Below are 139,650 nucleotides of genomic sequence, written 5' to 3'. Positions count from 1 at the left end.
CATTATTGTTTTCAGTCTGCTGCCTCAGCATCTTAATGAGAAGTTTGTGTACAATGGTGTGAACTTAATCGGAGTTGTGATGATTATGCTGCAGCTCAGACAGATTGTAAAATGTCCATGGATTTTCATTCCTGTCCTTAGGTGGTCAAAATTACATTTGAGGTGTGGAATGCACACTGAGTTGTAGTGATGAGCTTGTACTGTATATCTTAATGAGACTCAGCGTAAAACCAGAGTACTCCTTGTAGAAAGGGGTGTTCAGAATGCCAAGCTTGCCAGATGGTCCCTGCAGCTGGTAGAGCATAGGTTTATAACAAGACTGATACAGTATATCTGTCCTTTGGCCTTGAAACATTGTTGTGTTATTTTGTCACCGCTGGTGCAACTGAAATATTTGGGGGTGTATGGAGTTCAAGTTGCATCAGTCACATTGAAATCGAATCATCAATATATTCTTGATTTATTTTATTGTTTCACTTGTTGGTTCCAATTAGGAATTCTTGTATGATTATCTTTTTTTCTATTTCTTATTTTTATTATTCTCAATGTTGACGTCAATTTGCTTTTGTGAGCAGCATTGGGAAGTTGATCAATGGAAGAATGAATGTTTTCTACAAATGTCGGTTGAAGTTGAAGCGGGCTGTTAAAGCTTGTCGATAAAGTTGCTACCACATTCGTGCTTTCATATGTTCGCCTGGAAAACTGACATGGTTGAATTTCTTCGGTCTTTGTGTAAAAATGACATCAGTGAGTCTACGGTGCTGGATGCTCTTAATTCAGGAGGGAGTTGATGGCCCCAGGGCGCCCCAGCTATGCCCTCATTCCCCCATTCCTACAACACAGATGCATAGCAGAGGGAGTACGTATGTGTGCGGGAAATTAGATCAGGGTGTCACGTATGACTTTTTGGACCAGGGTATCTACACATTCCTGCTTTGTGAACCATCTCCACTGGCTGACACAATTTATTCTGTCAGATGATGTATATTTAAAAAGGTGTGTTGGTAGATGAGCAAACGTTATCGGTGGTGCGCGTGTTTCCAGACTAACTGATGATTTCTATAGATGTGTAGCGAGTTTAGTTCTTCTCTCTTGTGCGCATTTTGACAGTGGATGCATTGATATTGAGAATTAATGTTATAATATAATGTTGAATTGAATATAATAGATTCAGTGTACTGCCACTGCTGTTGTATGTCTGATATTGGCATGATATAAGACCTTATGTTGTTGGACTTGGGTGAGTTTGAACGCTTCACTGGCTACCTGTTGTCGATGAAAAATATGTGGTGACAAATATGGGACGGCAACTGTTTGTGATCCCTTAGAAATGACTGACCGCTCGTCTCTCGAGTGCCAGTTTATGAACTCAATTTCATTGTCCCCAAAACAGGCTTTCCCACCAGGGGGTCAAAGTTCATGCTTTCCCAGCAACAGGGAGAATTAATTTAACTTCAATACAGATGTATTCTTTGTCACTACTTTATATGCAATCCAATCTTTTTTGCCTGAGCTGCTACACATCCGTTATAGAGCCATATATGACTGAATTTCTGGTTACTTTTCCAGGTTCATGTGGTTCTCTTGACTTTATCACTCCTTGAACATCAGCTGAATTAAGTGTTAGTGAAAGGCATTGGAACCACCTGTAAGAAACATGGAATGGTCACTCCAAACTATGAGCAAGTCTTCTTCTCAGTAGAGAGTTTTGGTATCACATGGGTCTTCCCTTAGGTGCATCCTCATCTTTTTTAAATAATCATTTATGGAGCCATTTTGGAGGTTTGAGGGCTTGTCTAGCTCGGAGAGATCACTTGACAGACCTTATATCAGTTGAGAATATTTAATTTGTCTGCTTGGGTCAAGTGGCATGAATAAGGCCCTTGAATAGAGAATGGAGAATCTTTTTTTTCCTTTGCTTCATTAAGAATCATGGTTTTGGTGAATCAATGTCTTTTTTTCCAATTACGCATTGAGAGCAACAAAACACTCTAAATTTGTCTGGAAAACTACAGTTCACTCCACAAAGCATACAGAAAGGATTGCAATTTGGAACAATGCGATCTGTTGCAGGAGTTGAATGTCCAAAACGTGTCACAAACTTAACCGCACACTTGCTCACAAACCACAAGAGCATCATCAGTTTCCTAATCTTTCTGCATTTTGCACAAACTACCTTCTGCCCCATGCTCCAGTGTTGATAGTGAGTGCTTGTTAAATGAAATCAGAGATTCCATTTTGGTGTTGACATTGTTGAATTTCATCAGCGGTCTTTTTTCACCACTGCAGCGCATCTTTGTGTTTAAAAAAAAACAGTCATTTACATTGCATTGTCGTTTTGAAGAAAAAATCACTGATCAGGCTGCGCTGCAAAGTGTTGATCTCGGCACTATTTGGCTTTGGTGACTCTTCACCACCGAAGACAAATTTGGCCATTGAATGTTCGGTGCACCCCATGTATTTCATTTTATTTTTCATTCCATGATGAGTGTATCGTTGCTTTAAATAGGATGTTTCCTGTCTTCTTTGGTAAAGCCGGGCAGTATGACAACATTTTCGTATCATTTTACTTTTTGTTACTCATGTGTGCTTGGCGGTATTTGACTTTTTCCATGCATCTGTGGTCTTGCACATATTTTATTTTAATAAAATGTATTTTTTTCTTGGCCTAGTCCAGTCCAAGTCAAGTCACCTCATAAGTCACCTTAAATTAGTGCACAGTCTGATATTAATAGGTTCAACAGACTAAATATTAGCAGGTGGAAGGGTTAATATAATTTGCCTTGTCTGTGTTTACAGCGGCACATACTATCCATGGTAATCGCCGTCATGCTGTACAAGGTCTTCACATGTATGCTTATTCTGTGCTTTGAGCAGAGGTGCCTGGTGCACTGGTGGTGGACACTAGCACAAATCTGACTGGTTTAGCTCGTCCACTTTGTTGAGCGCACCTTGCTCTTTAGGGTTGCAGCCAAAATGTTCCCACACAGGTCTGTGGCATTTGGCTTAGCAATCATCTCTTTTCCTCCCTTTATTTACACAAAGACATCTAGTGTTGCTCTTCAACAGCCTCAATGAGTGTGCATGTTCACTAGATGATCGACTCTGACATGGTTTTATTCATATTTTCTTTTGATTGCAATTTTAAAGTTATACTCTTTCTTTTTTGTACAATGTTGACCTGTTGGATGCGGGTTAATGAATAAAAATAATCGACAGAGCCTTCAGCATTACTTTCATGCATGGCAAACATTGTTGTGGTCTAGCTTTAAGTTGGGTAGGAACACGTCAATGCTCAGGAAATATAAATGCTGTAGGACATTGTAACAAAAAATGTACATGAATGGCTTTGATGATGTGTCATTCGAGGCTGGTTTTTGGGGTTGCCCCTCTCCAGTGGTTTTCCTGGAATTCAAAGAATTCCTCAGTTCCCCCTGAGGACAAAGGCTGAATATGTTGCTCCTACTGTTCCGTCTGTTGGTGCTCAAGGGAGCAATCGATTCAATCCCTGCGGGGTCATTACAGCGTGTCGGGAGCGGTTTTGATCTATAGATAGGGGGTTGTCTGACTAATCCTTGCCCTGTTTGGTCTCATCGTGCAATGTGTGGCTGTGCCATTGTTTGGAATATTGAACATTGACTTGTTAATTAAGCTGCTTATTTTAACAAAGTTAAAGAAAAGAGAATTCCCTCTTGTGTTTCATGTTTTTGTGTGCTGTCTTTTAACTTGAGTACCATGCAAACACAACATTATAAATGCCAAGTATACATTAAGTTACTGATGTACTGAGTCATCGTGATGCAACGGCGCAGACGCGTGATACAGTCATGTGTCTGTGCCATTGGAATAGGAGACGTTACAGACAGATCCAGCAAAGCAGTGTGCGTGACTTGTGTGGCTTGATGCAGACTTAGTCTAATTTTAATTTGTGAGAACATATTGAATCAGGTCTCCTGATACTGGTGACTGATCAGAGACGTTTTTATTTTTCTGTCTTGTGCATTGAACTGTTCGTCATTATAAACATTATCCACAACCCAGGCAAGAATGCTCAGCTGTTGAAATATTGAATGAAAAAGTGCAATGTGACATCACTGCCCACATCCCTGGCCACTGACAAGACTGACCGACTCTGTTCTGGGGCTTAGGTGTCCTGTTCTACCCTGCCTGATCTGTATCGACCCAGACAACTCGGTGGAAACATGCCATACAACTACATTAAGCAATTCAGTCTCTTTATTTCTAGTGAATGGAGAGTAAGATGACTTTGCATGAATGTACCGATCAGATCTGTGAACAAGCCTTCTATGTAGTTCTTGTTTGTTTGTGACACTAGCAATGCACCCAAATTAGCACATTATTCACACAAAATTTGTGCAGACTGTCTAAATCCTTGTTTTCGTGTCTCTGTGTTGGTGTCTACTTCTGGGAGATTAGGATTTCTGGTTGTGGAGAGGAAATCCAGGTCACATCTCAGCTTCCCTCTCTGTCTACTATAATCTCATGTTATGTGCGTGATTCGTTAAATATGCAGATGTGAACCCGCCTGTTAATTCCATCTGACCTGCCACTGCGCTTCCCCCACTGACTCGGTTCAACTTTTCGGTCTCATTGTTTATCTGTGCTGTCAGAAAGAACATTTTGTCAGAGTTGTTGATGGAAACCAAAAGCTCTGAACTCTCCAATGCTACAACACGCCATCAGTTATGGAACATCAACTAATTCTGATTCGGTCAAAGTATTAGTGATAATATCAATCATGCTAATGAAAAACAACCATTTTTTAAATCGCACTAGACAAAGGACAAATGGTTTGTGTAATAATTTTGAGAATGTAATATGACTTAATGTTAATTTGTTCACGTTATTTCTAATATTCCTCAATGGCATCCAGGATATGTGTCCACTTGGTCCCATAGTTCAAGTAAACGGTAGAGAGACATGAGATACATTGGGGACAGCAGTCGGACCGCTCAATTTATACTGAAAATAAAACTGGCCGAGCAGTTTGTCAGGGAGTCTGTCAGGGACGCAACAGGGTTCTATAAGAGACTTGAAACATTGAATTTATCCTCTCTACACTTAGTTAATTATTATTATATTATATTCAACCATCAACAAATGATGGTGTTCTAGACAGACTCCACTAATACGTTTCATTATAAAGCATTGGGCTTTCGAGGACAGACTATAGTTCAAACAGAAAGAAAATGTATTTATCGTAGGTTTTATCGTTAGGGCCAGAATGGCAAAATTTATCGTTGTCATTCTTTCACCCATATCGCCCATCCCAATTGCACGCAATTAGGTGGTTAATGATGAAAATTGTCTGACTTTTGTTGCAAAGTTGTTCTTTGGATTCTGTACTTGGCTGTATTAGGCATTGCCTTTTTTAAAATGTAAATAATCCTCCCTATACTGTGCACTCAAATATGTGAAGGGCTGAGACACCATATTATTTCCTGCCCTTTGTTTACTTGATGTTTGATTTACAACCTGTGACCTTTCTGTGTCAAGTTAGAGGCAGGATGTTCATGTTTCTGGCTGTGCTGTCCTGGAATTATATACTTATTAATTCCATTTGTAGGTCCACCTTAGATTGTCTTTGACATCGGTTTGTAAAAAAGCTCCGGTCTTTCATGGTAGTGCTAATCAAAGCAAATTTGAAGAGCAATAGGTGTATTTAAGATTTATGTACTGAAATGAAAAGATATGGTGATGCATGTTGAAGGGGGCTTTGTAAATTGTTTTTTTTATGTATTTGGGCAATTTCTTGTTAGTTTTATTTTGACTCACTTCTGAAAAGATACATCTAAATGCCAGCTACTCATTCAGGGCGTTTCATAAAATGTAATGCAAATCGAGAAACAGATCTGTGATTCCATTGTTGATCCAGGTTGTCTTACTGTTTATGACATAGTATATATATCTTAGTATCCAGAGGAATTCTGACAGATGCTAGCAAATTTCTTGAAAGCAGATAAAATAGAAAAAAATAGCCCAAAAGGAAAGCATGGGTTTGTAAAAATGGGAAAGATTCGTTGCTGAGTGATGACAGAAGACTGCTGTGACTGGGGATAAGTTGTGATTGAATGCTCGACCATCAACTCATGTTTCCTCTTGACTTATTTCTGGTTCAAGCACGGAAGTGTTGTTTATCTCTCTTCTACGCACTACGCTGATTGCATTCGCACTGTGTTTCCTCTCTGTCATTGTGCCACACATTAAATTGTATGTGTTCTATATCCTTTCTTTGCAAAATCCCAGAGATATAAAAAAAAAAAAATGAACATGCTGCTCAGCATCACACTATCCACCTTAGCAACCACAAGATCATCTGTGACTTGTCAGCATTCAGAACATGTGCATTTGTCATGTGAGAACGAGTCATCCAATGACTGGCTGCTTTAGGTACAGCATTCCAACGTTCCCGTCTTTTCCGTTTTGACATGAGTTCTGGCATTTAAATCATGGAACTAGCTCCAGTTTAAATGTGTCCAAACTCCTGCTGTTTCTCTTCACAGTGGCTTTTTCCTTTCCTGGAAAGCTTTTTATGTTAGAGGTGCTGAGGGGGAGCGGGGAGCATTGCTTTTGCAGGAAGGATGTGAGTTTGATGAAGAGTTTTGACTCCAGTGCAAACCGCCAGACTGTGCATCAGAAGCTTTGTTTGCTCCTTATAATGTATCCAATAATCTTTATCTGTAACTCTAACTTGTGTGGATTATTCAAAGCCTGCTTATTTGCAGAAGTACACAGTCCTGTCGTGCATGTACGATCGTGATCATGCCTATCTTTTATTGTTGATATCGAATGGAGAACCTTGTACTCTGATATCTGATATAATCACTGCTCCTCATGCTTTCATTCCAAGACTTCATATCTTAATGTCCGAGTTAGGCACTCAAGTATGTAATGCACAGTTGGGTTGAGGAACGTTTGTCTGGAAAAAAGCCTGACAAAACTATCTAAAATTGTACACAATGGAAGAAAAATAGTGTTATTGACCAATAATAGGGATGCTCCGATCGATCGGTTAGCGATTGTGATCGGTGAATGCCGATCACTACCTGTCATTGCCGTTCATAACAACCGATCACATCACAGCCGGCTATGATGAAGCCCCCCGGCTGTGATCCGTCCGCTCCTCCCGACTCGCCGCTCACTGGGCTGTGGCATGTCTACTATGAAGGTTATTTAAATTTGTCATGTAGAGTTTGCATCCTGCTGCACATGCACAGGACAATGCTGTGCAGGGAAGCGCCTCCAAATTAAACACGCCATTTAAAGCGCCAACACTTGACGGACTGTGTAGAGTTATCCAGGCTCATGAAAGTGAGACTGCTGCCTTAGCAGCAGGCTGTTACCGCAGATGATGCTTAGCAACACCCGTCGGTCCGTGCGTGACATTCGGAATGCTAAGCTAATTGCCCAAGAAATAATCATTAATTTCACCGAGCTAGATGAGCAGCCTTTCTCAGGAAATGACCGGATCTGTTGCCGTTTTGGAATAGGGTGCAGCGTTTGTCAGCCAACTGAATCTGAAACTTTTGGAAACGTCCGGAGTGGAAACTTTCATAAATGCTCTCTGTTTCGGAGTCGCGCTACAATCGGCCAGTATGTAAATATTTCACGGACATATCATAGTCTCAAGAGATTCACCAAGCTCACATCGAATTAAATGTTCTTAGTTGTCCTTTTGACAATAGTTGCTGCATTGTGTAAGTTTTTTTTCTATTTCTGCCTTGTTGAAGAGGTATATTAAAACATGTCTGAATTAAAATGATTTAATGGTTCATGTGGTGGTTCATGATCGGCAGCAAAAACCCTGATCGGAGCATCCCTAACAAATAACCTACACTATGTTGGTGAGGGTGATGTTTCTGTTACTTTATTGAGCAAGTGACTCGAACAGACTGTTGACTCAGAATCACTTGTTGAGCCATTTCCAGCAACCTAATCTGTTAACCTTTCTGTACACGACACATTGCTAGACAATACCCAAATGTTTAATGTTGATAATCTGCACACCAACTCCCCACACATAGCTCAGCGCCCATTGTCCAGCCTTGTGCAGTCACCCTGGAAACGGCCTGACGTTGTGTCACTGTGGTTGAAAGACTGCAAATGAAAGCTGTTGCGATTCAGTTCAACTCTGAGTGGACTACACACACAGACTGGACAGTGACACTCACTAATTTCCTCTGTGACTACCGTCATTCATCTGTCACATGACTAGCCACTTGCCCTCCATCCAGTGTCAGGGAGCATCACTGCTGCTGGTCGTCTGTACCACAGTCAATGCGCCTTGTAGTCTACAAAGACACCCAGTCACAGATGCATAGTACAAAAAAACACTTGTCCTGCTGGGTCACTTATTTTCCAACCTTTAGATGCTAATTTCAGAACATGTGATCCTCCCCTGCACCAGATGCATTAGCACTTGATACTAGCCACATAAGCTGGCAGTGGAGTTTGAACCTAAATGGGCTATATCAATGCAACCTGAGGTAGCATGGTGCAACGTGCCTCTACTGTCCACCTGATAACAGGTGTTTCAGCACAGCCACTCTAATTTTGAGTAGCTTTTTGGCATAGACGTTTAGACAAATTTTGATTCTGCCAGAAATAAAACAATATCTGACAGCTCAAAATATTTTCTGTTCTGATAGGAAACATTGCAACGCATTCATCACTGTATGTCTCTTGAAAGTAGTCTCTTTATCTAGCTCTTGACTTTCAGCTGATGGTTATTTTAACTTGTGGATGCATCTGACTCCCCATGAGCTGCCATGTTCTTGCATAAAGTCATTTATTTATATCAGCCCTTTAAGACATTTTAATTCCATAGATGTCACAAATGGAATTAAACGCAGGACAGTGAAAGACAGCACTGAATTCTGGTTAAGATGAAACAGAATAAATGCCATATGACAATTAAATGACCATCAACAGACCCATAGAATAGATGACATAGCATGAAAGACAGACAAACATAGGCAAAAAAGACAACAATCTTGCTTTACATTGTTTTTGATGATTTAGTTTGACAGGATAAATGTACTAATAACTATTAGATAATATTAATTAAGTATTTTGGGAAATAGTGTTTGAAAGGTGCTGCTATATCAATAAAGTTTAGTATTATCATTGAATAACTATGAAATGCCAATGAAAATGACCAATAATTGAGTCAATTGAGCTCAAATGATGTTCTCAGCTTAATTGTGTTTTTTTTAATGCAACATTGAATCCACCTTTTGTGTCCAGTTACTGACATTTTTTTGTTTTAAACCAAGCCGTTGTGTCTTACTAAATAAGCCAGATAAACTTACCCTTGACCGTGACATTTTAGTTAAGCCACCATGACTGTCCGGTTGAGTCTGGCTCTCAAACGTTCCTCTGCTTATCTGACAGCTATGTGAGCACGCCTCCTAAATTCCTGTCACTTCAGACTTGATAGTAAATCGTGTCTTACATCATGAGCTCGTGGTGAGCTATGAAGAGCGCTTATCTGGTGCTACCTCTGGTTGTAGTTGTGACCCTGGTTAACTCTGTCTACACATTTCATGATAATGTGGCTTCTCATAATGACTTGCTTTCTGCATTTCTCTGAAGTCTGTGCACATCATCATAATCGTGAATGACCACGTGGAGCGCCTTGCAAACCGCTTGCTTTTCTTCCCTTGAAGCCAAGCAGTAGCACATTTTTCCTTAAGTTTGTTGCTGCTTCGCATCCAGGTGATGTTAAACCTGGTCATCAGTCTGAGCTCCTCACAAAGACTTAGATTGTTTTCGGGCATGATGCAATATTGCTTTTCTTTTAAACTCACTGTTTTTTCCGGGTAATCTGACAATTGTGTTGCTTAACCCACAAGAATCAGCTAGTAGCCGTTTTAGTGCTCTGTTTACATTCTCTGAATTCCTTTTTACACACGATGATATTCCCGAGAGAACTAAGTCAGAGGACTGCTGCCTGTGTGAGCCGCTGTGTCGTGCATTACTCTTGATAAACCAGTTAGAAGTGCTCAGGGTTTGAGTTGGGAGGAGGGCACGCAACAACAATGAGAGCACAAGTATTTGTTTGTGTCACTCCCAACAACCTCATTTCCTGGACATCCATGTTCTCCTCCAGCTGCAGGATGTCCTGCAGTAACTGGAGGAATGATCTCCACCCTGCTTAACTCCTGGCAGATAGTTGGGATTGTTGCAGGCTGCATGTGCGCCGGTGACACACCTACTCGTCATCCACTGACGTCTCAGTCTTGCGTAATCAAACAGACTGTGCAAGTGCTGCTTTTTTGTCTGAGAAGAGAGGGAAAGGATTAAATGTGTGCATTGGTGCACGTTGATTCTTGTCTCTCCATCTGAGGTGTTCTAGATTTAATGACAGGCCGTTCCTTAATTTCTGTCACTTGAATTTGGCCGTTGTGAGTGGCTACTTGCTTTTACGTGGGCTGTGGATGTAGATGTATTTAGGAGTTCAACTGACAAGACAAAAGGTCTGACGGATCTCAACAATAAGTATTAGACACTATCAAATTCCATTTGAATGGTCTCTCCCATGTGTTCTGGCTGATATTCTTTGACAACAGGCTTCTATTTGGAAAAAAGTTGCTGTAGATTATTTCACACTTAGAGGAGATTAAGTCACTCTCTGACCCACAAGCACCTTTGTCATAAACCCGGCAGCTGTTATCAACTTTCCCACTGAGCTACTGTACATTTCTTTAACATATGTAGCAATTTCACTGCTCTGGCTAGGCTAGCAAGCACCTTCCTCTGACACACAGGTTCAGTGCTGAAGCCTTAGAAGGTTAAAGGTTTTATTGTTTGGGGATGCAACAAGTTTTTACTTAAGTACATAGACTAGAACCAAACCTATTGCCCATGTTACTAAGCAGCATGATCTAAAAATTAAAAAAAAAAAATCCAGAAATTTTCTCTATGAATGTCACTTCCACAATATAATATGCCATACACTAGCAAGTGTGAGTCCACAAAAGGTGAACTGGTGATGAAGGGATAATGTTGATCCTTGTTGGGAGTTTTTAGAAGCTTTATGCACTTCACCTATATATTCTTGTGAAGATATTTTTTGAATGTAGCTATAGGTTGATTCATTTTTTTTGGCACCCAGACACTCATCTATGATCAGTTATAGCTATGTTTTCATGTCAGGTTAATGTAAAAATCAAAGTATTTAAAATGTAGTGGATGCAAAAGTGGATGCATTTGCTTCAACTGTGAATTTCAGTAGTTAGCATGAAAGTTCAAGCATACTTTATACTGTATGTCTTTCTAAGGTAGTCTTGCCCTTTAGATTGAGCTTCCAGATCCATAATTTGCTCTTGACATTTTGAAACATGCTTTTTGGCCTACTTCCTGTCTATGCTTCCTTTTTTCTTACTCACCTAAGAAACCTGTTGAGGCCTTGCCGTTGGGAAAATTTCGAAAAGTTGTCTGTGTTTAATTAACTTGTCATTCATACTCCGTTTTTCTTGCTGGTATTGGCAGGAGGAAAGCTGTTCTCTGTGCTGGTGAATGGTGCTATTAATTGGTGGATTTTTCACAAAGCTGAAAGACAGGCTTGTGTTAGTTACATAATTTGGCCTGTTTCGACTCTTTGTGTCCTTGTGATGAGCTGGCCTCAGCCAACGGTTAGTCTGACCTCATAAACAGCTGGAAATATGCATTTTAGGACATGCTATTCATTCATTCTTCTGAAACAGGTTATGACCTCAAAAGTCAAAATTAAGCTTTTCATAATAGTATTAAAGGTTCAGAATCACTTAATTTATTCATCATGCTTTTTAGTAGTGAGATTTACTTTCATCTGTTGCCTGCATGATTAAATAATAAATAAATATGATTAAAAATGATGTGTGGTGAATCTCCTTGCCAATATCAAATTCTAAATTTAATTTTGTGTGTTTGTATTGAGTCTTGTTCCTGTTTGTTGCCTCTTTAGTTTTAATTGTCCGCCCTAGGAAGATTCACCAGCTCATCAAAAAAATATTCATTGAAACACAACCTATTGACTAGATGTGTTTTCTGAGTCAAGATCACTAATTATGCAAGATGATAAAAACAATCAAAATAATAATGACTGCCCCTCTGTTTGCCTCCCCATGGTTCTCTGCAGTGGAGGGTGAAGGTCAAGGCCGCATTCTCCAGCGGTTTCCTGAGAAAGACTGGGAGGACAGTCCGTTCCCACAAGGAGTAGAGCTGGTAAGTCAACACTTGAAGAAATGGCACTCAGCCTTGTAATGATTTGGCTTGTTGAGTTTTGTTTTTTTTTTTGTTTCGGGGGGAAATTAAGTTCAGTTTGTTTTACCGGGTTGACTCATACTATTCAATATATTGATAGATAGATCGAGAAAAGTTAGCACTTACTGTAATAAACCAATTGAATCTATATTTATTTCATTAAGTTAACCTGGGATGGAATGCTTGGATGCTGTCCTTCATCTGCAGTCTTCAATAATAAACCTGAAAACCAGAGAGTTCCTCTCCTCTGTTCTCTTTTGAGATCTACACTGTTTTGAGCAACTACATCAAGATCCATTGAATGATGGAGGAAACAACTACATTTCAAAGTTGCCTAAGTTCTACCGTGCTATTTCCTCATAAGTTGTTTGGATCTGTTCATTAGCCATATGGTACATATAACTGTGATAGCACTGTCCCTTTTGCTGATTGTCTTCCGCTTTGCTGACATTTAGCCAGACGACCCCAAAATGAACTTTGACATTTTAACAACTCTATTTAACCCACTGAATACCAGGTCCTTTTTTTACTGTCCCAGTTTAAGGCATTGGGGACAGAAATGTCACATTCAGTTGATTTGCATATGGTTGCACACGTCTGACCTACATTTAGGACCACCAAAATGCAGCCCCAATGACATCTCTAGTGAATGCTGATCTGCTCTGTAAAGCATTAGCACATTGTATAAACCTTGAATTTCTCATAGTATGTGGAAAAACATTTTGTCGGCTGACAAATGTAGTAAATCTGAGAAAGCAAATCCTGTCGGCTGATGGGCTGTATTGGACATGAAACACCTACGATGACTTTATAAAGAGTGTTGCGGTTGAGAACAAGCTGTAGTTGAACATCTAATGGCCTACATGACTTGTTTGTACATGCATGCCTCAGCTCAGTCACATGTATCAGCCGACTTGATCAATGACTCATGTCGCACAACCTTTTTCAGGTGAATACTGTTTTTCTGCCTGATTATGTTTACCTCTGTTTCTGTAATCTACTTGAAAGCACATTTTTTGTATATGCATTAAGCCATCATTGCTCTGGTAATCATTGTGCAATATATTTATATTGAGGATTGCTAGTCTGAGCTATTTTTCAATAGGAATGATACAAGATTGTTAATAAGTGTAAGTGAGTCACCTTGTACATGTCATTACTGGAACGCATTCTGATAGTTTGCTGTTGTGTCCTCTCTTTCCTTGATTACCGTGACATCACACTCTCCCCCGCCTCAGTTTTGTCAGCCGAGTGGTTGGCAGCTGGTTCCGGAGCGGCAGCCCGCCTCGTTCTTTGTGGCCGTTTTGACTGACATCAATTCAGAACGTCACTACTGTGCCTGCTTCACCTTCTGGGAGCGCCTGGATAACCTTCTGGTGAGCTTCTGTATTATCATGTATGCCATGATCTGCCAAAGTGGTGGCTTAGGTTCACAGTTCGTATCCCACTAAATACATGAAATGCTTTTTCGTATTTTCCATCGTATATGCTGTGTCTAAGAATTATATTTATCTCAAATTCATTCTGAACATCACAAACATGACTAGATGTGGTCCTAGTGTGATCATCAATGTAATAAACATTCAGACATTCAAAGATGTACCTAAGCAATATGAAGCTTGAGTTCTCTTAGTTGGGTTTTTGTTTTTCCTTTGAAATCAGGAAAGTCTGGATCCCCTCATCAGCAACCAAAAATCCATGCAGTCCTTCTCTCACCTCTTCTGTTAAGTAGCAAACAGAGTCTGGTGTGTGAGAAGAATGCTGATGCCCCCTGAAGTTTTTTTGCATTCCATTTTTCATTCAAAAGCACAAAACATTTTTTTTTATTAAGTCGTTTCAGAATAATTAATATTTTTTTGTGAAATCATGGGTTTAAGGAAATAAAAATAACATAAATTCTACTTTTTCACATTGCCCAAAAACCGTCATAATAAATAGTTCTTCACTGCTGCCTTACATGGTGATGTATGTATTTATTCTCTTATGGAGAATCGATCATAGGAGTCTCACAGTAATAAGCAGATAAATACACACAACATGACCTCACTCGTGAACTTCAGTAAGTGCCTTGGCTATGTTTGCACTTCAACTAAAATGAGTTTTAAAGCTACATTCCTGGAATGTGTAGACTATATAAATTTGAATAACCAGTGATTCAAAATGTCTCTGTTTACATAGTCACTCAATAAACAAATAATGGTGGGTCCTGTAAAATAGGTATTTGTGAAGTGGAGTGTATGAACGAGCAGATTTGAAGGTGGAAAATTACAGTTACATTCCTATTCCCTCTTACTACGGAACCATTTAAGAATTCATGGAATATTCCAATTCATGTGACAACAGGAGTGTTCACCAGTCATCATCATTTGTTAGCGTTTTTTATTTATTTGTTCACCTTTTTGTATTTTTGTACGGTTTTGTATATGATGAAAAACAACACAACACCTGTTCTTGTTTGATTTATTTTTTATACTTAGGAAAATGACTTGCTATTTTAAATGCACGACTACTGAACCGTGGGTGCTTTCAAACTGCCAAGAAAAATATGCTGATTCTCACATCCCACTGAGGAAATGCTTGGCAATAAATCACCATTCCGTGTCAATGCTTGGTGCAATGCACCCCCAAATCCTGGTTGATTGTACTACTACATACACATTACTGTGTGTGTTGTGGAATTGCTTGCGCTCATTAGCTAACAAATATGGAAACTGTCTGTCATTCACAACTTCTGAAGTGCTAAGTTAAGTTACCTGTATTATATGTCTGTCCAGCTACAAAAGAATGATGTCAGTGAGGTGGACGAGGAGCCGGGTGTCATCCAACCTGCTGAGGTCTTTGCGCCCAAGAGTCTGGTGGTGGTGTCCAGGCTGGACTACACAGAGGTTTTCAGGGTGAGGCTTTTTCAAAAGAACAATTGTAGAATCGATTTTTGCTGTATGCAATGCTATAACCAGACATTGTATCGTTGAAATGATAATTACGATTTTAACAACACTGTAGCTTTGGCGAGTCTCATGTATTGATACATTTTTGCGCTCTTCTGGTTGAACAGAACTGTTTGGGTTTGGTCTACACTGTCCACATAGACAGTCTGACTGTCCCTTTGGAGACTGTGATCGGGAATCTCCTCACATGCATCATCCCTATTGCTGGTGGCTCCCAGGTGAATTGTCCTCACTTATCTCTTTAACTGTAAATGTATTATTTGATGAGAAACAATGTTCATTTTTCCATCTATGTGAGTAAGTCTGACAGGCTGTGATATGGTGAAGTCTTCACGCTAAACAGAAGTCCTCATAGATATGTCTATGGGAGATTCTCACCACAACAAACATCAAGCTTCCTACTGATGCAAATGCCATCCTATTATGAAATGTGGGATTTATCAAGGAAAAATTTTCCATGTTTATAAACAAAATAGTTTACCTCTCAATATGAAGCTTTAACAGAAAATGATCAAGCTGATTAATTTATATATAAGCGAATTCTGCAGCAGCAGGATTTACTATATAATTTAAAAAAGGTCAATGGATTGTAATGTATGCAACTGCAATAGATAGCAAAAATGAACAGGTAAGATTTTTTTATTCTGTATAAATTACATTTCTGTCGTGAACTTGGTACTTGATGTTTTGTTACTCATGCCTTTTTATTTCTTAGGTCTTTACTTCAATTCTGTTGATGGGTTCAACTGCTCCAGAAATCTTGACTAATATTAATGTAATTTTGTTCTCAATTGCGTCAATGAGTGCCTGAGTTCTAAATTGTCCCTCAAAACTGCATTCTGTATATGCCCAGTCTGACGTTTGACGTTCTCAAAATAGGGTTATAGCCATCTCTAAGAGCCATTGTGCCAATTCAAACATCGGGAAAGGTAACCCTTGTCAACATTAGTGGTTTAACTGGTTTATTTATTTAAAAACATGGTGAAGTTGTCTTAGTATGTCACTGCAGTACAGAGCAGGACCATCACCTCCAAGCAAATATTTTCAAGCATTGTTAACAGAAACTTGAGTTCATCAAAGATGTTTCTGTGGTATCTACCTTTTTGATGTTTCAATTCTCAACAGGTTACTTTGGTTTCTTTCTTGATCAGGTGAAGCTTGAACATTGTGCTGGGTATTGGAATGGCTTTTAACTCATTTGGTGTTATTTGTTTGAATGTCTTGTCAAAACATTCATTCCTAATCATATTCATCTCATTTACTCTATCCTTTTAATTGGATTTTTTGGGGTGAAATTTATTGGTGTATCACTGTGCTGTACCCTGGTCCCTCTGTGTTACAGATAAATGAGGCTTCAGATTATAGTTTAGACCAGGTCCCTCAGGTTGCAGCCTGTGACTGGCTGCTTGCCTGTCTCCAGGTAACAACGTCCCGCTAGCTCTCTCGAATCAACAGCCTGCGCCATGTGATTGATTCTGCTGATCAAACAGCCTTGAGTTGTGTTACTTTAAGGAATGTGTTCTTTCTCGTAGCTATTTGAAATCATGGCTGATTTATGGTGTTTGACATTGTTTGATGTGCTTTTGTGTATGTGTTTCAATTAAATAGTGTCAACAGGGTTATGTTAATCATTCCAAGTGTTGCATTATGCCTTCCTTCTCACATGTCTGTCATGTGTTTGTGGAAAGAGTGGCAGCCAGTCCTAAATACATGTCATCTCGACTCACTTTTCAGAAACACACACTTCTTATAACCTTTGCAGTTGTCGTTCAGTTGCTGTCTGACCATATGGGTTGGCAGATGGCCTCCTTTTCAGCATCGCGCTGGCTGAATGAGAGAATCAGATCCAATCAGTATTAACACACGCACAGACGCGAAGAACACGCACACACTTAGATACGCAAACACACATCGCTGCCAAACTTACAGCCTTTATCCTCTATGTTTTGTGCAGCCTGTCTATTTTTAACTTGTAAACATGTGCTTGTACAGTACACATGTTGACTGCCTCTTAGACTCGTATCCACCAACTCAACAAACCACTCTTTTTGAGCATGTTGTGAAACACATATTTTAAAAGATGATTAGCACCTTGTGGCTTGTATGGCTGCTGTTATTTGAATAAATAATAATAGTAAAAACCTTTCAGTTAAAAGTTAAAGTTTATTTAAAAGTTAGTTGTATTAAACTAAAATGTTGATGACAAATGATCCTGACAAAGTATACGTGTATCTTTATTCATTATCACTCAATGGGAAACCCAATTCACAGAACATTGCGAAATACTAAATAACAAACCTAAAGTGGTGCTTACTGTGTGGTCTTGTTGTCATACGATTGCATGTCTAACAAAGAGGCGTGCTTCTGTGAACGTGACCCCTCTAAGTGTGAGTGAGGCCGGTTACAAGAATGTGTGTCCATCTCTAAAGTTTGCGACTGATAAGTCCTGTCCTCCTGCCAAAGAAAACTCAGAATCCTTGTTAGCAACTTCTCAGAAGATCCACTGGCAATTCAAAGTTCCATTTGAAAACATCCTGAATCAACTTTTTGTCATCGCGACATTTTGACAGTTGATAATTATCATGGTGCTAAAAACCAACTCTTCACATGGTACTGTACTGCTGGTGTAGTCACTGTTCTGCACAACGAAGTGGCAGCTAAAACAAAACTGCACTAATAGATGTCATACATTACGTAAATTTGCATTTTAAAAATTGTACCGTTCAGCATGCAAATGAGAATGACTAGACTTTGTATGTTGGACGTTGAGTGATGAGGCTTGACTTCATTTATGTTGCTTTTGTGTGTTCAATTTGTTCACAGCCTGACTGTTGCATTTGTATTCATCATCTCCATGCAACCTCCATGTTTTTATCCATGCGGAAGTGTCATACTGTTGTGGAGTAGAGCTGTGCTGTGACCTCACTCCTGCCATATCTAACCTGTGTCCTATTCTGTGGGTTGCTTGTGTTTTTGTCTCTTTCCGTCTGTGTGTCTGTGGGGTTTTTGTGTAGCCGGGCCAGGAGGAAAGAGAGGAAAGTTTGGTACGCCTGCCTGACTTCATTGTCCTCTCATCACCAATCATCTCACTGCGCTTTTCCTTAATCCCCTGACCAAGGCACAACAAAGCCCTCAATATGTGACACTGGCAACGTATCTAATCTGACGCAGTACTCTCACGATCAGCTTACTCCATATCAAAGCAAATTGATAACTGTAGCATTAAAATAGAAAAAGAAAGTCACTTCAGAAAGGTGGTAAACTGGTCCCATGCCAGTGATCCTTGGGAGCTGCAGGGAATAAACAGATCACTAACATAGCTTGGAGCCAAAGCAAAATGCACTTAAAAAAGTCTTACTAGAACCAGGCGAGAAGGGTTTGATGTTATAATGAAGAGTTAGAAACTATAATTTCTCAAAAGAATTGTGTTTGTGTGCATTCCATTTGACATTTAGCTACATGGAACTTGTATTTAAAGATAATAATAATAATAATAATAATAATAATGTTTGCACTTTCACTCCAGAACAAAACCCATGTGCGGATGAACAGCTTTAAACTTTACGCTTTAAACACAAGTCACATGCAAAACATGACTCAAAGACCACAAAATTGTCTAAGATGTTACATGAGCGTGGAAAACTCCTCAGCTAGAACGGTTTTATTTCAGTGACCAACCACAACTTAAATTGTCAATAGTTGATCAAACATTAAATAAATCAGATATTATAGTTAGAATGCTGATGTTATGATGAGTTGTTGTGTCACATATTGGCGGAGCTAACCTTGGGCTGCTATCTGCTTTCTGTGATGAGCATGAGATATTCTGGTGCATCTTTACTCTTGTAGTAACTTAATCACTGTCGGTGTTTCAAACACGTTTCCTCAGCTACACAAATAACTAATTGTCAAATTAACTGCTTTTGTACTGATATATTCAGCAGACTTTCATGCTACTCTCCTGATAAAGTCACTGTTAGTTGTTTTGATTTTGAACTAATTTTATTGCAGTGTTTATCAGAACAGGCTGACATAAGTAAATGGAGTGTTGGGGATACTTAACCGCCACGTAGTTGAACTACCGGTACATTGCTGATCTACAATTTACTGTAACTTACCCTAACTGTATTTGTGTTTCGCACTGCATCATTGAACTACTTTTTTCTGGAAATGTTTTTACTCAAGCTACAAACTATCATTTTGGCTGGTGTCATATTTTTTTTCTATAAAGGCTTTTTGTCAACAGTAGAGGGATGGTTTAGACTATAAAATATTTTCCTTACATCATTCTTTTTGAAGTTTACAATCAGTACAACACACGTTACACGCTCTCCACTGTTATGTAATTAACTGAACACACCTTCTCTAGTGGTTCTCTTTACTGCAGCGGCCTCAAGAGGACGCAAGGCAAGTTTCACAACGCAGACATATTTGACATCTGTGCCATGGGTGGCACCACCCGCGCTGCAGTGCTCACATGACACATGCACATCATGGGCAACACTCAGGCCTCTACCTGTAATACACCTGCGAATGTAATAGCCCAGCCAAGGCCATATTTTGGCGTAAACATTATTTGTGTATATATGCATCCACTAGCAATGTAGCTTCCCCAACACCGACTACATGAAAGCAGATTAAAGAATATGTCCAGCTTCAAAGGTTGCAGAGCGTTCGTTTAAGTAATTTTCTTTTATATGAAATGGAAACTGTCAGTCTTCTGATTTAATCACATTTGCTCCCTGCCATAAGCAAAGGCTGCATCTTGCCACTGTGCATGGCTGCTGCCTAAACTGCAAGGCTTAAGAAGGGTAACCACATCCCTTACAGCAGGAGTTTCAAGCTGCAGTGTGTGCAGCCAGACCTGCGCCCACTGCTGCCCCTTTGTGGATCAGTTTGAGACCCCTGCCTTACAGTAATCACAATGGTGCGCATAGTTTCAACACGTCTTTGCCTGCTTTAAACAATTATTTATGCTACTTCCAACCAAAACATCAGTGCTCCCCAATGTGGAAAAATCACCTGAAAACTGACACCGGACATTTACTCCGGCTGAAGATGCCTCCTTTGTACAGTAAAGTCGTCGTTATGGAGATGTCCCTGACTCTGTCCCTTCTTGATCAGCTGGAATGGCTTGTTTCTAATTTCCCATGTACCTGCTAAGATACTGGGATTCTCCGTCTTTGCTGCTGACTCACGCTGTCCACCTGACACGCACCGTTTGTGATTAAAACCACAGCTTCTGAGAACTGATCAGAACTCTTCCCCTTTTCTGCCTGACCTTTTCTTTAATTTGTCACTTATCTTTTGGACTTTTTTTTTTTAGAGGACAATAACGCTAGGCGCTGGCGACCGGCAAGTCATCCAGACTCCCATCAATGATTCACTACCTGTCAGTGGCAGCAGCGTGGCACAGCTCTTCAGACAGCTCGGTACGTAAACAAGGGTGTCATGTTTGTTATACAGTATGAATAAATAATCCTGACTAGCCTTGCTGAACTTCCCTAACTCTATGAACTTTTGTGTCTGATGCAGGTATAGTCAACGTTCTATATCTCTTCTGTGCGGCCCTAACGGAACACAAGATCCTGTTCCTGTCTAGCAGCTATCAGCGGCTAACAGATGCATGCAGGGGCTTGTTGTCCATCATGTTCCCCCTAAAATACAGGTGCTTTACCTTACCTAATAAGCTCTTGCTGACTAATTGCTCTGGCAACCACAGTTTGAAGTATTTTCACAGCTAAGCATAGAACGTATAACACCTCTGCTTTCCAAAATTTGTTTCCCCACAGCTTTACATATGTCCCCATCTTACCTGGGAAACTCCTGGAGGTCCTGAGCACTCCAACACCTTTCATCATCGGTGTGAACTCATTCTTCCGATCTGAGACTCAAGAATTGGTGGGTTTTTCATCAAATATTCAACGTACTTTTCACAAAATGAAAAGTTATTTGGATCAGCATTTCACATCTTAATTAGCATGTGCTGTATTTGTGCATGGATCACATACACCCGCTTAGATGAAATGATCTCTGATTTACTCCCAAGCAATATGTCTGTCATTCAACAGAGAGGCACAGAACCAAACGATGTCTCATTCATTTACCTGGTATTAAAAACTAAAGCTTTATTGTCTTTATTGATTTTGGAGAGAAGCATCCAACATAAACACTGCAGCTTCCTTTGTTTTGAGTCCTCAGACACTCACTCCCTATGCATGCTACGCATATGTTCATCTCTTACCAAACTATCACGTGGATAGGATGGTACTTATTTGGACTGACAAGGAAGTGGGACTTTGGCTGCAAGTGATTTTAACTTCCTAGTGTGCCGTTGTATGTGCCGTTTTAACAGTGCAGGAACAAGCCACCGTTTCACCTGGGAGGCATTCCTGACAGCAGCTCTCAGCAGGGCTGTTTTCTCCTGACCTGTGACAACAGAGTCAAGCTAGTTTGGAATTCTAGATTTCACCTCCCATGAACCGTAGTGTTTTTGATGAGCTTTTGATGAGTTTTGTGACACATACTGTGTTCAGCAGAGATTCAACAATATCATTTTAAGAGACACAATTGTGTGTTGTATTGTGTATGTATTTTTAGCATAATCATGAAATAAAACATATAGTAGATTGCTGTGGCAGAAAGTATTGGTGAAATCAACTATTGAATGTCAAATCTATGAACTTGTGTTTAGGATGTTTTAGCAGAACATCCAGCTAGAGTTGTCAATGTCCTCACTAATGTTTTAATAAATACACCAAGACATGTTGTGTGCATGTATTGAATACTCGTACCTCATGAACTCTCCATGACCTGCCTGTTGATCTTACCGGTAATATTTTTTTTGCCAGCAAGTGAGTAGCAGGTACAATCATCCTTCCAAATGTTGCCAATCTAGAATGATACTAGCCGTCCTGCAAACAATTACTGTCAAGATCTGCTGATAACAAAATACATAGTTGCTGTATAATGAAACATTGATGAGAAGGTAATGAGTGTGCTGCTGTGTTGTCTCCCTGATGCTTTGAGAATAGGTCACATGTCAAAGTCCAATCCTTCAACTGAATTTTCTGCCATCTAAGGTACATGGATGGATACCTGCTCTGCACTTTGTCCTTAATTGTTCAAGATTCAGAATGTTTATTATGACACCAACGTATGCTTCTCTTTTTGTTTGTTCTTCAGTTGGATGTGATCATTGCTGACCTTGATGGGGGTACTGTGACCATCCCAGAGTGCGTCCACATCTCCCTGCTTCCTGAACCCCTCCTCCAGCAGACCCAGACTGCACTATCCATGGTATGAACTTAGTACGTGTGTAGCAGCGTCTTTGGAAGTGCTGAGGTGGCGCTTCTCTAGTGATTGCTTTGCATCATATCTCCTTTAACCACCTGACACTCAAGGATTACTGCAAATTCTTGTCGTACTTGGGAGACTACTATTGGCAAGAATCATAACGAGTATACTGCATTGACGACGACAACAACAGCAAGCTTTATTTATAAAGCACTTTTTAGAGCATGTCAGAATAGTTTACAATGTTTGCACTGGCTGGACCATAAAGGTAGAAGGCTAGAAAATGTTCAGTGTTAGAATTCAGAAAAAGTGAGTTTTTAGCAGAGATAGTGATGCTCATTACCAAACAAAGGTGACTCTATTCAAAAGTATTAAAGTTAAAACACAACTTAAAAACAATTATCTATCCTAATGAGTGATGCTTTAGATCATGTTGTAGTTATTTTATTATGTGAAGTATTTTTACTTTAAAGCCTGATGTCATTGTCAAACTCTGTTAAGTTATATAATGTCATGGCTTTTAAAAGGTGCCCTAAAACCCACTATTTGTTTTACTGTCTGTGTGTGTTTAAAATTTTCCCCACTTTATGGAACGTGATAACACACCCTGTATTGTTAATATAGTTCCTTACACATGATGTTGGCCCTATTTAAATTCCTTTTGTGAAGTGAGGTGAGGAGCATTTATTGTATCATAACAGGTTGATCATTACACAGATGGTCATAAGTACAATCATCCATTATAAACGAGTGAAGGGCAATTCACTTGTGTATGGTGTGTGTGTTATCTGTACTAATGATGAAAATGGAAGTTGCTGTAAAATGGTTGAAAAGATCTTGACAATGTTTCTTTTTAATGTATTTCGTCATGGTGTTACTTATTACAATATTTTGCCATATAATGAGATTGAACTTCCTTATACCTCCCTTACAAGAAATCTTTCCTTCTATAAAATATCAACTGTGTTGATTGCACCATAAAAGAATGACCAGACACCCTAGCTTCAAGTTTAATACTGTACTTTATTTATAGAGCACAACAAAACTGAAGTGTGCCACCATGTTCAATAATTAACTGCTAACAGCTCCAGTTCATACGTGACTGTTGTCTGTTTCTTTTTCATAGTTGGTAGGATTCAAATCTTTATTTGTCTGTTTATTAGATAAGATCAGATTAGACTGGCTTTATTCTTGCCGCAATGGGGAAATTACAACTTAAATACAGCCTTAGGCATCGAGTTCAGATTTGTATTGTAGTGTTTTCCCTTGGCAAATTATTCACGTCTGTAGCAGGTTGAAAATAATTGGTGTTAAGTTTTGCCTTGGAAGTTCTGTGGAGATGAAACCACATGCGCCACTTCACATTGGCGATGGTTCTTGTTTTTTTTTTACAGAGCTCAGCACGGAACCAACTATTGTTCAGACAGGAAATCAGGCCATGAAAAGTGATGTGAATCCAGGATAGTGTCATGATAAAACACCATGTGTGGATGTTATTGGCATTTTACTGTAAAGGAGCAACTGGAACAATCCGACGTGGACTGCAGCTCTATGCTGTGTGAAAATACTCAATAATCATATTAGTCGTTCAGTTACAGAGACTCTGATTTATTTCATCTGTGCTACGTGAAGTAATTTCCTAATAATTCCTTATTTAGAAATTAATTAAATTTTCTTCTGTGCGTTTAAACTTGAAATGTTAACTTTAGTTCAGGGAACATCTGCAGATTTGACAAAAAAAGTTGCCTGTTAGCGCGGATAGTGCATTTGATGTCACTCCACTTAAACAACTAAAAATCTAGAATCCTAAGTTTTTGTTGAAGATGATCATATTCATATGCGGCTGATGATTTGATGATATGATTTGTACCCTATCAGTGTTTTTATCAAACAGCTATTATCCAACATTTACAGCCCTAACTGTCTAACGTTTTTCAGACTTGTTACTAGACTTGTTTACTAGACTTGTTATAAAACAACACTGATAATTATCAGCAGTTTTTCAGGGATCACCTTCCATGTTGCAAACCATGATATGCTTTGATTTAAATAGGCATGTCTCCAGCTGCTTTGCAGCTGTCTTTAATTGCACATGCATTGTGAGTGAATTGTTCAGCTACCTCACAAAACTTCTTGACTGTATGCACTGTTTCAAACAAGCAAACCAATGCGCCCCGCAGAATATTAACGCTCTTTTCGGTTTTGCTCATGAATGTTTGGCATGATTGAGAAGATCGAGGTGGGAGGAGCGCTTTAAATATTTAGGTTTAGGTTTGATGAGGTCATACCATACAATAAGCCATTGTGAGCAATGTGACGCTGTAATGATTAACACAGTTTAAGTTAAATACAGTACGCTTGCAGATGATGTAAATATAGGGGAATAAAGCAATTTAAAGTAAATCTGTTCAGGTGTAATTCCCCATCCAGTTAAACTTTAGCCATCATTTTTGAAGTTTTGCTTAATTATTTACTTTTACTGGTCACTCGTGTCAGATTTGCTCGCTCTTATGCCAAACCACAGCATTTGTGGCTACAAGCTGTTATGTCATCTTATTTGCAAGACTCAGGTTTCTACAGGTTGTCTTTTTCGCTTTCACTGCATTTTTTAAATTTGCATTTATTTAGAAAATCCATAGCTGTCGATCATTTCAACAATAACAGCCACTCAATAGTCTGATCAACAAATTGTAGATAATCTATAAAAGTGCAGAATCTGTCATCTGTCATTGGTCAATTGTTATTCAATGATGCTTCCCAGTGTATTTAGAAGGATCCGCTGAAGGTCATTGATGATGCAGATTGTTTGTAGGCAACTGAGAATCCAGGATAAGCTGCAGCGTACAACTGAAACTTGATCCGGTGGCCCTGAGAGCAATGCACAAGTTAATCACTGCATCTCTTAGAAAGCTGTTTTGAAATCTTTAGTCATCATTTAATTTGTGGAGAGCAATGTTGCCAGGTTGTGCAGAACTTGCCACGATGCCAATAGAAAATAATCTACAGCTCATCAGAAACATTTGCTTGTAATTCATGAGACTCATTTTATTTTTACAGGTTTTGGATCCAGAGCTGGAAGTGGCTGATCATGCATTCCCTCCTCAGTCTACACAGCCGTCTGCACCGAAGATCCAGGTGAGAACACTGACCTCACAACAATCAACTGACTGGACGGGGCTATTGCGAGGTGATGTTATTGCCTTGCTAGACAAAAATGCGTGACCTGGAATTAAGAAATGGCATACCGTGAGCATCTCTGTAAAATCCTCATCCAAGCTCTTAGATGCTGATCACAGATCACACAATTTAGCTTGTTTCTATGCGACATGCAAATTCTTTGTTGCTGTCAAATAATTTGCTAGGATGGGAATATGGCAGGTCAGACTTTTGTCTGGTTACAGGATATTTGCAGCTCCTTTGTTGTGGAACGCATTTCAGAGAAAATGAAGTTACAACGTGCCACAGCCACCAGTATTGTGCAGCTGCTTAGCTTATTGGGTATTATCGATTAGGGCAAGTGACGGCTCATGGACAAGGTCCAAGTTCATTATTAGCCCTTGTCATTCTCAAGTGTTTAGTGGCTTTCTCTCCATTGTGGCAAATGTTGACGAAAGTCTCTGGTGTCTTTGCTTTTCACCCTACAGCCTCAAGTGATGGGCTTGCCCATGTGTTTGTTTCACGCTAACATCTTGTTGTGTTCCAGGATAAGGAGATCCGGGCAGTATTCCTCTGGCTCTTTGCTCAGCTCTTCCAAGGCTATCGATGGTGTTTACATATCATCCGCATTCACCCAGAACCAGTAATCCGCTTCCACAAGGTATAGAAGACCTAATACTTCTTTTACAAAGTCAGGGTCCGGCGACAAAAAAACATGCAGCCAATCATGATGCGATAGAGAAACATTGAAGCTGGGGGGAAAGTTTTCATATTTTCTGAGTGGGTGACAATGAAAATGCTAGTTTTTAATCATGAGAAGTAGACTACTCTCCAGTCTGCAGCTGTCCTCATGTGGCCTCTCCATTTGTCATATGTTCATATGGGTTGCGACTTGAGTTCCACAAGCATCAGACTTCTGTCATGAGCGTTGTTTGGGGCGTTGTTTTGTTTGTTTTTCCTTGAAAACACGTCTAAAACTGTCATGTTCATGCCCACTCATTTATGTTTCCTTCTTCAGGCTGCCTTCCTTGGCCAGCGGGCGCTAACCGAAGACGACTTCCTCATGAAGGTGTTGGACGGGATGGCATTCGCAGGCTTCGTGTCAGAAAGAGGACCGCCGTACAGACCCACAGATTTGTTTGATGATGTATGTGATGGAAGTTTTTTTTTAAATCTGAAATATAAAATAATTATATATATGTCATTGTCATTGAGATAAACTTTCAACCTTTTTTCTCAGCTTGTGGCCAATCAAGTGGAGAGAATACGACATGAAGAGTCACATCCGCACAAAGTCATGAACCACGTGAAAGAACTAGCTGAGCATCTCTTCAAAAACGTGTGTACTTAAAAAAATTGATATGTAATCTGAAGTGGTGTTTTGTGATTTCACTTCACTATGTCACATCTACAGGAAAATCCTTACCCAGCTGTGGCCATGCACAAAGTCCAGCGACCATCCGAAAACGGCACAAACTCTGTACAGAACCAGTCGACCTTCCCTGCCCTGGATGACGTTGCAGTCCAGCTCTTTATCGATCATGCTGCTGCCAAACTCAAGACGGCGCCACCTGTTGTCAAGTCAGAGGTGAAGAGCATGGTGCCTTCAGGTCCCCCCCTGGGTAAGAACCAAAACATTAATAATCAGTGACTTCACACCGATCAGTTTGTGTTACTGGGTTAACCAAGCAGTGTTTTCTGTCCAAACAGGAGACATAGTGGACAGGAACGGCAACATGATGGCCAACAGCGCCCGCAGGCTGGAGGTGGTCCGGAACTGCATCACCTACATCTTTGAGAACAAGATGTTGGAGGCCAAGAAGGTACTGGTGACACTCGACCTTTGGATGCAGTTATGTGACCTTCTCACATGCCATCTTGTCCCTGTACAGCTCATGCCAGCTGTCTTGCGAGCCCTGAAGGGTCGGGCCGCTCGGGTTTGTTTGACCCAAGAGCTCAATCAACATGTCCTGCAGAACAGAGCCGTGCTGGATGACCAGCAGTTCGACTACATCGTTCGCATGATGAACTGCACGTTACAGGTCAGACTACACTCTATGGTCCTTGGACTGGCATTCATACATTTTTTTGTTCTAATAAAATGTACCATTAATCCACATGTTTGGAAGCTATGTATACAAATGAACACTAAAATCCTTTTTTTCTACACAGGATTGCTCCCACATGGATGAGCATGGGATTGCTGCTGCTCTGCTCCCATTGGTCACAGCCTTTTGCAGGGTAGGTTCCTCAATTGTGTTTTCATTTTTTACATGCTTCACATATGCAGTTATTGCTGCTACTTTCAGCATCTCTTATGTCACGATGAGAAATGTTTCGTGGGTATTTATAAACTTACTGGAGCCTTCTTCCTCACTGGACCACTTGAGTATCGCTTTAGATAATGTCCGTCTCCCCTGATGTGTCCTACTTCACTACAGAACTGTGAAGATGACTTTATGGAATCTTTGAGTACTTCAGTTTAACTGTTTCTTTATTTCCTCAGAAACTAGGGGCAGGTATCACACAGTTTGCCTACAGCTGTGTTCAAGAACACATGGTCTGGACCAACATGCAGTTCTGGGAAGCCATGTTCTACAGCGATGTCCAGAACCACATCAAAGCCCTTTACTTGGAGACAGAGGATGGGTCGCAACAGAACTCGGTGAGCTACAAGATGATTCAGCGGTCTGCGGCTTATTCATCAATAAAACTTAAATGATCCCCTGGCAGGACGAAGGGTCGAGCGTCAGCGCCCTGGAGCTGGCGTCCGAGCAGAGCCGTCTGTGGCCAACGCTGGATAAAGAGATGCAGATGGAGCGGGTCCAGAAAGAGGAGAGCACGGTCTTCAGCCAGGCCATCCACTACGCCAACAGAATGAGCTACCTGCTGCTCCCGCTGGACACGAGCAAGAACCGGCTGCTCCGGAACACGGGCCTCGGAGATATCGAGAGCGTTAGCAACAGCTATGTAACAAATAGGTGAGGGCAAGTGACACTTTACTACCCCTTATTGCTGGCATTTATGATTTAATGCGGATGTAGAAGCCTGAGAGGTTTTAATCTCTCTGGCACAGAGCCAGCTCACGTTCCAAACTAAGATTCATTGGTGTAATTTACCTGAAATTCTTCTTTCAAGGATGACATCCTGTGGTGGTATAACAATAAAGCGGTGGTGACGAGTATTTGCGCTATTAAGTTCATAAAAGTTCTGCTTCCTGGAAGATTCCTGCTCTGCCATCAGTCATTATCAGTTTATGATCCAAAGGACGTTGACTGTTCATTAGAGTTGATAATGTTTTTTATTGATTTAAATAATTGTTTAACAGAAGAGAACCTTTGTAGTTCATATTCATTATCATGACGTGTGATCCAAGTCATCATCATTGTCTTGTAGCATCGCAGGCAGCATGGCCGAGAGCTACGACACAGAGAGTGGTTTCGAAGACGCTGAGAGTTCTGATGTTGCAAACTCAGTTGTGAGATTCATCAACCGCTTTGTGGACAAAGTGTGTAATGAGAGTGGCGTCACCAACGAGCACCTGAAGGCTCTGCACACCATGATACCTGGTAAAATCTCACATCTCTGACACATGCTGCGCACACCACACCCACTCACCCGTCTCCTCCTGCAGACATTGTTCAGATGCACATCGAGACGCTGGACGCAGTGCACCGGGAGAGTAAGCGTCTGCCGCCGATTCAAAAGGTAACCAATTCCTATTTTTACCTTCCATTGAAGAAGGGCCATGCAGACTCCCGTCCACTCCCATGTCCACCATCCCCTCCACTCAGACTCAGTGTTGTAGCAGGTATGTCACAGAGGTAGAACCTTGTGACTGACAGCACGCCAAAGCAGTGCATGCTGGGTGGTTGCTGTGTCAAGTTTGATGGACTGACTCCTGATGGAGCTGCAGTCTTCTGGCTCTCTCTCTGGCTGCCTTCACAGTGAAGGGTGCAGTGTTGTGGAGATGGCAATGCGGCGCGATTCACTGATATTATCAGATTACATAAGACTACCATTATTCTTCCCACGAAATATATTGACTTTCTACCACAAGGGTGGCTAAGGACAGTTTCATGCTTGTCTTTAAGTCCTATCCAGTAGTTTAATATTAATACCTAATGTTTTATAAACCCATGAAAGTGATGAGATGCAGCAAAGAATCAAGAGATGCAATATATATTGGAATGACAGCATGAGATTTTGAGTGCTTTTGAACTGAACATCTGGTCTTATTTGTCATTTTTGAAATCTTGCATGAGAGAATGTCAGATGAAACTGAACTTGAATGGTGTATTAATAGAAAATTAAAAATCTTTTAATCCCAAAATGACATGTGGTCCTGCCAGAATAATCCAATAATAAAACTGTCTCTTTGAAGCCGAAGCTGCTGAGGCCGACACTGCTGTCTGGGGAAGAACTGGTGATGGATGGCATGAGAGTCCACTTGATGCCGGATGGCCGGGAAGAAGCGACAGGGGTGATGGGAGGTCCGCCACTGCTGCCTGCTGAGGGCGCTATCTTCCTCACCACGTACAGGCTCATTTTCAAGGGCACGCCCACCGATCCGCTGGGTGAGGAGCTGGTTACGTCAACCCAAACACTAATATATTGTGTGACCGATATAACAATTGTGTTGTCATCCTGTAGTCGGCGAGCAGGTAGTCACACGTTCGTTCCCCATCGCCTCGCTGACCAAGGAGAAGAGGATCTCGGTCTCTATCCCTATGGACCAGTATGTCCAGGAGGGGTTGCAGCTTCGGTCGTGCACGTTTCAGGTACTGAGCTGACTTGAAGTGGAGAAGTTGAACGAGGATTGATTACAGAAATGCACCATGTCTTTCTATAAGATGATACTGTGTTGGAGAGAATCACTTTTTTATTGCTTTTATTGCTGTTTTATACATATATATATGTCATTTTTTTATTTTTAAGTTCTTGGAATGCTGAAATGCCTTGTGTTTTTGTGCAGTTGATGAAGATCGCGTTTGACGAGGAGGTGGCGTCGGACCTGGCCGAAGTCTTCAGGAAGCACTTGCACAAGTTACGATACCCTCAACATGTGCAGGGGACTTTTGCCTTCACTGTGGGTCAGAGCGGGAAGATGGTGGTGGAGCACAAGGGCAAGGACAAGAACCAGTCGCTTAAGTGAGTTCACTTGGAATGATCACTGCAGTATGTGCGTGTATGTTTTTCCTCTTGCGTGTATCTTACTCAACAACACGGGGAGGACCATGTGACAAATTCTAGCACATGAAATGGATTGTAAGATCTCAATGAGCCTGCTGGAGACATATGATAGAACATGGCCAAAGGTCTTTCCTTTTATCTCTTGAGACAGAAACCTTCTGAGAAGTCACGATGATGCTCTTCTTGCTGGCCTTTATCTATGCTACCTGGATCTCTCCATCCTGCAGACACGTGCATTCTTGCTGTTTTAACCTTCGCCACTTGTTAGTCACACTACTTCATCTTAGAGGAGACGTTTAATAATTCATCCCAGTAAAATGGCTTTCTCTCTGTTCTTTGTGGCCCAGTGCGAGATTATTTCTGACATCCTGGCAGCAACAAAGCACCTATTCAGGACTAAGTGTTGACAAGAGGATGGTGTTGAATGTGTGACTTTGTCTTTTCAGAACACTTTCCAAAAACCTGGTGAAAACGGCTAAGAGGACGATCAGTCGGCAGTATGTGTCAAAGAAGAAGTATTCTCCTCCCACGTGGGAGAACAGGAGCAGCCTGCAGTCGGAGTTGGACGAGGATGAAATCTCAGGTATCACAGCACTTTGGACTCTCAAATTGAAGCTTCGATACGGCCTTTCAAGCAAACCGCAGTCGGAAGCCTCCTTGAAATCCTTTTACCCCACAGTAGATGATAAAATCTATAAATGAGAGCTGAGTGAAGCAGACTAGATAAACGGTCTCTAGAGTTGGCAGAGATCCCAGGACGCTAGATTTCCTTGATGGAAATTCCAGTCTTTTACTCTTGTGAAGTGACTCAAGGTCCTTGTAGGAGTCATTTTTCGGTCAGTGGAAGAGTCACTCATGTGACACTAAACGTCACATAGAAAACATACTGTAGGCCATCTTTTTTTTTCTCCTTTTTTCCCTCCTGCATCCTATAGATCAAAGCTTTCCTGCCGTACATGTTTATTGTGATATGATGAGTTCAGTTTTTTTTAGTTTGGACAAACAAAATTCATGTGATTCATTTATGGCTGTGTCAATATTGTACAATTGCCCCTTCTACTACTCATTAAGATCACAACCACTGAGTGAAACGTCACTTAAAAACACAGCTCCTTTCAAATGAAATGAAAGAGTATGGTACTGCTGTCACTACTGCTTTTCTCCCATCAAATCCAAACAGAAATAAATTTAACCCAATTCAAGCCTGCCGTATTTTTTACTTCTCCATCCGCTATGCTGATGACAAAAGAAATGAAACATTCATAAATGAGTCCTGGATTTTAAGCATGTTGTTGCTGGGCAGAGGAGTCAAAATTATATAATTGATGGGTTTGTAAAAACTGAAGCATTGGTGATGAGAACGCTCTAGTGTCCTCTTGTGGTAGCTCTGAGAGCGTGGCATGCCTGCAGCTAAAAAGGCCAAACTTAATGTCACTTACATTCTTTGTTTTTCATCTGTAGAGTTTGAGGACAGATAAGAAGAGGAAGCATGAAGCCTGTTTTAATAGCTTGTTTTGTGTCTGGACAGTGTCGGAGGAGGTGGAGCAGAGCTCTCTCACCCTCTCCTCCACCATGCGCTCCTCAGACAGACAAACCATGAGCAACGTGGTGGAGCGAGCTTGTTGCCGTGACTACCAGCGACTTGGTCTGGGCACGCTCAGTAGCAGTCTGACCCGCTCCAAGAACGAGCCCTTTAGGATTTCAACCGTCAACCGCATGTACACAGTCTGCAGGAGGTAAGAGAAGCAGCATGCAGAGCGAAAGACGTGGAATTGGTGACATGAGCAAATCTGTGTCTGTGTCCCGCAGCTACCCCGGCTTGCTGATCGTCCCTCAAAGCATCCCAGACTCAACCATCCAGAGAATTTGCCGCTGCTATCGACAGAACCGCTTCCCCGTAGTCTGCTGGAGGAACTCTCGGACCAAGGCGGTTCTGCTGCGCTCGGCGGGCCTACATGCGAAAGGAGTAGTGGGCTTCTTCAAGTCCCCCAACACACCTGCTGCAGGTAGACAGTGAAGACGGTAACATCTCAACAGGAGGACAAGGTCTCTCATTGTATCCACGTGTCCAGTTCAATCCCAGGCTGACTCCACCAGTCTGGAGCAGGAGAAGTACCTGCAGGCCGTCATCAGCTCCATGCCGTCCTACAGCGAGAGCAGTGGCAGGAACACCCTGGGAGGTTTCACCTCCACACACATGAACACCTCTGGTGAGCCGTCATGTCTCTCACTTTAGACCCCATGCTCATGGTTGTTTGATCTCTCAGACTCGTCGGATAAGATGCGGCAGCCGAAGATTGGCGCTCTGATGAAGCAGGTGATGGGGACCAAGGAGGATGTTCCGGGGACCTTCAGCCGAGGAGGTGAGCGTTGTCTGAGTAGAGCTGCACAACCTTTGCTTTGTTTTCACATGTGACTCCTCCACCTGTGCTACATTGCATGCATTATAGAGCTATCGCAGTCAGTCTATGGGAAAACTCTATATTAGCGACTCGCTGCTAAAGTTCTGCAACACATTTAGCATTGTGATTATAGTGGTTCTTGCATACATATTTGCATGTTAGCTGCAGAATCACCTTAGCTTCAAATATTAATCTGTATAGTGAATGCGTTCACTATACTATATCAGTTCCCTAAGCATTTGGCAATTTTAGCAATTTGTTCATGCTAGCATTGGAGCTACTTTAGCATCTCAATGATGATATTTCTCTGTGCGACGGAAAGCTAACTTGAAGCTGGAGCAGATTTTGCGTACGCTTAAGTTGTCCCCGTCAGTGGTGTTCTGACAAATTTGACATTTCCTGATGATCAGCTGTGGTGGGAATGTGCCTGTCAAACTGGCACCAGAATGTTGAGATGATGCAGCTGGGGTGTGGGTTCTTGGTTTAACGGCCGATTTCTGTCATTTGACCTCAGCTCTGGGTCAAAGGGCCAAAGTGGTCTCCCTCTCACAGCCCAAAGTGTCTGGCAAGGCCAGGAACTCTCCCAGAGGTACAGTTGGCCCCTCCCCCTCTCGCACTGCTGTCTAACCAATCAAGTCTCTTTAACAGTGTGTTGAGCCTCGTCCCTGATAGTTTGCCGTCTTTGCAGACTAATGGTTTGTTCATCTGAGGTCTGTTGAGTGTGTCTGCATGCTGCTGCTGCAGCTCAGCTCTGTTTGTGGTTTCTCTTTGTGTGTTTGTCTAGCCTCCAATCAGAGCATCATCTTAGCACCACTGATAGTCGTAGCAAACCTGGGGGCGCTGATCGGTCACTTCTCTCTCTTCCAGCATGGCTGCTAGGTCTGATGATGACGAGAAATTCTGCTTCATCCTGTCACTGTGATGATTTCATTGTGTGATAGCCCTGTTTACAAGTGTCTCAACCCTGTGTTTGTGTGTGGCAGGGAAATGGGGCAGCATTCGAGGCAGCGGGCGACTTAGTGCCTACAACCCAGACGTGGGGACCAGACTGGCTGGGAAGGAGTCTCCGCAGCCTAACGGAGGACCCAGTGAAGCGCTGTTCCTCCGCCAGCAGAAGGCCTACCTCTACATCATCGGGGACAAGGCCCAGCTCAAGGTAGCGCCAAACAGTAACCTTTCCTCAAGTAGCTTTGAAACAAAGAAATGACACATTAGCATTTAATGCTGGTTACAAGCCAACATGAAACGCCGAGCATCAAATAAGAAGCGTGTGTTCTGAAGTGGGCCTGCTTGCACAGGGGGGGAAGCAGGACTCCTTCCAGCAGTGGGAGGTCGTGCCCATCGAGGTGTGTGACGTGCGGCAGGTGAAGAACAGCTTCAAGAAGTTGATGAAGGCCTGCGTGCCAAGTTCTGCCACCTCTGAGCCCAACATGAGTTTCCTGCGTTGCCTGGAGGAGTCTGAGTGGATGGCGCTGGTGAGTTCACTTGAAGTTTAGCTGGGATAATAACATAGGCCAAGCTTGACCCGGTGTCGTTTGCACGCAGCTTCACCGAGTGCTGCAGGTGTCCGTCTTGGTGGTGGAGCTCCTGGACACGGGCTCGTCCGTCATGGTCAGTCTGGAGGACGGCTGGGACGTCACTACACAGGTGCGAAGCGTGATGGTGGGAACGGGTGGGCAGTGACATGAGGCGTCTAACTGTCCGTGTGTACAGGTGGTGTCGCTGGTCCAGCTGCTCTCTGACCCCTACTATCGCACCTTCGACGGCTTCCGGCTGCTTGTGGAGAAGGAGTGGCTGTCGTTCGGTCACAGGTTCAGCCACCGGGGAGCGCAGACGCTAGGCAGCCAGAGCAGCGGCTTTACTCCCGTCTTCCTGCAGTTCTTGGACTGTGTGCATCAAGTGAGTCTCCCTCTTCTGGCTGGAGCTTGTTAATATTCCGTGCTCTCACTGATTTGCCTTCGTCCTCAGATCCATCTCCAGTTCCCCATGGAGTTTGAGTTCAGTCAGTACTACCTGAAGTTCTTGGCCTACCATTACGTGTCCAACCGCTTCCGCACCTTCTTGCTGGACTCTGACTACGAGCGCATTGAACTTGGTGAGAGAAAGTCTCCAGTCGCTGCTGGAGCTTCAGATGTGGATCTGTTTGTGTGCTCATGGCTACATTTGAGACACCCAGCGATGACTCAGCTGAACAACCAACCAAGTACAAGTGAAGGACGAGACAATGACAAAATGAACCACACACTTTCTTGCATGAGTGTTGAAGGAAATAAGTGTGTGGATGTGGAGAAGCCACTCAATAGCTGCGAAATAGGAGCTCAGATTCACAGCTTAAAAATGTTGACTGCGTATCCATAATTTTACACGAATATAGAGACAAACTTGCCTAAACTGTAGTGCGACGTCTCACAAACTCAGACCTCTTTTCATACCAGTTATGGTTGTACAGGTCACAACAGATCATCACAGCAAGTGTTTGTCATTGCACCTTTAGGAGTGTTGTATGAGGAGAAAGGAGACAGGAGGAATCCTCAGGTGTGCAAGTCAGTGTGGGACTACATCGACCGACTCAACAAGAAAACACCCGCTTTCTACAACTACATGTATTCACCTGAGGACGACGAGGTACACACACACACAGGTTTTCCTGTCCCTGTGGGGATACTGCGAGGTTTCTCATAGCCATAATGCTTTCCCCAGCCTCTCACCCTTAACTTGACATTCTTCAATAAGGGCGAGAGCACAAACACATCGCCACGCTCTATTTCACATGTTCAGAATTTCACAAAAACAACAATGGTGTACCTGATGGTATCTTGTAGGTCCTGCGGCCGTACACGTTCATCTCCAACCTGAAAGTATGGGACTTCTACATGGAGGAGACACTCTCAGAAGGACCTTCCTACGACTGGGAGCTGCGGGGGCGGCCGGAGCGGCCGGTGGAGGAGGCAGCAGCCAACAAACCCGACTCCAGCGGGCCCAAGTCCCGGCGGCGGGTGGTGTGGCCGTGCTACGACAGTCTGAGCAAGGCGGTTCCGGACGCCATCACGAAGCTGCTCCAGGATCTTCAGAACCTGGAGGCTGAGCTGGGCCAGACCTCGGACAAGTGGAAGGACACCTGGGACAAGATGAAGACCATCCAGAGAGCTGAGGCCCGGCTGGAGAGCAAGGTACGGTCCTGAACTCTGACATGTGGTGGGGAGAAAGTGTGAAACCTCACTCCCTGCTCCTCCACAGCCTTCGTTCTCCAGCTCGCTGCTGATGTCGTCCAACCTGAGCCACCACCGACGCTCTCAGGGGGTTTACCTGCAGGAGAGCGGCGTGGGCTCCTCCATCAACCTGGCTCTGGACTGTGAGGCCAGCGCCACCTCCACACCCGTCGCCGGCCGGCCCAGCACCAGCACCCTCTACAGCCAGTTCCAGAGCACCGAGAGCGAGAACAGGTCAGTAGGGCGGGAGATGTGTGTCAGCTGTTTTTAAACGCCTTCGTCCATCCTGATGGTCGTCATTTCTGCCTCCTCCATCAGGAGCTTCGAGGGCATCCTGTACAAGAAGGGGGCGCTGCTGAAACCCTGGAAGCCTCGCTGGTTCGTCCTGGACAAGACCAAACATCAGGTGAGACCACGAAGACTGTTGGCGATGAGGAAGCAGCTCCACGTCTAAGTGCCTTTCCCTCCTCAGCTGCGCTACTACGAGAGTCGGCAGGACAAAGAGTGCAAAGGTGTGATCGAGCTGGCCGAGGTGGAGTCGGTCATTCAGGGAACGCCGGCCATGGGGGCGCCCAAGAACATCGACGAGAAGGCCTTCTTCGATGTGAGTCCCAGTCATGCGGTCATGCAGTCGCTGAGTCAGCATTGTTGTGCTGCGACTTTTAACCAAACGCAAACGCTGCCATTTGGAGCCAGTAGCTTCTGCAGCACTGCTCATTTTGGATCCATTTTGTGAAATGTTATTTTTGTCATTTCTTCCAGCTCAAGACGACGAAGCGAGTGTACAACTTCTGTGCTCAGGACAGTTCCAACGCACAACAGTGGATGGACAAAGTTCAGAGCTGCCTGTCGGACGCTTGAACAGCAGGGGGCGCTCTCTTCCGTGGACCGTCGCAGCAGCGAGCAGGAAAGAGCCTCCCACCCGGACTAACATTCCTGTGTCGCGAAATTTTGATACAAAAGTTAAAAAAAAGAAAAAAAAAAACCAACCCTCTGTTAAGAACCACTAGCTGCTGGAGAGAGGAGTGTGCGGGTTGAGCAGCGCCATCCTCCTTCCTGAGCCTCCGCCATGACACCGGCCTCCTCATACTAACCTTCGCCAACACTCCAGGGAGGAATGACGGAGGAGCTGGCCGCCTGGCTGGTCACATGACCTTTTTTACAGAATCTCCATGGTTCATGAAGGATTTTCATTTCCCCAAATTCTCCAGTCCGGTGAGAGCGTTTTGTGAGGAGATACTGTGAATGGAGAGAGAGAGAGAGAGCAGCGTGTTTACGAAAACCTCCCTGTGGAAATCCTGGCCGCCGCGTTTGGACTCAACAAACCACTAAGAACTCGGATTTGAAGGGAACGACTGACGAAAGGAGGGATGCCAATGGCTGTATTATGGGATGCCTCACGGAGACTACAGTGTTAAAGATGTCGCCCCCTCGACTTGTTTTGTTCAAGGAAAGTTCTCCTGTTGAGGCAATCGTGTCCTTTCTGACTTAGAGAAACGGCTTTGTTCCTCTGGCCGGAGCCAGTCAGCAGCAAGGATGTGCTGGATCGACTCACCGGTCTCATCATCCTGCTGCCACCTGTCAGTCAGCTGCGGCTATCACTCAATTCTTCTATTTGCACCACATGATGTCGCCACTGAGACGCAGCTCTGCCGAGTGAGTGTCAGGCTTCACACTTTCTTATCAGACATCGATTCTCGTTGGTGGTATTTTAGTCCAGCTCGGAAGAGATTATACACTGGTGATGAAGCGACCGCTCTGTTGAGCTGCCACTAGGTGTCGCCTTCTCAAACGTATGAGACCCAGATTTGAAAAACGGATTCCCCGTGATGCGCATCCTCTCAGGGCTTCTCTGAATGTTGGCTCCAAACGTGATCGGAACCCGAGCCACTAGGTGTCAGTGTCACTGTGTCAGAACTTTGTTTTGTTTTAATGTTTACATTTTAAAGGTGGAACGTATATCGAGGCTAGCAAACAACAGACTAGGTGTCTGTCACCCACAACCTGTATGTGTCGCCGTTTCAGTCAGAACAGACACGATTCCTCAATGGGCGGAGCATTTCCGGATTCTTCCTTCAACGAAACAAACCGTCAGGAGCGTGTCAGGAGTCATTGCCGCCTGTTTGCCACTTGAGTTGCGTCATATCCCCCCCACTCTTCACGGACACGCCCACTCTGTAAAATACACCCCAACTGCTGTTGAACAGATTTTTTCTTTTTTTTTTTTACTGTAGATTTTTTTTTTGCATCTAACTTCTTGTATATACGACTCCAGATTTGTATGTAACGTTGATGCTAGTAATTTATTTAACTTGTGTCCTCAAGCAACTTTATTTTTAAAAATTAGAACATCTATGTGCCATTTGTTCAGTTCTGTATTAATGTGACTAATGCTTTTTTATTTTGTCCATGAAACCCTCAATGTTCTTTTTTTTTTTTTTTTTTTCCTCCCCCAAACACTTGTTTTTCTGCATGTGGTCGTGACGGAGGAGGGTTGTGATGACTGAGCCAGGCAGGTGAATATCATATGAAAGTTGCCCTAATGTTTCCATGCTTTTGCCAAATTTCTTGTTTACTTTTTTGACTATAAATAGCTACTACAGAGCGGTTTTGCCCTTCAGCCCTCTACGGAGAAACTAAATCATTGCCAATTTTCTTTTTTTTGCTCTAATAATGATTTAAAAAAAAAATCTTTTTTTCCCCTCAGTTTGGTTTCTCTTGTTGCCAAAACGTCAAAATTAGTATTTGCTAATTCCTCAAAAACACACCTGTTGAATCCGTTGTTATTGTGACTGTTAACTTGACTGGACTCGTCCTTCATCACACCACTGCAGACGACCTTCCCATTCATGACCTTTTTTATTTATTTGGTCCTTTTTAATAGAAAACAACCGTCTGAGCCGCTGTCACATCATGTCAATTTAGTTTTTAGACTCCAAATAAACTGTGGGTTCAAACAGATGCCTGTGTTTTCTCATCTCGCTCTTGTTTCCTTCCCTTGTCCAATGTTGATGATGTCACGGCCTGGACACCAGTGCAGGGGTTCTTCACCTGTCTGATCTCGGGGACCCACCTTTTCCAGAACACATGGGTCCGGGCCCCATTCAAGGAATAGAACTGATTCATTGCTGTTATTACTTATTTCATTTGTGTTCAATAACCAGACATGTAAACAAACCGAAACCTTGTGAAATGACATGAAACCATGTCATCAGCGCAAAGATATTTGTCATCGTAAAGACCAACCAGCAGCAGAACCAGGTGCAAGTCATGTTCATCAAATTTACTAAAGAAAAAAAATACCCCTGATACCAACGGTTGAGAAAATTGGAAAAACTTTACGTCCTGAATAAAATAAGTATAATAAAACAACGTCTAAATATCAGAAAATATTTTCTTTTTAATGAAGAAACTCTGAAGAAGATCGTGTAAATGAAAGTATCACCATGAAATGTTTGATCAAATGAATTTCAAAAGCGACTGTTGGGGGCGCCATCACTTTCTTGATTATTTTTTTCTTTTCAAGAACTTCTCCATAGTTGGTAACTATCATAAATTTGCAGCTGTCAAGTCAATTCAGTGACACACTACAGCCACCATACATGGCTAATGTATTAGGACTGAGCGTCAGCCCAGAGGTGTGAAACAAAAACCTTCTAGCGGCCCTCGAGGGGCGGACAGGTTTAGGGTTAAACTCCAAGCTTGTCAACTGCCTACCCTTTCGCTGAAACTCTTTTTTCCCCCCTTCATTTTTTAATTCTTGTGGATCAAAACTAAAGAACGCACCAGGTAACCATATCACTGACAAGTGTCTTAGAGTGATGTTACGCAGATGTGGACCTGACGGTGAGGCGGACGCACAACTACAATTATGAGACGTTGTAGTAAATAAACAACCTTCTCAGCATTAGCAGCCGGTGTGAACATCAAGGGAAGCGATGATATCGATTTTGGTGATCAAAAGAACAACAGCGTCGGCCCTGACTCAAATTTTTTTTTTTCTTCAAAACTCCAAAATGACTTCAAAACAGCTAGTCTGGCATCTTTGGACCATGTGAGAAAAATGAAAGAGTCAAGTCTTAGTGTCAGGACCATAAAAAAAAAAAATTACGAAAAATCGACTTTTGTATTTTAATGAATTTCTTCGCTTTCCTTGATGTCTACATGGTCAAAGGGTGTCAGACAGGTTGTTTTGTAGTCATTTTTTGAGTTTTGAAAAAAAAAAGACATTTTGGGGCATTTTGAGTCCTGACATAAAACGTGCACACGAGCTGCATGAAATGCAGGCACGACTTTTTACGAGTCAGATGTGTGTGTCAGATGTCACCTGTGGTAGCAGTTCGAATTCAATCTGAGGCGAGTATGTATGACGCGGGCAGCGAGGCTCCTTGCCTCGTGTGGAGTTAGGACGCCCTTAACATATTCAGCAATGTGAATACTTAAGAGTTCGGTTTCGCCTTTGGAGTTGAGTTGCAAACTTTCTGACTGCACCCGAAAACATCGCTGTGCTAAGGTACGTCCCCGCCTTCTCCGGCGATTGACAGACAGACAGGCTAGTTGCCCAGTCAGAGACTGATGTGGAACCTGTGACCTTGTGGTCTCATGTGATGCACCGCTACCTCATATTTAAACCAGGAAACTACTGTCCAGATAAGATATCTCAAACCACCAATTTACCGATGCACTTGCTCTATGAATTGTAAGAACTACTTATGACTATGTCCAGTGTCTTTAATCCAAAGAGAGCGTTTGTTTAACTTCGCCTCAAACGCAGAGTCACCTCGACAGACTTTGAAGAGGTTGACGGGTCAAAGACGCAGGACGTGCTGGGTGACGCGTCGCACTGTCTGTCAAGTCTGTTGGACTTGAAGTTGGGACAGTGTTTTGGAGTGAGGTGACGCCGAAGACAAAAAGGCAGCACACAAACACCTTGGTATTAATGCTGTCAACCAGACACTTTTAATATTATTAATTTGGAACAATAATGGCAGAACCTGAAACGCTGTCAAACCACATCAGTGAGTCACACCAGAAGACCTGCCCTCGCTCCAACCCTGCAGCTTAGATGGGAATAAAAAGAAAGACGTCTCTTCCCAGCACTCATGCAGAGAGAGAGAGAGAGAGAGAGAAAACAAAAACAGATAAATCTCGGATTGCTTGTAAAACGACTTAAAAAAAGACAATATTTGAATATAGGTAGATAATGTTTGGTTGATTTGGAGGGGAGAGAAGAAATTAAAAAGTCGATACAATCAGAAGGTCTTAGCTCACTAGCTAGGTCGACGCGGTTAAACATGCGTGAGAGGAAATCAGAGGTCCAAATCAGCAAGATATTCAATTTAAATAAAAATGGCAAAGTGACGTTATTGCACATGAGCGGGAGACAGTAATACTATGGGAGCTGATCCTGGCAGGTGGCGATGAGGCGGCGGCGAGCCGTCGCGGCGGCGAGCCGTCACGTCCGCGGCCGCCTAAGTGCTCTCCAAGAAGCCGAGCCGATAAAGGGGAACGGGGCTGTTACGGGGGTTGGAAGTGGAGCCGGCGACGTGCAGCTGAGAAATCTTCCAGGACGTAAAAAAATAACGCTGGCCACGGTTTTGCAGGTGGCTGCTGCTACATTGAAACTGCACGTGTGCAACATCAGAAGAGAAGAGAAGGCGTCCGCTCCGCCGGGTGTATTTTATAGAGATTTGTACAGGTTGGGCCGCCTCGGTCTTGACTGGCAGTGTCCGGCTCCAATAACATGGCAGAGTGATTCGGTAGAAACGGCGGTGAGGTGAGTCACTCTGGACGAGGCAGGAGGGGGCGGGGCCGACGGGGCCGCCGTTGCTGCTGCTGCTGGACCAGGTCGCCGCCAACCAATCACAGCGGTCCGTTCGCCGACACTTCCTGCTGCGGACGGGGCGTGTCCTCTCTGTCGGGGAGACGTGTGATGATTCATTTACATTGGGGTCAGAGGTCAGCTGAACCTACTGCAGTAATTCATCTGTTTGAACACACTGAGAAGCCACCAACAAGAAACACACAGAGACCACAGCTCTCTGCATGAACTGCAGTCCAAAAGAACCGGCAGGAAGCTTTTGTTTCAAATGAGCCGTTTCTCAAGCAAAAATCACCACGACTAGGCCGTGAAGGGCAGATGTTTGGGATCTTCAACACGAGGACACAACGTCACATTGGAGCAGGTTTTCTGCTACATGGAAACAATGGTGTGGCACCTCCAGGGCAAAATGAAAGGTGCCTTCAGAACGATGGAGCGTACCGCCCTGGGGCCAGGTGAGGCAGCTGGGAGCCAGAGTTAGTGCAGGTGAGTGAAAGTCAGCCACTTTACTGTCTTTTATTAAACAAATGCCAAACTCCGCCCTCAGCTTCTGCATTTCTCCATCAGATCGCTTCTTCAGTGGCTACATTCTGCCATGGACTGTGTCACACAACAGGACACTGAATCCATGTTTCACTTTTTGCCCAACTTTTTTGAACAACTTCATCTGAAGCTTGCCATATACGTTTGTCCACTGAACTAATAATTTCTCAACACTCACACTGATGCTTAATCGGAACAAGTAGTTCAATGACAATTCATATTCAAGTCTCGAGAAGTCATGTGGCAAAAACACAATGAGTGAAAATGAACTAAGCCACTTTTGCACTGTCAAACCTTTTGTGTCTGAAATGGTTCCCACTATGCGTTAGCACATCAGGAACCAAATCCAAGGGTTCCAGGAACCGTTTCAGACCCATTTCCAGAGCAGGGTCTTTAGGCCGCTTTCACACTGCGGGTTCTCTCTGTCACTTCCTAACACAACAAGTGATCATCACCTCAGATGTGACAGACCTGGCTAGACCAGAATGTGACGTTACACAGCCAAAACTTAACATGAAAGAGTCTTGTCAGGATATCACGGTTAGGGATGCTCCGATCAAGATTTTTGCTGCCAATCACTGATACCCTCACATAAAAGAGGAAAAAAAATGTGTATGTGAGACATCACTGTTATGTGAGTCTCTCGAGACACTGCTATGTCGGTGAAATATTTACATATTGTAGCAGGACTCAGAGAGTCCTCACAGAGGCATTATGCATTTATGAAAGTTTCCACTCCGGAGGTTTTCAAAAGTTTCAGACTCAGGTGGCTTGGACCGGCGGGTGTTGCTAAGCGTCAGCTGCTGCTGAGGAACCAGCGCTCTCACTTTCATGAGCCTGGAAAACTCTCCGTGCTCCATCAAGTGCTGGTGCTTTAAATGGCGTGTTTAATTTGGAGCATCCTTATCAATGACTAATGCTTGGTAATGATGGTGTTGTTTACAGTGAACTTGTGTCAACTATTCCAAAGTTTTCTATTCAGTCTTAACAAGACACATTTCAATTACAAACAGCAGCATGTGTGACAGCGACCAGTGACTCTGGATGTGTCCATCACTCACTTCCTGTCGCTCTGTGTGATTTCTGGTGAATCCTCAGCTGGTTTGTTTTGCTGCTCAGATTCTTGAGGAGCGTCGGTGAGAGAGAGTTTCTCCAGAGACGCCAACGTCTCCTCACTGTAGCACACAAACAAGATTGGAGATGTGTTTGGATGTCACCACAGAGCAGGGGAGCTCACTGAACAATTTCATGAAAATTCAGGATACAACAAACCTTTTGAGGTCAGCTGTCTTGTTGCTCAGGGCGTCTGGTGATCCTGAGGACGCGTCAGCAGCTGGAGAGGCTCTGCCTCCAGGTTTGTCTGCCGTGCCAACATCGGCTCCTGCACACGGGCTGCTTTCGGACGTGGCTGGAGGAGACGGCAGAGTTGGACATGTTCACCAGGGATGGGGACGTAAACCTGTGAGGACCATCTGCTCACCAGTCTCTTGGTTTGGTTTGGCCGTGTCGCCGGAGTCCACAGGAGAACTGCACCTCTGCTCAGAGTCACTACTAAGGGAGACACTTCCAGTTACCACCTCATATCAGCCATCATCACTATTGACATTCCCCTGCCGTCTGAAAGCAACTTCTTTGTCTATGATTTTCCAAGTGCTGACAGCCAAAGCAGGAGCAACAAACCTCTCCTGAAATCAGTGTTGCTCACCCAGAGAAGGGTTGGAACTCTGTGAAGTTGGCCCAGCCCGTCTCCTGGGCACCTGTCCCATTTCCAGCATTCATCTCCCAACCAGACGGGCTGACAGTCTCAGTGGTTCCCCCGGAGTCTCGAAAATTCGCCGTCCACCCTGGACCTGGAGAACCCCATGACGAGGGTCAGCACACCAGACCCTCTATGAACCCACTGGCTACCGTCTCAGAATCACCTCCTTCTGATGTGTTCTCCTCTGTGTTCTCATCCTCGTCGGAGTCTGACCCGCAGTCTCGCTCCCGACCTCCATTCTCCATGCTGCCCCTGGAGCTGCTCTCTGAGGTTTGCGAAACTCCAAACCTGCGCGGGGAGATGCACAAGCGTGTCAAGGAGAACATCCCCAAGTCAAGCAGGAACTTCTAAGGTTCCTCAAGTTCACCTCGTTCTAGTTTTTGCTTGTGTTGCATAGTTTATCTCCTTCTCCTCCCAGATGTCCTCCTCTTCCTCGGCGTCGTCGAACTGCTGTATCCGTTCTTTACAGCAGGCCTCGAAAGCTGCAGCGTTGGCCTGGAGACATGACAAGTCTGAGCCAAAGCTGCTGCAGAACACGGGTCGGCGACATCTGAGAGAACTTACACTGTTGTCGTCGGCGTCCAGGTTGAAGTTGATCTCTGCAATTCTGTCGAATGTGGCACTAGAGAGAGAGTGGCACTTTGTTTAATTCACCCACAGTGGACTGACGACATTTGAATGTTGGATAAAATCTTTGATGCCTGAGAGCTACAAACGTTTCCTGGTGACAATAGAAGCACCATCAACAAGTCACAGCACACAGAGTAACAATACAATAAACAATAAACGCTTCCACCTACTTGATATTTTCATCATGGTCGCTGAACTCCTCGTCATTGAAGCCAAATTGATCCACAAAGTTTGCTGTCATCTGTTGGATCTGATAGTCAGAGAAGGCCTGGGGAGGGGGAAGTCCATTATTAATAGAGTGGCGGTGACCAGCGTGTTGATTGGAAACACAAGAGTCTGAGCTTGTCTTCTGTCTTTAGCCGGGTGCCTCACTGAAGATGGCTTGCTAATTTACATATGCCAAGTTGCAGCAAAAAATAGAGATATTCATCAGGTCAAAACTGTAGCAGCAACGTAAAAAATAGAAGCCCTGTCACTAATAAAGCAATAATAGAGTAGAAAAAAAGAAACAGTTAAATTGGCAAAATTGAGGGTATAGAATCACTCAGATACAGTTAGCCAATGTTACCACAAAATATCAGTGAGGCAGCGTGTAGCAGTGACAATCTGTCTATAACAGGTTCTGACCCACCTGCTGCAGAGACAGGTCATTGGGGAAGGGGCTCTCCATGTCGTCGTCCTCACTGGATGAGTGCATGTTGTGTGTGCTGACCTGCGGGACAAAGCACAGGTTTGTAAAAATCCACAACAGTAACTAGGCAAACTCATCTTTTCCTGCATCTAGAAATTCCTGTGGCGTGTTCCTGTGTGTTTTATTAGATTCTAGTGACTGATGAGGTGAGGAAGGCTGATCCAATAACCAGCAGAGACTGTTGGTCATGGCTGCAGGCAGACAGAAAAAGTGGCTGCACACAGTTCTCACCAACTCCACTGTGTTCCTCCGGTTAGTTTCTCTCAATGTCTCGTCAACAAAACTCTCCCAGCGACCTCTGCAGTCTTCAGGCAGTTCTGAAACACAAATACGTGCAGGATGAAGATGCTTGATACTTTGAACACAAATCTGACCATGAACAGTGGCTCACCTTTGATGAGGTCACAAATCTGGGCCTGTACTGGTCCTTTCTCCAAGTTCTGGACGACCATGTTGGAAATTCTTGTCAGGTGACCCATGTTTCCTCTCCTGGTGCCACCATCTGCCCTGCAATCCATCAGTCAATGACGTTGAGAAGCTTGAGATAGAAATGCATATCCATCTGTAGCAGTCAATGATGATAACTTCTATTTAAACGGTCTTAAGATCTGACATGAAGACAGTGTTATGACATGTAAGGAGTGTTAAAGAGACAAAAAAACAACAGGAGGTGCCATGTCATGAGAAAAACTAAGGAAATCAATTGATGAATTAATTAATCATTAATTGTTACACATCACAGTTTTAAGATTGAAAAACTACATTCAAAATTACACCTGGGTGGGGTGCTGGTTTGAAGAGACAAACACGCAGCAAAATACAGAAATGTATGAAGAGTCTGAAGTAAATAGTCACCCACTACATTTACCTCTGAAATAAGGATAAAAATGAGGATGAACTCACTGTATCTTGTCGTTCTCTTCCCAAGCATCGAGGATCTTTTGTACCAGTCGACAGTTCTGGAAGAGCTACAGGAGCGATACACGGCCATCAGAATCTTGCAAGAAAACACACCAACACAAGCTCAAAGTATCGTACATGTGCCACCAGGGCGTTGTGAATAGAGGTCTGTGGGTCAGTGGTCCCGCTCGGTTCTCCTGTCTCGGCCTTGCCTTCGGGACCCGGCGGGGTGGATTTCTCATTGTGGTTCTGCAGGCCTTGGCTGGGCTGCTCCCCTGAGGCAGGGTGGTTCAGGATGGCTGCCACACACAGCTCCACTTGGAAGTGCAAAAAGTTATTCCACGTGTATTTGAAGAACAGATCCTAGGGGAAAATAGAGAACAGCAAGAGCAGGTCAAGAGATGCAGAGCCCTCACACTTTAGGCTGTAAAATCTTCAAACGTAAGTGACAGCAGAGATGTAATGTTTTGTTGCTGCTTGAATAAACACACAGACTTTGAATGAGCCAGTTATTAGAAGCTAAAGGTCAAAGTTTCAGTACCTCATTTCTGTGGGACACCTTTGTCATCATTATAGGAAACAACTCTTTACAGCCAAGATGAAAATTAAATACAAGATTGAGTAATACTAGGTTACAAGATTCTTATGGCTAATGTAGTAAAGTTCAGATCAAATAATCTCCTGCAACAATCAAAATGTCCTGCACAGCACACAAGAGTTTGTAGAGTCTTACAGACACATGTCAGTTACAAAGATGAAAAACGGTGATGGTGGGAAATACATGAATTAATCGAATCTCATGGTGCCTCTTTCTAGTGTAAGTGTGAGGAGGGGTGGTGCACAATTAAAGCCACTGCACTTTGATCAGGTGGTGTGACAAGTGACCGCCCTATCTTTGTTTACTCACCACAGATTACATTGATTTGCCGCATGACAGTTTAGAGATTTGGATCAGCCACACAAAGAAACAGAAAAGCGGGCAAACCACGTTATCTGTCTGAAATGATTGAGCGTACCAGTAGTAGGTCCATTGTGCCCAGGTTACAGAGCTCCTGGCAGATATTGGGGGCATTGGTCTGCAGCAGAGCAGCCACCAGACGGGCCACGTGTAGACGAGCATTCCCGAGTGGCTGCTCCAGGACACCAACAGTCGTCAATATTGCACTTTTCTGTAAAGACAATGGATTTCAAGACATACTCCAATTTGTCTCTGAACGACACACCGCGTTCATTAAGGTCTGGAAGAGATCACATTTTTAATGTACACAAAAAACTAATTTCATAGACATCAAACTAATGACGCCATTATTAAGTGACATAAATAAATGTAACCATATTCGTCCACAAAATTATATTGAGAGACATTTTCCAAGGAATGAGAACACTCCTTCTCAACAGAAAATGTTTCACCTAGAATCTCGGCAAACAATTTACTTCTGAATTATTCAGAAGTAAATTGTGAAGAGAATTCAAATCAGCCATCTTTGATAAACAGTGTCGGAGATGATCAAATAAAAAAGTTGGCATACCCCAAAACCGGGCATAAGATGAGTGTCCAAAAGGGACAACAATTACAACACTGATAACAATTCAAACTTGACAATAAATGGCACACACTGTTGGCACAAACACCAACGCAATAATGACTTACCTTTGGGGGATCCATAAGAAGTTGCTGGAAGTCTTTTAAATGGGGCTCAATGGCATTTAAAATACTGCTGTTGACAGTGTAAGACCTTTCATAACCCTGAGAATACAGATCCATTAGCCCTTCCAACCTGATGGAAAAAAGCAAAGCAAGGGAGAGGTGAACATTTCGAAACCCAGTGTTGTACAGTGAGGACATAAACTTTAGGGTTCAGACTGTTAAACTTTGCGAAGATGCTTAATGCAACATTTAATAACAAAATGGATATAATTTAAATATTCACTGACAAGGTCGTGGAACTATGCAAAGATATGCAGTATGAAATCATCATCTGTCTTCTTCAAAGTTGGTTCCTTTGGAATTGGAAAGCTGAAGTGTAAAACTGAATTCAAATTCAGCGCAGGGTGGCACCAAGTGAGAACTACACTACTCCTTGTTTCTAATTATGTCATGACCTGATGTCAGAGGAAAGTCAGTGACCCTTTAACTTCATCACAAACTGTGACACCAACAGCATGTTCTTTATTATTATCAGTAATTATGTGTAAGAATTAAAAAAATGTCGGGCGACTCACCCTGACCTCCTGGTCTCCAGTAAGGTAAGTAGCACTTGAGTTCCATTAACGATGGAGGCCTCGCTCCTCTCCCCCTCAAACATGTTTTTGAGGAGTTCGGCGACAGTCTCTTGCCTGAAGACACATATGGAAGTTGAATGCACAGAGTTCAAAGCCAGATCTGAACTGGGATAATTCAAACTTACGACTCGAGCACGGTCAATAGTGGGTCACCCTCCACGTTCTCCTGCATCTGATTGGACGGGTCTCTACAAAGGCGGATGATGTCACAAAGCGTTTGAGACGCGTTTGATTGTCTCTGAAAAGAGAATAGAATGAATGAGAAACTATATGATCACATAAGCCTCCGTTTCCTTTTCAAAACATCACAAGAAATGAAGTACTTATAGCATCAAGTATTTTCACACTTAACCCAAACTAACAACTTATTTTGATAGTTGGCTAGTCAGCGTACTACATGTCACTTGATGAACAGTGTTAAATATTTGAAATTGAATTGCAAAAATGTGATTATAAAAACACCAGAAGGCTTTTCTCTCAGATCTGATTTTGAGTGTGTGTGTGATTTTCCAATGTATTAGAGTGTCAAAATAAAAAATGAACCGCAATATCTTCTGACAATAAAGTGTTGGTGTTAACTTGTGTGTGTGAGTGACAGCGCTCCACTCAGCACGCAGCAGACGGAGGAAGACGCTGTTGGTGGATTGGTTGTATTATATAAATACATATTATATTGATTCGGTTTTCTGGAACATGGAACGTCACTTGAACTAGAGCTGTATTGCTGGCGTTCATCCAGTGTTTACAAGTACAGAGTTCATGGTTTAGATGAGCTCTGTTTAGTTAGCAGCTGGAGCTGCGAGGATCCATTGCATGTTATCGGTGGTTTTCACAAACCCATCAGCTGTTGCTATCTCTCATGGGAGGGTTGGAATCCGTTTCAAATGTTCATGCATGGCAGATGTTGTGCCATTGTAGGAAAGGTACGTTTGCAAATTGTGCATGTAACTTTAGAGGTTTATGTGCATAGTGTGAAATGTTTCCAAACTATAATATTATTATTATATAGTATATTTTGGGATCACAATGGTGACGTCATTTCTGGTGTTGTGCTTGCTTGCACATGCACACAAAATAGAGGAATGGCACTTCTATACACAGACACATCGTGACTAATTTGACAGTCGACTATAGCTGACAAGTCATTTTAACCGTAAAAGGCATCAAGTCTAAAATCATGTTTTGATAATCTGAACTATTATGACACCCAATTGTGATGGATTGATTAAAGACAATCAATCAATCAACACTTCCTCAGTTTAGACATGACCATGCACCAAGATCATGTCACACAAAAATATAAATGACAGCCAGAGGTTTTTGAGCATGTGCCCAGTCTTGTTTTGTCTGCAGCAAGAGTAACTAATTTAAATATATACAAATGAATCAACACAGCAGCCATCACAATACTTCTACAGACTACAAGAAAAGAAGACAATAGTTTTTATGTAAACTTAAAGAAAGGAAAACCTGCTCTATTTCACTGCATATCGCACACTGTGAAAGAAAGAATACTCCTCGTAAATGTCTTTCCACTAGCAGTGCATTTTTTCTCCTTGTTATCTTTGGCATCAGCTGAGACAACAAGGGAAGGAAAAAAATGCTTTTGACTATGTATTTCACTGCACCATCCGATCTGTTAAGTCGCTGACACATATTTAAACAATGGTGCATTCATGTTTTCTGAGGTTTTGACTACATTTCATATTAATGGGACACAGATGTGCTATGTCCTTCAACTCTGCCTCATTCAATTTACTTAATAATATGTTATGATCACTTCAGTTTTGGCACTTAGAACCAGCTTCATTAGAAAACTCGCATTATTCACAACACAAGACCTTATCTGCTCATATTTAGTGCCAGAAAAAGCAAGATAACTCACTCACCTCCTCATCTCGACCTGTGTGGATGAGTTCTATAAGTCTTTGGACTAACTTCTCCTCGTTCAGCCACTTGGGGGTAGAAAACATTCAACAATTACAAAGCAGAAGTTCATAACAGAGTGGGGACACAAATGAAACGTACATGGAGAACATCCTGCCTCAAAGGAGCAGGCTCCACATAACTGATGAGACGGAGCAGTAGGTCCATCATGGCAGAGGCATCTATATGTTTCAGCACCAGACCAATGAAGCCTTCCTTTTTCTTCAGGAACGCAATCACCTGACGGAAGAGATGATCCTTGCTTAACATGTTGGAAATTCTGCATTGAACTCTGACGTTTGTAGATAAACCTCATGCTTGAGTTACACAAAAATAACTAACCTGTGGACTATGACCAGTTTAAGTCGAAAGGTGAATTCCAATTCCTGCCTTAATCCTTAACCTCAGTCCTCAACCCCAAAAATGTGCGCCGATTCTTATGAAGTTGAGGAGCGAGAGTGAGGAAATTAGCTTCATGAATTTGCAGATTTGCCGACACCTACCTTAGGATTGAGGACTACCCAGTAGGGTAGTACTGTGTTAAAAGGGTGACCCGTTTCTAAGACACATAGCCCTTAACACTTGGTTTTGAGGGCTAAGGCTGAGGGTTAAGATTGAGGTTTGAGCTTGATGGTTAAGGATTGAAGATGAAGGGAGAAATTGCAATTCACCCTATCAGAAAAGGCACAGATAATGAGATTACTATGAATTTCCCCATTGTGGGACTAATAAAAAAAACCATCTGATCTAATGCTGAATAAAAAGCGTAAATATCAGAAAGTACACCTCACACACCTGGTCAGTTTTCCTGGCAATAAGATTCCCGATGGTTTTGCTGAAGAAGCTTGCAAGTAACGGGTTAAGAGGCGGGTCTTGCTCCAGGAAGTGGTACAACATCTCAAGTAGAGACTCGTCCCCGCCCAACTTATCATTGATGATGGACACATCAGAGGTCAGGAGCTCACAGGCAATATTGGGAAACCTGGAATTTTTTGATTGGAATACAAATTATTGTTAGATGTAAATGCTCCATCCATTGTCTGTCATGCATTTACCAAAAAGTAAATGAAAGTGTGGTAGCATGTGTCCATTTCCCATACAAAATATGTAATTTCTCTGGAGATCACCATTTGTATTCGACCATAAAAAGTCCTCACTTGAAGCGACTCCTCTCCTCCAGGTCCTCGGGAGGCTCTGTCGTAATGAGGCTGACCAGCTCTTGCATGCAGTGATCCTGGGAGAGGAAGAGCAGCAGACGTCGGTTCTGGGCCTTGCACTCCTGTAGGACGTCATCCTCCTCCATCAGCTCCCTCAGTGTCACGTCCTCCCTGTCCAGCAGCTGGTCAATGTGGGAGGTAGTGTGCAGGTCAAACTTCCAAAACATGATTGCCGCTGGGAAGGGGGGCACAACCCTGGACAAAGTAGAGAGAGAGAGAAAGGAGAGAGAGGAGAAAGTACACAACGGTGGGAGAGTATGAGAAAACAGGAGGTTATTTGGTGCCGCAAACAATAGGAGGACGGAGGGAGAAATGAGATGAGAGGTTATGGCGGAGGAAGTGGTGGGAAGTGAATAAACAAAGATGAAAGACTGAAGCAAAAGTGGATGAAATAATAGAACTTCTATTTGTTTTACACATTTGTGAGGCGAACAGAGATCCTTTCTTGCAATATTTTTAAACCAGTTACAACTAATGAACATTAAAAATGCTCAGATCTTTAATAGGATGCTTGACAACAATCACGTTTTTAAGACATTATATAACAAATCTGTCTTGAAAAGAATATGTGTGTGAGTGCATACACGCTCATAGTTGGGCTATGACATATAAATAGAAAGTAAAACTAATGTTTTCATGTTTCAAGAGACATAACTTCACCTAAAAATGGGAACATCATATGGCAAAAAAAAATCACCACACATATATATTTTTTACATAATTCAATATCGATAATTCGATACTTTTAATATCATTTTCAAAAGACTTAAATGGTTTTGAAGCATATGTAATGAGAAATACAGACCTTTTAATAGGGATTAAACAAACAAAACAAAAAAAAAGAATTTTGAACGCATTAGGTGAAGGTGTAATTTTTGATTGTATCAATGTAGACACTTCTTCGAGATCTAACTCGCAATATTGCACACGCAATATTTTGAAAAGGGAAAATTCGTTTTCACCGCTGTCAGAACACAGTGACCACTGGTGACCATAGGGGGTGTGGCCAAGTGATAACAGGGAGCCGCACAATAATCGAGATTGACCAGAAGTCTTCCATGCCAATTAATTTTGAACCATAAATCGCCCTATTGTACAGCAAGAAGATTAGCAGAGATGCTGCATGCAAGACTGGTCTTACTCACCAGAGGATAAAACGTAGATATCTTTAATCAGACCTCCCCCTTGGGCAGGCAGGCATTTGTGTTTGTGCAGACGACAAAGAGTGTGGCGAGGCCTGGCATTTATCAGCATGGGTCTCTTCTTAAGACACAGGCCTCTTTAGGAGCTGAGACACTGAGAGACTCACCATACCCTGTGGGACAAAGAGCAGCAACCATGAATCACCTGAGCACAAACAGTCAGGAACAAAGATCAATCTACACTCGATCACATAAAAGGACTTTCGCATTGACTTTGGTTTAGCGGTTGCAATACTGCGGTTAAAGTATCTGAGCAATCTTACATCTGGGGAAGGAGCTTTACCTGGATGTACTAGACTTCATTGGGAACAAACAAAACAATTATGTGTAAAATTAGACTGCACAATTTTACCCACATCACTGGATAGTTTTGACCATTACAACAGCATACAACTTGACAAAAACAGCAATCATAGATGCAGTCCTATTTAGTAAAATCATTGTATCAAATTCCTCAAAAATGTATAACGATAATAAAATGATAAATGATTTCTATGTGCTACAAGGGTCAAGAGAGACATGGAGGTGAGATACATAATCATACTAGTATGATTACAAGTGCTGCTGCAGATTCATGTTTGGAAAAAAATGGTGTCAATTTCAAAAATATTTCAAAAGGTAGAAACATCACGTTATTGACTGATAATATATTCCTAATACTTAAATTATGAGCTGATATGATGATATAGAAGTCACCGCAGAACTCAGACATGACAGAAGCCAAGTTAAATGATGTCACCAGAAGTAATCCCGGAGACAATGAGACAGGGAAAGGATGCACAACTTTATCAGAATTTAATTTCAGTAAGTCATTTGGTACTAACAATGACATTGACAGCAAGATAAGGCACTATAAGATCACAAACCAATATTAACTAATTATTGACACTATTTGTTTTTAAGCTATTTTAGAGATTAATATGAGTGTGGAAATAAAGGTTCAGTATCTTTATTTGCATTTCAAAACTGGAAGATGGTGTCTGGCTGTTGCAGACTAGAGAAGACCGGGACATGGTGGTTATAGTTGGCTGAACATAAAAGTACAACACACATTGCTGCTCTTAACACGCTCATCGCTCTATACTTAGAGAACCACTGAACAAGGCTTGCTAAACTTCTACCCGTGTCGCAAGAGTGTGGTTGCACAGCCTTTCATCTGACCACCATCAGGTGACGGCAAAAAAAGCAAACGATATGAGGCTTAACTGGGCCGTTTGCCAACTCTCTGTAGTTATACTCTTATTGTACCTAAATTTGCAATCACGTGTGTCTTTCTGAACAACACACAAGCGACAGTTGATCATGGAAGTGAACCTGAAGTCGGAAATCAAAAGTGCTTCCTGATATTTCTGTTTTCTAGAGGAGGGCCTTGTTACCCTCTACCCTGCACATGCAGCAGCGTCCATCTGGCATACATTTACAGAGTACACAAGTGCAATAATAACCCAGCCAACGTTCCCAGTGGACACTGAGCAGGAAAGCCAATGCTGGATTTTACATCCAAAATAGAACTTACCAGAGGCGCGCTCAAAAGAAAAACAATGGTTGATAAAAAAGAGGAACAATGGTGCATGTCAAGCACAGAACACCACCAAGCGTGGAAACATGGATGCCTGTGATATGTTCAAATAGTGAAATCAAGAGAAAGGGAATGCTGCCAAAATCTAAAGGATCTCTCTTTTACTTGCACAATGTAAATAAAAGACTGTTTGCCTAGTTGTCGTAGATACCCACTGAAAAGACTCAGTGACTGACACTTTGGTATTTCAGAGGAAAGGCATGCATACATTAATGTACTTAGTCATTAAGGGAACTAAATAAACGTTTTAAATAACGTCAATGTCATTGCTTTTCTTGTCATTTCTGACTATGTTTCTTAAAGAATGGAAAATATGGAGCATGTTTTAATGGTTGACACACAATTCAATTAAAAATATAATTGTATTGCCCAAAATTCTGCAACAGTCTTTATATGACAAATATAGTTATAGAATTCTAGATGTTAGATACTTTTAATTGAACTACTCGTTTGCTAATTAATTTTCACATCATAACGTTATATACTGATCAAGTAAGTAAATCTATCCATCTTCATCTTTTTTAATATCTCAAAAGTCCATGGCCACACAGTACTAAAGAAGCATCACATCGAATTATTGTTCCCTACAATATATCCCAACAGTTCATTCAACTTTTCTTAGTCACTAAAAGAAAAAAAAATACCCATTTTAATACATTTACAACCAGCACTTATTCCAGAAGAACACATGTAAAAAGTTGGAATTATTACCTGTTTCAACATTACAATATAGTTTAAGACACAGAATGTTAAGCTTAACACAATCCAGTCAAATACCTCAGTACTTGAGAAACATGACTGCTCTTGGTGGTTGTGCGGCAATGTCAGATCAGGTGTTCAGAGTAAAATAATATTTTCCACAATAATCATTTTCATATACTGTACTGAGTTTTGCATACCTGCTGTGATTAGAATAAACTTTTATGTGGTGAAAAGAATGCAGCTAAGAAAGTAATACCATTCTGTTGTGCAGGTTGGTCGCCAATAACGCCAATACACAGTGACAGAAAAGGGCAAGACATAACACTAGTCATTACTAATGTGTATACACTAATGTCACATGTGGATGTGGGTGAAAGTAATGGCAGATCATTCCTAGAACTATGTCATTAAATTAAGAATATATTAAGTTTCAGCAGATTAGTATCCAACAGTTTTGTAATTACTTTACTAATACTCAATTACTTGTGTATACATGCTTCAATAAGACCAAATAACTTTTGTCAGATGACACTCAAGAAACCTGTTTCCTGCTACAATAGCTTTTTTTTCAGTAACGCAAGAACATTATTTTAGGCGTGTTGGGAGGCAATTACAGACTTTACAGGACTTAAATCAGACAGACATGATAGATAACATACCACTATTGGGGACCTTACAAAGGACTGTAAATACCAGGCGTCTGTCACCAGGTGTGCGAGGGCAGTATTTCAACATTATTTTTGGCTGTCATGTTATGAGTTTATGATAGCATTAGGTTACATACACAAACACGTCACAGCGGTGAGAGCACCAAATCCTAATCCCTACACCTGAATTGAAGGACAAAAAAAAAATCACCCAGCTCTCTCCTAAAATTTACTCGTTCATTGCCCAATTTCACACGTTTGCTGTAAGATTGTCCAGTTTTTCTGAAGCCAGTAGACAAACGCAGTCAGATGTATAACCTCCCTGGCGGAGCTAATAAATATGTAACCTTCACATGCATCAGCTGTGTGTCAAGAAGTCACTCATCTTTGGCTCAGGTTGTTGGCCTTGTGTTTTCACACACACACACACACACACACACACACACACACACACACACACACACACACACACACACACACACACACACACACACACACACACACACACACACACACACACACACACTAATGTGCAGCCCGAAGAAATGCAGACTTGGCATGAGTGATCAACAACATAGGAGCTCAGATTTCTGTTGACTTCAACTTTGCTGGTGGCATACCAGCAAATAAGAACAAGATTAGTAACTGCAATCTCATTTTTTTTGTCTGACCGACATGAGTACTCGTTTTTTATGAGCGAACTTTTGAACACGAGATTAAATGAACATGGACTTGATTTCAATCTACCAGCATGGCGTCTGGCCTCAACCGTAGTACAGCAAAACGCTATAAAATAAAGTTTTTCACATAAAGAACGACTTGAAGATACAGCAACATTTACAATGAAGACAAACGCGATTGTTTATCTCGGTGGCACCAAATCCACTCGACTCAATAAAAAACGGCGCATCTGTTTACCAAGAATTTAACCAGCTAATTGCGTCAAAGTTTAACCACAATAGTTCGGTTTATACGATGAAATTAGCTTGAATTCGCGTGAACACATCCAGCTGAGACACGGTGAAGCTACGGTTCATGTTAGTTCCTTAATTAGCCACTGACAGTTTACGTGTCCGGAGCCGAGTTAAACAACTTGGGCTCAACTTTATCGGAGGCAGCCACATGCTAGACCAAACTAGCGAACCAGTCCCAAACTTACCTTAGGTTTAAGGTCAATAAGTATGTCCTTCGTGCGCTGGTTCAATTCTTGTAGGAAGTTTTTTTTCCCCGTCAAGCCGTCAACCTCTAAGTCAATAGCAGTCGGGCTAACTGAGAGCTAGCAGCGTTAGCTGCCACACATTAGCCTATGAGTGATTTGTTTTGAAGAAGGGGTCAGGCTACTGTTAGCCTGCTGAAGTTAGCGCACAAACGTGGCTGCGGGATCAAACAAGAGACATTTGTCCAACATTAATGGCCTTAGAGCGTCACCACCACCACGAGTTAGTTGAGCTTTAGGCTGTTAGAATGCTAAGTTTAGCATGCAAAGCAGTAAAAAAAAAAAACTCAGTCATATTTTTCCAATCAAAATGGCGGCCATGCTCACGAGAGCGAGCACTTGGCAGACACGGGGACGCGCTCAGACTTGAAGTACTGTACTGGAACTGTTCTGCAGTTCATCTGGTCCCTACAGTTGGTTCTTTTATTCCTTCTATTAAATCAAATGGACGACGTGCTACCCATTACTCATTCTATCTTTCCTTTTCATGCCTATTTATCATTGATTGGCGGCTGTTCAGATGGATATTATAACCTCACAGAAGTTAATGTAATCGATGACTGTATGGCTTTGTACTGTCTGCCCTCTTTTTACTTTTAAAATATGCTCATTGAACAGCTTTGTTGTGTGATATTGCCCAGCTTTGACAGGATCTTGTTAACCACTTCATATTGTAGACTTCATTTAAGTCGGTCAGCTAACCTGGTCTCCTTTACTCAACTTTTATGCTTTATTCTTTCAGTTTGACGTTGTCAAACCTGTCTTTTATCTACAGTGAGAACAATATATCCAATAAATTGTCACAGTTTGCCGTGTTATTCCATAATGAATATATTTTGGATAGATTTTTGTTGTTGTTGGAACTACATTTTCATCTCTTAATGCTGCTAGACAGGAATGCGGAGCGAAAAAACCTTTTCTTAAAAATAATGAACAATGATAAGATTGTGAGTACATTCTATTTTTCTATTTTAAGGTCGTATATATATATATATATATATAAAATCCCCTTTTCACTGTATGAAAATATTGTTTGATCTACTTTTTTGACCCCCAGCAAGGATGATGTGGCCTTAAAAATAATGAAACAAATAAAACAGCTTGGAGGTGTCCTGACGCATTTTTTAATTTCCACCAAAAAGTGTAAATATATAACACAAAGCCATAGTTAATAATAATGATCAATAAATAATAATTCGGACCCTTATGAGGAGAGGAGGTTACATACATTATGAATGTACGGAATAATGCCGGATTAAAATATGCTTGGTAGAATAGCATTAATGCTCGTTTTGTTTTGTCATGATTCAGTCAATGTTCTCAGTTGGGGTGGTATTAGAGGAAAGCCTCCTTCCTCTTCGAACTTCCTTCCCTACTCCGTCCTTGCCCCCGGCTATCCCACAATGCATAGCGCCACTCGCTGGATCATGGACCAAAGCGGTAAGTGAATTTTTAGTAGTTACTACACATAATTACTGAAACATTTCACCTCCTATTTCGCCATTGAACAGTTTGTTTATAACTGGTGACGTCGCTTCCCTCTAATATATATTAGGTTTATGATCCAGAATGAGCTAAACCGAGCACTGCTGCTAACGTGGGCCGGGTTAGCTTAACGGTGACTAGCGCTCGCTTGTGTCCGCCTAAAGTTGACGTGAAGCTTCAAATCTTTCATTTCCTTCATAAACTGTGTAAACTTTCGTGCCTTTCCCATGTTGATTGCACGAGTTATTCGATTGCAGATCCGCACGCTCCCACTGTGTTTGGATGCTAACTGACTGCGGGCTAAGCTAAGACGCTGGAGTAGCTGACAGAAGTGTTGCCTTTTTAGCTCACAAGTGCTGGCACATATATGGTGGGGGTTTTGTTGTTGATATGCATTGGAGTTATTGTACATGCACAAAGTATAGCGCAGCGTTGCGCTATTCAACAAATTTTAAATAAACTTCCTATAGCAATTCTCATTCACCAGAACAGCCGTGAGACTGTCACAAGATTCGTGGTTGGTCTGTGATAAAATTTTATTCAATTCGATTAATGCCGGTGGTCTTTCTCATTTCTCCCAAAATATGTAAGTAAATGTGAATCTGATCATTGTTGATATGTTACCTAGTTCTCGTGTTGTGTGTGCCATTTAGATTGGTCGACAGGTGCATTTCCTGTCCTCCCCTGCACGTCTCTGTCATTTAGATGTCCTTTGTGAATTAACTAGCTATTACTTAAGTAGATGTGTAAAGTGTCCCTCTTTTTTCCTCAGGCACCACTGTTGTAAAATGGCTTCATTAAAACAAGCCTAGCTGCAAATATGTAGCCTGATGCTGCTACTGCTTTACACGTGCAGATGGCAGACACCTGTTACCTCATTCTGAGCAACATTTGTGGAGTCTATAGAGACTGAAAACCGGCTCCTGGTTGAAGAAATGACAGAAGCTGTAGAGCATGACAGAGAACAAGAGAGGGAATTTGACTGACTCAGATTCTGAAGAGGAATTTCATCCTCTGATGAAGATTTTAATGCATATAGGATTACAGAGAGTGAATGCTTTCTCTGCAAGTAGTGACGGAATGACAATGACTGTCCACAAGCATGTCATGCAGCAAAACACTGTGACAAAGGTAGCGTGAATCTAAAAATAAAAAAAATAAAAAAATATATGGAAATAGTTGTAGAAGCCGTGCGGGAGTAGTGGTGAAGGTTGCCTCCGCTTCACAGTCCTGTCCTTAAACAACAACAACAACAATGATGATGCCCAGCCATCATCATCATTTCATTGTTGCTTCAGACATGAGGAAGAATGTCACCAGTGACTAAGAAACTAAGAAAAGTTATGTCATTCACTGTGGCCAGAGCCTGGTGACATCATAATAAACATATGTGATGAGTGAACTTAACTTCATCCTCGTGGATTAGTGAAGGTTCTTCTGTTTTGCATTATTCATTTGTCTCTAAAAGTTTCCAGGCTTTAAGCAAACATGTCAGAGTTAATGTATTGAGTTGAACAGCTCCCTTGAAAGGCATTTATAAATCAATAGTAAGACTCTTTAATTTAATTTCTTTTACTATTCGTCAGTGTTAGTATCACCCCTGTGTACATTGTCTTTTCAACAAGTTTTGTAATGCATAATTTATTTTTCTCTTAATAGACAATGACCTTCAAGGAAGCGATTGCTCCGGGACTCTGGGTGGGCCGGATGTCCGCAGACGCATCCCCATAAAGCTCCTTTCCAAGCAGCCTTTGAGAAGTAAACCACCGCCACGTGTCCAAAGACCCACTGGCAGGCCGGTGAAAAATGACTCAGTGGACGATAGTGAGTTTATCTCTCACCCAAGCAATTCATGTCATGAACGCACCTGTTTTGTTGGCTGGTAAAGAAAGACACGTTCACAGATGAGGAACAAACATCATTGCATTCTTGTTTTAGTGTTTCTCTGGATTATTCTGTGGATATTTGACAGAATTAGTCTGTGCTATAGAACATGAATCAAAGTATTTCAGTTATTTGAATAACCTTTCGAGGGTCTAGTGCAACTGTCAGATTGTTATCACCTTATGAAATTATAAATGCCACTTAATCCTCCGAAACGGGTAGTATGATGTGACAATATAAGATTGTGAAAGATTACACCGTGCAGACGTTCTGCTCATTCACCCCTAGTTTTTTGTCAAGTAAATACAAGTATTTCAAATTATTACAAATTGTAATCATTTGTAATAGTACTACAAAATAGTAGTAAAACCAATCTCTGTGTTATGGTTGTGAAAGGAAAAGTTTGGTGACGCTCCCTCAAGGTTCTTTCATGTAGATGTATGATATGAAATTGCACTGTAGGCTCAGGTTTATGGATGATATAAGTGAAGACTCCACACTGCAGACTTCCCACTGAAATCACTGAGTCATCTTGAGAGTGAGTGTGTTAAATTTGTGTCTTATTTGTCATTTATATTTTCACATATTAGACCAGGGGTGGGCAAACTGATTTTTACTGGAAGAAAAACTGTTTTTTATTCCAACCAATCAAGAAGATGCCTTTTCATCGACCAGGTTTCATAGGAGCGTTATTAACTGATTATCAGTCTGGTGTTGCTTGTTTCAGCCAAAACCTCATTCCATTAACTGTGTGTGCTTGATCAATTGGAACGATCGGAACAGAAACCTGCATCGGGGTTTGTCCACCCCTCTATGCCCGGGTCTTGATTTTCAAACGGACGTTTTCTGTTCATTTTAATTTAACAAGTTTGAACGAACTTTTTTTTTTTTTTGGCTTTTCACGTATGAACAGTTGTTCAATTGTGTCGTCTTGTTTAGATACATTTGGCTTCAAGCAGGAAGACAGGTTCGACCTTGGTCAGAGGAGGTTCCCCCAGCCAATGTTCTGGGACTTCAAGGTACGAATCATGCATAACCAACGGTGACTCCTGTTGAATTTAATCATAAAAAAAGTTATTGATTAATTACTGCCCAGTATGCTGCTAATAGTAGTCATTGTTAGTTGGTACGTGTTCCCTAATATAATGTCTTCATTGGAGTTAAAGTATTGTCTGACATGATTGTTACATCTGCCGATTTGTAGCTTGAGGTAAACTTGCTTTGGGTGTTTGGTTTGCAGTTGAATTTGATTGGGGAACGCGATGAAGTACCGATTCACTTCTGTGACAAATGTGGACTTCCTATCCACCTGTATGGACGAATGGTAGGTCACTTGCTTGCACCAAGAAAGTGAGGAACACTGGTGGTCTAATAACACTCTGCCCGGCTGTACGCAGATTCCCTGCAAACACGTATTCTGTTACGAGTGTGCGCTGCTTCACGAGAAGAAGGGAGATAAAATGTGCCCCGGGTGAGTTCTTACAATGCTTTCACTGACAGTGTTGGGGTGAGTGATCTTTCTTGAAGATTTCCTTCTTAATTTGTGGTAAAAGAAGGTTTACATTAGGAACACTGTGTTGAGGTTCTGATTCTTCTGCTCCTGTAGCCACCAGGAGTGATTGTTTGTACAGTAAACATTGACCACTGGATAGATTTTAACTTGGTTGTGCACTTTTGAAGCAAGATAGCTGAAGAACATGAGTGAATAAGTGGTCTGTATTAATCCTGCGTTCTACCATGGAAGGCATGTTTGTCCATTTCATATAATAGTCCTCATTCTGACTGTTTCCACGTGTGCAGTTTGACCCTGTACAACTGCACCGACCCGGTCCAGCGCATCGAGCAGTGCCACCGTGGTTCCCTCTACATGTGCAGCGTTGTTCCGGGATGCAAACGCACCTACCTCTCCCAGCGTGACCTGCAGGCCCACGTCAACCACCGCCACATGAGGGCAGCCAAGTCCTCCAGCCGACAAGAGCCGTTGCACCTGCCCCCTGTGTCAGAGGTCCCCGAACGGTTCCGAGTCCCTCCTCCTCACATATCCAAGAACCACATCCATATGCCCAACCCCATGCAGCATGGCGGCCACGACCCATACAGCCAACCACCGCCGTCTCATGACGGACCTCCCCCCAATTCAGGTCTTGGTCCTGAAACTTTCCGCATTTCCACTGTGACGACTCGTAAACACAGTAACCTCATCACTGTGCCTATCCATGATGACTCCGCCTCAAGGGACCCCCACCCTCCAGGCCCCCTTCCTGCTCAGCCCCCTCACCACCGGCCAGAGTATCCAGGTGCTCCCCCGGTCGTGACACACCCTCACCACATGATGGCGCCACCCCAGCAGCATTTTGGACCACCCCCACCTCCTCCTCCACCGATCAGCCACCCCATGCAGCATCCAGGCTCCACTGGGAATCCACACTTGGTCTACAACCAGGCTCCTCCTCCCATGTCCACAGCTCCTCCACCAATCACCCCTCCACCTGGACACCTTATGGGCCAGATGCCCCCGTACATGAGCCACCCACCACCTGGGCCTCCCCCGCAACACAGCGGACCCCCACCTGTCAGCGCCCCTCCACCTCATCACTACAACCCTAACTCTATGCCTCAGTTCGCGGAGGACAAAGGCACACTCAGCCCCCCATTCAACCAGCCTGGAGGCCTCAGTCCTGGGATGTGGCCTGCTCCAAGAGGGCCACCTCCCCGTATGCAGGGACCACCACCCCAAGGACAGATGCCAGGACCCCACCACCCAGACCAGAGCCGGTATCGCTATCACTACCAGTAACAGTGGTCGTACCTGCTGTGGTTCTTATAAGAGGTTCTGGGACGTAGGAGAAACTTCAAACTGCCGAATGTGTCGTGTTGCACATGTTAGTTATTGACTTTTTTTTTTAATAGCTTACAGTAAATATTTCTGTATATATGTTCGCTGATCTCACCTGTATGTTCTGAACTCATCAAGGCGTCGACTCAATAAATTTTAATGCTTATTTGAAGTTTGATGTTGGAACCATGTGACAAGGAGAGTAAATTTCTGATATAAAACTGTGGTAGTTTCATGTCCTGTCAGGGTAAATCTCATGTCCTTGGTCTTGTGGTTTCTTGCTCAGAATCAAACAGAAGAGCGATTTAATTAAAGGAGGTTTTTACTGAGAATGCTACACTAAAACCAACATTTTCATTCTAAGTATATTTAGAAACATTAATGCAAGAATAATAACTCACACTTTAATAACACACCACACAAATACAAACTCTGTACAACCACAAAACAATGCAGCAAAGTAATTTTCTCCAAAGGTCCGAAGATCACTGGTCTTCATCATATTTGATGCTTAACAGTTGTTGCCTTTCTACAGTCTTGTTGCCGTCATCTACAGAAAACAAAGCGTTAGTGAAGTTGGCAGGGTCAATTTACTTTCAAATTGTCGCACTTCTCTTTCTGTTGTCACATGTAGCATGGCATCATGAACGGTGGGGTAAAACATGGAGGTGAGGATCTCCTCGTCGAAGAAAGAGCAGCTGTGTAGTCTCTCCAACACCACGGCTGAGGAACAAATAAAATATGAAATATTTGTAATATATTTTCAAGCCACTTGATCTGAAAACTCACCATCACATGATGCGATATAAACGTCCACGCCCACTCGCATAAACTCTTTAATTGTCTGTAGAGGAGAGGACAAGTAGTAAATTTGTCTGTTCTGTCAGTGCTTCTGTTTGATGAACATATCATTGGCGTGACAACTTTTATTTGGTTTGTTTAAAGTTCAAGAAGCCTAAACCATCTGTCTGTCTACCCATTTACTTATGGTCATTCAAAGTTGGGTTCACTTTTGTGGCATGTTCACGCTCCTTTTAGTCTTGTCTGCCACTACACCTCAGATCAAGACATGTCCTGTAGCCCAAGTCTTCTTAAGTGTCATCTATTCAAGATGTCTCAGACGGCTGAGCTATAAAGACCATTAATGGAAATACCTACATTTCAGAAAAAAATAGCATTAAAAGTTTTTGTTTTTGCTGCTGGTGTAGCTGAGTGCTCTTGATGTGATGGAGATGCTGAAGATATGCTGTCCACATACCAGCTATGGACACCACTTATGGCAGTGTTCAGGAGCACATTTTCAGTGATCTCGAGCGCTTTGTGGAAAAAGCCTCTGACATGAAAATGCTGGCTTCTCAAAACACCACCTGGCAGTTGGTATCTTACCGTTTTAAGACCCTTAAGAGCTGAAATGTCCAGGAAAGAGACAGCAGCGAAGTCCAGAATCAGGCTATGGAGATCCACTTTGGGAACAATGATGCCTGCTGGCAACTCAGCGTTCCAGTCCTGAATTGTGGGAAGACTGGGTTTCTCTGACTTCCCTTTGTTGCTCGTTCTTTTGAAGAACTTCCTTATGCCTGTCTGACAGATGCACAGACAAAAACCTTTCAAAACCTCACAGTATTAGTTACTACGAGGCTTCAGACAGGATTCAGTGTAAGTCCAAGTGACATTGTTGGAAGTTTGGATTTTACCCTTCAGACTTGATTTTCTCACCTCTGTGATGTCATCATCTGTTTTCTTCCAAAGTTTCTTCAGTTTCTCAAGCGCTTTGCTTCTTTTCCTCAGAACTCTCATAGGGTTGAAACCAACCTTTTAAGACAATCAAAAATGTTTACACAGCTCACACGTCATCGGAATCACGCGGCCTGTACGTACAGCTTCCACAAGCTTGTTCTTGAAAAACTCTATGTTGGCGAAATAGATGGGCGACGGGATCCTGAAGATTTTCACTCCTGCTGTTTGAGAAATCTGAGAAAAGGCATGATGAAATCAAACGCCCTCACTTTAAGTTAAGTTAAGTGAGACCTGTCTTACATTCCGATACTCCTTCTGATCTCTGTAGAGGTCTGTCCTCGGGATGTTAGCCAAGACGGAACAACGTGGACTGGAGAGACAAACACAAGACTGTTATGGGAGGGCAATCGAGAGGAGTATTATTTTTGCTGGCTGAGACTGCTAACAGGATTCACGCACAAAAATATAAATACATCAGTCGCCTGATTTGAATGCAGTGAGACAACAATTACAATTGAGTCCTGAAGATGACTGTGAGAAGCTCCACACCGAGGCCCACCGCCAGACCCAGATCCAGTCCCAGCAGGATGGCAGCCAAACATGTGCCCACCCACACCACCTGATGGAGAAACAGTTTTACTGAGTTTTTTTCTTGAAATATAAAGAGGAATATTTGGATTAAACACTAGTAGGCTTGTGTTAATGACAAAAGATTCATCAGAGTTCGGAGAGAAGTAAACAACATGCATGATATAGGACTTTTTAGGAGGGTGCTGGGGGTTGCTGGACTTACACATTCAGGTATATCTCGCCGCCACAGGTACGATATTTCTCTGAACTGCATCAACATTCCCTTCAGGTTGACAAGGACCAAGGCGCCGAGGACAGACTGCAGTCCAAAAAGAACCCACAAAATAATCTTGTTCCATAGGAACTTTAGATGGTTCTCTCGTGGGACTGTGTGAGACAGGACTCACCTTAGGAAGCGGCTCCAGCAGGAAGCCCAGTGCCAACGTCACTATCATGGCCATCATGGCAGATATTAAACCTGCGATCTATACAGAAGAACAATGAGCAAAATGAGTTGCAACAATGGAGTCGAGTCAAGGTTCTGACCTGAGTTTTCCCTCCAGAGCTCTCCTGGACTGCCGTCCTGGACAACGCTGTGCTGGCCGCGAACGACTTGAAGCTCGCTCCAAATATGTTACTCACTCCAAAAGCAATGAGCTCCTGTGTTCACAGCAGGTCAGAAGTCAGGATGAAATTTGAATTTCCTCACATTCTAACATGCTTGGGTCATTCGGTCATCAGCAGAAGGCAATAGTACTATCACTTTAATTTATGTCTGGCTTTAGCAGTTCCCCTGGCCACTTCACGAAGAAGAAGAATGGGACCTTTTTGATGAGTAGAACCACCAGAGACGCTACATTCTAACTGCAGCGAAGGCTTAAATACTTAAAATGCACACATCTAATCATGACCCCTCTTAAGAAAACGCCCTGTGCTTATCAGACATCCAACCTCTTTACTTGAATTCCATGCAAGCCAGCATAGCGATCAGTTAAACCCACCTGGTTACCATCAATGGCGTAGTCATGTTTGATGGAGTAGACTTTGGCTACAGAGAACGCAACAGCAAACCCCACAATAGCGATGGGGAAAGCCTCCACGGCGATCTCCTGGAACAGTTGCACATTGGGAGCAACTGGTGACTCATATCTGCAGATGGCAAAAGAGCACACATTTCAACCAATCGCCAAATGCTGTGCTCCCTTAGCGGGAACAAACTCTTCCTTTTGTGGAACAGTTTGCAGTGGCAGCACTAGTATAAGGGCCTCTGATGCCACTTGGTGAACGTCTTTTAGATTCTGCTTTATATTTGTCGAAACGCTACTGCTGGTGCTGCGTCTGTGTGTAGCTTACCCTTGAACCATTTTCCCTACTATCTCCACTTTAAATGTCTCCTTGAAGTTGAATCCATATGAGATACCAGTGGCGACGATTGTCTGTGTTAATGACGTTAGAAAACAAACAGATGTAAGAGCAAGGCTCAAATTACTGGTGACACTGGTTTGTAGTCAACTCACCACCAAAGCCTCTATAGGGATAGGAACCGGCAGCTTGGCCTTGAATCTGTCATTCAGTTCCTTGAATACAAACACCACCAGCATGATCACGATGGACATCACCAGGTCGCAGATGTTAGTGGAGGTGATCTTCTTGAAAATCTCTATCAGTGTCTAGACAGAAAAAAAAGAAAAGTGCCCTTGGTTTATTCAAGTGTACTATGAGTATACTTATTTTATACTAAAACCGAGTAAGCAAACTTGCAGTTTACATTTGAAATACTTAAATGTAGCGCACTGAAGTATACTTATACTAACACTATATAGTATATTTAATAAAATTAACTTCAAGTATACTCCTTTTTTTTAGGGATTTCAAGTATATTATTGAGGCCTTCCACAAGCAAACAGTGCAAAGGATCATGGGAAAGGATGAATGGGACTAGAAAACAGACATTTGTTATCAATGTCAGATCTTTAGCTGAGATATAATTTTGTTCTCACAGTTGTTTATTATTGCTTCCATTGAATTACTAAATCATTGTTTGTCTCTGTGAGTGTGACCCTCTGCGTTCAACCATGGGTAACATGTATAGTCATATGTAGACAATAGTCAGTGATGTACTCGGGGTTAGGCACATGACCAACAGTGTATGTCGTGGAGGTGAACGTGTACACCCTTGAGTGATGACACAGGTTTTGCTTATAAATGATATTAACTTTAAATATACATTGACAAATTGAAATGTGGATAAGACGTATGTACTTAGTACATTAGTTGTATATTTCTTGGACACTTACTGTATACTGTATTTGAAAGTTTACTTTAGTGAACTAAAAATGTTCCAGTTTAGTCTGAAAAATTATAAAATACTTTCAAGAATACTACTAGTACGTGGTCTGGACTATGCTCTGTCAGTCAACCTTGGATCACAGATCATCTGATATTCCTGAAACTTCGATTCCTTTTTATTTGACTTTTTATTGCCACTATTGTAAAATTGTAGCTTTAACTGCCTCATTGCGGATGCTACTGTCAAAATAAAGTCAGAAGGCAAGTGAAAAGATAAGCACAGGAGGAACGCTTGGCCTATTTTGGTCAACTATGACTCAAAGTCACATTTCCCTAGTGGTATGTGTTTTAAATCATCTCACCAATCTGTTTGTTTTGTTTGCAGTTTGAACACCTTGTTTCCTGAACGGAGGCAGTTAAACATTACCCCATCAGGAAATAATGATGACTTTAAACTAATTTTGTGCTGTTTTTTTATTGCGATGGTTTCCTTGCAGATCCCATTAGTGGGTTGCCAAAGTGTTCATATCAGGTTAAATATCAGAGTTAAAAAAGAATCTAAAATGACAGTTGTACATTATGGGTCTATGTTTATGAAAACTGCCCATGGTATTATTCACTTTGCTTTTGTAGTTATTCTTAGCCACTTGGAGGGTGCGGGACACACCGGACAGGTCACCATTCCATCATCAAGCAAATATAAAATGATGTTTTTGCCTTGTGTGAGGCTGCCAGGGTGCAGGGAGCGAACCAGCAAAGGACCCTTGTTCGCGCCAAAGTCGCCATGCCAGTGACATTTTGAGTCAGCAACCTCACCACAGCGGAGAGGATGGAGTACTAAACTACACCAATGGGCTGATCCATTCACGGTATTGCAAACTGGTTGCAGAGTTATGTAGCTGAGTGAAAACCATAATTTCTCTTTCCATACTGTACCACCATATTATGAGGAGTCAACATTCCAGAGAAGAGATCCCCAGAACATGCACTGACTAAGTACTCAATTGGAAATATCTGAAAATACCTGGCAGATCATGAAAAGCACGGATAAAAAAAAGACTATCTTCAATTGATGTTTTGATTTCTGTAATGTTGGTGACATCCATACTGAAAATTCCAACAGGCTATCCATATGTTTACTCTCAGTACGACAGGTGGCACAAAACGCTGGTCTGTCACAGTATACAGCCAGACAATCTCTCCTACAGTCTGACCAATGGGCGATTCATGTTTCGTGACTGGAAGAGGAAACACAAGCAGCAGGAAGACATAAAATCAAACTGACCTGGTGCCTGGAGCTGGAAGTGAAGAAGCTCCACTTACGGTATATTTAGTTTGGGTCATCCATTAACCAGGCATGTTTTAATCATTATATATGCCAAGGGTGGCCAACCAGTCAGAGGCTAAGCGCCATGTTTTTTACTGAGTTGCTGCAAAGAGACACATCTTACAAATATGTTGGTATGTTGGCAAACAAGGCTGTCAGGCTCACCTGAACAGCTTAGTCGTGTGACTTTGCAGCAGCACAGTGGTTAAAGCACATCCCCTTGTTTCACAAGGTTGCCTGTTTGCATCAGGCGCGTCTCAGTAGTGCATTTATTTTCAAAATAAATGCATTTTACCGTGATCCTGTTTGAAATATCAAGCAACACAGATAGAAATGTGCCATTTATTTTATTTGTTTTTTGTTTTTTACGTGGCTCATATGGCCACAATGTGTGCGTGGGAGCGACGCTGCCGACTGGAGCGGCTCATGACTCTTGACTCTTCGCTCCACTGAATTTAACGGACTTCATGGTGATCAACGATTAATAATACACAAAACACTTGCCATAGGTTTAGTTTAGGTCATGACAAAGTGAAACAATCCAAGTCATAGGACTGTGACTCATATTAGCATTGAATGGGGGGTGGTTTTTGTTGCTCCGCGGCGTGGCTCAGTTGAAGAAGAGCTGAATGAAACTGGGTGAAGCGCCCCATTTGGCTAGGGTGCCACAGGTTGACCTGATATATGCCATTACATAACTCAAACTGTAAAATGTCTTATGCTGTTGCTTGTTTAGCTGGAGTACCCTGCCTTTGAATGAGTCACTATCTGAAGAGAAAATAAGAACTTACATAGATGATGGCGAATGGGCCGTTGAGGCCCGGAACTTCCAGACCCAACACAAACTTGAGCTGGGACACCACGATGTGAACTGCTGCCGCGGTTGTAAATCCTGATACCAGAGTGTCCGAGAGGTAAATGACAATGAAGCCCACCTGTAGTATCCCCAAGGCCAGCTGGACGCAGGGACATTTTTTAAAGTTAACCTCTGTGATGAGGATTGCACCAAGTTAGGTGTGAAACTTCAGTGTACGGTACCTGGTAGATGCCCATTAGGAAGGTTACAGAGTACGCCACCATCACGCTCTGCTCCTCTGGAGTCAGGCCATCGAGGGCGGGGATGTTGGCCTTTGGATCCTTGTCAACGACCAGACGGTCCACCACGGCTCCCACCATCAAGCTCAAGACGGGGAAAGCGCCTGCAGAAAAGCACCACTTCAACCACTTGCAGGTATCAACGTGGATAATTCTGCATTACATACCAATAGAGATGTGTCTGGAGGTTCCCAGGAAGAAGTAGGGGATCATGGGAAAGAAAGCGGTGTAGAGGCCGTAGCTGGGGGGCAGCGATGCGAGCAGGGCGAAGGCAAGACCTGGAGGAGAGACGGCATTTCATATCTTTGTGTGAACGTAGCTGCGTATTAACTGGGGCTACTTCAACGCGCAAAGCCAAATCTCACATTAAGTACAAGTACAAGTTTCCTCCTGATTCTGTCTTGTTCTCCTGCTTTGTGGATATTTTGAGTTCTATTATTCACTTTAGTTCAAACCACGGCTTTTCCAGATAAAATCCAACTTATCACCTCCTACAATTACAACTCTGTCATCAACTCATTCCGGACGGAAATAAAATTGGTCGTGATTCTTTTCGACAGAGGTCATTTTGCACATTGTGTACAGTATAAGCGTGTCATTCAATGGCAGCTCCTTTGCTCAGAGGACTTTGTGTGTGAGCAGGTGTGTGTATCTCATCTAGAAAAAGTACAAGTTCTCATCTGCTCAAAGTGTTTTTCCTTCAGTTCACTGGCCCAAGTCAATAGCGCTCGCGTGATGTGTTATTATAGGAATTGAATTGACTCTCATTAAGACGCTATCTTTCGTCTCGCACCTTTGGCCTGTTATCATCCTCTTCAAACCCTCGGTTATGTAAATGAAAAAGAGATGGATCATCAGATATCACTGAGTATCACCAAAGCTGTTTATTTCATCCTTGCCAGTTCACCTGTCCAAGGTTTTTTTGTTTTGTTTTAGTTTGAAATCAAATGAGGTGATTCTTTTAACTTTTCACGAACCATTACTGGACATTTTGAAGAAAAGGCCTGGTTTAAAAGACGAACTGATAAATAAATGTCAACAGGTTAGTGACATTACACACATGCATTTTATCTGGTCATTGACATGGGTTCACATCCCTTTCCATCACCTTTTACTTCTGCGTTAATCCTTGTCATATGCTTTAAATCTGCGTGTTTGTTTGCGACCCCTTTTTAACACACAGATTTGACCACCTCGTTGTGTACTCCCATTCAAGGACTATTTTAAATCCCATTGTCCCTGTCATCATCACACAGATAAACTTATATCTCGCTTTATCAATGACATTTCTACCCTTCAACCTGCCTCAGACTTGAAAAGTTTTACATCTCATTGCATTATATTATGCTTATGTGTTTTAATGTTTAGTTTATTATTTACTTGCATGTTGTGAACAAATGCATAAAACGTTATACATTTATCGAAAACTGTTTTCTTTTCAACATGCTAAAGTTTTAAATGTACAAATTTGAATTTTTTGTCAGTTATTTAATGGTTGAGTCCTCATTGCAAAAGAGCAAACTTGAACAGATCCAGAGCGAGTTTTTTTCCTCACCTTGCATGATGGCCACCATACCAGTGCTGATCCCTGAGACGATGTCGCCCAGCAGCCATTGTCGAACTTTATAGTTTCTCATCCACCCAATGATAGGAAACAGGGACAGCGCTGCGTTCTTGACCCGCGTAGCATCACACCTGGACCCCCCCCCCCAAAAAAAAGCACTTAACTTTGCGCCTTGAGATTATGAAACTATTAAAATATCAAACACACTCACCTGAAGTACTGAATAAGATGAGCACGAGTAGTTTTGTGCTGAATGTAGATTTTTTCATGCTCCTCAGCCAAGCTGTCGTCAGAATACACAGGTCTGGCCACCATATACTGTTTCCTCAGCGCCGCCATCCTCACACGCCGCAAGCCACCACGAAAGTGCCAAGTTACCAAAAGAGCCGACCCAAAAGAACCTTTGACATCGGAGGTGTGAGTTTTTCTAATCTGCTGATCTGAGATCAATATCTTCCTCTTGCCCTTTATCTCCCGACTCATCAATCATTAACGTCAGAAGTGGAAGACTGACAGCACTGTATAATTTTAATTATCTTCAGAAAACAATGGGGATGGAGAACGAAACATCATATAAAGTGCATAAAATATGCAATTGCATTTCATTACTGTTTTGGAAAAGAATGTTTCTGAACATGAACTTCCTTATCAACAATATTGCTTTCCTGACTGACACACAATTGTCACCTTCCCTGACCGTATTGCCACAAACGTGACTTTTGACCACATTGAGGAAGAAAATAAAAAACTATAATCTCTCTTATTGAGTTTTGCAAGTGTTTCAGAATCAATCGTGCAAAAGGCCAACGTTTTAAACCCATTACAAGTTGTGGGTCGAACAGAACTATTGTTTTTTTTAAGACTCTTGGAAGTTTGAAAACAGACGTAGAGTCCAGCAAAATTGTTGACAGTTCTAACTTCTGCTGGCTTTTAAACAGTCTTGAAAACTTGGATGTTATAATTTCTTTGGCCCTCTTTAACCCCTTATTACCCAGGCTTTTGTCGAGTTTTGCTTTTTGAAATTTGACAGAGGAATGATGATGAATGGAGTAATAACTAAACTTTGTATGGAAAGTTGTTTTGACCGTTTTTGTGAACAATTGTTATTTACAATGTTGTCATCAATGATAATTATATGATAACTAGTATACATCCCATGTCATATGATGCTGGAGACTTTATTGTTCATATAGCGTGTAGACTTGATTCATTCTCAAAATTTGAACAGTATGTTCTGTCCTGTTCTTTTTTCATTCAGGAGCTATTGTGTAGCATAAGTCTTTGTGTCTTTACATGTGCTTGCATTCCTTCCACCCTTTTTTCTCACTGAAATGGCTCTGATGTTGTCGTCTCACTACAAGATGCTCTGAAATCTGTCTAGTTGATCAACATTTTAACATACAAACTACCATGACAATGAAAAACAAAGTGTAACCTGCACATGTGTGGATGGAGTTGGGGCGTGACCTGAGAGGTTAAATTTCAATTTAATTTTGAGTCCACCGCATGTACTAAAAATGACTGGGTAGCAACAAGGACATTGTTTCAATCCCCACTGAGGTGTTGACCCAAGTCTGTGGTGCTACATGTTGATCCAGTGTAACTCTACGGATAACAGTATCTGCCCAAATAAATAATTACACAATGCAAAACTCCTGTGGGACTCATAAAAATAACTTCAAGGATAGTTTTGTGGCCGGGCCTGGAGTTTGACACATGCTCTCCTTTGACACGTGTTCTCTGGTGCTTGGACTATTTTTTATTTTATCATGTGTTTTTGAACCTCCAGGTGCCTGTTCACTTTATCCTCTGATTCTGGCAGTCAGTGTTGAGTTTTTCCACTGTGTGCGCTTTCTGTTCATAGTGCATTGTGCGTGTTAGTTTATGTTTGTTATTTCTGCCAGCGTGTTTTATTCCACTGAGGTTTCTGTTCTCCTTTCTCCGTGTTAGTTGCTAACTTCCAGTTTTGTGTATGTTTAAAGTTGTTTTCTCCTCCAGATAGTTTGTGTTAACTAGTTCCTCCGTCTCGTCTGTCTTTATTGTTTGTATGATTATTCATAAATATCGATCATTTTAATCACACTTATCCGAGTCACTGCAAGCAGTCCAGTACTTTCAGGTTATGTCACATTTTGATCTTGATACCTTCTTTTATTGGTATCTCTACAACTTAAAAACACTGTCATTGGTCCAGTCCCAGAACCATGGATGGAATACAAACACCCAACATCACCTGTTACAGAGTAATAGTGAGTAACACACAGATGATTTTCTAAGAAGATACAACTGAGACAAAATGTGTCAGGAAATATTTATTTCCATATTCAGACAGCACTTCTCTTCATTTCTGAACAATCTTTTGTGATGCCAACGCTGACCAATATACGGATCTGCTCATTTTCTTTGTAAAACATTGTATCCATCAGACACTTCATACTGAAGCTACATAATCCTGTAATTTTATTGATATGGCGCAAGGTGTCAAGAAAATAGTATAGTTTGCATCTTTGAATCAATTAATGTTTGATTAAAAAATAAGGTGTATGCTATATATATATATATATATATATATATATATATATATATATATATATATATATATATATATATATATATATATATATATATATATATATTTTTTACTGTCCCAACTACATACCGTATAAAATATTTGCATTTACATTGCATCTAAAAACAATCATCTATGTACAGTATAAAAAAACATCAAGTTTCTGACATGACGGAGAACGTTCATAAACGTTTCTCTGTATAAAGTTAAACTAACGTGAATAAACGTTGTCGTACAAGGTTACACTGTCCCAGTTGGACTCTTTGGTTGAAGGTCAAAACTTGGTCTCTGGCTCCAGTGTCTGTGGATGGAGGACAAAATGAAGTGTCAGCTTTTAAAGCACATAAACTTGTCCGAGATAGTAACAGGTTAGATTCACAGTCTTTGTCTCAAAGCTGCTGACAATTTACACAATTCACAAGTCACGCCAGGACTGTCGACCAGGACATGTCAAAATACGAGCCAAAACACGACTTCCCTTTAACTGCTGAACACTACAGATGCAAGAACTTGAGTGCCTCTGTCTGCTGTGTTACAGACCTCCTTAAAAAGCTAACTACAAGACTAGAAATGAAAGACGAGTTGTGAGACCAAAGGAGGGGCCTGTGAAGGAGAAAGTCATAGAAAAGAACGGCGCTTTGTTAGATTAGGACGACTTACGTTGCGGTTCCTCAGGCTGCCTTCTGAGTGATGAATTGTGACTGTTGTGAGAATCTGTTGAGCAATGACAAACATTTAGGCGAGTGCGGCGAGCGGAAGAAACGTTCACTATCTGGCTGTCTCACCTTGCTAGGATATTTTTTCTCAGCCGTGCACTCCGGGTGCAGGTGAAGGATGTGTAACACTGCATCATGCAGCGTCAGGTAGAACATTGATGGGTGAACTTCATCGTCAAAGAAGCAGCAGTCGTGAAGCTTTTGTAGGATGCAAGCTACACACGACACCCAAGATAGTCACGTTTTGTCCTTCACCTCTGGCAGTAATATACTTACGGTCACACGCTACTATGTAGATCTCAACATCCACTCTGATAAACTCTGTCAGCATCTGAAACAAAAGAACAACCTGTTGGATCTTGGATTGACTGGAAACATCTCAATATCTAGCACCTACAGTCTTAAGTCCCTTTAGTGCAGAGATGTCCAAGAATGAGACAGCAGCAAAGTCCAAGATCAGACTGTGGATGTCCACTCTGGGAACCACGAGGTTAGCGGGAAGTGGAGCTCTCCAATCCACCCGGGCAGGGAAGTCCGACGGCAGGTCCAAATCTTCTGAGTTGTTCTCATCGTCTGGTTGATTGATGGGTCCACTCGAGGTGTTCAGAAAACCATTCTGTAATTGTATGTTGACCCTTGACACAAGATACAATTTTTCTTTTCCACAGTTCACCTCTTACTGCCAGGGTTTTAGATTTGCAGCCAACATGGCATGTCTGCTTTTGTTCATGGCATTATAGCTCTAAATCTTAGCTGCTCCAACCACAATAAAACAATTATGGGTTCACAAAAAAAGAGATGAGACTGTCACCTGCATGTTACGCAACTGAACTCAACAGGGTTGGAAACATCCTCATCCATGCCTGATAACGCTCTCTTTTATCTTACTAAATCTCCGGCGGAGATGAGGTCAAGCATTGTGCCAAAGTCCTCACTGGTGGCAGCATAACAAGCAAACACATATTTGTCTGCACAGTCTTAAGCTGGACATTTGGTGATTACACATATCATGTTTCAGAGATGAACATCAGGACACCTACTGGCGTCCACTGGAGATGGCCCTTCTTCAGCAGTTCGCGGATCATCCCCAGAGCTTTGTTTCTCTTTCTCAACACCCTCAAAGGGTTGAAGCCAACCTACACCAGAGGTAAAGAGTGCAGCTTTACAAGTCATATACGAGCTTTTAAAGTGAATACACCTACTCTGAGTGTAGTCTGTATTTCAACTCAGCGTCTCTTTTTGTTTGTGTCAATAAACTGAAGACTAGTAAAAGGAGTTGTTTTATATGCTAAGTTGGTTATGTGAGCCTTTTACAGAAGATCACTAAAAGTTACTGTCATGATAAAGCAGTTTTGATCAGTTAAAACTGAGCATGCTGCTGACTATGGTCACACGGGGAGTGAAATAATATTTTATCATGACTTAAAATAGAATTTGTGGAGTTAGAGCATGAAAATTATTTGTGCAGTGTGTGTATATTGTGGACATCTCACATGTTCCTCAAAACAACAGTGTAGATTCATTCAGTCAATACTTACGGCATCGATCAGTTTGTTCTTCAGGAAGTCAATGTTGGCAAAAAAGATCGGTGATGGAATCTTGAAGATTTTTACTCCCTCTGGCTCAAATATCTTTGAAGAAATGTGATCATCAATAACAACATTGTGCAGTTATGTGATTCCTAGAGGAGAGTTTCTCACATCGATGTAGTCCTTCCTGTCTCTGTAGATGTCAGTTCCTCTAATGTTGGCTAGAACGCAGCAGCGAGGACTGAGGAGCAGACCCCACAATGTTTGTTTAATGTTCAGTGGCACAGTCGAAACCGACACACGCACGTATTTGTATTGCTATCCTTGTGGGGAGATTGTGGTGTTGTTGAGGTTTCTCATTGCCATAATGCTTTCCTCACCCTCAACCTACTCATCCAAAACACGACAAAGCTTAACCATGACTTCTAACAAGAATTAAGCCTTAAAAGTCATTATGATGAGATTTATGTTTTTGTTATGAAGACTTCATCCTCAAATTGAGGCTAACCAAATGGTCCCCACGAAGGCATGAAGATTGATTTATGAGCAAACAAGTAACCGCCAAAAAACAAAACCGTCAATGTAAGAACAAAAACAGTGGTGTATAAGTGAGAAGGTTAAGTGTGTTCTACTGACATGGCAACAACCACTGCCTGTACCACTTCCTGTTTAGTGTTCAAACACTGTTCAACACTTTTTTGTTTCAAGAGTGATAAATGTGTCGGTTAATTTGACTTAGAAAGAACAAAAACTACCGGGGAAATACTCACAACTGAGCCCTGAGAACAACACTGAGAAGCTCAATACCGAGTCCCACAGCGAGGCCCAGATCCAGTCCTAGGAGGATAGATGCGATACAAGTGCCCAACCACACCACCTGTCAAAGAAATATTTGAGAATGAATGTCATTTTATTTAGCCTCATGCAACATCTTCATACAATACTAAAATCTAATATAATAATTTTGCAACATGGTGAGGATTAATCCACTGTTCTTATTAGAGTTCAACCCATAGATTATATTTATTAAATTATGCCCAACTACAACTACAGCGCATCACACCTTCAGTGTATTAGGGCTACACAGTAACTTACGCAGTCTGGTTTGTCCCGCCGCCACAGGTAGGGGATGTCTCGGAACTGCAACAGCATACCCTTGAGGTTGACCAAGACCACAGCACCCAGCACAGACTGGTGAAACACAGGTGAGTGGCAGGTCGCTCGCAGCAGGAAAACACCTCAACTAACAACGATCGTAACAACTGATCACCTTTGGGAGCGGCTGCAGGAGGAATCCAATGGCCAAGGTGACGATCATGACAATAATAGCTGAGAGCAAACCAGCCACCTGAGACAAAGGTAATGCATTCATTTTTGTGCTGAATTAGACGAGTCATGCAAAGAGAAATTGCTGACAAACTAAGGTGTATTCCTATGCCATGTGATCTGCTTCCATGATGTTTGGCTATTCACGAGCACATTCTTCATAGAGCAGTCACCACTTCCGCATCGTGATGTTTACCTTGTTATCTTATCAATCTGTGTCACAGTTTGACTGACAACACCGTGCCACAACTCATAACTGAATGTCAACACTAAAATAAATATCAAACGCCAATGAGCACGTTGTGTACAATGTGTCGGAGAGATGAAAGTGGAAAACACACACAGGTTTTTCTCTCTGTGAATGACGCTATAATAATAGTTTCCTTATTGTAATGACTTAAGGCATTTTTAAAAGCTCAGTTAAAAACAATAAAATTAGGTATTGTCATTTAAATCTGCTCATTTAATGCATAGAAAAATGAAATGACGGAATTAGATAATTAGCACCAACAACAATGCGCAGATCTGCGACACGTGTTTCTCACATCAGTGTTGACATTTCTATCTCTGTAGATTTATTCATTTACTCTTGGCCATAAAGTAAGGCTATTAATAAACATAAAACACTGCTAGGATGACATGTACCAGGAAACAGTTTTAACTAATTAAAAACAGATATTATTTATGGATACTATTTGGGTGAGTCATCACATTGGTAAATGTACCTGGGTTTTCCCTCCGGTACTCTCCTGCACAGCCGTCCTGGAAAGAGCTGTGCTGGCCGCAAAAGACCTGAAGGACGCTCCAAAAATGTTGCTCACTCCAAATGCAACCAGCTCCTTTTAGACAAGGCCACAGTAAATGAGAGACTCGGTCATAATGTGAAAGTGATGACCCACCTGGTTCCCATCTATGGTGTAGTCATGCTTCACAGAGTAGACCTTCGCCACAGAGAAGGCCACAGCGAACCCGACGATTGCCATTGGAAAGGCTTCCACTGCCGTCTCCTGGAAGATGGGCAACTCAGGAGCAATCGGGGGCTCGTACCTAACAAAAGCTGCATTATTTGATGGATCATGCATAACCTGTGGTCCTCTAGTTAGTGCACGAATCATTTATGGGAGCTGCTTCAAAGCCACGTGCGTCTGATCGACTGACACAGCACTGTGACGCAAACACATTTGGATCATGACCTAAATTACTATGACTTTGGTTTTCACCCACGTTTTCTTCCTGACTGGGGAGTGTTGCTGGCATGCGAAGGAATGGTCACATGTGCACACTGCCATATACTGTAACCTTGTTAAAATGTTTACAGTTGTCATTATATTGTGACAGTTGAAACAGAATGGGGACATTAAAAATGGTGATGCTGCAACTAACCTAGTGACCGCCTTACAAATCAAGGCTGACACAGATATCACGAGTCTTCTTCAATCTTAGCATTATTAACCTTCACCCGGTATATTAAACACTTTAACGCTAGCTATAGTAATTGATTACAGCAAATGGGTTATAGATATATCTTCAACTATTAACGATTAACACGAAAAATCTCGCCTACTTTGCTGTCTGCACACTGCAAACACTTGTTAAATACAAGGAACTACAGATCAAATAAAATTCAGACTTAGCGCTAACTAAGTCTTCTCCTCCTCAGTGTGCTGTTTTCATGCATATTTTTAAATAAAATGAACTAAACTACATAAAAGGCAGCGGGCACAGCCTTTCAGTCTTAAATTCTTGAGACATTTCTCTCTTTCATATGAATTCCATCCAAATGTGAATACTGTACAACAACAACAAAAACAATAATAACAAGAGGAACATTTTTTCAAATTATTTTTGTGACTTTTTCTGGCAAAAGCTCCTCCTTCCCCCCGGCATGTGCCAGCTGAGCTAAAACTAGTTTTCAAGTCATTGTTGTAAACAGCAACTCTGGGTAGACCATCAAAGGAAATCATGGATGGATGCCTGCATCGCGACAGCATGGCATGTCACGGAACAGCAGCGTTTCCACAGTTAGCCTTTAGCTCGCTAGCATAGTAACAGTGTCTCACCCTCTTGGAATATATCCCACCACCTCAATGCCATATTTGTTTTCGAAGTCGAACGCGTACGAAACTCCACATATGATGACAGTCTGAAGAGAGGAGGCACAAATACAGTCACAGATATTATTACACGGTAACTACTTTAGGGTGGATGATCCTCACCATGATGACCTCAATAGGTATGGGCACTGGCAACTTGGACTTGAACCGGTCATTCAGCTCCTTGACGATGAATACGACCACCATGATCACCAAGGAGATGACCACGTCACACACGTTGGTGGAGGTTATTTTATTGAAGATTATTTCAAGAGTCTGAAGAGGGAGAAAACAGAGGCCATCAACAGGTTGGACTGCGATTACTATAGAGTGCATAGCAACACCTACGTATATTATTGAGAGAGGCCCACTGATTCCTGGAACCTGCAGGCCCAGAACAAACTTGAGCTGGGAGACAAGGATGTGTATGGCAGCAGCAGTGGTGAACCCGGATACCAGAGTGTCTGACAGGTACATGACGACAAAGCCCACCTGTAGCACCCCCATTGCCAACTGAGGAAGAGATAGAGGTGTAGCCAACATGTTGTTGGGGATTAATTTCCCGTACATGATGTCATACTTTGTATATCTGCTTATATCGTTTAACCTGCATGAGTCCAACAAGGAAGGTCACAGAGGAGGCCACCAGTACTCTTTGATCATCTCTTGTCAGGCCTTCAAATGCAGTGAAGTTGGCAGGTGAGCCTTCATCTGGTACCAGCCGGGTCACCACAGAACCGATCATCAGACATAAGACTGGGAATGGACCTGGAGGAAGAGTTTATGGGTCTCAGCGAGGCCACTTCAGGGGTCACGTAAGTCAAATGGAATCCTCTGAGGTCTCACCGACGGAAATGTGTCTGGAGGTGCCGAGGAAGAAGTAGATAATGACGGGGAAGAAGGCGGAGAAGAGCCCGTACCAGGGGGGCAGCGAGGCCAGCAGACAGTAAGCCAATCCTGAGACACACACATGCACAAGTTCCTATTTATATCCATGTTTGGACCTTTAGAGGTTTGTCATTGCAATAACGTTTTCCCCAGCCTCTCATCCTAAACCAATCCATTAATAACAAAGGTAAAAAAAGGCATGGTTATGTCAAGTCGTCTTCCTCAAATTCAGCACTGCACTATGTGTTTTTCCAAGAATTGGTCCTCACAAGATAAACCAATAGGTAAATCAATCCCACGCGCACGCGTGTGCTGTAAATATTAATCATGTCAGTTCACACTGCTATCGAAGTGACGTAAAGTGCCCAGCTACTATTAAAGCTATTGATGTTGTAAAGGCAGCTGAATGGAAAACATTTGTTATCTCCTTTATCAGATCAGACGCCAGTACATAGTAATCACCAGCATTTTATTGGCAAGATCAAATAACTCAGCCACTGTCATTTACATCACAACAGCCTGCATGTGAACTTGTCGTCCTGTACCTGCTGTGTATAAAGAGATGTTTGTGCGGGTGCTCACCTTGCAGGACGGCCACCAGTCCAGTACTGACACCTGACACGATGTCACTCAGAAGCCAGTCTCTGAGTCTGTAGAGTTTCATCCAGCTGATGACTGGAAACATAGACAGAGCTGCGTTCTTAGCTCGCTTGGCATCACATCTGCAAGGACATGTTCATGAGTTTCATCTTTGAATTATTCAAGCATTATTGTCTACATTCGGCTGACAGCCAACCATATCTGATTTACAATTTAGTATTATCAAATAACCTCTGCAGACTGAGGCTGGAAACAAGTAAACCTAAGCAAGCACTGGGTGAACATTCACACCGGGACAGTGCCATTACTTCTCAGTGATGTCATTTCGTGTCCTCATCTGTCAACACTTATCTGTCTCCGGCATAAGCTTCATGAGTTCAAGGCCATTCCATCACCAGACAGGGACAGACGCCACTTGTTGTTACGCCTCACTATATCACCATCTAAGGATCCCCACCACTGAAATTCAAGCATATTTGTCCCCAAGAGGCTTAGAAGTGAAAGAAATTCTTACGTGAAATACTCTCTGATATGATCCAACATGGTCTTTCTGTGCCTGTAGATCTTCTGGTGCTTCTCCGAGAAGTCCTCCTCTGAGTAGAGTGGCCTGGCCACCACATACTGCCTTGTTGCCAGTTGCATTGTCTCGTTACTGTGTCGTCCGATCGCCTGCTTCGTCTCTAAGTGTGTCTGAGGTTTCAGAAATCACATTAGCTGAGACAGGAGGTCCACTCACGTCTTTGAACGTCGCTAATCAAACATCAGCAACATCAACAACAAAGGTCCAGACACCTGACACACTGACAGTCCGAGCTCCTGGGAGGAATATTTAGATTTAATACTTTCAAAATGAGCTCCAGTGAGAGTTTGTCGTTCAGACTCTGAGCTTCCTAAATTTCTTTGTTAAGATCCAGGAAATTCTGACTTCCCGAGCTGAAAATACATCATCACCTCTGACTGTGGCGCTGTAAAACGGTCACGGTGTACAGCCAAACACTTACCTTCTGTGATCATGAGCGTCCTTCACCACCTGTGTGGACCTACTTGACTTCACAAGGGTTTATCCATCCATATATGCCACCTCCGGATCTTATCAGGACCATAATGATTAACAATAATTATGATAAGGTCTGGCTTCACACCACTGCTGGAATCCTGCCTTATCCTTGACCATTGTTCTGTCAAGTATCTACTGTATAACCAGCTACTTTCATTGCAGACGTTCCGCCCCTGGAGAGTATGTGGGAGATGTACTGATGGAAGTCGGGGAGGATGCGGACAGGACAAGACGTGGTGTGACTGTTGTACCCAGGAAACAAATCAAGGCAAAGGTCAGCAGTGGCTGACTAAACACATGGGTTTTGGTCTGGAAAGGCGGCACAAATGAAACTTTGTAGTTGGAGTGGTATTGGCTGAGTTGAAAGGCAAACATGTCAGGAAAATGTGAATGACCTTGTGGAGATGTCAGCCCAGGATTAAAGTGGTATGAGATGTGTTTGCTGAAGATCAAGCTTAGTTCAGTGCTGGTTCATGGGAATAAAGGCAGTGTGTAGTGTGTTGGGTGGGACAGTAGGGATATCTTACTGTCGTCCTAACATTTCATGAGTCAGTCATTTGCAGATTTTTTTTCACTTTAAGGTAAAGTACTGTGAAATGAGTGAAAAAAAATTAGCAATACAAGTGAAAATACGTTTTTAAGACTAACAAAAGTCCCTCCGTCCTGCTGAAGTGAATGTATCTAAAATTAAATGAGATATTTTGACTAAAAGTAAGGCTTCACAAAAGTTTTTACAGCAAAGCCTGTAGGTCATGGCATGTTGCAAGGCAGCCTAAAGTAAAAATGTCCAATAATAAATATGTAAATAAAGTTGTGTGGAAAGATGATGTCCTTCAATTTAATAATTAAATTCAATATATAATTTATTAGTTTATTAGTCAAAAATACTACAAATGTGAGCACAAAACGGGCATTTTCAAGTCAGTTATTTAGTATTGAGGAGTAAACCAAATTAAAACCTGCATAGTCTTGTGTGGAAAAAAAAAAAACGGTGAATGTTCCCTGGAATGACCTACCAAAATCACCCAAGAGTGCAGTGATGGCTCTTCCAAGAAGATCCAAATAACCCCACAACAGCATCAAAGGTTCACTTGCCTCAGTTAAGGACTCCACAACCAGAGAGTGGGGCCATCATGGCAAAGTTCCAAGGCAAACCCCACTGCGGAACAAAAACAACACTAAAATATGTCTCTTTTATTGCCAAAAATATGTGTTTGTGCCATTACATCAGGCGTAAAAGTACATCATAGCAACAGTAAGATATAATGGTTGGAGTGTGATTGTGTGCTTCAGGATTTAGGAGACTTGCTGTCATAAATGTAACAATGAGTTCTGCTGTCTGCCAAAACTAAAGGACAACTTCTAGCCATCTGCTGGTGACCTCAAGCTAAAGCAAAGTTGGGTTCTGCAGCAGAACAATGATCCAAAACACACCAGCTAGTCCACCACTGAATGGTTGAAGAATTGAAAATGAAGACATCAGAGTGACCCAGCCCTGTCCTGAATCCTATTGAGATGCTGGGACACGACCTTCAAAAGGCTTGAAACGCCTGACTACAATTCACCATGGTGGGTTCCAAAATCCCTCTACTGAAGGGAAACAGCTGTTGGCTGTGCAGTGCAGACAGTCTTTGGTCTCGCGGGGGAGACAAGGGAAACTCCATCATTTTGCAGTATAAGTATGTGGTCATGTTAGAGGTGAATCAGGTTAAAAAACAACTAGAAATTACGTTTTTGAATGGCTTGCATCCTCCGACTGTGTGGGACGACATTCACGCTGTGAGTCAACGCCTCGGCGTAGCTCTGTATTTCATAGAATATGGTCAAAATGATCCATGTGATCTCCTCGCTTTGGCAGCTCAAACTCGTAATTGTTCACCATCTAATACCATCATATTGCACACTCATATCTCCAGAGAAATTAGGCAAAATTGGATCATGTCCTACGGCACGCCTGAGGATCACCATGGCACAGTAGTGAGCCACGAAACACTGCACTATATGATGGACTACATGGCAAGTTTGTGCATCTCATGGCAGGATTTGGACTGTAGCCCACTTTCAGAGACACACAGTATAGACACGTTCAGCCAACATACAGTAGTGTCGACAGAGAAAGATTGGCATTTTGAGGGATCTGAGCATGTGGACTGCTCTATAACAATGGTCTGTCAACCTACTGCATCTTCTCACTGTTTGTAGAAACTGCCTATCAGATTTCGATTCATGTCCTGTTACAGAACTTTCTCATCAAACAAATATTGCGATTTAACAACGATGCCAAGTTGTTCCTGTTCTCCTGTCTGGACGCTTTATTGTCACCATATGTTGTCATTCATTGGGACAAGAACAGTGATCCTCTGGGTGTGTGTGTGGCCTGTGTTGGACTGGCCACCTGACCAGGGTGTATTCCTGTCTCTCGGCCAATGACTGCTGGGATGGGCTCCAGCTCTCCCCGTGACCCTGACCAGGACCAAGCGCTGGCTAACTGAACTGATTCCCATCAGCAGGTGATTTTGATCATCACTCAAGAAGATTATTGTTCTTGTGATAATGCTATGAGACAAAAACAATAGAAATTATGACCATCTACTCAAAGGGGACTGATTTACTGTCTCCCTTTGTGAGTACAGTCGCTCCCTTTGGTAATGCAACAGTTTGCAACGAAGGTTGGTCCAATGATTCAGTTTGATTTATGAAGACCGCATGCACACTGAATAGATAGAATAGAGAAAACACTTTGTACTTGTTTATTTATTGCATATCCGTACATACTGACTGGGACACCATTCTTGATAAATCTCTTGCATGTGTTATAGTGTACACAAATTGCCGTTATCTGTATGCATCCATTGTCCAGGAAAACACACAAACAATATTCCCAAACTACCGCAAATGGTTTGTCTTGGAGTGGAGGGATTCATTTTGGTGGATACATTTTATTTAACAGTATTTTTGTTGCTGTTGAGAAGACCTTCTAAAAACGGCAAAGCAGAGAAAATTCACACCTTTAATGGAAAACTTTGGGGTGTTTTTGCAGCCTCTTGCTTTATTAATGGAATTTTCTTTTGAGTAGAACATGCTGACCTCGGGACGATAAAAATTATCACCCTTCAGATATCAGTCACAAATTTTACAGCCCGTTTGATGTGGCTGATCTCTTTGGCAACATTACTGAGGTCGGTCAACCTCACCAACACACATGTTCACCTTGGATTTGGAAAGGCCTGATTTAATGATCGATTTTGATACTGTAGTGAGGGTATCTTTAAGGCTTATATAACAGATCTCAACCAGAGCACCAGATGTTGTACATCTATCATCCTGTCCCGCTCCACCGTTGCACATACCTAGTTGTGCCGCTTCTAAAGGCTTATTGTGTGGCGCAAATCTGTGATCTTTGCCTCAACTTGAGAGATCCTCCTTGGATAAGACAGGTCGCTGTCTTCAATGACTCTTATCTTCCTGGAGTTCAACCCTGCAGTGTGACACCACCTTGGACACAACGCTGATGTGCCATCCCTACATCGGGACATGGGGAGGCAAAGGTTATATGGAGGTAATTACTTGGAACTATAAGTTGGTAATCTTTCCAAGACCAGGTCAAAGGTGCACTTTTACCATCTACCCTCTTCATACTGCTATTGAAAGGCTGCTATTTCAACCACTGTCAGTGGGGGTTTCTCAGCAGTGGTTGTTCCATGACTCCAGATGTGCCTCTTCACACCAGTTTGAGCAGAAGCAGACAGTAGGGCAGAAGAAGAACTCTCCACAGGACATGGTCAAAAACAATGCTATTACTGTATCAAACAGTCTTCACCCATGTTTGCTTACAGGAGGTTATCACAAAAATGATCCAAAGGCAAATGATGATATCTTCTCAAATCTTGGCGTTGAAGGACGTTGAAGAGGCGTTTGCCAAATCTCGCTTACTATGCAATGACAAGGCAAAATCCCATCTGTCACAGCTGGTATGGAAGCATCTGATACGATAATGATTGCCTGAAATCAAGTATTTTCTAGAAATATGCACATTATTTTCTCTAATCTGGCTATAAAAATGAAAGCACAAGGACAAAGAAACAAAATCCCATCACCTGTCAACTCAGTGCCGCTCCTCTGCGTTGACCTTTGATAGCAATGTTTGCTCTACTGGACGAACGTTAAGGGAAAGGTCTGGCAGTGTGAAAATAAATCTCACTTGTTTTTCTGATGTTTGGTCACCGAAAAACAAAGTCATGATGCGTCAGAGTTGCAGGAGAGCTGAAATACAGGAGCATTCACTTACTGTTGCAGGAAGGGTGGTTACTTCAGCATCAGGTCTGGGAGTGGTGTTGTTCTTTGTTATGGTTTAAATTCACTTTGGAAACTGCTAAATAAAATAAATGTTGTTGAGTACAACCACAAATTGTCATCTAAACTCTAACTAGTCCTCTGTGACCACTGTCACGGACCACGCAGTGCTGTGCTGATGACCACATGTGTGATGTGAGGGTAAACACAGTTTTGCCATTACTGGACCAACATCCATGCAAGCAACCTGGTGCACTCGGTGCAAAGGTCACAGCCAAATGTAGTGAAGAACATTGCTAAAGATTTGAGGTGATTTTGGCAGTAATTTGGAAGTACAATGTTCATTTGTTGCCAAGTAAAACATTTCTTCTTTTGTCAAGTATTATGGACCCAAGGTACTTCACAAATGAATTAAAACAAAAGGTGCCATACAGAGACTAGGTGCTTTGGTTGAAGGATGTTTGTGTGGTGACAGGTACCAGGGAGATTCTGACAAAGAGATTTATGAACGCACAAAATATAAAATAACAGACTGGAACACTGACAGCAGCCGAGGGAGTCACTGGACGAGGAGAGATGTAGGACTGGAGAAAATAGGTTTATGAAAAAGACAGGTCGACAATGGTCATCACACATTGATGGAAACATACAGTAAAAGACAGAACAGAAAAATACAAGTGACAGAAATAATGACTTCATGTGGACGTCACAAGACATCCACAGAATCCAACAAAGAAAGAGTTAAGAATTTAAATAAGCATTCATTCGTTCAGAGGCGAGAGCAGGAAGCACAACAATGAGATAAAACCATAATAAATTAGAAACAACAATTTTAATTATTTATGATTTAGCGTTCTTATTTATTGTTGTTATCATGTCCTTAATATGGCACTCTTCTACTACTGCATAAAGTACACAGCAACTGATGAAGTACCATAAGTAAGACATTAACAAAAGTTCAGTTATTATATTACATATCCTTCAGACATAATTATGGTTACAGTGGAACTCTAAAATCAATTTTGAAAAATATAGTTCATGGTACAAAATGCATTTCAAACTAATTGATTTGAATGTAAAAAACAAAACAAAACAAAAAAAACTGGTTCTGGTCTGCATTAAACACATTTTAAAACGACAACTGCGCTGGATTTGAACCCTCAAGCTTATGACTAACCCCAGGCTCACTGTATACCCCAAAATAAACACAATACAAAATGTTTTTTTGCAGACCATGAATGTGGGTAAGTAGATGGAGAAAAATGGTGTAGTGTTTTGTGCAGTGTGTAGTGCTGGCAGATGTGCATCAGCTGGATGTCAGGGCCTCTGACTGGACGGTAGGGAATGTTTCTCCACAACAGCTGGAGGCTTATCAGCCAAACCAAGGTCCGTGACCTCTCCTGTAAACAGTGTGCACTGATTCCACAAACGTTCTGCACGTGAACACAGGTAGTTGCCGTGTCTATAAGCTGAACACATTAACAATAACATACAACAAAAATTTTACACACATTCTCTTATGACATCTCTGTTCTTTGTATGGATGGATCACTAATTTTACAAGGGTTGTCTTTCTTGGTTGTTTTGACTGTGACCATGCATTTGATATGTTAAGTGTTAATGCATGAGCAATCGGGTACATTGTGCAGATTTTGTGCTATTTGTTTTACTCAGCTTCGTAATTCTATTTAAAAAAGGATCATATATGAAAGTAAATAGTGTTTTACTGCCATGTAGTGGTTAAAATGTGCTTAACAACCCGTCCTCAGTCTGAAAATACATGAAGACAGGGAATCGTGAGCGGGTTCATGACTTGTTTACCATGGCATTAGAACTATTAGATTACTATTTTAGTACTTAAATACTGCCAGTATGAAGAGGGCTACGAGCTGGTCTGTGAGTACATTAATGTACGCATATTTACGTCCCCTTCCCAAATCTCCCAAATCAACACAATCTGTTAAGAAATGCATTTTTGATCTTGACTAGAAACGTCGACTGTCGTGGGCACATAGTTTACACAGATGAAGGAGGAAGCGCATGGCCATGTGATCCGTGACGTCAACACGCGACACGCGACACCTTAGTTTCATCACCCAGTATAGAGGGTCCGCGTAGAGGTCTCACTTGGATGCAATATTTCAAGACTGGGGGCCTTGCAAATGTGCTCCGGAGGAATGATGAAAAAAGATCTCACGGTAGATTATACAATTTATGAATTGAAATGTGCCAACAACATACTTAAAAGTTGCTAAATTGATTCTGCGTTATGTGACAATAAACATTTGATGAGAATAGTGTCATTCAACTTAAAAAAAACCAAAAACAACTTTTTTTAAATAACACGATTTCAGTCGCTCACAGTATCATGGTCCTGGTACTGGTCCCCCTACCTCGTGGGCCCCGAGGAGAATCCGCTTTAATACCAAGGAAAAAACGTGTAGGTTAATGTGGCTACAGCTCCATGGGGTGGCAGTAACGTACCGGTGTATTATATACCTCAAACTGATGCACCGGGAGATAAACATTCTGATATTCAAAATTAAAGTTAACACATTTTCTGCATACTCCCACAGAGATAAAAACACACAAAACTATGAATTCTCTTGGTCTTTCGATAGCTGTCGAAGTCGAATGTTTTCTGTACAAATAAGAGGCCAAGGAATCGCATGCGCAGTATGGGCGTGTGCTAAATTCTCGCGGAGGAGTGGTTCGTCTCCCGTACACACCATCTGTGTTGTATCACGAGCCACGGTGTTGGTCTCCCGAGTCTGTTGAAGTTCAACTGCACCAATTCAATCGAATCATTCACCGAGTCCTCCTCGGTTGTCAGCGTCACTGCTCCGCCTCTCGGGAGGTGAGTCCATCACCGCTGCCTCGCATCTTTATCTCCATCTTAGAGTCCGCGCGTGTGTTCGTCTCTAACCCCAGCTGTCATTGAGCGTTACCTGGAACTCAGACGGGGATTTTGTCACGGTAACGACGGTTGAGTCTTCCTGTTACTGCTGCGATGTAGCGACCGTGCGCCCCGGCGTCTGTCTGTGATGTTAGCGTGTTAGCTAGCTGTTGAAAGTCAAGCAGGATTCTAGCTTCCAGGCTGTGTGTTTAAGGTAATGTGAGGAAATCACAACGGGGATTTCTGCAGGACGGAGGCGTGTAAATTAATGTAAAGCAAACCCAGTGATGTATTTACGGTGTGACTTTGCATTCTCATCGAATTTAATGTCCTATTAGTCAGTGCAGTCAGCACTTTGCAAGCGGTCACGGAAGTGTCTCTCAGTGTATTGCTGGGTGATAACTGCTTTCCTCTGTGCCCAGGGGGAACAGAGGAAACCACTTACTGCATTGTCTAACGCTGTTCAGGATCCAGATTGTCAGCTTGTCATTTAGCGCTCTCTGTCCCATACAAAAAAAAATCCAGTTAACTATGGTGATGGGCTGGTATCCATCATCCTACAATTTACTGGTAAACATGCAGTGTTGATATGAATAAGTGCATTACAAACTGGGCTAGTTGAACGGGTTCTTAGGTTTTATTATCACGACCATCAAGTGTCAACTTCAAGAAACTGGTGTAAGCATACGCCAGGGAAATGCCTTGCTACAGACATTTTCAGGAGTGTTGTGGTAACTTATTCCAGTGGTCTCCAGTAAATGCAACAAGCAATCATTTGAATTAAACCCATTTATGAGTTGAACATTTTAATTGACTCGCAACTGCCATAGTCTAGGTGTTGCTTCAATTGTGGCCCGACTGTCTGCGATGATTGTCTACACTAAAAGATCAGATAAACATAAGAAATGCAGTAAAAGAATTGTTGGTAGCTTTTGTTGTGTTCTTAGGTAAAGTTGGGCCCTAGCAGGCTCTGCTTTTGACCCCTCCCAACAAAGGTCAGGATGAAGAAACATTAGATTTCCTCTGACCGAAATGTACCATAGGAAGTTGGCTGGATATACAGAGGCGCTCCCAGGTTAACTGGAGGACATAGTGTTTCGGAGGCATCCTGGCAGGCAACCTCTGTTGGCTTCTCTTTCAATCTACTTACAGATAATGGTTCATTTCTGCTGCTGGGACCCCTCAGATGATGGTGGGAGTAGAGCTTAGACCTTTGCTTTAGATTAATCCCCTCCTCTCGGATAAAAACATTTATAATATTTATGTTGGTTCTTTGAGCTGCAGTGCAAATACGAATTGTGATGAGGACGTGGAGGTGTTTTAGACGACAAAAGGTGGCGTGTATTGGAGTTATTTGCTATTCTTCTGGAAACGTTCACACCTGATGTTCGACATTTGTTTGATATAAACAGATGAGATTGTTTTGAGTATTTACCTGGCAGCAACTCTTGTTAGTTCCCATCAGGGGTATTGACATAATGACGTGCTTGAATTGTCGGCGTATCTACACTGTAATAAATATGGACATTGTGTGGTATTAAACATATACTTGTTTTGCGTTTATCACTTGGTTGGGGGTCATATTGATGTTAAGATGAGAGTGGAGTCACATTTACACCTGCAGAGAAGTTGTGTTTCAGACTTAGGTAGACAATTGCTGGATTGATTTGTATTCAAAAGAGCTTTATTTGTTATACAAGACAAGAGCTTGAGGTAAACGTTTTCTTGAATCGCTTCTGTCTTTTGCTTTTATTATCTCATTGGTACATTTTCCCAGTCGTGGGGGAGTTCTCTCTGTGTGTGAGAATGAATGTATGTTTTATAAACCTGAAACGGGATTCAAGAGGATCTTGATATACTAGTTTTTACTGAATTAGAATGTGTACAGGTAAGTAGGGAGACAAGAGCACAACCTATTTCCTAAGATTCTGATAATCATTTATAGGAATCTTTCAAACTCTAAAATGTGACTGGCTTTCTGCCAACAGAACCAGTTGGTCAATAAAATCTGGACAAAGAGTGGCGAGTGATGACGCAACTGAAGGACAGATCATAAACACTATACTGTTGGTGGGGACAGCTTGGGACGCCAGGAGCCTGAGATGGAGCCGGAACTGGAAACCACCACCACCTTGATATCGGACTCTCATGACGATGCGGAGCCCACGTACATCAACATCAACCGTCCGGTCTACGATGAAGAGTTGATCAGGTCACAGCTGTTTCACTGCAAGGAGAACACAAGTCTAAGGAGGAGGCTGAAGCAAAAGTTAAGGTAGGTTGTTGGAAAATTCTTCATTTTTGACTCTTAACCGTCTCAGGATTTCTCTTTCTACTATTCTTTAGACTGACTCATAGGAGTCATTTAGGTGTTATGGATGAACACTTATCACTGATAATGGATTGTTTAGCTACATGTTCAGTCGTTCTGCTGTGTCCCACTTTATCACAAATTCTAGTTTCATTCATCTTCTCTCCAGCTTCTCCTTCACTCCCTCTCCCTCGAACATCAAAATGAAATAAACTGACATCTCTTCCTGTCCTCAGGTGCACATCATCAAAGGCCAAAGCAGCAGTTCTGAGTTTCCTGCCCATCCTCACCTGGCTTCCAGCGTATCCGGTGAAAGAGTATCTGTTCTCAGATATAGTGTCGGGCTTGAGCACGGGAGTCGTGCAGCTTCCTCAAGGTTAGACCTCAGAACTACAGGTTTTTCTGGTCCTTTTAGCAGCATTTTATTTTGTTTTACAGGACTACACAGAGTTTAACTGTATTAATTGGGATTTACTGATGTTCAGAAAACTATTTTCATTCATTGTACATGTCATTGTTCCTCGGACGCTCTCTAGTATGATTGTGTGTTTGTGCGTTGGCGACCTGTCCACGGTGTCTCCCGCCTCTCACCCTCGAGTAGCTAGGATAAACTCCACCCCCTCACAATTACGAAATATGAATGAGTGAATGAACTGATGAGTCAAACTTAGTAATCCTGTTGGTCAATATTGATATCATCGTTGGATTATAGACAGAGATCCCACCGAGAATATGTCCACCGCCTCACCTTATGTGTCATCTGAATCTTCATACTTCCTGGCTGTTTATTGGAGGCAGGTGTAGAGAACAGATTGTTAAAAGGCCCACTGCCATGCTTTTCCAGAGTCATGCTTCCTTTTATGACTGTTGTATATCCCTACTGTTGTACTGCTCTCTCAGCTTTCATTTGTTTAGAACGCCTTCCTTCTGTTTCAAAGGTCTGGCCTACGCCATGCTGGCTGCTGTGCCACCAGTGTACGGGCTGTACTCATCCTTCTACCCTGTGATGCTCTACACCTTCTTCGGCACGTCCAGACATATATCAGTGGGTGAGAGGAATTTGTGCTCAACTCCAAAAGCTCTACTCACCCTACCCTTGTTACACGTCTCAAACATTAATGGCTGCTGCTTGTAAACTCATGACAGCAGTGAAAAATGACATAAAATATACTGCTGTCTTCATCTATCACTTCACCCCTTTTATCAGGAGACGTGTTGTGACCTTGAAAGAATGTATTCTTATAGACCAGATAGGCAATATTAAGGTACTATGTCATTATTTGTAGAGTAAATATTTGTTCCTGCTACAGCCTTATGTGAGCAGCACGCTCGTTTCCTCCCTTCACCACTGTGACTACGTTGAAGGGATGAAGTCATAAATAACCTGATATTTTCAGTCATGTCGATGTCAGAATCACATCCTTGTGTCAGTATAACAGGGCCAACTGGAAACTGCAATATAAAGGTCTTTTGTATCAGAGTGTTTGATGGAGAGACTGTGAGCATGAACTGATATTATAAAGTTTGCGTCACATCTCCTCGCTGCGTTCTGCTTCCACACTAATCATTCTACATTTTTAGTGGTTGTATGACGAAGACTGAAGTCGCTCAGCTCGACTGGCTCGATTTACGGAGATAAGTGGCTTGATTTATGAAGATAAATCACGCCAATGATGCCGGAGGTGAAGGCCTAATTCATCCCAAAGGTGTTGCGGTCAGAATTGATCGGGAAATTATTTATTTATTTGTTATTACTATTTTGGGAGTCATGCCCCAAATCCCATCACCTTATGCTAATCCTACCACATTTGACAGGTTGGTTGGCTGTGGCTACTAAAATGTGGAGCAAACGAGTTACAATTGTTCAATCAAAATGCCTTGAACACAATCTAAACGTGGTATAATTCAAATTACAGGTAAAGAAAAATATGTGGGAAACTTAGATTATGGCCCACTGAGCTGTGATAATATGGGTTTTTAATTTGTCTTAAATGTAGTAAAGTTTGTGCTACAAACAGGACGGCAGTTTTGAGGGACTTTTTTCCATGACAATTACAGAGCTAGATTTTTTTTTTAAACTGACCTCAGTGTGACGTCAGGAAGCCTCTTCCTGTGATCTTCAGTTGCTGGGGAAATGGTGAGCTCCACTTCAGGTTGAGCGTGAATATTTGGGCTGCGGTCATAAGACGTGGCCTTTTGTCTGTAAACACTTACACATTGTTCTCTCGCATGATTCCTCGCTTACCGCAGACATTAAGCTGTTGGAAGAGCTGACTGATCTTAATGGTGTTTGGTTTAGTGCTTGTATCTTTGTGTCATTAAGGTTAAAGCTGATAATCCAGACTTATAGTGAGACCAGGAAGCTTCTAATTACAGGTTTATTATAGAGTCAGATCCTTCATTTTAAAAACATGTATGTAATGATAATTGGTTTGACTCTTTGCCTTAGATCTGTTATGGTAACGTCCTCTCTAGCTATCCTCTCAATCCCTCCGTTATCATCAGCTTAGTCCCAGCAGTAATGGCTGTGTTGAGGACTTTAACAACCAGCAAACAGTTCAGCACTGTAAACAAATGGGTCATAAAAGGCTTCCACACTGTTTCTCTTCACGTACTGCGTGTGGTATGTTAGTTGTGCCGCAGAATGAAGTAGTCTGATGTTGCCTTATGTTAACTGCAGCCAATCTCTATGGCAAAGTTGTCAGCCGGACACACACGACACGGAGAACAGGAACACCAAGAAGAGACGGGTGAAATACCAGCATCCATAAAATCCAGCCCCTTAGTCAAACATCAGAGTCACACCCACGTCGACCAGTGTTAAGTGTCCGGGACGCCACTATGTTCGTGTGTGTTGAAATGCCAATGTCTTCAAAGGCATTGCTTTCACCAATGATTCTACTAGCCAGTGTCACCGGGTTAATTGATATAAGTTGAAAATGGACGTTGTTTTTAATGTAAAAAAAAAAAAACCATCTCAGTTTGTGGACTGTAGTTTTTTAACTGTCGTGGTACGTTGATATTAACACATCCGCTTTCCAACACCTCTCTGGACAATGGGTCCATGTCTTTGGGAAGTAAAACAATCAGCAGTTATTCTTCTCCTTAACACAAGGTCTGAACAGCTTATTTAATCATACCTATTCATCAAATGGACTTAAAGGTTAGGCACCTGACTCAAGCTTCTTTAATCAGCATGTGACAGGAGAGATCTTCAGCCTTTCAGCGCTCCAGCATTCTTGGCACATACACCGATGTGCAGCCAGGAACCCGGCATCAATGAGCCAAGAGGACGACCTTCAGTTCAGTTACACAAAAGAAAGTTGACTTACTGTCATTGTTTTTCTGAGAGTTTTTCCCCTTCCTCCTGTAGGGAAATGTTGTCGGTGAGAGAAAATTGTCTGTATAAAGAAGTTAGTGGAAGCCTTTTTTTCTAACGTGTATATTCAGACATGTACACATTTGCAGAGTTATGCTACTTTTCTCTGTCGACAAAGTACAAGAGCTTAATAAAAAAATAAATAAATCATGGAAAATGTGAATGTATTACTACGGAAGAGGATTAGCGCTAGTTAAGGAAAAAAGTTAGAATTCTGACTTCTCAAATCAAATTCTGAGATTAAAGTGAGAATTCTGAGATTAAAATCAGATTTTTCACTTTTAAAGTCAGAATTCTTTTTTTCTTGACTGGCCCTAATCCTCTCCTGCATATAACATTGACAGTGTTGCCAAAACAAAGTGAAAAGAAACACACTTTAACCCTTAAGCACCTAAATAATGACTTGATCATGATTTTAATTTCCTATTGTTCAGTCGGGTAATGCTTGAAGGTCACTGAAATATGAAATAAAGGGCTGCCATTTAACACAAAACGAATTCTGTGGAACCCCATTAGTGTGTTTTTTTTCCCCTAGTTTTATGTAAAAATAAATGGATGGTGGTTTAGGTGATTTCAAACGTCTGGCTAACAGTGAGGTAAATGCCATCACTTCCCTTAGTGTGGTGCTCATTCCACAAGCAATGTTAGATGTGCCAGAGCAATATATATGGGCACAGTTTCAACTGAAATCCTAGTATAGGATCGAAGTATCTGGAGCAAAGCACTTGAATATTTGGCCATAGGAAGAACATGTGAGACAAATTACGAGGAGAACCTTGGCGTCTCTGACCTCTGGGTAAGGTGGTCACAATCTTTAAGTGTAATTGGATGGCGTCCTTTTCAGAGGAGACCTCTGTCGTATGTTTGGTTAACATCTGGACCTCTAGACGTGCTGCTTTGAACTAACACTGTGTACCATGTGCAGGAACCTTTGCTGTCATTAGTCTGATGATCGGGGGAGTCGCAGTCAGGGAGGCTCCAGACTCCATGTACTATGTGCATCCTGCCAACGGTACAAACATGACCTCCTACCTGAATGTGGATGCGCGTGATGCAAGAAGAGTCCAAGTGGCCGTGGTGCTCACAACGCTGGTGGGATTCATCCAGGTTAGTTCCTTTAACCATAAGAGGGATGATCACACTGAGCCTCTGTGAGCCTCTTCCAGTTTATACCTGCATTATCGCTTCCTGCGCTAAAACAATGAAAATGTCTGGTCCTTCTCGCCCTATAGTGTGTCACAAGTACTTAAAATACAATCCCATCATTGTATACTTCCCAATACTTCTCAAAGCCTACAGAGCTTGTCACCCTGATCGCTGCCAAGGCTTGAATGTCTGCACATGTCCGCCACATTCTGACCAACTACATGCACTGGCAAGGCCTTTTTATTCTCTTAGCCAAGATACAAGTTGTTATTTTTCCATAACTCACATTCCTGACTCGCTCTACTGACCCAACTTTATGATCTTATCCTCAAACTGACCCCACCCTCTCTTGACTTTGAGACTTGCCAGCACCTGCTTGGTGGAACAGACAACAATGCAGCTGTTGGCGCCTTTAGAAGGAACATCACAAGAAACATGAATAAATAATGTGTGTTTGTGACAGACATTGGTCAGCATCGTCATCTCGCTGGGGAGTGTGTTCCTCTGTTCTGCGGGTAGAAGGCAAGACAAGGTGTCTCATTCGTACTCATCATTGTTGTTGTTGCGACTGTTGCTTGGCTAACCTGCTAGCTAGCTAATCGTTTATGGCTAGTTGGTTTAACAAAGTTCTGACTTTAGAAAGTCAAGCGGCAGATTACTTCAGATGTGGATGTTTTTCTTTGTCAGTCCTTCAAATGTATAGAAAGCTTGTTAATCTAGATTTTTTTGTTCCCTAGTGGTCAGTAACTTTTCAGTGACAAAATATTAAAGATATATTCAATATATAATGACAAGAAGCAGTTATCAAATCTTGAGTTCACCAATGAGTGGTTTCTTGAGGTACTGTTAGAAAAAACAAACAAAAAAAAGTCTTGATGTGTTTTGATTAAAAACAATTGCGTGTTGGCTGAGGTTCCACGGTCTAGATCACGATAAATCACCATCTAGAGGCGGTTGAGTGTAAACACCCCACTGGTTCAGCAGTTATTGAAACACAGCTGAATCTTAAATTCCTTTCTGAGGCTCGGCTTGAATTTCACATCTGGACACCTACTGTGTTGACTTGCAGCCATGTGATTGACAGATAAGATATTTATTTTACCAAGCAGTCGATCAGGTGACACTGATGAGAAACGCAGCTGACATCAACTGTGGTGAACAACATACACTTCCTTGTCTCTTCCCTTCTCATGATCAAATCATCTGTTTACCAAGCAGCAGGTTTTAATCTGGATTTGTACCTCAGATGTTTGTTGTTACTTCAAGCTTTCGCTCTTTTTTCCCCCCTGTGGCTAGATTCTGCTGGGAATTCTCCGGTTTGGCTTTGTGGCCATCTACCTCACGGCGCCTCTGGTGCGAGGTTTCACCACAGCAGCGTCCGTACACGTGGTGGTGTCTCAGCTGAAGTACCTGCTGGGGGTGAAGACGGAGCGCTTCAGTGGACCCCTCTCTGTTATCTACGTGAGTTTATGTGAGCGAGCGTTTCTGCGATTCATCAGGTTTGTGGTGAATGAATCTTTTGTCCCAGAGCGTCAGGGAGGTTCTCGTGCACATAGCCAGCACCAACAGCACCACTCTCCTCCTGGGCCTGGCCTGTCTCATCTTCCTCTACATAACCAAAGACCTCAATGAGCGCTTCAAGAAAAAGCTGCCCATTCCAATCCCCGGGGAGATAATCATAGTCATCGTCTCGACGGGCGTCTCCTTCGGCATGAAGCTTTCAGAAGACTACCAGGTGGACGTGGTTGGGAATATTCCCACGGGGTACGGCGTCTGGTTTGACTGTAGAATGGAGACAGAGCTGCAGTGACTCTTTGTGCCTTCCTCCTCAGACTTCTGCCTCCTGTCATCCCCGAGTTCTCACTGTTACCCAACTTGATCACAGATTCCATCGCAATAGCGATCGTCAGCTTCTCAATGGGGATGTCTCTCGCCAAGACGTTTGCGCTTCAGCATAACTACAGCGTGGATGGGAACCAGGTGAGTCGCCAGCGCCGCTCTGAAGTGAAGATTTGAGAGTTGACCTGAAGCCAACTGGAAATGAGGTCAGCCAGTGTAACTCGAGATGGAGTGGTCGGTGCCAGAGAGCTCTGCAGCACTCTGGAGTTTTATTTTAACTCCCAGTTTGATCTTGGAAGGGCCTGCTTTGTGCTCCTTTGAGCCCTTTCACAGTATGTGCCACAGGTGACAGCCAATAGACTGGCTTTTTTCCCATCCTTCCATCCATCACTTATCATATATCCAGTTGCAGGGGCAGAAACTGGATCAAAGAGGCCCAAACTTTCTTCTACCCAGACTAGCCCCTACATCTACACCTCCCTCTTCTGAAGGAATACCAAGGTGTTCCCGAGGCAGCCAGGAGGCATAGTGGCCCAAACGTATTGTGGGTCACATGTCAACTGAAAGCTAAACTCATGGGAGTTTAGCCCAACCAGAGCTGAACCCGCTTGACTCTTGGGTGATACCTCCTCTGTAGGTCTTACCAAGGAGCCAGAACAGTGTGGCTTCCATGTAGTTGGAACACATTCGTCCGATCCCCCTTTTTTTTAAGTCACCTGGGCCTTCGAGGCCTGAGGAAGCTGGCCATGTGATGCTGCACAAGCGAGTCAGCCATGACAGCCCCATGACATCCAGAGCCTTGAGATACTTCAGGTGGTCTCTTTCACTGCTGGAGAACACCTGAGGCGCTTTAGTATCCTCAATTCTCCACAACCTAACACAGGGGTCACCAACCTTTTAGCAACCACAAGCTACTCCAAGGGTAATGTGCAACCTGAAGCGCTACCATTGGTTCAGTACACACTATTGAGATCACAATATATAATGGATGATAAACGATATTCCTCTCAAATACTTCAGAGGAATCTCATCGTTGATTTTTCGTACTGATGATGTAGAAAAACAGGGAATCACAAAATCAAACCTAATAAGATGGTTATTACGTGGGTATTTCAATTATTATTATTATTTGATAAGGGCCTGTGGGGCTACTCCCTTGGTCTCCGCGGGCTCCCTGGTGGGCACCATGTCGGTGAGCCCTGCCCTAATACCTGTGGAGGGTGTGTCCCTGGGACTGAAGAGGTCCTCAGTGAGTCCCTTCCATGTGTCCTTTTTTTAATCTGACCCGTGTTTCAGGAGCTCATCGCTTTGGGTCTGTGCAACTTCATCAGCTCTTTCTTCCAAACCTTCACCGTCACCAGCTCCATGTCCAGAAGTCTGGTGCAGGAGAGCACGGGCGGGAAAACGCAGGTGAGCTGAACGCACACACACTCTCTTGGAGAAGGACGAGGAGGTGTAGAATGAATCTACAATCTACAATCTGTTGTGTAGATCGCAGGGCTGCTGGGCTCTCTGGTGGTGCTGGTGGTCGTGGTGGCGGTTGGATTTGTGTTCCAGCCTCTGCCTCAGGTGGGTGGAGTCAGTGTATCTGGCAGATGTTCAGTCCCTGGTTCTGTCTTTGCACCTCACGTTTTTTTTCTCTTTGGGCAGACGGCGTTAGCTGCTATTATCATGGTGAACCTGGTGGGGATGTTCAAGCAGGTCAGAGACATCCCCAACCTGTGGCGGACCAGCAAAATAGAACTGGTGAGTTTTGAAAAAACATGAAAGGCAATTCAGTCCTGTAGACCCTAACAGCAAAGATGAACCAGGATCTCAGTCATTTCTGTTTGAATCGAAGTGTCTGTTCTGGTTCCACCAGGTGATCTGGCTGGTGGCGTTCACGGCGTCAGTGTTGCTGGGTCTGGATTATGGGCTCTTGGTGGCCGTGGCAGCTGCTCTGCTCACTGTCATCTACAGAACCCAGAGGTCTGTGTCTTTGCTCTCTAATGCGATCACAAAGCGTCTGACTCATGATCCTTCTGCTGCAGCCCTAAAAAAGCCATCCTGGGCCATGTGCCTGGCACTGGCCTGTACTTTGACATCGATGAGTATGAAGAGGTGAGTGAGGCGGGGGGGAGATGGAGGTCGAAAAGTTCCCACCAAAACCTGTTTGTTGTCATTCCCAGGCAGCTGAGTGTGATGGGATAAAGATTTTTCACTTCAACTCTCCCATCTACTTTGCCAACAGCGACGCATACGTGAGCGTGCTCAAGGAGAAGGTGTGTGTGTGTGTGTGTGTGTGAGAACCAACTCCTCTGTGCTCTAGAATAACTAGAATGCTGAAGAGCGACTCTTGTTTATTGCCTCCTGTGTATATGGTGCACAGACAGGTGTGAACCCGGAACTCATCCTGGCCGCCAGAGAAGCTCGGTCCAAACAGAAGGCCAAAGTCAGCTACCACCGGAAGTCACCAGAAGAAGAGGCCCCAGTGGAGGTGAGTGGTCCTACAGCGGCTCTCCTGTCTGTGAACTTGTGCCCGGGACCATTGTGAAACTGTCCTAAGCCCGACTCTTGGCAAATGTTGACGCACCAGTCGCAGGGAGGCGAGGCACGCTGTGACGTTGTTGTGACTCCTTATCAGCAAACTGAGGGAATGTTGAACTTGCAGGTGTAGTAACATGATGTTGCTCTGGTTAGCAATCACACTGGATTGAGGTTTTGATTTCAAGGTCTAAACCTTCCTGTAGATGCAGCTCCAGTACTTTACAGTGAGCAGCCGAACACACTCAGATGGCAAGTTTACAACAGTTCTCGAGAGCCTTTAAAAGTGACAACAACTTCAAAAAAAATGTTGTCTGCCTTGGCAAGTCAGTGAAGGATCATCTGTGTGAGAATTTCTATTCTCATGATTTCATACGCTGCTTTCTGGCGCCACCTGGTGGAAGGAGAATGCATCTTAACGCGTAACATCGTTTTACAGACGGTTCTACGCTGTGTATGTGTGAGTTTGGAGTAGAAGAGTTTGAGTAGAAGGTGAAGATGTCCGATGTGAGTGTATTAAAGTGTAGGACTTTTAGAAAACCTGGGGCCATACATTGATACTTACTGAATCTTACTGTCATGAATTCATCTCAGCATTTTGTTTTTGCTCTTGTTTTTCCTGATTTCCCCCTTTTCTGATCACAATGCCTGAGATTTTGTATCTTTTTCCACCATTTTTAACAAATTATACAAAGTCTACATCGTGTTTTACTTTGAGCTGTGATCTAAAACACATTGCTATGACAGAATAAAAGCAATATTATGATTAAATAACGCTTAACAGATGATAGAGTAGGTCTGAAATTGCCCCCTCGACAAAGCCCTTGTATGTAATGTGACCCCTTTGGAAAATCACCCCAACAAAATATTGAAAACATAAATCCATTACAAGCTATTTGGAGGATAAAAACTAAAAGGCAACTGAGAATTAAAAAAGAGTGCATCGTTCAAAAGTCATAAAATGTTCTTTATATTTTCTAAAATCTTTTTTTTAATCTCTGCAAAACGTCACCAAAGAAGATAAACAATGAAATACTTCAGTCAATGGGTAGTTATAATTGTACTGAATTTTAAATATCTCAAGCCTCAAAGCATAATCTGTGTCTCACCTGAAACATGCACTCAGTCTCCTGAATCTGTCTGGCCTCTTCTGTCTGGTCCAGGACAAGGAGCCAGGTGTGACTCACGAGATTCTGTCCTTCAACCACGAGAATGAAGACATCAAAAACGGCGCCCTGCAGGGCAGACAACAGGAGGAGGAGGAGGAGGAGGAGGAGGAAGCGGAAGGCTTCCTGGAGGCTCTGGACACTGTCCACTCCATCATCCTGGACTGGACCTCCACCAGCTTCATTGACTCAGTGGGAGCCAAAGCCATCAAACAGGTTCTGTCTGTGCTCCATGGTAATCACATCTCCATTTGATTCTAGCAAATGTAATTGAGTCAACCACTGTCTGCAGGTGATCAGAGACTTTGCAGATGTGGACGTGCGAGTGGTCATCGCCGGCTGCAGCAGTAAGCAACCTTGACAACACCTGTGATATTTGAAGACAGGTCTGCTCTGACTGTGGTTGTGTGTCCTGAAGGGAGCCTGCTGTCTGAGCTCGACACGCTGCTGTTCTTCACCGACCCGGTAAGACTTGGCATGATCTTTCCAACCATCCACGATGCTGCCGTCTACTGTCAGCGAACTCCTCCACGCCGACGCTACAACCGCTGAGGGAATGTCCTGACCAGCAGCATAGTCTCAGAACTCCTGTCCATTCTGGACCAAAATTCCCGAGGCCTTATTCGAAGACTGTTACACTTTCTCTGGGACATATCTGGAGCTCCTCAGAGTGCACAAAGTGACTTTCACTTTTTAAATCTTGCTGACTTAGACAGCGTCGATCAGAAGTGAAGCTTTTTAGCCACTGCTGCCAGAAGATAGAGGGCGATGTAGATCCCTCAGAAGGAGAGGCAGTGCAACACGTGATCTATGTGTGTGTGTGTCCATTGCGTGACTTTTGTGTATTTCAGGAAATTATTTGTGTTACCAGTAATGTGTCCAAAGACTTGTTACTGAAAGGTCAGACATGTCCTCAGGTTACCAGCAAAGTTACTGTCAATCAGTGTTTTCAATCATGTGACTGAAGTTTTAATCATAGACGTTCCAGAGGGGAATAAACTTTTATTTTCACGTGAACAAAACAAAAACACCTGGACTTCTTTCAAGCAAAGTCAACTCGGACTCATCAGTTGTAGGTCATGTATCTGGGCGTGGCACTGAACTTGGCATAGGATTTGATGACCTTGTTCACAGCCTCCAGGAAGTCCTTCTCTGTGGCAATCTTCCTGCGAGCTCTGATGGCGAACATCCCTGCCTCCGTGCACACGCTGCGGATCTCGGCACCTGGACAGAGAGAAGCGCGTAAGCTCCTTGAATCTTTGACGACACCGTGGGGTGGTGAAGAGACCTCACGAAATGAAAACAAATTAATTCAAGTGGGACGGCATCTCACCAGTGCTGTTGGGGCACAGACGGGCCAGCAGCTCAAAGCGAATGTCTCTCTCCACACTCATGGAGCGAGCGTGGATCTTGAAAATGTGCGTGCGACCCTGATGAGCAAAAACAGTCAAATAACAAAGTCCAGCGCCCAGCAACATCTGCACAATCTTACCTCCAGGTCTGGAAGGCTGAACTCAATCTTCCTGTCCAGGCGACCAGGTCTCATCAGGGCTGGGTCCAGGGTGTCTGGTCTGTTGGTGGCCATCAGGACCTTGATGTTACCTCGAGGGTCAAAGCCATCCAGCTGGTTGATGAGCTCCAACATGGTTCTCTGGACCTCGTTGTCTCCGCCGGCACCGTCGTCAAAGCGAGCGCCTGAAGCATAGGACAGGATTGTGGGTTCAAAGGGTTGTGGTTCAACTTTAGCATAAAGTTCCACCAAAATTTGACTTGGTCAAATAACTTCAACACATTTTCAAAAAGTCTCTGCACATGCAATTTGGGTTTGGCTGGCCATTTTTTTAAAGACCTGGACAAGGAGAATAACTGGCTGACTGCTGTTCTGAATGCCAATATACAGTCTCCTGGACACATGAAGCCAGGGCACGTGGGCATCAAACTACTGAGTGAACCTCACCTCCAATGGCGTCGATTTCATCAAAGAAGATGAGACAAGCCTTCTTAGTTCTGGCCATCTCAAACAGCTCTCGGACCATTCGGGCTCCCTGCGAACAGACAAGGGTCAGCTGGTCTCTCAGCAGTGTCTCTCATATGAAGCTGCGGGCCCACAGATCTCTGCACTCACCTCTCCCACATACTTCTGCACCAGCTCGGAGCCGATGACTCTGATGAAGCAAGCGTCAGTTCGGTTGGCAACCGCTCGAGCACACAGAGTCTTTCCTGTACCGGGTGGTCCGAACAGCAGCACGCCTTTGGGTGGTTCAATGCCCAGATTGACAAACCTCTCGGGCTGGTGAAAGGAAACAAATGGTCACCGTTCGAATCTGTGAAATAACCAGGTGATACGGGAGTACTCACGTGCAGCAGTGGAGTCTCCACCACCTCGCGCAGCTTCTCAATCTGCTCCTTACACCCACCCACGTCACTGTAAGTCACATCTGGCTTCTCCTCCACCTAGCAGGGGACAGAAGTCGAGCGAACAGGTTCAGAAGAGCATCAAGTTAAGTGAACGAAAGACCTGCATACCTGCATCATGGTGACCGTTGGATCAATCTTCGGAGGCAGAGGAATGTGGATCTGATACTTGTTCCTGTCCACACTGTTAGCAACAACATACAGATTTACACTCAACATTTTCCCATTACTCTACAAGATAACAGAACAGAACAGCTGACTCACCCAACTCTCATCCCCTCCTCAATGTCGGTCGGAGCCACCTGGTCGCTTAGATCCACCACAAACTTAGCAAACTGCTTCACATTGATGATGTATTTGGGGTCTTCAGAGTCTGCGTTGATGATTTTTGTGCATCTGTTGACAACCATTAATTTAAAAAAAAAACAATACTTATACAAAATGATTCACTTGAAAGTATGACATCATTGGACTTTTAAACTGACTGATGAAACTGACAAACAAAAAAATGTTGGAAACATGTTGGATGTTGGAAACAGAGGGGTCAGCAACACACAACATTTAGATGAAAAATATTTTTAAAAAATTGCATGGAACATGAAGCCTAATGCGTTTAGACACGTCACAACAAATCACAATATATATCTATTGTCTGTCTGTAACGTCTTTCGCGATTCGAATCAACATTGCAATGTAAGAGAATGCGAAAACTGCAAAGCCATGCCATGAAGCTGAGGTGAGCTTTGCAAGACCATGGTAGAAAATTCTGGCAACCCTCTCCACCACATCTGGCGCCCCAATCCAGGCAGCGCGCCTTCACTTCGCTGGTGACAGTACTGTCCCACAACTAGGTCGGAGCCATTCAACAGCAGTCTAGGAATATCTGGACTGTTCGACCCATGTCTCATGCGTTTACTCTTCATTTAATAATTCCTCATTGTCTGGGGTGTCAAGTGTATACATAGCAGGAATGACTCTAGTGTGGCGGTGATTCGAGTGATCCAAATTCTGCATACAGTGTTCAACATTAACATTTACTGGATCCACTTTGGTTTGCTGTCTAGACGTGGAAAGAATGAGATGCATGCCGGAGTTTTGGGACTGGACGTGCACCTCAACACTGTGTCCAGGGTTGGGTTTACATATTTATTTTCACGTGTACATGTCATGTTACTTACTCTGTTTTGATTTAAGCAAATGATAGCTATTGCTGGAAATCAACATTCTACAGTGATTTTAGTCTATGGTTTTTGTGTTCAATAGTTAAATAAAGATATGCTATTCATATCAAATATCTAAATGCATGACTTCATATAATTTCATCTTAAGTCGTACTGGCTCACTCAGAGTGCAAAAGTTATGACAAATACAAAAAGGGAATTGTGGAAGTCCAAACATAATAAGCAACAAGGCATCATAACAGAGGCTAATGTTTTAGATGACACTGACTTCAGTCATTTCGCAACTTGAATGAAATGTGGTGACGATAATAAAGCGATGTTTGATGCATTCTTCAAAACAAGACACAAGCTGAAAAGACCTGATCTGTGTGTGTGACCTTGGTGTTGATGTGGGAAAAGCAGATATAAGAGCACAATGGTGACTTTACCTTGCTACTTGCAAAGGCTGCTCACTTTGCAGGGTCTGTTTGTCAGCAGCTAGATCCCAGAGAGCCGGGGGGGCCAAGCCTGTGTCTGACTCTTTAATGCCTGTTAGAATGACAACAAGTGATAAACATAAGTGGTGACCAACGTTAGCGTTGAAAACAAAGCCGAGTCAAAGATCACACACCAGTCAATTCGTTGATCTTCTTCAGCAGCTGCTGGATGTCGTCTTCTACCTGTTTGATCTGTCTGGAGTAGGTGCTTTGACCCTGATGGTATGAGAGACGAAGAAGAATCAGACGAATGCACCAAAATACTACGCGAATCTTGTAAACATGCCACTCACATATGTTTTGAGGAGGGCAATGTCGCCTTCGTCCAAAGCTGATGGAAGCGGAAAAACAACGTCAATGAGTTGACAAAATAACAAGAGGCCGGCTTTGTGTGACAAATCACATGACATACTCAACACTACATCTATTATGAGCTACAATTCACCATATTCACTTGATTTGTGAGATTCGAAAGTGTGATTAGATTCTCAAAACAAAAGCAGATCGAGCCAGAGGAGCTAACCTTAGCAACAAAGCTAATGCACCACAAACGAGACAAATAAGAGCCAAAGCCTATACCTCTGATGGGTGAATCATCTTTGTCCTCCTCCTTAGTCTTCCTTTGGTCATCACCCAAATAATCCGGCATATTTACTCCTTAAAAGACCGCTACTTCCAGAGACACAGCGCTCCTGCGGCAGCTAGCCAGTGGTATTACGCTGCAGTTTTGCCTTACCGGAAGTGTAGGTCGGAACTTAAAGAGGAAGCACAAGCCGCATGTGTTTTTATTTATTGTTACAATTTTATATATTTTAGCTTTAATTAAATAAAAATAAAATGCTTTGAGTCTTCTCTATATAGAGTCGCAATTTCTAGAAATGAACGCATAAAAAAGGTTTAAGCGGAACCAACTACCCGACACGGACTTGTTTGCGGGGTGACAGGAGGCCGGTCCATGTGGTGCGTTCACGAGCGGGCCCAGAACAGAAGCACTTTAGTAAGCTATCACGTTTTAGTTTTAGCTGTTGAATGATCGTCTAAGTCCAGAGTCAAAGATGCTGCTAAAGGCGCCGGACGATGAAGAGACGGTTGTGTTTACCACTGTTGCCGGTAAGATGCGAGCGCAGTCAGTGGGAGTTAGCTGGCTAAGCTATTTGACCATTATTTCCTATCAGGACTGCTGCTATATTTATCAGCATGGCGCTTAAAATCACATACCAGTCAGCCTCTCGCCAATGTTACAAATATTCAACAATTGCAGGTGCTATTGTAAGCGTGATAATTCTCACCTGCAATTCCAACATTATAATAGTTGACTTTTTGTTTTCAATAGTTTACTTGTCTGTTGTCTCAATGTTTTTTATTCTGTGCAAATAAAGCAATTGAAAATAAACATTTTGAAGTTTGGGTATGATATGAACCCTTTTATTCTTAATAAAACATATTCATATGATGCACTATTTTTGCTTTATATTATATAAGATGAGCGGGGATAACATAAAAACGATGGAGTAAGAATTTTCAGTCTTGGTGCGGTTGCCAATGTGACCTCACAGATAAGATCTGCATCCTTGAACCAACTGTAAGCCACTTTGTCTGTGTGGTAAATGCATTTTACTGTAATGCGGGTGGACTGGTGACAAGTTGAGGGTGTCCCTGGCCTTTCACCCTGAGTAGCTGAGATTAGTGCGTCCCCCTGACTCCTGAGGGAATAAAGGAGTAATCAAAATAAGAACAAAAATGACATTTTGAAAGTCAGACATTAGTATAATGAGGTAATACAGAAATGACATTTTAAAATACTGTATGAAATTATGTGTTGAGACACATATGATATTGGATTAGCGTGAGGACAATTTGACAACGCTGACTGTTGATCTAAACTCCATGAATGATCTGTCAGTCATGCACAGTATTTTCAGTAAGTTGCATGTCAGCATGTTTCATATCACTATTGATCCCGGTGTTGTTGTGTCAGCCTTCGTCCAGGTGCAGGTGGAGCCAGTGGGTCGTTGGTTTGAAGCCTATGTGAAAAGGAGGAACAGGAATGTGTCTACTTCATACCAGGAGCTGGAGGAAGAAGAGGAGTCCACAGAGGAGTCTGAGGATGAAGAGTTTCAGCTGGAGGAGTACCCCATGCTCCGAACTCTTGACCCCAAAGACTGGAAGGTAGAGCGCTGTAGCGCTTGGTTCAGGGTGCTGCTGGGACGGATGATAAATCTGTTCGTTCTGTATCTCCTCTTCGGCGTTGTAGAACCAAGACCACTACGCTGTGCTAGGTCTGCCTCACCTGAGGTACAAAGCAACTCAGAAACAGATCAAGGCTGCTCGTGAGTATTCCTCCTCCCACTGTCTTGCTTCTTGCCTGAGGGGCGATAATCTCAGGGGCTGTGCTGCGTCGCCTCAGACAAATCCATCGTGTTGAAGCATCATCCGGATAAGCGGAAAGCAGCTGGTGAGCAGATTGTGGAAGGAGACAACGACTACTTCACCTGCATCACAAAAGGTAAAGTTCACTGATACTGTTGAAGTTTGGTCCCTGAATACATCTTTCTTTGCTGCAGCTATCGAAGTGCTCTCTGACCCGGTGAAGAGACGAGCCTTCGACAGTGTGGATCCCACCTTTGACAACAGCGCTCCCTCCAAGGCTGAAGGCAAAGACAACTTCTTCGATGTCTTCTCCCCGGTGTTCGACAGAAACGCTCGCTGGTCGACAAAGAAACATGTACCCAAACTCGGAGGCATGGAGTCATCATTCGAGGAAGTGGACAACTTCTACTCCTTTTGGTGAGTTCAAGACTCGAGAGACTGTCTGAAGGCTGAAGGGAAGTCGGAGGGTTGATTCTTTGCCTTTAATACAGGTACAACTTTGACTCCTGGAGGGAATTTTCTTACTTGGATGAGGAAGAGAAAGAAAAAGCTGAATGGTGAGACGATCTGTTTCTTTTTCAGAGGTGCACAAAAAGAAATTTGAACAAATTTCAGGAACCATATTATGTAGAAATTATGTTCAATATCTAGACAGTCTTTAAGAGTTGGTTCCAGAAATATGTCAGAGACAGAAAAACACAGTTCTTTCTCTGGGAATGTTCCGTCAATGTTAACTTAATCCTTGCAAAAGGTCAAAGGTCACAAAATATAAGATCATTTGACAAAAATTGCTGCAATGGAGCGGCAAAGGTCAGTAATGTGTAAAGAGTAAGCAGAGAATAGGAAAGCGGCCAACAGGAAGATTGTTGGAAATGGAAATTCCTAGTAAAATAAGAAGAGCATTATAGACGTTAAAGATCAGAGGGAGGACTGGCATGAAAGAAAGAGGGGGGGGGGGAAAGGTCAAGCAAGAGCGCGGAAAACCAACAATAATCAGGACAGGAATGTTGATAATATTGAAAGCAAATTTGAGAACAGAGAGGTGAAAGTTGAGGAATAGCAGTAACAGTCGACTATTGAATGAGGAAAGATAGAAAGGGAAGGAGCTTTGTTTTGAAGTTTTCAAGTCATTTTAAATCTACGAACCAAAGCTTTAAACTGTCAAATAGAGGTATCACGTGACTGCTGAATCACGTACGACTTGGATGTGTCCTGTGCAGCCGAGACGAGAGGAGATGGATTGAAAAGCAGAATCGAGCGTCCAGAGCTCAGAGGAAGAAGGAGGAGATGAACAGAATACGAACATTAGTTGGTACAGAGAACACCCACACTTCAGTAGTAATGATGGATGACAGAAGAAGAAGAGGCGGGGAGTGATCTTCTGGGTGTGTTGTAGATACGGCGTACAGCTGCGATCCTAGGATAAAGAAATTCAAGGAGGAAGAAAAAGCCAGGAAGGAATCTGAGAAGAAGGCCAAAGCTGAAGCCAAGAAGAGAGAGCAGGAGCAGAAGGAGCGAGTGAGTGGTGGCTTTTCACTCACTGCATCTATGTACATCTACAGCTGGTCATGTGATCTGGCATCTTGATGAACGCTGAAGTCATGGATCCCCTCATTGCATCTTTTTGACTTGTGTTCAAGTACACTGCCGAAGGCAGCATGGTAAGAAAACCACACCATTGTTGAGGTCTCTGACCTACATGTGATCTCCAGGCCCTACAGGCTGAGCAGGAGGCGGCTCGCCTGGCAAAGGAGAAGGAGGAAGAGGAGGCACGACAGGTGGCGCAGCTGGCGAAGAAGGAGAAGGACATCCAGAAGAAAGCCATCAAGAAGGAGAGGCAGAAGCTGAGAAGCGCCTGCAAGGTGAGCAAGCCCTGCTCTGGAACATGAGCCGGGCTCTCTAACGCTTCCCCCTGCTGTCTCAGACCTGGAACTACTTTGCTGACAACGACGCCGACAGTGTGAAGATGATGGAGGAGGTGGAGAAGCTCTGTGACCGGCTCGAGCTCACCAGGTGAGCCTGAAGCTTGATAATAGGAAACAACAGTGTTTGGACTGATGTGGAACGTTTGCTTCTCTTCCAGTCTGCAGTCGCTCAACGAAGTCCTGGCCTCAGGTTCTAAAGAGGAGAGCAAGGAGGCCGTGCAGAAGCAGGTGCTGCTTATACTTGATACATGTTATAATTCATTTTTATATCGTAGGAGAAAATATATTTTATGTAGAATTTTGGACAAAACTTTACAAAAGAAAGTGAAAGAGTCGTTTTTAATTCTGTTAAAAAAATTATAGTAGAAACTATAGTAGCTGATAACAGTAACTGAAAAGTTTGCTCTTTTAAAAATGAATGATTTCCTGGTCAAGTGTCAGCTCTCACTCTCAACCGTTCTTTATGTGGCCCTCAGGTGCTGGAGGTGAACGCTCAGATCCAGAAGGACCGGGACGCGGAGCTTCAGGCCCAGCAGGCCGCTCGGAACAGTGAACAGGCCAGCGGTGGAGGAGGAGGCGGAGGGGGAGGCAAGGGCTGGAACGAAGACGATCTACAGCTGCTCATCAAAGCGGTCAACTTGTTTCCTGCTGGAACCAACGCCAGGTAAAGAGACGTCACACCTGGGCCGAAGGTTTGGACGCTAACGTTGTGTTGGCGCAGGTGGGAGGTGATCGCCAACTACATGAACATACACTCCAGCAGCAGCATCAAGAGGACGGCCAAAGATGTCATCAACAAGGCCAAGACGCTTCAACGACTCGGTGAGTTTAGACTTCTGTTTCATGTCCACTTGCACGCGTGAACAGACATTTGTGTTGGATCTCTAGTCAGGATTGTAAAGCCAAAAAGAGAGTTGTAGTTTTAGATTTGTTCATTTGTTTCTCCGCATGTTTATGTGGGTTCCCTCCAACAGTTCAAAAACATGCAAGTGTGATGGACCTGTTGTGGGCGTCACCCATCTCTTGCACTTCAGCCTCTGTTGGGGAACAAGCTGAAGCCAATGACTGAATTCTATAATTTATCTCAACTCAGATTGATGCTCTTTTTACATTGTCGTTTTCAGATCCTGGGCAAAAAGATGAGATCAATAAAAAGGCCTTTGAGAAATTTAAGAAGGAGCACACATCCGTTGCACCCACTGTGGACAATGCCGTCCCATCTGAGAGGTTTGATGGTGAGTTATGTGTGCTTCACAGTAGTAGATGACAGCGCTAACATACTGCTGCCTCAGGTTCTGGTGGCGATGGCAACACTGCCCCCTGGACCACGGAGGAACAAAAGCTTCTGGAACAAGCTCTGAAGACGTACCCGGTCAGCACACCTGAGCGCTGGGAGAAGATCGCAGCCGCCGTGCCGGGACGGAACAAGAAAGACTGTATGAAGAGGTACAAGGTGAGGAAGTACCTGAGCTGGTTCTGAAAGAGGCAGGTGGACTCCAGGACACAGTGCATTGGCTTCACAGAAGTGCATATTATTTCCAGCCATAACAGTCACTCATGTACTGTAATTGTTCCATGATGAACTTTGTGGCCAACCTCAGTTTTGCTTTGCTCCAACAGGAACTGGTGGAAATGGTCAAAGCCAAGAAGGCGGCGCAAGAGCAAGTGGCAGCCAAAAGTAAAAAATGACCACAAAGACAATAGTATGTGTTATTTTAACATTATTGTGATGTCTTTATTTTATAATAAAAAAAAATTAAAGGATGAACTTAAATACTGAGTGTTATTGGTGTGTTCTGTCCACTGATGGTGCTGCTCAGCTTCTCATCCAGAACATTCCACTGCACACTTGGTTGTAGTCTGGCAGTTGCTCAATGGGACCTGCGGGTTGAGGGAATTGTCTTATTGTATCGTTGATTTCTCTTTTCAGATTATTAGATGGGATAAACCTGTGGACGTACCGACAGCTGCGATGGCTGGTGCTTTATTGTATATGTATCTGGTGCAAACCTCCTTGATGGTGGACGCATCGATGGCCTGAGGAGGAAACACGTAATATTAGATGAAATCTTGTAAAATTTCTATCTGATAAATTAGAACTTGTTTCACTTTTTTAATTTGGTTACTGCTCTTCTGTTGTAAATAGAATTTCTGCAAATGTAATTCACAATTTGTTTGGACAACAAGCAGATACCAGGACAGAACTAAACTACACACTGCTGCAAATGTGTCAACATTTGACTTGTACTGACATCAATTCGGGCCTCGAGCTCGTGCAGAGGGATCCTGCGACTGTAGCACAGCATCTGCCGGCCGATGTCCTCACAAATGGGGGTCGATCCTGGATGCAAACACATGCATCACAACCTCGATAAATGTTTTTGGGGCATGTCACTGAGACGCTGGTTACCGTCCAGGTGCAGCAGCATGTTGGTCTTCAGCAAGTTTTTGGCTCGAGCCACTTCTGCGTCCGTCACACTGGTGCACAGTGACATCCTGCAAGTAGAAGAAGGTCAGAACCAGCATCTTCACCGCTTCACGGAACTGAGGTGGGACGGGACTCACCACTCCATCTGGGTCAGGTGCATCATCTCGGCGACAGTCCCGGGCTCGCAGACCATGTAGAGGCCCCATAGGCCCGTGTCTGTGTAGCAGGTGTTGAAAGACTGGAAGCTGTGACACAGGTTCCCTTGGCAGGACATCTGGGCCAGCTTACTGGACAGGTTCTGGAACCACCCAAATACATGCAACGTGTACACTTAGAGCAAACACGCACTTCTCTCACATGGTGTCCATCAGGGGTCATTCCTGGGTCCAATATAAGTTGTATATGGTTGAAATTATTTTGCAATTAGACTTGTAGTGTTTAAGGAAATGAGCTAGCTTAGAAGTTATTTTATTTAATTCATTATGATTTCCGAATGTTCTAAAAAATGTGACAAATTCCAGTGCCATGTCGCCCAGTTGCTACCTGTTGTTTTTGTTAAACTCATTGCAGGCAAGAATATAGCATAGATAAAATCAATGTAGGGGAATAATATTGAGTAAAAAACTAAAAATGAAGGTGCAAACTAGCAATTTGGTAAGGTATGGTATTTGCTTTCTTGAGTGCCTCTCTAGTTTTATCTGAAAAGAGTCAAAACAACACATCTTCATAGGTTTCTGTTTTCAAGTCGGGGTCCAGAAATCAGACTTTTGCAGATTAATACAACTCATTTACTAAATAACTGGAGCAAAAGTACTTTAAACATCATTTAAGTGAGTCAGTTGGTGCCAAACAGTGACTAAAGAATTACAAGAACTTAGGAATTTACATTTACTGATTCATTTACATAATCACTGATTTATTTTAACTATTTAAGTTGACATTAACATGATCAGTGGCTCAGTCCAATGAGAAGTGCTGTGCGCTCAAGTGTGTAAAACACTGACCACTCCTCCTCCAAATGATCGGTCCCAGTTTCCGATCAGAGTGTTGGCCACCATGAGAGGGATGGTGTCAGGATGAGACCACCCAACTGCCTCCACGGCGACGGCAATGTGAGCCAGAGGCATCTTGTCGTCCCGCACACGGATCTACAAAACACATCGAGGTTCTTAAGACGCTTGGAGAAATATTCAGTAGCATTTTCTTTCAGTGGCTCAGTCACTGACCTCACTTCCTGTAAAGGGACAGGAAGGAAGAGAAGGAGCTTCGCCTTCATATCGGCCTGGGAGTTTCCCAAAATGATACTTGGCCAGGTCGATGAGCTCGTCGTGAGAAACGCCTATTATAACAATAAAATAGAATGAAACAGAAAATGATTCAATTAATATATTTAGATTCTTGACTATTCTGAATGCATTTGAGCATTTCAAAAGAAATGTATCGCAATTGTATGCAGTTAAGATGGCACATGGTCACAAATTACATCTATACATTTCCTGCCTGTTTAAATACAATCACTATAGACGTCAAGTGAGGTGAAGAAGAGAGTGCAGACAGGCTGGAACATGGAGGAGACAGTGACGAGAGACATAGGCAGAGACTCCTCAGAGTTAATAGTAATAGAGATGAAGATACTGAAGTTGTGTTCATGCGCTTAAATCACTTATTCACATTATTGTTGAATATGTTTCCCTCCAACACACCTGGGCCTGCATGAACATAAGCTAGAGATGGGACTTGATTAAAAAAAATACTACCTAGTTATTATTATTTTTTAATAAGTTGATCATAATTAATCATTTTTCATGCCAGACACCAGAAAGATCAAATTTAGGAAGAATCTCTTCATAGAAGAAACTCTTGTATTTTGTGCTTCCATCCTAAAGGGTTTTAAAGTTGAATTTCAGCTTCAACTTGAATCAGCTTTAGTCTCTATAGTGTAGTGCACCTGGAATTGGTGACTGACAAATGTTGCCTGTGAAAGAAGTCAATAAGCTATTTTTTTTGTCTGTAACCAACTCATCGAACTTTTTTCTTCCACAATTCGACTCACAGTCCTTTTAATATGGTCAACAATTTCCAACCTTCTGTTAACTTGAGTTAAATCTGATGAATTACTTTGCTGACATCTGAGTCATGTACGTATAATGTGATAGTCATACTATGAAATGAGATGACGTGACTTTGGTTGTAGGTGTTTATGTTTGACATTTTCCTCATGAAAGCATGTGCAACTTAAGATCTTAAGTGTGTATCACAAGTTCTTCATCAGACACCCGGAGCAGTCGCTATTGTAACAATGTCACAAATACCTGCCTAACTTTCACGACAAAAGAACTCACCTCCAGCTGCAGCCAGAACTATTCTGGGCCCTTTGTAGTGAGTCGTGATGTACTCCACCAGGTCTCCTCGGTTGATTGTCCTGAGGTCCAAGACACACAATAAGAATGCTGAGGCTGATTTACGGCAGAGATGATGGACTTGTGATCTCACTTGATGTTCTCAGTGGGGCCCAGGATGGTGCGGCCAAGAGCAGTGGACTGATACGCTGTGGCGTGCAGGTAATCAAACACGACTTCCTGCAGGTTGGTTTCCACTTCCTGCATCTCTCGGAGGATGACGCCACGCTCCCTCTCGATCTCTGCCTCTCCCAGCATGCTGTTCTGGATGATGTCGGCCAAGATCTCCACAGCTTTGGCACAAACACATGAATCAGATTTTCTGGTTTGAGCCCAGGAGACTCAACAATGGTGCTGCAGAACCTCTGGGAAGGTCTTTAGAGAAAGCCTTGGCGTAGTAGACTGTCTGCTCACGGGAGGTGTAGGCGTTCAGATGGGCTCCCATGTTCTCAATCTCCAACTCCAGGTCCAGCTGGGAGCGCTTCCTAGTGCCCTGCCATCATATAGACATGAACAGCAGCATTTAAACACATTGCTAGTTGATCAGTAGTGAGGATAAATCAACTGTATTGGAGCAATTTTGCATAAAATATGATACATTGTGACATTGTTCTCACCTTGAATGCCATGTGCTCCAGAAAATGGGCCGTGCCATTGTTCCTCTGGTTCTCATAGCGGCTCCCAGCGTCTATCCAGAGGCCGACCTGAAAGTTGTGAGATCACCAGCCAACATTTATAAAGTTCATAAAGTAGGTAGATATTTTCATCTGTAATAATTAAGAACAATAGTTAACAGATAAAGGACACATTCAAACTCCTAGCTATCTACTCAATGAATTGTATGAACGTGTGTGTTCGGCTAAATGATCGAGCTATCCTCAAAAACCAGCTTTCCACTGCCATGAGTTGAGTGGTGCAACCTTACTGTGCATGTGGACAAGCCTGCATCCTCAGAGGCGACCCTCAGCCCGTTTTCCAGAGTAGTGACTTTCGTTTCAGGGACATTTAAAGCCACTTGTTGAGCGGCCTGCGTGGCCAAAGGTCTGCGTGGTCCACCTGTGAACTGTCAACACAAAGCAGCCACGAATTAGCCGCATGTGAGTGATACAGAAAGTTAACAGTCATGATGACGAGTGAACTTCAGCTCGACAGCGACGTCAGATGTTTCCAAGTTGGACGGTTTCACACTGACATACATAATTATAAACGTTACATAATCGCTAGAGAATAAATACTACTACTAATAATAATACGAATAATAACAATAGATAAAACTACACTCGCTGTCTTAAAGTGGATGAAGCGGTATAAGACGTCAAAAATGACAGACATGACAAATGAATGAAGTGATACACAAACCAGAGCGAGTATCGTTTTATCTCGTATTATTCCTCACCTGGCAAACAGAAGTCGTCTTTAACAAATGTCTTCGAACGAGATGTTTCCCCGCAGACGTGAGACGATGTAAGGACGCCGCCATGGTGTTTATCAGTCACATTGCGCATGCGCACGGCCGCTTGCGTAATGCTTACGACACATCCGCAATCGAGACGCTGTAATGTTTTTACAAAATAAAATGTGCAAACCAAGTCAAAACGAACTACTGCTAAAAAAAGTGAAATCAGAGGATTTAAAACATTTAAAAATAGTTTAAAAAGAAAAGGGGATTGAATAAATTATTAATCTGAAAAACTGGCTTGATCATCTTGTAATTTTGGCCATTTGTCACAGTAGCTGAGAGAAATTATAGGGCTAATTAAAAACATGGTCTCACGGATGTCCTTTATCTTCACAATGACGAGGTTCTCTCCAGCTGAGAAAGAATGTGATCAGCAACCTGTAAATCGATCATCAATAATGGAAAAATAACGGAACAAAACAACAACAAATAACTACATATTACAGCCACTCTTGTTTTGATATGTGGCGGAAGTGGGGAGGCGGAAGTTCTGGTCGTAGCTTAGCGCCAATTCCCTGCTGCAACTTAGTGGTTGTCGGAGTGTCATTTAGTTTCAACGCCCTAGATATAAGAAACCCATTTGAATGCGGTGAGTTTTTGTTTTCATTGGTTCGTTCAGCTGCAACAACAAGCCGGGCAGGTGTGTATTTTTCTCGTTTAATGTTTACTGCGGTGTTACGATCTAGTGTCGTTTGTGAGCGAAGCTACGTTGCTAACCGGACGATCTGTGACCTGACGTGTTTGTTTGTCTGTAACAGTCTTAATCGGCAGTTGTAATGGACCTGGAAGACGGAGAACTTTCAGGGTCAGGCTCGGATTCAGAGATGGGCACCAGAGCGTCAGAATTCAGCGGCCATTCATTCCAGAACAGAGGCGCCGTCCAGGCACCTGCCGCCTCCTACAGAAGCGCTGGGAAAACGGTGGAGTCCAGCGACAGTGACGAGGAGTCATCGGATGAAGAAGCAGCTGTTTGGCGCAAGAAGCGTCAGAAAGTGTCCAGCGCTCCTCAGCCACCTCCCCGCACCAGTCAACCTCCCCGCATGCCCGAGCCGTTTTCCGCCAGAGGCCGCAAGGTGAACAATATCTGGGGCTCTGTGGTGCAGGAACAGTGTCAGGATGCTGTAACCGCAGAACTTGGTTTCTTTGGAATGGAAGGGGAGATCAACATGTCTACTCGCAGCGTAGAGACCTACAACTATGTTCTTGCAAGAAAGATCATGGAGAAGGAGAGGGAGGAGGAGAGGCTGGTTAAAGACGACGGGGAGGTTAGAATGCTTGATGACCAGCTGGAGGAGTACATGAAAGGTCAGGGCCCGGTGGGTAGAGGAAGTGACACCAAGAGGAAGAGGCATGTGAAAGAAAGACTGGCTGCCCGAGCGGAGATGGACATCAAGGGTCGGTTTGAGATCACGGAAGATGATCCAGATGACAGGGTGGTGGATGAGATCGCTCACAGGCTGCAGGAGCCCAAGAAAGATCTGATCGAGCGAGTTGTGAGAATAGCCGGGAAGAAAGCAGCCATCGAGCTTCTGCACGAGACGGCCTCAGTGGAGGAGAACGGTGGCTTGTTCACCATGGATGGCAGCAGGCGCCGCACCCCCGGTGGGGTCTATTTAAACCTCCTAAAGAAAGCTCCAAGCGTCAGCAAGACACAAATCAAGAAGATATTCTTGGAGGAATCTCAGCAGGGACTGAGGAACAAGAAAGCAGCTCAGAAGCGGAGGTGTCATGTGATTGCCAAGAAGATGAAGCAGGCGATCGGAACGCTGAACCTGCAGGAACATGACGACGTTTCCAGAGAGACTTTTGCTAGTGACACCAATGAAGCGCTGGAGTCTCTAGAGGAGCCTGCGGAGGAGGAAGAGGGAACCCAAAGGGAAGTCCCTGCCGGCACTGAGGAGACGCCGGTGGTCTACAGCTCGGCAGACCTCGAGGTCTTCTGAACTCTGTAGGATATATGCAAATGTAACACTGAATGCACTCTGTTGTCAAAAGGAAGTCTTCTGACAACGTGTCTTGTTTTTTTTTTTTAAATGTTAACTGAAATGGCATGGTAATATGGTTCCCTTCTTTAAGCACAAAGATCTACATTTTGGTTCGGTCCAGTATCTGACATGGTGTGGAATTCTAATCAAACTATATCATGTGGAATTCAAATAAATATGACTGGTAAAAAAATAATTAACATTGTGCAACCTTTACTCCATCTTGCGTCCTAGTGTTTAGAAGATTGTATAACTAGAAAAGAATCGTGTGACAGTTGAACATTTTCTTCAATAGAAATTATGGGGAAAGTAATCGATGTGAAACATATAAGGGGGGAAAAGGCTTTCAGATGATATTTTATTGAGAGGAAAAGCGTTATTTTGTGAAACACAAACATGTAAGGAAGGAATAGACGTTTTCACAGTTGTAATAAAAACTCAAAAACAAAGGCAAAAAAAAGAGAACGTAATACTTGTGTGCGCCTGTAGATGGCGCCAGACTCAAAACTCATCGACTGAAAGCGCCCAGAACAAGAACTACCGGTACTCGGCAGCTGACCTTGATCTGCACAGCGAAGCAGCGTCTCTCTGTAAAGTTTACTATACGCAACAAAGAGTGGGTTGATGTCATACCTGCTGTCCGAATAATGAGTCAGATGCTGTTTTAAATGATTAATTCAAACATGGAAAACAGGGAAACAAACATAGCTTTCTTCGATGCTGAGGAGCAATAGCTATATATATATACTCTGAGTCTCTCCATGTGGCCTGAACCGAGTAGGAATGTCGAACAACAAGTAAAAAGAGAGGTGATCTTTAAAAGACTGACTCTTCTACTGGATCTGTACATGAACAATGATCTCCCGCTTAATCTCACACATTGTCCATCTGTGTTGTGTGAGCCGGGATGCTTGAACTCCTCCACCCTTTTCAGACCTCGAAAGACCTTTGTTCCTACCACAGAAGTATTACGTATTTTTTGTATACCTTTGCAAGGTGAAACGGGATCATGGAAATGAAACATCTTTGCAGTTCAAGCTGGTCCCAAAACTAAAGGCTGTGGCCTCAAATGTGAGAGCAAAGCCTCTCTGTGATATGAGGACGCAGCAACATTTCACAGTAAAACAAATCCGACTGCGGGATTAGAGCTTCTTTTCCAAATATTTGAACTCCAAAACTGGATTGGGAACCAACACAGGAGGGTAAACTTTAATTGAACAATAAAGATGGCCCGCAGCATCCGTGGCCGACTTGAAACACCAAGTCGTCCCTGCAGTGCTTGCTTCCAGATCAGAGCCCTAACTCCAGCTACACAGGCCTCAGTAAACAAATGGCGCCCTGCTCCAGCAGCCACCGCAGAATCAAAGCAGAAATTATTCTGTCGCCCGACACACAGCTCCGGGTGCGCGAGGAAGCCTTTCAAGGCGGCGGATTTGTCGGCTGGAACGCCTTGGAAACGATCATTATCTCAGCTCATAGCTGCCACATGAAAGGGCCGACATTCTGGCAGAAACACGTTTGATAATCCCACCACTTATGGCGGTTTTTCGCTGGTGGATGCGTCTTCTCTGATAAGCTGTGTACAACGTGATTCCACACAGCAATTAGTTGATTACGGCGGAAGAATTGTGCAGCGATCAGATTCCTCTAACCGAGTTTCTTCCGCTGCTGCGATGCCTCCTATCTATGTTGCTGTTAGAGGAGAAAGTAGTTCTATAGGCGTCCGTTTCGATCATCACAAATAAGCCTGCATCAACAAACGCGTGCAAGATGCAGAAGGTGACTGATGTCTTGTCTTATTCATATGGAATTGCTGTCTGTGGTCTCAGGACCTCTGTATCTGTCACCTGGCAACCAACTTGTTGCCTGGATACAACAAGCTGTTTCTAGAGGAGAGGAGGTGATGTCAGCATGAGGATGTCAACAAACATTTAGGTTCCTTTTGGTGCAGGTTTTTTTCATCACTTTGCTGAACAGAGACGCAGGTGGGGTTCAGTCCATGACCTCTCCTGACCAGTTGGGCCGAACTGTCAGCACATCATGCTGGAGTGGTCATTTAGGACCTTAGGACTAATACAAAGTCTTCTGCCTCTCTGAGTGAAATATTTGAAAATAGAGCCATTATGTTTAAAACTTAACCTCATGGACCTGCATGTCTATGAAAAGAGGAAAGTGAGGAAGTCACATAAGACAATGTAATGATGACGCTAGTAAACTCATGATTCCTCTCGCAAGCCGCAAGATACTGTAGCACACAAGGAGATGGAAGACACTTTTTAACATTGTAATGAAAATACAATTTAGAAGAATTTTATCGTAATTAGCGTAATTTTATCCACAAAAGTTAAAAATTTTAAATAAATATGTTTAACACAAATATTTAGATGAAGTAAACATATTCTCTTGTAACTAAAAAAAAAGATGAAAATGCTGAGTTGAAAGACATAAATATCTCTGATGTCTCCCCTGAAGCAGCAGCAGGAAGGTGAGCTAGATAACGTAATCGAAAGACGGCTGAGAATCCATCGGTGACTCATCGTTTACTCTGGAAACAAAGGTGACCCAATTTAGAGGGGAGAAGAGATGATATCATCTCCTCAGGAGGAGGTGTGATTCACCAGGATGTCAGATTTACCACCCGCCTTTTTGCGTGTTTGCCAAAGTAAAGTCAGAGCGAGACGGAAGCCATTTGTCTGGATTTGTTTGGGATGAAATTCTGGTCAATTTAGTGAGAAGAATAGCTGCCTGCGATTTTGTCACCCTGAGGAGTTCAACACAAGCATGACGTCAACACTGGAGAATTCTCTTTGGTAATGTCAATTGCTGGACCACAAGTTTGTCATCTGTGAAGTAAATAGTGAAATGCATTTATTTATTTGTTCTTCTTTGCTCCATTCACTTGTGTAATATGCCTGCACAAAGAAATACAAAGTAAACATGGTGATGCCACCCTCTTCAATCATGAGGCGAATTTTGGAAAGGAAATAAAGTTTACATCAACGGGAGGTTTATGTGACCCAATTTTAATGATCATTTAGAGTGTAGCCATGTCAGCTGAGCGTCTTTTTCTTTTCTTGGAAATGCCTTGTTCTCAATCAGATATGCAGAAACAGCGGGTTTAATATGAAGAGACTCTATATTTGACCTTTTCTTCTTGTAATAAGCAGCGGTCTTTGCTTAATATTGTGTCACATGACTCCATAGGGATCCGCCATGCGTCTATTTATTTGCGCTGGTCCACCACTGACTCATATCTGCACACCATTTGTATGCAAATGCCTCCTCAGTCAGGTTGAGTGGGGCAGTTAATGATGCTCTGGAGGTGATCCGTCATGGTGAGCACCTGACAAGTCTTTCTTCATCATTGACATGTCCATCTCACTCTCTGTCTCTGTCGCACCCGTGTTTGATTGCCATGGCGGTGATCATGGAGAGTGCCTTTTAAATAAGGGAACTAGCCCGTTCAAGCGTCGGGCTGGTTAGGAGATGACTCATTCCACACCTGATTTATGGGCATGAAGAGAAGGATGCTGCTCTACCACGTGCTTATTATGCTTGGAAAGATTATCAGCGTAATAACAACACCTTGCAAGAAGAATGTGAGTGTTTTCATTTGATTAGAGATGACAGGAAAGGCCGAGACTGAAGGACCTGTCACGAGAGAGGATGACTTGTTGCTTTCCAGAGACAATGAGAATGAATAGATACTTGTCATAAATGCTTTCATTCTGCAGCTTTGGGCCAAGTGACCCTGATGTTGCCGGTCAGGCTATTTAGCACTGACACTTTCTCATGAATACAATGTGACTCTTCAAGATTAGTTAGGCTGCCACGTCTCACTTGCTTATTTAAAGGTTGACGTCACATTGCTTGCAGGTTGGATCTTGAAGGCTGTGGCCTTCACTGCAACACAAAAACACACATCACACCGTCAAGTTTTATCACCCAGATGCTCCAGAGAAGTGCTGAGTATAAAGAATGTGACTTAAACTTCACATGTTTTTCATGTTTGCATCATACTTAAAAAAAAAAGAAAGCTTCCTCCCTGCACACACAGATTTTAACCGCTCATGATCTGGCATGCTTTAGAAGTGCTTCTTAAAATACCCAGTATGATTCTGCTTTAATGGCCAACAATTAATCTGTCAGGTCTGGTTTTGGGGAATAAAAAGTCTGAGCTGGTCTCATGTCAACAGAGATGATCTGAAATCGCAGTGACATGAAAGAGGAAGTGAAAATGTAAACAAGCTTGGATGATGATCAAAAAAGCAACCGGAGGACGCTGTCCGTGTCCTGTCACTTGGATTATTCCATCCAGTCTCTGAAGCAGCATCGCCACAAAGCCACGTCTGAGGTTCTCTGAGAACTCAGACTCACCGCGTGTTTATTTTCAGAGGAGACTGAATAGCAAATACGTTGCATTCAAACGTCAGAAAAGGACAAGAGATAAGTGGGTTAGGAAGAAAGGTCAGACAAGGGCACGGCATTGTTCTCTGCTCTGTCTGTCCTGATGGAAAGTACCAGAAAGGAACATGTACTATATGGTGGCTATATCCACCAAAATATAAACGTGTTTAAACAGATCAAGTCATAACTGGCGGTTCATTTAGAAAAGACATTGTTGTCCTTGATGGCAAAATAATAGCAGACTAAACAGAGTACAGGTACACAAGCTCAACTCACATATGTCGACTTTAATGAGAGCAAAATATTCAGTAATAAGAGGTAAAAAACTAACAAATAAATGGTCAAATTTACTGACTTGAAACATACCAGCAGTAAATATGAAATTTGGTTACATGGAATATTAATGAAATGTGATCACAATTTTGGGTGAACTGGAATCTGCCTTGCAGTGAGAGTGGAATGCAGTCCACAGGACATTATTCTGAGACTCGTCCATTCGAGGAGGAGGGCAGCTTATCATGCTGCCAATGGTTGTGGATACATGCAGCGGATTTTCCATTTATACCAGGGGTGTTCAAAGCGGTCCTCAATGGGCCGGGGTGGTGCAGGTTTTTGATCCAACCAGTCAAGCACATATGCCCCTCTTTTAGAGCATCATTCTATCATGAGCATCTTCCATACTTTGGTACATTGGTTTTGTAAATCAAGGGACACAAACAAAATATTTAAAAAATATCAAACAAGTGAGGCATTGAAATATTATAAAAACACCTGAAAGAGTCATCATGAGCTAATGAGGTAAAAATGCACATGTAAAATAATAAGTAAGTGTATTTGAATAATTCGGGACAAAATATTTTCAGATCAAGAAAATAACTGTAAAATATCAAGAGAAATATAAGAAAGAGAACTGATGGTGATGGAGCCTGGAGGTCTCCTATTTTACCAGAAGCTCAGTCTCTCCAGAGTTGAGAGTGGCATCACAAGTACACAGTAAAAAGGAGTATCCCACCATTACCCATCACACTGTTGCCCGCGTCCTTGGGCGTCAGCTTCTTTGACTACAGTGATGATGTTGAAGGCATGGAAGACGTCAGAGCACATAATTCTGAAAGAGCCTCCCGTCTTCTCTAGGTGTGAGCAGGCTGTGTGTAGCCCCGTGGAGACATGCGAATTGCCTCCTCTCCTTGTCACCTAGCAATGGTAAGCTACAGAAGCAGTGACTCCAATGAAAACTGTCAATTGTTTTATTATAGGTATCAAGAAAATCCCACTCCCACTTATCTCAGAGTGCTGGGCTCTTAGTGCGTCTTTAAAAGGTCATAGACAAGACAAGCTATGCACAAATATGCAGTATGAAATTACCATGTCATCCACAAAGTCGATTCTGTTCAATTAGAATGCTCAATAAGAGTAGAACAGATTTCAAATTCAGCTCAGTGCTGCAATAAGCGAGAAACATGACATCACCGCAGTCAGCTCCTGTCGATGCGCCCATTAGATACAGGTAGACAAGGTCTTCAGCTTCAGTATCAGAGAAGAGAAGCTAGTGTCAGTGAGCATGTAAGCCTGTACTCCCCAGAAGACATAGAGGTCATAAGAAACGACAACTTAAAAGAACTAGGGACAAGTGGCAGCCAGTGTTGTATGTTCTCTGTTAAGCATAAACAACCAGGAACATGTCAACAATGCAGAGAAAAGAAGCAGCAATGTCAAAACATGTCAGAAAAAGATTAAATCCCTTTGTTTACTCACACATATATTTTGTGCTTTTTGTACCCTTCATAAGAAACTAAAATATCCATTTTTTCGTCTTTATATTTAATTGACCATTGGCTATTGTGGAGCCGATGCTGATCCGACTCAAACTCTCAAACTCAGACCATTCAAGCGGAGTCGCTGCTTCCAGATCAACGTGGTTTGAATAAAACTAAGTCCTTGACCTTGCTTTTCCTCATCTTTGAGAAATTACTCAAAACTTTACTGATATTGCTCATAACTTCCACAGCTTCTGTGGTTGTTTACAGTGTTGGTACCTATGTTTTACGTCACAAGATGGCGGTGGTGTTTGACCCAGTTGAGAGGTCTGGGCTTGGCACTCATCTGCATCACAGTGCAATTTATGGTAGTATGTGAAAACAGATTTATACTGAAATTTTCTGGATACGCAGAATGAAAACAGTATTTCTTCTTACTCAGTATGAATTGTTGACTTGACGTCAGTCAACCTTCACACATTTTCACTTCAACCAGAAGTCCAGTAGCTTCTCTTCAACAAATCTTATTCATTTCTGCCAGAAGAAAAATGTGTGCTACACGAACATGTTCAACACGATTAAGGATCCATTTTTCTCCACAACTGCCTCTAATCTGTGCCCCTCCTCGCTTTTACATTAATTGGCTCATTAAATCTCTGCCAGCAGGACGACACTGAGATTAATAAAGGCTGTGATGTTCTCCACACTGCTCGGCTGCACTGGAGGTAGAGGAAGGAACGGTTGTCCCAACCTCTCTGAAGTTGGACAAATGTGAGGTCAGTGAAATATTTTCAGCTTTTTGCATGAATCACTGGCCTGAATCGAAAGTCATAAATCCAGCAGGTGACCATTTTAGAGTTTAGTTTGTGAGTCTTGGCTCCAGTTGCTGTGACAGTGCAGTCGAGTCCTCCCACGCTAACCCACCAAGAACTCCTGACGCATGAAGAAAACATTGGAATCAACAGTGAACTCAAGTTGGTGGGTTTACATGATGATCTGTGGTGGATTATCTCATTGGTTTTTGAGAAGAAGAATACAATTCTTGGGAGCACAGGGAAAACTAGTCACCACAGGGCTACTTCTGGGGCCATTTGAGGTCGACATACCTGCACTCAATATAATATGAACAAGGTTAAACACACTGGATGTTTCACTGATGAGAACTTCTTAGGTTTGCAAATGCATGCGCCACATCAGAAGCACAAAAAGGCTCATTACGAATCCTCCCCGAACACGGCGACGTGGTGTTATCTCCGCATATTCACGATGCATAAATTAGCGTTGAGTCACACACCGCCACAGGCAAACAGTTCGGAAAGTTTTCCAGTGTCACTTTCCACAACAGGAGGGTTTATCAGCTGTTTTCCACGACAGTGGAATATCTTGATCGTGAGTCCTGAGGAAACACACGGATTCAGCTGGTCTGTGTCAGAAGCATTTAACCGCAGATGACACGGCGATTCATGTCGCCTTCTTGGTACGTGAAATGCAGATGATGACGAACGGTAATTGGTTTGCCGCAGATGTCGAGGGGAACGAGCTGCGAGTCCTCAGCAGGTGAAATTGGAATGCATGGTGCGATTAAATAGCCGTCAGATCAATTTTTTTAATTTTTCTACAAGCGTCTATGAAATCACTGGCTCAGACAGGCGTGTCATGGCAGAGGAGGGATGCTCCGCTAAGGTGATGTCATAGTCAAATCAGCGACATATGGAGGCAATACAAAAACCACAGACGCAAAACATGAACATTTCTTTTTGTTCATTTTATATTATGGCTGTTCAGACTGTTGCAGTGCATTATGGGAATTCATTGAAAAAACTCCAGGCACAATCCATAGCATCCCAGGGGTTCTTGAATAGGTTTGTTACAGGTGGATCATCAAAAGCTGACCAGGCCTAGGTGGGCATCCTTCGGATAATAAATCTCACCACTCCTTTTCATCCACAGCCAGTGGTGTGTCTCCTTGGCTGGGCTGGTCACCTCCCTCATGGCCTGTTTACGAGCCTGCCCCTGACTCCAACCTCCCTGCAGAGCTTAACGTTGAGCTGGCTACAAAGCCCCTGTGGCCCATCACCTTGATCTTCCAGCCTCTGTCCTCCTCTGCCTCAGCGGCTGAGATGGAATCCTCCCAGGGAGCTGTCAGCCGTCAGCATGATCTTTGCAGGAAAAATGAGGCCAGATCAGGAAATCGCTGGGTGACACCTCAGCTCACGTTAACGCCGCAGTGTAAACTGACCAACACTACATTGGCTTTGGAAATTATTGTACTTGAAGATGGTCGTTTCCACCCATAATCTGATTGACTGTTGTTCTCCAAAGATATTATTAGTCGAAGCATACAAGAGATGGGGACTTGGACCTCAGTGACATGATACTTAACTTGGACCGGAGGGCAAAATACTCACAACTTGACTCATGATTTGTGACTTGGTGCAAGGGGAAGTATGGACGCTCTCTTCACTGAATGATATTGGATGTCTGTTGCTACCTTTACGTTGCTCTCCTCCTTATTGACAGTAAGTGACCATGAGTAAAACACATGCTTTAAATAGCAATTGACACATAAAATGATGGCTGTCCATTCCTTAAATAACCTCAACCACCTTATGTGTCGTGCCACCACAAAAGATGGAGCGTGTGCTTCAGTTGAAAACTCCCTGCAACACTGAAGGTTGCTTTTTTGTCTGTGCAGGATGCGGAGGTCAACTTTCCCAAGCCATTGGAAGTGAGGATGTGTTGCCCAACAATAACCAACAGTGGCTGCTGTTCCTTCAGTGACAGCAACCATAGAGGCGAATAACAGACTGGCCAAGTGCAGCCGGTTGAAGAATTAAATATGCCTCATCGACCATGTGAAATTCAAAGCACAAAATACTTCCAGATAAGTGCTTTATGAAACAGAGTGCTGTGAACTGTCACCTAACAGAGATGGAGTTTGAGGGCATGCATGCAGGTTCTGTGTAGGACAGACCTTTCACCCGCATGGATCCAACATTTTCAGTTACTGTATCAGATACCAGACAGCTGATAAGGAACTTAGCTAAAACAATGACGTCAGTTTCCAGTCGATGTCCGCTCTCTCCCAGAAAGCCGTCACATCACATCAATAATGGAGACAGAGAGCGGCTCATTCGGCTACAGCTGTTCCGTTTATTGTAAATATTGACATAAAATCTACAGCGACTCTACCGTGGTAACAAGCAGGGAGCAATCATTGTGAACACAAACATGAAAACCCAATTGTTTGCAACGCCTGTGCATTGCAAAAGCATAATACCATATTAAAAACAATCCGTCCAAATCCTCAAGATGATGTCATAGCTTTGATTTTCTTTTTTTTTTAGATATACATAGATATATTGGCCACAAATCATAGCATGCTTGTTCCAACCACAGGACTTGAGATTTGACTTGGACTGGACTCTTGAACGATCTAGAACAGTGATTCTTAACCACAGGGCCGATAGTTGGGCCACAAGGGCCCACTATAGTTTTTTGTTTTTTACAGTTATCTTGAGATAACTGTTGTCTTGCGATAATTTTTATCTCAAGATACAATCGTTAATGTCAGCGCATGCGTAACTGCCTCTCTGGCATTTTGTATGCATCCTCCTGCAACCACTGTGTCTCCCATGGCATCATGACTGTTCGTCAACGTTGTCATTCACTGCAAATCTGTGCACTTTTAACTCTGTGATCAAGTGCCTTCTACTCAAAATAATACCATATGTGGCTAAGCTGTACGTATTACATGTTCCTGAAGGCGACATGCATGACTTGATTTTTTTTTATCCCGAGATACAAATTATCCCGAGATAAAATTGATCACGAGATAAAAATTATCTCGAGATACAAATTATCACGAGATAAAAAAATATCTTGAGATAGTAATTACTCACAAGATAAAAGTGATCTCTAGATAATTGTTATCTCGGGATAAAAAAAAAATAAAGTCATGCATGCCACATCCAAAAAAATAAAAAAATAAATAAACACATGCATGTCACTTCCAGGGCTGGGACATCCATGAGACACTCAGTTTTAATACTTGTGTGTCACTGTAGTGTGTCACTGAATTGACTTGACAGCTGCATATTTGTGATTGTTCCAACCATGGAGTTATTGAAAAAAAAAAAATTATAAAGTAAGTGCCGCCCTCAACAGTAAAAATTGTTTATGAAAGCACCTGTTTATGCACTTTTTAAAATGAATTACATTTTATGGCAATGCTTTAATTTACACTGTACTTATGTCTTCTTTGGAAATAAAATAAAATATATTATTTTATTTTATTATATTTATTTTATTCAGAATTTTATTCAGTTTTTCCAGTTTTCTCAACAGTTTGCATCAATTGTATTTTTTTTCTTTAGTAAATTTGATGACATGGTTTCATATCATTTCACAAGGTCATGGTTTGTTTACGTGTAAGTAGATTGAATTTGGTTATTGATCACAAATAAAATCAAGCGTCATGAATCAGTTCTATTACTTGAATGGGCCCCGGGTCCATTTGTTCCAGGTAAGGTGGGTCCCGAGATCAAAAAGGTTAAGAACCCCCGCTCTCGATGGTAAACTGTAACGCAATATGACCATTCTTGTCCCATTTAACACTCTCTGAGAACAGCCTTCTGAGTTATTGTGCTACCAGACAAATAACAGCTTGCAAAAACCATAACCTTGGTGGAGGTAATTAATTAAATGGATGTTTGGACGGGGGCGCTCTCACTCCATAAACGCTGCTGGTAAAACAACACCTTCAGAAATGTTTACTATGGGGACTTGATGTGGACAGCTAGAAATTTCATGAGAGCTGCTCTGCTGGGAGTTGCAACGATTCCGTGTGCTACATTCAACATTCAGTTGCCGGCTGCCAATCATAATCCACACCTGGCTCCTTCTATATGAGAAGGCAGAAGTGTGCCACTTCACATAATTCAAGTCACTTTGGATTTTCCGCTCTGATCCTCGACACCTTGCAATGGGCGGCGGGGCTCACATTATTCAAGCGGTTTGAAGGGGGTGAATCCAATCGCAGCATCAGTGGAGTGTAATCTCACCTGCAGCTACGAGACGGGGAAATGACACCTGATCATAATGTGATGCAGGTTTACTGCCTCTCAGCAGCAAACCATCTGGCTCGCCACATGTGACCCACTTCAAGCTTGTCCCAGCCCTTCCTCAAGAGCCAGCGTGTGACCTGTTCGCTTGACTCTGAAGCTTTGTTTTATTCACAAAGCTCTAATAAAAAAATCACCAGATCGGCCTCGCTGTTAACTCCACTCAACTCCTCTTCCTTCGCTAAGAGATTATTCAAGATTTCGGGCACTTGAGAATCAATCTGCTTCGTTGCTGTCAGATATTCTGTTTCCTGTGACTCATTCTCATGTCTATTTCATATTCAAGAAAAAAAAATGACATTTAAATTTTGGGCTTTTACTGTTGGACAGTTTGAGGCCACTGCGTGATACATTGAACATTTTTATTTAGTTTGCTAATTTATTCATATTCTTCATTTATTCATCTAGAGGCTCATGAACAAAATGCTGCGTAGAAGGAAGAGGCGTATTTTGGTTGAGATTGTGCCTTCAAATAATGATGTTAAGTGTTACTTATTCCTCTGGAAACATGGTCTGAAGATTCACAAAATCCCAGTCTCACTAGCAACTAGAAGTTAGACAGTGACCTTGCTCTGTTCTTGCTTCCTACTCAGCTCACTTGTGTTAGTAGACCCTCCAAGGTTGGGTCCTTGGGCACCTTCCCCACTGACGTCACTGAAGGCAGCAGCCCTGCTCTATGCACTAGTGAGGGAGAAGATGGAGAATTTTTACTCCCACCAAGTATGTTACATATGTTTGCAAAAGAGATGTGCGGATTACAATTATTGGAGGAAATGATAACACAGACTCAGACTCGCCTCGAGCTGGATTTGAACCGTGATGTGCCCGTCCTCATGGAACTCCTTGTATATATTTTAGTTATTGTACTCTATCTTAAAAACTTCACTCATCACAGCTGACAACGGTACTGTAGATCTCTGCAGGGAGAGAAGAAGATGAAGTCCATCACTTAACAAAAACAGCACACAGCTCATGGTAAACCTCCACTTTACTCATTAACTTCAGACAAATGGCTTTCTACATGGCTGCGCCACAGAACGGGCACCATGGCAGCAAAGGCAGCTGGAGAAACTGGTAAATTGGTGAAGCAAGCTCCAGTAATAATGATCTATCGGACACTTGTCACATGCAAGCCGAGGTAACGAAGCAGGGAGATTCAAAGACGACCTTCACATGACTCCTCCGGTGGGAGACTGGCGGTAATGGAAGTAGATGTGGTAATAAAACAAAAGCTGGAGTGTATGTATTTACTGATTGTTGCTGAGCTGGAACTGCACTTGAGGTCACGTCGCACAGTCACCTATCAACGCTTCCATTACTCAAGGGTTAAGGTTGCATTTAATGGCTTTAACCTCCGTGCGGTGCTGGTGAGTGGCAGTGAAGACAAAGAGAGTCAGCTGATGTGTGCATCACGCGCTTTCACGCCACGTCCCAGGGAGTCCAATTCCGTAATAAGTAGTCTGAGCTGAGGCAGGGTTTATGATGAACCGCCTGAGTTTACCAAGAGGCTTTGGATTAGATCCGGTTTGGTGGCCTGTGTAACGATTTCAGCAGGGAGGAGACTGAGGGTTAAGTCCTACAAATTTAATAATAAAACTAACCAAATACACTCAACTTCTACACTAGAAGGAGGCAGGTAAACAAAGAACAAAAATTGCTATACACAAACAGAATTGCACTCTACTTCTTCTGCAAAGGTGATCACCTTCTTCTACCACTTATCCGGGGTCGGGTCGCGGAGGCAGCATTCGGAGCAGGGAAGCCCAAACTTCCCGGTGCGCACAAACCTCCTCCAGTTCTTCCCGGGGGTTCCCGAGGCGTTCACAGGCCAGACCGGAGACATAATCTCTCCAGCGAGTCCTGGGTCTTCCCCGGGGTCTACTCCTGGTAGGACATGCCCAGAACACCTCCCCAGGGAGGCGTCCGGATCAGATGCCCGAGCCACCTCAGCTGGTTCCTCTCGATGTGGAGGAGCAGCGGCTCCACCCCGAGCTGCCGCTGCTCCAACCCGTCTATCAATCTCACGCTCCCCTTTTCCCTCACTCGAGAACAAGACCCCGAGATACTTAAACTCCACCACTTGGGGCAAGAACTCTCCACCAACCCCGAGAGAGCAAACCACCTTCCATACAATTTCTAAATGTAGACTATTTTAAGTAATGTCATCACCTTTGCGCGATATAAATAAATCCTGCCTTATTGAATCAATAAACATTTCCAGCTCCACCAATACATTTGACCTGCACAATAAATTGCTTCCGATATATTATAATTATTCTATGAGAAACATTTCTCCTTACATTTGTTTCACATAGATTTAACAGGAGCAGGAGTGAGTGCTTCTGTCCCTGAATGAGGTTTATGTCTACCGTGGTGCAGTGCTTGAGTCAGTTTATGTTGTTGGATTAAAAAAAAAAAGACTAAAATATCAGATAAAAACATACAATTTCTAAATCTAGACAAGTAAAAAAACACTATTGTAATAAGCAAAAAAACCTCACCTCTGCGCAATATAACCATGTACGCATGCGCTTACCAGTGAAGGTCAGTTGGTAAAACGTGCAATTTCCGGTTTCGGCACTGGAATTTCCAGCAGACCACATCAGGCAGTGACACCCCCAATCCTGGAAGAGAGAAAGAGAGAAAGACGGGAGCAGGAAGCTGTCCAAAACAATATGAGTAGACGGAGGGGTTTTGTGACAGCCTGTCTCATGTCACTGAAGTGAAGTTGAAAAGTTGTATTCATTATAGTACCTCATGCAGTGAATACTTTTACTGACCTCGCTTCTACACTAACTCTTTTATCCTGATTTGAGGTCACTAATCCCAGCTAGACAGGGTGAGAGGGTGGGAACACAGAAAACGTTTGCTCTCACACACGGACAATTTACTGTCCCCAATTAACTTCTGTATGTCTTTGGCTGATGGGAGGAAACCAGAGTGCCTAGAGGAAACTTCCTTTTAACTCAAATTTGCTGTGGAAAAGCTGCAGCTCTATCCACTGTTATATTTAATAGAGGTGTCCTGGAACCTGGAAAAGTAACTCTGATTTGGCAACATCAGAATCTCCATATTTATGGAGGGTAAAGGTATGTTTGTGACTCACACATGCAGCAGATGATTGTGTGAGGACCACAATGGCAGCGATTATCTCCACTGATCCCCAGTGTGACCTGCTGTGCTTTCAACACCCACACAGCCGTTTGCCTCACACTGAGCCCCTGTCGTTGCTCGCCGGGCTGATTTGCACAGACCCCCGGCGTGCGGCTCATTGGGCACCAAACGCGCCAACTCTCTCCTTAGCTGGCCAGTAATCATTTACATTTTGATGGCTCCATGGTCCTGATGCATACTGATGTGCTCCAAGGTCACAGAGCGGAGACACCTGCATGAGGAGGAGAAAAGGGCCAGCAGAGGAGGGAGAGAGAGATGGCGAGCAGAGAAGGGAAGGAGAAGCAGGAGAAAGAGCAAGAGGCGTGGAGAAGATGGTGCTGATGGTAAGAAGAAAAGAGTGAGTGAAGAGATATCTAAGGCTTGAGAACGAAGTGAAGCGGAGATGCTCTGCGCTGAAGAGGAGTGGAAAAGCAAAGGAGCAGATAAATATAGAGAAGTAAAATAAAGAAAAGGAAGAGGAGGAGGGGAGAAGAAACAGAGATGGTTGGACAGGAAGACTACGGCCATTAGAGAAGAGTAGGAGGAAGTGAGACAAAGGTTGGGTGAAATAAAATATGGGGATGAAAAGGAGAAAGGAGGAGAGAAGGAGATACAGGAAACAGTGCGTAAAGGTGAATGCACATACGAATGGAAGGACATCGTAGGAAAAGAAAAGTGGCATGCTCAAAAAGATAAGGAGAGGATAGAATGCAATTGAAAGAGGAGAAGTTGAAGTTGGATAAAAAAGAGAATAGAAGAGAGCAAGCAGAGGAAGTGAATGAGTGGAGAAGAAGAGATGACGAAGGGAGAAAAGGAACAGAGTTGGTTGGTAGAGAAGTGAAAGAGTGAGTCGTGAAGTTTATGATAGTAAAAGTGCGACTGGTGAAACACAAGGAAGAACGCAGTTTTTCTCCCTGTGAACAAAAGACGACGATGCTGAGCTAAAGAAAAAATGTGGACCTTGCCTCAGATTTATTCTCTGGTTTCACTCTCAGATGACTCACTAAGTAGGCCGCTCCACATCTTGTCTATTGACTGCTGACTCCACTTGAGCATGCAAATGGGATGTTTTGATTGGTCCAGCTACCCAGGTCCAACCAATCATTCGTCAGCATCAGATCTTTAGTCATGAACTCTGCACAAATGAAGCACATCAATACAAACTGTTATCTCTTCAATCATTTCTCCGGCAGCTTCAGCGTGACTGAACAAGCAGTTTTTAAAGAGTAAACGCATAAACAAATCGATACTACAGTTCATTATGGAGGAGAGTAAAGCGTGAAATGAGGAGAGGACTTGTCTATGACCTTGATCAACAGTCCAGATCTGTCAACACAGTGATAGATGGTCCACTCCTCTCTCACACACACACCACCTGTCTGACTTCTCACCCAGGAGCTTGTGTCTGAAACACACGTAGCAGCAAGTCTTGACTCCAGGGTCAAACATCAGCTGCAAAACATCTGGGTCGTCTGCGACACGACATTTCTGTTCCTACCCGACGTTCCTTAGTCTTGAGACAAGCTGAATCCAAAATAACAGGATCATGGAGCCACGACTCTGGCTCAGAAACCACCAACGAAGAGAATGGAACAAAAAGTTCAGAAGTTGTACAGCAAAGAAGTGAAGTCAAAGTGCCACAACAACTGGAGGCCAGAGGAGAGAAGTGCCGACGCAGGAAAGTGATGCTGATGAGTCCAGTCAGATGTCACAGAGAAGTCGCACAAATGCAGCTGGAGTCGTTGCTCTGCGTGACTTGTTTTATTGTCACAGCTACAGTACGTTGGCTTGCTGAGAATAAGTGCAAAAACACAAACACACTTACCCGCTGGGGGGATCGAATGTGACACAAAAGAAGAATCAGCAGAGTGTTTTCATTTAGTTGTCTTGGAATATCAAACATTTTTGCCAATTTAGATTTTTTTCACCATTCAACAGGTCTTCCTACTTATTCACATGTTGAATCCAGTTGTAGCCAATAACCCGAGGCTTCTTTATGAACTCTGCCTGAATTTGGTTCCACATTGTGAAAGGGTGACTCACGATTAGAGTCACCGTCACATCCTCTGAAGGTCCATCACCATAGGTGCTTCAGAGAATGTCCTTCTTACCGGACCATGGTGAATTCAAATGACGACGTTCCTTTCATCTAACGCTTTTATAAACCTTTTCATACCTGCTCCTGCATTGTCCTGAGTGCACCTTGTTGCCATGACGATCCATCGGCGGATGCTGTTTGAAGGGCAAATGTGAAGCGGGCGCTGGCTGGGAATGGCAAGGCGCTCTGATTTAGGGAGAAGGTTGATAGTATTCCTGTAAAGATCAACCCTGCCACTCTCCTTCTGCCTGACACACACACACTGATTCTATCACTGAACCACCACGTCCTGGAATCTTTGAATAACCAAACCAGTGAGTCACAGTTCCCGCTATTACCTTAGTGAGGAAGGTCAGACAGCGTGAGCAGCATTTAGAAATTTCCTACCCCTCAACAAGTTCCTCACAGAATGTTGAAACTTTCACCACCACAGTCCATCTCAGGCCTTCCATGGAGCAATGCCGTCTGCAATGGTACTACATCAGAATGAAATCACAAATCACGCCCTGCTGTTTAATGTGGCTCACTTCCTGCCAAGTCTATAAAAAAGCAAACTTACAAGAGTACAACTTTAAAACAGACTTACTTGTTGATACAATTAAATACTAAAATCAAATCTCCGCTTATTTTGTGTGAGAATTGTTGAATTTTCTTCCTTATAGTTAACCTGATTTCACAGATATCTGCAGCCTGGCTGTTGGAGATAGAAGCAGTTGGATGAGGAAATCTGCCGTTTGTTCCGTTGGATTCCAAAATAAAATGGATTTTTCCTACAGTATGTCACATTTCGTCGATCATAATTATAGTGGTAACCCAGACTCACTAACTTGGTTTGGCCATTAAGGATGGGTAACTATGGGATGGAGGCTGTGGTTCTTGGTAAATCCAGGTAGAAGGTGAGTCGATGTGTGCAGTCCACAAGTTCCCCAATCTTGAAGCCCTGCAAGAGAATAGACTGACCACAGGATACAGCTTTAGGGCTATGTATTGGCGGGAATGAAGGTGTGTGAAGATATAGTGAGCTACTGTAAACATGCCAGGTGTCTGATGTGTGCTCTAATTTGTTCATTCCAGATCCTGGTGATGGTTTCATGTAATGGTCACCTCCGTCACGCTTCTTAGCAGGAAATGGAATTCAAAGGGATTCGGTCATGTTTTGACTATGGGTGGTCCCATATCACAGAGCACCTTGGCTGTCCTCAGTCACTGCTTGTTTTTCAGTCATTGACAAAAAGAGTGTTGTGTGACTTGATGAGATAAATAGAGCCATGTCAGAAGCAAGACAAGAACCACAAAGTCCAGGAACAACTCTGTCTTATGCTCCTGAAAACTCAGCAAACCCCCTCTGTCTGAGCCACGTCTAAAGAGATACGTGAAGAGATGGGAGATGCTCCGAACCTGGGTCAACGACAACATCTAGCTTAGGCTCCGGCTATTTCTGAGCCTTTCCCGGATGATGGGCTTAAAAATTATTAAATAAACGCCACAGCGTCTAGAAGAAAGCCTGCGATTATTTAACAATAAGATGCTGATTTCATAGGGGCATGTGGTCAAGTACATTTTCTCTCTCTGTGTGAATGACCGCTCTACTGTAGCGCAAGACTGAATGAAGTCTGATTAATGAATTCAAGTAACACACAGGTTCTGATGCCACACATGAACACACTGGATGAAGCACAAACCTCAGTGTGAGGAAGGAATAACATCATATAACCATTCTTCATTCATACAGCAGTTACACCAGTGGTCTGTGGCACATCAGTAGCTGCAGCTGCCCCTGGTTCGCCACTCCGCCTCCCCTGGCGCTGGGGTCACACATACACATTCACATGACGCAAGTTACCCTGCTCCATGTCCGGTGCACTTGTAGAAAATAAAAAAAAAACATCTTTTCATTAGGGTCATAAAACATACTTCCAGGGACCTTGGTCACGTACAGTAACAGTCTTATCTGATTCAGGACGGTCCATCCGCAGCAATGAGTGCCATCACTGAGGACAAAGGTTACGGCGTCTCAAATGGGCTTTTCCTTTCTCAACTCAAAGCCGCCAGGTCCAAGTGGAATTGATTTGACGCATTCGTCATGTATGGCCACAAACAGACAATGGACCCCCCGGACCAGCTGATGAATTATATCATTTCCATTAGAAGACAAATAATGAGAAATGTCCTCTGAAGGATTGATTAGCTTGGGTCAAATATTTGAGTGTCTCATTTGTCAGCAGGCGACAGGAGAGGACGGTCGTTTTCTGGTGTCCCAATCCCTGCAATACTGTCCAAATGGGATCTATTTTTCCTTCCAAGTGTGTGATTGGTGGCAAAAACCAAGCTCTCACGCGGCAGGATGTGATGGGAAGGACGACCATTCAGTCCACACACAGAGCTGAAGATGAAAAGGCGATGTTTTCTAAGGCTGGCGTCTTTTCTCATCAACACTCACAAGGACAAATCTTTGTGCTAACAGAGAGAATCGCGTACCTTTGACTGAAGGTGATGAGCTGAAATTTGATGTCACTGTTACCATGGGAGCAAGATGATAACTCCTCATTGTGTATCTTTAAAAAAGACAAACCGCTGCTTCATTTTTTACTTCATTTTGTTCTTAGAGGTTTGAGGATTGTGTTGGCCTGTTTGGATACGACCAAGTCAGCGGTGGTTTAAAGCCTCTGATCAAGTGTCTCATCGTGATGATGGGAACACATGGACAAACCTCTAGACAATAGAAATGCACAAGTTGTTTTGTTATTCAGTCATTCTTCTTCTACGCATAGGCAGCAATAGAGGCCAGTGTCGTGAGATGTCTGCTCTCAAACATAGCCATGCATTTAACTGAGCTTGCCTCAAAAGGGCAGCATCCTGAGCACATGGGCCCAGAAATCACCCCTTTACTGACACATCCTCGAGCTCTCATCGTTGTGCTTAAAAAAACAAATCTGGCTGGGTTTGGTCGAACTGATGGACTGTTTTTCTTTTTTTTTTTGAGTGACGTGTTGTAGACATTTATGACACTGCATTTAGGTATTATTAAAAATTAACTGATGAAAGCAATGAAAGCTGTTATGTTGACCCAAAAATGGCGAAGAAATGAAGGCCTCATTCTTGAGGCAGCAGATCTCAGATGTTAGTTCAGGACATATTCAGGATCTCACTTTTCCTCCCCAAACCTAAAGTGTGTAGGCGTCGACCTCCAGGCAAGATCATTTCTGCTGAATTCAAATTACTGCTCAGTTTTTCAGCTGCAGAACTGGAGAGGAAGAATATTTTACCTTTGAAAGGAGACGCCTTTGTCTGCAGCCGCTGTACAGATTTTCTCTCTATATGTGGCTCCGAAATTCGCTGCTCTCCTATTAACAATGCGATAATATTTCTCAAGGTAAAATGTAGGTCAGCACTCCTGTCTAGACTCATAATCCTTTCAGGTGGCATCAAAACTCAGCACAATGAGGGTGGATTTCAGATGGTCAACTCAGAAACAAGTAGAGAAAGTTTCATGAATTATTGTGGAATATTTGTCGATTGGGTCCCAGTGCCTACTACGCCGATCAACATTATTTGTCATTGTGCCGCTGAACTGGTCTTTACTTTAGCTTCAAAGTTTCAAACTTCGAGTTAATTTCAGAAGTGAATCGGAGCCTCAGTACACAAATGCTCTGCCTGTTTTTTTAGTTGCCATCATTTTAACACAAGGATTCACCTCCATGCTTGTTGCTAGGCAACTCGTGACACTTCAAGAAGCAAATGCAGCTGCTGCCCTGATGTTCGAACCGTC

The 139,650-nt window shown here is 42.8% G+C and overlaps 10 protein-coding genes across 22 annotated transcripts in view; 5 read left to right on the top strand and 5 right to left on the bottom strand.

Annotated features, from left to right (window-relative positions):
* sbf1 (SET binding factor 1) overlaps positions 1-38,916 on the top strand; it is a 43,964-nt gene extending 5,048 nt beyond the window's left edge. Inside the window, exons 2-43 of one of the 5 annotated variants that reach the window (XM_053862562.1) lie at positions 12,143-12,228; positions 13,506-13,643; positions 15,042-15,161; positions 15,323-15,433; positions 16,558-16,635; positions 18,230-18,259; positions 20,542-20,647; positions 20,751-20,883; positions 21,008-21,116; positions 22,401-22,514; positions 25,569-25,646; positions 26,215-26,328; positions 26,686-26,814; positions 26,908-27,006; positions 27,082-27,289; positions 27,378-27,490; positions 27,560-27,709; positions 27,840-27,908; positions 28,174-28,332; positions 28,401-28,648; positions 29,064-29,236; positions 29,302-29,375; positions 30,052-30,244; positions 30,321-30,448; positions 30,643-30,818; positions 31,307-31,443; positions 32,389-32,596; positions 32,670-32,866; positions 32,933-33,070; positions 33,128-33,223; positions 33,777-33,851; positions 34,246-34,418; positions 34,561-34,737; positions 34,808-34,909; positions 34,976-35,161; positions 35,231-35,357; positions 35,757-35,887; positions 36,085-36,432; positions 36,500-36,705; positions 36,790-36,877; positions 36,944-37,075; positions 37,234-38,916. In XM_053862562.1, the coding sequence (XP_053718537.1) occupies positions 12,143-12,228; positions 13,506-13,643; positions 15,042-15,161; positions 15,323-15,433; positions 16,558-16,635; positions 18,230-18,259; positions 20,542-20,647; positions 20,751-20,883; positions 21,008-21,116; positions 22,401-22,514; positions 25,569-25,646; positions 26,215-26,328; positions 26,686-26,814; positions 26,908-27,006; positions 27,082-27,289; positions 27,378-27,490; positions 27,560-27,709; positions 27,840-27,908; positions 28,174-28,332; positions 28,401-28,648; positions 29,064-29,236; positions 29,302-29,375; positions 30,052-30,244; positions 30,321-30,448; positions 30,643-30,818; positions 31,307-31,443; positions 32,389-32,596; positions 32,670-32,866; positions 32,933-33,070; positions 33,128-33,223; positions 33,777-33,851; positions 34,246-34,418; positions 34,561-34,737; positions 34,808-34,909; positions 34,976-35,161; positions 35,231-35,357; positions 35,757-35,887; positions 36,085-36,432; positions 36,500-36,705; positions 36,790-36,877; positions 36,944-37,075; positions 37,234-37,332 (5,756 nt within the window). In that variant the 3' untranslated portion in view covers positions 37,333-38,916. The remainder of the gene's footprint in view (positions 1-12,142; positions 12,229-13,505; positions 13,644-15,041; positions 15,162-15,322; positions 15,434-16,557; positions 16,636-18,229; positions 18,260-20,541; positions 20,648-20,750; positions 20,884-21,007; positions 21,117-22,400; positions 22,515-25,568; positions 25,647-26,214; positions 26,329-26,685; positions 26,815-26,907; positions 27,007-27,081; positions 27,290-27,377; positions 27,491-27,559; positions 27,710-27,839; positions 27,909-28,173; positions 28,333-28,400; positions 28,649-29,063; positions 29,237-29,301; positions 29,376-30,051; positions 30,245-30,320; positions 30,449-30,642; positions 30,819-31,306; positions 31,444-32,388; positions 32,597-32,669; positions 32,867-32,932; positions 33,071-33,127; positions 33,224-33,776; positions 33,852-34,245; positions 34,419-34,560; positions 34,738-34,807; positions 34,910-34,975; positions 35,162-35,230; positions 35,358-35,756; positions 35,888-36,084; positions 36,433-36,499; positions 36,706-36,789; positions 36,878-36,943; positions 37,076-37,233) is intronic. The other 4 variants (XM_053862566.1, XM_053862563.1, XM_053862564.1 and 1 more) reach the window with 4 other exon arrangements.
* A 2,491-nt stretch (positions 38,917-41,407) lies between these two features.
* ppp6r2a (protein phosphatase 6, regulatory subunit 2a) lies at positions 41,408-58,202 on the bottom strand. Of its 2 annotated transcripts, none has more exons than XM_053862569.1 (24): positions 57,531-58,202; positions 53,387-53,556; positions 52,182-52,436; positions 51,820-52,006; positions 51,127-51,264; positions 50,988-51,053; positions 49,224-49,336; positions 49,039-49,152; positions 48,467-48,593; positions 47,832-47,984; positions 46,954-47,178; positions 46,819-46,883; positions 46,307-46,422; positions 46,147-46,232; positions 45,856-45,936; positions 45,395-45,492; positions 45,159-45,216; positions 44,962-45,089; positions 44,758-44,882; positions 44,541-44,685; positions 44,316-44,383; positions 44,108-44,243; positions 43,897-44,010; positions 41,408-42,385 (listed from the first exon to the last, which is right to left on the bottom strand). In XM_053862569.1, exons 3-24 carry the CDS (start codon positions 52,406-52,408, stop codon positions 42,334-42,336), a joined length of 2,622 nt encoding a protein of 873 aa, XP_053718544.1. In that variant the 5' UTR covers positions 52,409-52,436; positions 53,387-53,556; positions 57,531-58,202; the 3' UTR covers positions 41,408-42,333. The 2 variants fall into 2 exon arrangements, with proteins under 2 accessions (XP_053718544.1, XP_053718543.1); XM_053862568.1 differs by having other exon boundaries at positions 44,316-44,386; positions 57,531-58,198.
* Positions 58,203-58,351: 149 nt separating this feature from the next.
* On the top strand, positions 58,352-65,978 carry cbll1 (Cbl proto-oncogene-like 1, E3 ubiquitin protein ligase). Its single transcript, XM_053862571.1, has 7 exons — positions 58,352-58,534; positions 58,899-59,027; positions 60,732-60,896; positions 61,896-61,975; positions 62,197-62,280; positions 62,354-62,427; positions 62,757-65,978. Exons 2-7 carry the CDS (start codon positions 58,991-58,993, stop codon positions 63,751-63,753), a joined length of 1,437 nt encoding a protein of 478 aa, XP_053718546.1. The 5' UTR covers positions 58,352-58,534; positions 58,899-58,990; the 3' UTR covers positions 63,754-65,978.
* LOC128757353 (chloride anion exchanger-like) lies at positions 64,197-72,713 on the bottom strand. Its single transcript, XM_053862570.1, has 19 exons — positions 72,586-72,713; positions 72,366-72,505; positions 70,978-71,088; positions 70,754-70,914; positions 70,507-70,671; positions 67,617-67,769; positions 67,453-67,535; positions 67,101-67,248; positions 66,646-66,759; positions 66,507-66,584; positions 66,323-66,418; positions 66,042-66,148; positions 65,830-65,899; positions 65,671-65,763; positions 65,509-65,604; positions 65,179-65,373; positions 64,582-64,636; positions 64,403-64,515; positions 64,197-64,342 (listed from the first exon to the last, which is right to left on the bottom strand). The coding sequence occupies exons 1-19, from the start codon at positions 72,711-72,713 to the stop codon at positions 64,322-64,324; spliced, it is 2,127 nt and encodes a 708-aa protein (XP_053718545.1). The 3' UTR covers positions 64,197-64,321.
* Positions 72,714-74,997: 2,284 nt separating this feature from the next.
* Positions 74,998-87,588, bottom strand: slc26a3.2 (solute carrier family 26 member 3, tandem duplicate 2). 4 transcript variants are annotated; one of them, XM_053863953.1, is made up of 22 exons: positions 87,441-87,588; positions 83,097-84,311; positions 82,610-82,785; positions 82,078-82,170; positions 81,454-81,564; positions 81,215-81,375; positions 80,956-81,120; positions 80,731-80,883; positions 80,575-80,657; positions 79,414-79,561; positions 79,240-79,353; positions 78,459-78,536; positions 78,284-78,379; positions 77,959-78,065; positions 77,360-77,429; positions 77,198-77,290; positions 76,700-76,795; positions 76,057-76,275; positions 75,936-75,990; positions 75,729-75,874; positions 75,604-75,657; positions 74,998-75,244 (listed from the first exon to the last, which is right to left on the bottom strand). In XM_053863953.1, exons 3-22 carry the CDS (start codon positions 82,713-82,715, stop codon positions 75,218-75,220), a joined length of 2,175 nt encoding a protein of 724 aa, XP_053719928.1. In that variant the 5' UTR covers positions 82,716-82,785; positions 83,097-84,311; positions 87,441-87,588; the 3' UTR covers positions 74,998-75,217. The 4 variants fall into 4 exon arrangements, with proteins under 4 accessions (XP_053719928.1, XP_053719929.1, XP_053719926.1 ...); XM_053863954.1 differs by lacking the exon at positions 83,097-84,311; XM_053863951.1 differs by lacking the exons at positions 83,097-84,311; positions 87,441-87,588 and having other exon boundaries at positions 82,078-82,217; positions 82,610-83,068.
* Positions 87,589-90,161: 2,573 nt separating this feature from the next.
* On the top strand, positions 90,162-104,339 carry slc26a5 (solute carrier family 26 member 5). 4 transcript variants are annotated; one of them, XM_053861634.1, is made up of 18 exons: positions 90,162-90,302; positions 92,330-92,616; positions 92,889-93,028; positions 93,591-93,701; positions 96,957-97,138; positions 98,474-98,638; positions 98,706-98,941; positions 99,010-99,157; positions 100,313-100,426; positions 100,508-100,585; positions 100,667-100,762; positions 100,878-100,984; positions 101,047-101,116; positions 101,185-101,277; positions 101,385-101,492; positions 102,703-102,921; positions 102,998-103,052; positions 103,124-104,337. In XM_053861634.1, the coding sequence occupies exons 2-18, from the start codon at positions 92,444-92,446 to the stop codon at positions 103,255-103,257; spliced, it is 2,229 nt and encodes a 742-aa protein (XP_053717609.1). In that variant the 5' UTR covers positions 90,162-90,302; positions 92,330-92,443; the 3' UTR covers positions 103,258-104,337. The 4 variants fall into 4 exon arrangements, with proteins under 4 accessions (XP_053717609.1, XP_053717612.1, XP_053717610.1 ...); XM_053861637.1 differs by having other exon boundaries at positions 90,204-90,302; positions 92,422-92,616; positions 103,124-104,339; XM_053861635.1 differs by having other exon boundaries at positions 90,295-90,421.
* psmc2 (proteasome 26S subunit, ATPase 2) lies at positions 103,688-107,534 on the bottom strand. Its single transcript, XM_053861642.1, has 12 exons — positions 107,357-107,534; positions 107,071-107,108; positions 106,912-106,993; positions 106,730-106,829; positions 105,385-105,516; positions 105,232-105,304; positions 105,064-105,159; positions 104,831-104,995; positions 104,663-104,750; positions 104,198-104,400; positions 104,039-104,135; positions 103,688-103,929 (listed from the first exon to the last, which is right to left on the bottom strand). Exons 1-12 carry the CDS (start codon positions 107,424-107,426, stop codon positions 103,772-103,774), a joined length of 1,302 nt encoding a protein of 433 aa, XP_053717617.1. The 5' UTR covers positions 107,427-107,534; the 3' UTR covers positions 103,688-103,771.
* A 161-nt stretch (positions 107,535-107,695) lies between these two features.
* Positions 107,696-113,021, top strand: dnajc2 (DnaJ (Hsp40) homolog, subfamily C, member 2). 2 transcript variants are annotated; one of them, XM_053861639.1, is made up of 17 exons: positions 107,696-107,887; positions 108,756-108,946; positions 109,032-109,107; positions 109,185-109,283; positions 109,342-109,564; positions 109,639-109,704; positions 110,368-110,459; positions 110,544-110,665; positions 110,860-111,009; positions 111,072-111,160; positions 111,231-111,300; positions 111,549-111,736; positions 111,794-111,894; positions 112,197-112,307; positions 112,365-112,525; positions 112,693-112,775; positions 113,003-113,021. In XM_053861639.1, exons 1-16 carry the CDS (start codon positions 107,833-107,835, stop codon positions 112,759-112,761), a joined length of 1,863 nt encoding a protein of 620 aa, XP_053717614.1. In that variant the 5' UTR covers positions 107,696-107,832; the 3' UTR covers positions 112,762-112,775; positions 113,003-113,021. The 2 variants fall into 2 exon arrangements, with proteins under 2 accessions (XP_053717614.1, XP_053717613.1); XM_053861638.1 differs by lacking the exon at positions 113,003-113,021 and having other exon boundaries at positions 112,693-112,841.
* On the bottom strand, positions 112,786-117,431 carry pmpcb (peptidase, mitochondrial processing subunit beta). The gene is made up of 13 exons (XM_053861641.1): positions 117,296-117,431; positions 116,825-116,962; positions 116,517-116,603; positions 116,263-116,392; positions 115,994-116,192; positions 115,843-115,922; positions 114,727-114,839; positions 114,505-114,648; positions 113,638-113,798; positions 113,483-113,568; positions 113,325-113,413; positions 113,034-113,109; positions 112,786-112,953 (listed from the first exon to the last, which is right to left on the bottom strand). Exons 1-13 carry the CDS (start codon positions 117,377-117,379, stop codon positions 112,889-112,891), a joined length of 1,452 nt encoding a protein of 483 aa, XP_053717616.1. The 5' UTR covers positions 117,380-117,431; the 3' UTR covers positions 112,786-112,888.
* Positions 117,432-117,847: 416 nt separating this feature from the next.
* On the top strand, positions 117,848-119,539 carry phax (phosphorylated adaptor for RNA export). The gene is made up of 2 exons (XM_053863236.1): positions 117,848-117,998; positions 118,117-119,539. Exon 2 carries the CDS (start codon positions 118,135-118,137, stop codon positions 119,299-119,301), a length of 1,167 nt encoding a protein of 388 aa, XP_053719211.1. The 5' UTR covers positions 117,848-117,998; positions 118,117-118,134; the 3' UTR covers positions 119,302-119,539.
* The last annotated feature ends 20,111 nt before the right edge of the window (positions 119,540-139,650 follow it).

Source organism: Synchiropus splendidus, chromosome 4 (genome assembly GCF_027744825.2).
Source record: "Synchiropus splendidus isolate RoL2022-P1 chromosome 4, RoL_Sspl_1.0, whole genome shotgun sequence".
Taxonomy (NCBI): Eukaryota; Metazoa; Chordata; class Actinopteri; order Syngnathiformes; family Callionymidae; genus Synchiropus; species Synchiropus splendidus.
This window is presented reverse-complemented; position numbering and strand designations above follow the sequence as displayed.

Bases quoted from the DNA above. Each gene is read 5' to 3' on its own strand.
- ppp6r2a (XM_053862568.1), bottom strand. From the start codon at position 52,408: ATGTTTTGGAAGTTTGACCTGCACACTACCTCCCACATTGACCAGCTG. The intron at 49,337-50,987 runs GTGAGTGAGTTA...TTCTCTTTTCAG, and splicing joins ACACAGGTCGAGATGAGGAG to AGACAATCAAACGCGTCTCA. The intron at 44,883-44,961 runs GTGAACTTGAGG...CTCCCCGCGCAG, and splicing joins CAAGCAAAAACTAGAACGAG to GTTTGGAGTTTCGCAAACCT.
- cbll1 (XM_053862571.1), top strand. From the start codon at position 58,991: ATGCATAGCGCCACTCGCTGGATCATGGACCAAAGCG. The intron at 60,897-61,895 runs GTGAGTTTATCT...CGTCTTGTTTAG, and splicing joins AAATGACTCAGTGGACGATA to ATACATTTGGCTTCAAGCAG. The intron at 62,428-62,756 runs GTGAGTTCTTAC...CCACGTGTGCAG, and splicing joins GGAGATAAAATGTGCCCCGG to TTTGACCCTGTACAACTGCA.
- LOC128757353 (XM_053862570.1), bottom strand. From the start codon at position 72,713: ATGGCGGCGCTGAGGAAACAGTATATGGTGGCCAGACCTGTGTATTCT. The intron at 65,605-65,670 runs GTACGTACAGGC...TTGTCTTAAAAG, and splicing joins AGAACAAGCTTGTGGAAGCT to GTTGGTTTCAACCCTATGAG. The intron at 64,343-64,402 runs GTGCGACAATTT...TGTTTTCTGTAG, and splicing joins ATGTGACAACAGAAAGAGAA to ATGACGGCAACAAGACTGTA.
- slc26a3.2 (XM_053863951.1), bottom strand. From the start codon at position 82,737: ATGCAACTGGCAACAAGGCAGTATGTGGTGGCCAGGCCACTCTACTCA. The intron at 80,658-80,730 runs GTGAGGATCATC...TCCTCTCTTCAG, and splicing joins TACCTATTGAGGTCATCATG to ACTGTCATCATATGTGGAGT. The intron at 78,380-78,458 runs GTGATCAGTTGT...GTGTTTCACCAG, and splicing joins TCCTGCAGCCGCTCCCAAAG to TCTGTGCTGGGTGCTGTGGT.
- slc26a5 (XM_053861637.1), top strand. From the start codon at position 92,444: ATGGAGCCGGAACTGGAAACCACCACCACCTTGATATCGGACTCTCAT. The intron at 98,942-99,009 runs GTACGGCGTCTG...CTTCCTCCTCAG, and splicing joins GTTGGGAATATTCCCACGGG to ACTTCTGCCTCCTGTCATCC. The intron at 101,117-101,184 runs GTGAGTGAGGCG...TGTCATTCCCAG, and splicing joins ACATCGATGAGTATGAAGAG to GCAGCTGAGTGTGATGGGAT.
- psmc2 (XM_053861642.1), bottom strand. From the start codon at position 107,426: ATGCCGGATTATTTGGGTGATGACCAAAGGAAGACTAAGGAGGAGGAC. The intron at 106,994-107,070 runs GTGAGTGGCATG...TCATACCATCAG, and splicing joins TTGCCCTCCTCAAAACATAT to GGTCAAAGCACCTACTCCAG. The intron at 105,305-105,384 runs GTGAGTCAGCTG...TGTTGCTAACAG, and splicing joins GAGGAGGGGATGAGAGTTGG to TGTGGACAGGAACAAGTATC.
- dnajc2 (XM_053861639.1), top strand. From the start codon at position 107,833: ATGCTGCTAAAGGCGCCGGACGATGAAGAGACGGTTGTGTTTACCACT. The intron at 109,108-109,184 runs GTGAGTATTCCT...GCGTCGCCTCAG, and splicing joins GAAACAGATCAAGGCTGCTC to ACAAATCCATCGTGTTGAAG. The intron at 111,737-111,793 runs GTAAAGAGACGT...GTGTTGGCGCAG, and splicing joins CCTGCTGGAACCAACGCCAG to GTGGGAGGTGATCGCCAACT.
- pmpcb (XM_053861641.1), bottom strand. From the start codon at position 117,379: ATGGCGGCGTCCTTACATCGTCTCACGTCTGCGGGGAAACATCTCGTT. The intron at 114,840-115,842 runs GTGAGTTCTTTT...TTGTTATAATAG, and splicing joins AGTTCTGGCTGCAGCTGGAG to GCGTTTCTCACGACGAGCTC. The intron at 113,110-113,324 runs GTCAGTACAAGT...TTTCCTCCTCAG, and splicing joins AGCTCGAGGCCCGAATTGAT to GCCATCGATGCGTCCACCAT.
- phax (XM_053863236.1), top strand. From the start codon at position 118,135: ATGGACCTGGAAGACGGAGAACTTTCAGGGTCAGGCTCGGATTCAGAG.